Source organism: Leguminivora glycinivorella, chromosome 5, assembly GCF_023078275.1.
Source record: "Leguminivora glycinivorella isolate SPB_JAAS2020 chromosome 5, LegGlyc_1.1, whole genome shotgun sequence".
NCBI classification, from domain to species: Eukaryota; Metazoa; Arthropoda; class Insecta; order Lepidoptera; family Tortricidae; genus Leguminivora; species Leguminivora glycinivorella.
Window position 1 is genome coordinate 8758161 of NC_062975.1, and position 144179 is coordinate 8902339.

General features: G+C 37.3%; 9 protein-coding genes and 1 long non-coding RNA gene across 19 annotated transcripts in view; 4 read left to right on the plus strand and 6 right to left on the minus strand.

Moving 5' to 3' along the window:
• Nucleotides 1–6418: 6418 nt before the first annotated feature.
• Nucleotides 6419–7317, plus strand: LOC125226630 (protein FAM32A). Its single transcript, XM_048130665.1, has 2 exons — nucleotides 6419–6783; nucleotides 7177–7317. Exons 1-2 carry the CDS (start codon nucleotides 6574–6576, stop codon nucleotides 7297–7299), a joined length of 333 nt encoding a protein of 110 aa, XP_047986622.1. The 5' UTR covers nucleotides 6419–6573; the 3' UTR covers nucleotides 7300–7317.
• A 142-nt stretch (nucleotides 7318–7459) lies between these two features.
• LOC125226165 lies at nucleotides 7460–8761 on the minus strand. The gene is made up of 2 exons (XR_007177051.1): nucleotides 7983–8761; nucleotides 7460–7604 (listed from the first exon to the last, which is right to left on the minus strand). It is a non-coding gene; the product is annotated as an uncharacterized LOC125226165 (long non-coding RNA).
• Nucleotides 8762–8765: 4 nt separating this feature from the next.
• On the minus strand, nucleotides 8766–15904 carry LOC125226164. Its single transcript, XM_048130068.1, has 9 exons — nucleotides 15744–15904; nucleotides 15549–15663; nucleotides 15231–15465; nucleotides 14801–15017; nucleotides 13858–14051; nucleotides 13468–13628; nucleotides 13167–13271; nucleotides 9507–9980; nucleotides 8766–9250 (listed from the first exon to the last, which is right to left on the minus strand). The coding sequence occupies exons 1-9, from the start codon at nucleotides 15793–15795 to the stop codon at nucleotides 8965–8967; spliced, it is 1839 nt and encodes a 612-aa protein (XP_047986025.1). The 5' UTR covers nucleotides 15796–15904; the 3' UTR covers nucleotides 8766–8964.
• Nucleotides 15905–16045: 141 nt separating this feature from the next.
• Nucleotides 16046–17509, plus strand: LOC125226068 (transcription elongation factor 1 homolog). The gene is made up of 3 exons (XM_048129904.1): nucleotides 16046–16290; nucleotides 16386–16502; nucleotides 16604–17509. Exons 2-3 carry the CDS (start codon nucleotides 16387–16389, stop codon nucleotides 16734–16736), a joined length of 249 nt encoding a protein of 82 aa, XP_047985861.1. The 5' UTR covers nucleotides 16046–16290; nucleotide 16386; the 3' UTR covers nucleotides 16737–17509.
• Nucleotides 17510–20762: 3253 nt separating this feature from the next.
• On the minus strand, nucleotides 20763–48623 carry LOC125226066 (vesicle-fusing ATPase 1-like). The gene is made up of 16 exons (XM_048129903.1): nucleotides 48495–48623; nucleotides 48111–48199; nucleotides 39467–39596; nucleotides 38860–38945; nucleotides 38339–38484; nucleotides 37707–37845; nucleotides 35770–35912; nucleotides 31802–32001; nucleotides 30138–30270; nucleotides 25338–25540; nucleotides 24244–24432; nucleotides 23526–23658; nucleotides 23024–23181; nucleotides 22608–22792; nucleotides 21633–21791; nucleotides 20763–20898 (listed from the first exon to the last, which is right to left on the minus strand). The coding sequence occupies exons 1-16, from the start codon at nucleotides 48507–48509 to the stop codon at nucleotides 20763–20765; spliced, it is 2244 nt and encodes a 747-aa protein (XP_047985860.1). The 5' UTR covers nucleotides 48510–48623.
• Nucleotides 48624–53111: 4488 nt separating this feature from the next.
• Nucleotides 53112–70090, plus strand: LOC125226590 (calcium homeostasis endoplasmic reticulum protein). Of its 2 annotated transcripts, XM_048130594.1 has the most exons (14): nucleotides 53112–53377; nucleotides 53446–53616; nucleotides 53717–54003; nucleotides 54749–54911; nucleotides 56003–56150; nucleotides 56739–56815; nucleotides 56987–57185; nucleotides 57256–57808; nucleotides 58359–58492; nucleotides 59288–59455; nucleotides 60616–60716; nucleotides 62722–62869; nucleotides 69020–69192; nucleotides 69880–70090. In XM_048130594.1, exons 1-14 carry the CDS (start codon nucleotides 53353–53355, stop codon nucleotides 69981–69983), a joined length of 2451 nt encoding a protein of 816 aa, XP_047986551.1. In that variant the 5' UTR covers nucleotides 53112–53352; the 3' UTR covers nucleotides 69984–70090. The 2 variants fall into 2 exon arrangements, with proteins under 2 accessions (XP_047986551.1, XP_047986552.1); XM_048130595.1 differs by lacking the exon at nucleotides 53112–53377 and having other exon boundaries at nucleotides 53480–53616; nucleotides 53803–54003.
• A 448-nt stretch (nucleotides 70091–70538) lies between these two features.
• LOC125226175 (protein misato) lies at nucleotides 70539–72545 on the minus strand. The gene is made up of 2 exons (XM_048130090.1): nucleotides 71949–72545; nucleotides 70539–71735 (listed from the first exon to the last, which is right to left on the minus strand). Exons 1-2 carry the CDS (start codon nucleotides 72423–72425, stop codon nucleotides 70575–70577), a joined length of 1638 nt encoding a protein of 545 aa, XP_047986047.1. The 5' UTR covers nucleotides 72426–72545; the 3' UTR covers nucleotides 70539–70574.
• A 6607-nt stretch (nucleotides 72546–79152) lies between these two features.
• On the minus strand, nucleotides 79153–94428 carry LOC125226329. The gene is made up of 8 exons (XM_048130287.1): nucleotides 93521–94428; nucleotides 85660–85767; nucleotides 84662–85572; nucleotides 84340–84572; nucleotides 84013–84176; nucleotides 82881–83003; nucleotides 82219–82303; nucleotides 79153–80901 (listed from the first exon to the last, which is right to left on the minus strand). Exons 1-8 carry the CDS (start codon nucleotides 93578–93580, stop codon nucleotides 80792–80794), a joined length of 1794 nt encoding a protein of 597 aa, XP_047986244.1. The 5' UTR covers nucleotides 93581–94428; the 3' UTR covers nucleotides 79153–80791.
• Nucleotides 94429–97779: 3351 nt separating this feature from the next.
• LOC125226328 (microtubule-associated protein futsch-like) overlaps nucleotides 97780–144179 on the minus strand; it is a 67773-nt gene continuing 21373 nt past the window's right edge. For 3 of the 8 annotated variants that reach the window (XM_048130281.1, XM_048130285.1, XM_048130279.1), the window contains 20 exons: nucleotides 136046–139243; nucleotides 130453–130548; nucleotides 130187–130285; nucleotides 109685–109789; nucleotides 109393–109497; nucleotides 109195–109299; nucleotides 108997–109101; nucleotides 108792–108896; nucleotides 108230–108334; nucleotides 106662–106766; nucleotides 106259–106342; nucleotides 105269–105316; nucleotides 103217–103294; nucleotides 102902–102985; nucleotides 102305–102388; nucleotides 101470–101547; nucleotides 100003–100092; nucleotides 99192–99272; nucleotides 98544–98620; nucleotides 97780–98461 (listed from right to left, as the gene is read on the minus strand). In XM_048130281.1, the coding sequence (XP_047986238.1) occupies nucleotides 98012–98461; nucleotides 98544–98620; nucleotides 99192–99272; nucleotides 100003–100092; nucleotides 101470–101547; nucleotides 102305–102388; nucleotides 102902–102985; nucleotides 103217–103294; nucleotides 105269–105316; nucleotides 106259–106342; nucleotides 106662–106766; nucleotides 108230–108334; nucleotides 108792–108896; nucleotides 108997–109101; nucleotides 109195–109299; nucleotides 109393–109497; nucleotides 109685–109789; nucleotides 130187–130285; nucleotides 130453–130548; nucleotides 136046–139243 (5282 nt within the window). In that variant the 3' untranslated portion in view covers nucleotides 97780–98011. The remainder of the gene's footprint in view (nucleotides 98462–98543; nucleotides 98621–99191; nucleotides 99273–100002; nucleotides 100093–101469; nucleotides 101548–102304; nucleotides 102389–102901; nucleotides 102986–103216; nucleotides 103295–105268; nucleotides 105317–106258; nucleotides 106343–106661; nucleotides 106767–108229; nucleotides 108335–108791; nucleotides 108897–108996; nucleotides 109102–109194; nucleotides 109300–109392; nucleotides 109498–109684; nucleotides 109790–130186; nucleotides 130286–130452; nucleotides 130549–136045; nucleotides 139244–144179) is intronic. The other 5 variants (XM_048130284.1, XM_048130282.1, XM_048130283.1 and 2 more) reach the window with 5 other exon arrangements.
• On the plus strand, nucleotides 115054–120713 carry LOC125226331. Of its 2 annotated transcripts, XR_007177068.1 has the most exons (7): nucleotides 115054–115603; nucleotides 116279–116718; nucleotides 117099–117357; nucleotides 117493–117658; nucleotides 118287–118482; nucleotides 118570–118691; nucleotides 119799–120713. XR_007177068.1 is itself a non-coding variant. In XM_048130288.1 (5 exons), exons 3-5 carry the CDS (start codon nucleotides 118386–118388, stop codon nucleotides 120084–120086), a joined length of 507 nt encoding a protein of 168 aa, XP_047986245.1. In that variant the 5' UTR covers nucleotides 117099–117357; nucleotides 117493–117658; nucleotides 118287–118385; the 3' UTR covers nucleotides 120087–120713. The 2 variants fall into 2 exon arrangements, 1 of the variants encoding a protein (XP_047986245.1); XM_048130288.1 differs by lacking the exons at nucleotides 115054–115603; nucleotides 116279–116718.

Consider the following 144179-nt stretch of genomic DNA (forward strand, 5'->3'; position numbering starts at 1 on the left):
GAGAAACTTCAGAACAGAATTTAACATGGTAGTAGTTATTATATAAACTATGAAAAGATCGTATTTTATGCTTTGTTTAGATCCTACAAATAATAATATCAATAACTGACCGAAATTCACTAATGAAACACAGCAGGTTCTTGGGAGTTTTCTTTTCTCCATGTACGTGAATTACAGTCCTTAATTCAATCACATAAGCCATAATCACACAAGGAACTTGAACACATTACAAATAAGAATTTAGCAGGATCATCAACTATCCATCAGGAATAAACACAATTAAATTAAAAATCGGCCAGACGACCGCCGAGATATTTGATCTAATATAATACGATTATGTACAATTGTCAAAGACACCTGGGGAGACATCTGGGGGCCTGCTCCATTTCAGCTTCTTGGCCTTCTTTTTGGTGGAGTTTTGGGAGTAAAGGAACCGCGAGCATCGCACCTTGAACTTCGTGTTTCCGGTCTTCTTCTTCGGAAATCTAAGAAATATATAAAGTTGAATTTGTAAAATAGCTAAATAACAAGAGAATCATAACAAAGAACAATAATCATTGATGGCGTTTTTAAGGTATGAATATTGATAGGTTATTATTGCAAGGTCGATAAAACACATCACATCACTATGCTAAAAAACATAACCTTTCCGAGTTTGAGAAAACTTCTAAAAAATATGCAAAAATCTATACAGAATTGAATAAGATTTGAATTGTATAAACTACTAATATGTACATTTATATTTCTGCCAGGTCGTATCAATAAATATTATCAAAAACTCAAGAAACTTACCGATGAAATGATATAACCTCTTGCGTGTTTTCTTTTCTTCCTGAATGTGATTTGCAACACTTGATCACACAAGCCATAGTCAGAAATGAAACTTAGAACTATCACAAATATACACTGAGCTATTTTTGCCACGATCTATCAGAAATCCTCACAAAATAAATAAATATCGTCAAGACGACCATTGAAGTCGCGCTAAAAACTCGAACCAATATAATACGACTATGTACAGTTGTCAAAGATGGAGACCGAGTGTGAAATGACAAACGTATATTTAATTTTGCCGTATAATAAATGGACCCCAGGTCCGTTTTGACATCAGCATTTAGGGACAACCTTCGAGAAAACGAAAGAAGTTGTGGAATATTGTCTCATTCGCTCATACAAAAATGGTAATAGTGTGGTGTGAGTAAGATACATGTCACCGAGCTCTTATTTTAGCATGGCTTCCATGCTTTAGTTATACATCCGTGAGGCAAACGGCGCCCGTAGGCGCCACCGCCCGGTGGTGAGGGGATAAAACTGGAAGGGTAAAACTGGTGGTGGGGATAATGGCGACTACTGTCAGCTAATATGTGAACCGCTACGTCATCTGTTAACAGGATTGCTCTCTCAAATATAATAAAATAGGCTTCAAATAACGGTAGGAAGCTTAATAGCAGCGTTTTACCTTACAATAAAACGCATATTAAGCGAAGTACCTTATTTGAAGCCTATAGTTTAAATATAATAAAATAGGCTTCAAATAACGGTAGGAAGCTTAATAACCTATCAATATTCATACCTTAAAAACGCCATCAATGATTATTGTTCTTTGTTATGATTCTCTTGTTATTTAGCTATTTTACAAATTCAACTTTATATATTTCTTAGATTTCCGAAGAAGAAGACCGGAAACACGAAGTTCAAGGTGCGATGCTCGCGGTTCCTTTACTCCCAAAACTCCACCAAAAAGAAGGCCAAGAAGCTGAAATGGAGCAGGCCCCCAGATGTCTCCCCAGGTGTCTACCTTTGACAATTGTACATAATCGTATTATATTAGATCAAATATCTCGGCGGTCGTCTGGCCGATTTTTAATTTAATTGTGTTTATTCCTGATGGATAGTTGATGATCCTGCTAAATTCTTATTTGTGATGTGTTCAAGTTCCTTGTGTGAAATGAAATGAAATATGAAATGAAATGAAATGAAATGAAATGAAATGAAATGAAATATCTTTATTTGCTTGAATATGGTAACAAGGTAGGTCTTATGGCTAAGTTTTCCATGCATATTCAACCTGCATGCAGGCGTGCAAATTTTTAACATTTTAATATTAAATAATTTATCTCATGCACATTGAATAAACAAATTACAAATTAATTAGGTGTCCTGCAAGTTCTAAATTTCTAAATAAACTATAATGATTTTAAATGTCAAAGGTTTGCAATAAATAATAAATTAAAAGTAGTAAATCTGAATTATTAACAATTACAATTAAGCTTCACGAGTCAAATATTCCTTAACGCTATAAAAACAATTGTCCAGTAACCATTTCGATAATCTAGTTTTAAATAAATTATTATCTTCTAATTTTAAGTGATCGGGCAGGCTGTTATAAATGACTATACACATGTTGTAGCAGTTTTTTTTGTAAATGGCTGTTTGGCAGGAAGGTTGATGTAAAAGGTTTTGGTATTGTGCCCTTGTATGTCTTGTGCTAAAATCGCTACGATTAACAAAATGGCTGGGGTTATTCCTAACGTGGAGACATGCATCTCTGATATAGAGGCACGGAAGTGGAAGAATATTGAGTTTCTTAAATAAAGGTCTACAACTTTCTAAAAACCACGCGTTATCTAATGCCCTAATACATCGCTTCTGAATAATGAATGCTCGTTCAGAGTCCACAGAATTTCCCCATAACAATAATCCGTAGTTTAAAACTGAGGAGACGTAACCATGATATGCTATCAGGGCCGCATCGGTGGACACCGTTTGCCTAAGTTTTTTGAGCGCGAAGATAAATCTGTCTAGCTTTTTGCAAATCTGATCTACATGGGCTTTCCAATTTAAATGAGTGTCGATATTAAAACCCAGAAACTTAACCGTATCGACCATCTCAATTATTAAATTATCATATTTAATTTGTAAAGGTGATGGGTTTGAGTTGTAGGAACAGAAATTCATAGCTTGGGTTTTTGTTATATTGATTTTTAAATTATTTATTTCAAACCATTGAATCGCGTCTTTTAATGTATTATTGGCTATTGACTCAAGAGTTGTGTAATTTCCGCTGTCGCTTTTTATAATAAGAGTAGTGTCGTCAGCGAAAATAATGCATTCTTGTTTTATGGCCTTTGGAAAATCATTAATTGCAATTAAGAATAGCAGTGGTCCGAGAATGCTTCCCTGAGGTACACCAGTTTTGTTGGTCATTACATCGGACTTGAATTTTTCCTTTATGAGTGTATTTGTATTCTTCCTAACCATTTTTTCAATTACCGTGTATTGCGTTCTTCCCCTTAAATAACTTTCTATCCATTCAAGTGCTTTGCCTCTTATTCCGTACGTTTCTAGTTTTTTTGTGAGTATTGAATGGTCGACAAAATCAAAGGCTTTGCTGAGATCCAGAAAGTGATTATGGCTTGTGTGATTGAATTAAGGACTGTAATTCACGTACATGGAGAAAAGAAAACTCCCAAGAACCTGCTGTGTTTCATTAGGGAATTTCGGTCAGTTATTGATATTATTATTTGTAGGATCTAAACAAAGCATAAAATACGATCTTTTCATAGTTTATATAATAACTACTACCATGTTAAATTCTGTTCTGAAGTTTCTCCAAACTGTTTTTAGGTTATGTTTTTGTACTAGTGATGTGTCATTTTTATCGACGTCCCGACATTAACTCTATTGACATTTTTGCATTGAAAAGGACATAAAAATGATTAATGATGATCAGGTATCACAGACTGGGTAAATGGTAATGTAACATTTCTAGTGAATTAAACTTATAGGCTCCCCACAGACAGTCTTAAAAATTCATAATCTTAAAAAAAACTTGTATGCAATCTGACAGTTCAAACTGACACTGACAAGACACTGACAGATCTGAACTGTCAGATTGCATACAAGTTTTTTTTAAGATTATGAATTTTTAAGACTGTCTGTGGGGAGCCATAGTATTTTTTAGTTTTCCAGAAATTCTCAAACATTATTAAAAAGAAACTAAAAATAGGTGAAACTATTGAAATAATAAATTTTGGTACCTACGAGGGGTGATCCAAAAGTAATGATAATCAGTATGAAAGACACATAAAATGTTTAATAAAATAATTTATTTTTCTACGTAATCTCCTTCCAAGTCTACACACTTGGACCATCGTTTCTCCAGACTACGAATTCCTTTAAAAAAAAAATCTTTTTCTTGACCCTCCAAAAATGCCTCCACAGCGGCCATTACCTCGCCATCATTCAAAAATTTGTTGCCTCTAAGATCTTCCTTCAGCCGTGGAAAGAGATAAAAGTCGCTGGGGGCTAGGTCTGGCGAATATGGGGTGTTCCAGCAATTCGAACCCTGAATCACGGATGGCAGCCATCGCAACACCGGCCTTGTGGGGCGGTGCGTTGTCCTGGTGAAACAGGATGCCAGCTCGAAGTTTACCCCGCCGCTTTTCTTTGATTGCCTCTCTCAATCTGCGTATTTGGTCAGCGTAGTAGGAGCCCGTAATAGTGGTTCCCTTTTCCAGGTATTCGATCATTATGACTCCCTCAGCATCCCAAAACACTGAAGCCATGACCTTACCAGCGGAGCTTGCTACCTTGAATTTCTTCGGTGTAGGGGACGACGCTCGCTTCCAGGTCATGGATTGCTGTTTGGTCTCAGGATCGAAATGATGGATCCAAGACTCGTCCATGGTTACAAACCGACGCAAAAATGTTTCGGGATCAGTTTGAAATTTTTCAAGATTAGACTTCGAAATCTCACAACGTATTTTCTTTTGTTCAGCCGTTAACATTCTAGGCACCCAACGAGCGGAGACTTTTTTCATATGTAATTCATCAGTTAAGATTCTTTGAATGCTGCCATACGAGATGCCTGTGAGCTCAACTAGATGCCTGATAGTCATCCTTCTATCTGTTAAAACGAGATCATTAATTTTTTTTACGTTTTCTCCAGTAAGGGCGACAGATGGACGGCCTTCGCGGTGTTCATCTTGAGTGGATGTTCTTCCCAAGTTAAACTCCTTTGACCAGCGTGCCACTGTAGAATACGGCGGAGCGGACTCCCCAGTGTTCCCACTAATTCAGCGTATATATCTTTAGTACACATTTTTTTCAAACAGAAGTATTTAATAACCGCTCTCACCTCAGTTTTCTCCATTTTTGCGATATTGTTCCGACTGCTCGTGAAAAAACAAATGCAACTCTCTGACAGATACATATTTTTTATTTTTATTTTTTTTTATTTACTAAGGAGTCTTTGTGGACAGTAACGGCATACCTATTTATTTTAATCCGATGCAAAAAGTATTCAGTTATCATTACTTTTGGATCACCCCTCGTACACTGCCGTTTTGTTTTATTTTCTATTTGATAGAGAAAATATTATTGAGGTAAGTATAAGTAGATTCTTGAGTGGTGGACTAGAAATTAATACAGGGATGCTACACGAATTAAATTACTTAGGTCTTTGCGTAAGGAGAAGAGAAGAATGTATTTATTTGTTTTATACTCGTATCTCCCATCTTCTATTTTTTACAAACTATTTAGGCCGATATTACACTATCATAGAAATATAGTCATAGACAACATGCCGTCCTTTTTATTCACGTTACAGAAAAAGGGAGGCATACAGACCTATGATCAGAGATATAGGTATGATAATGTAATATTAGGACTTGGTAAGAGAAGAGAAGTGACCGTTTATGTAGGTAAGTACATAAACAAACCATTTATTTGCAATCAGTAGGTACGGTTAGCCAAGAAGGCAAGAATGTATGAATATATGACTTTCATAGCCAAAAAGCCACATAATAATCCAAATGAAATGTTTATATCAATATTGTATGTTTTCGTTACTTTTATATATATAACGTTTATATTATGTTTAAGGTGAGAACGTAAGTAAGTGCATATTTTATCGATAATTGAATCGACAAAGTAACATCCCTAGCTAACACAAAACCAGGGACCACCTACCAAAAAGAGAAATAACTAGCATATATCCATCCTTTTTCAATACATTATCTAAGTCATAAGGAAGTCAAGGATGAGTATATGCATTTTACACGAATTTTTATTAGGGGGGCTTGACACAGACCATACATCGATATCAACGGTCACCGCCATAGAACATTTTATTAAATGCCCGTTAAATAAATTCCTGTCTGCTTTATAGGAACGGAATGGAAATTGATTACTCCTAAGATATCTTTTTCCCACTCTCACGTATTGAAGAACCTTTGCAAGGCCCAGTCGTATCCGTAATTATTACAATTAATCAAAACTTTTTCAACATAAATAATGTTTGTAATGGATAACTTTTTGCGAGTAGCTCACTTCCTAAACACAACCCATAGCCAAAACCACAGACTAAAGACGTGTATGATGACATTGACAATACAATGACAAATGACAGCTTCGTAAAAATAAATACGTCAGAGAGTGAGAGTCAAGCAATTTTATTGTGCATTTACTTTACTGAGATTGATGTGTGGCTGTAGGATTTCTATTAAGTCTACGCTCATAATAACAATAAAAAAAGTATTTGAACCGTACGCTACACTATAAATAATAATCATGGGAGAAGAAGACGAGTATGCCTGCGTAAACAAATCCAAACTCAAAATAAAGACTGACTCTGGTATAAAAAAGAAAAAGAAGAAGAAGGCAAATAAAGATACTGACAAAATTATCGAAGAGGAGGTCAAAGAACAGATAAAGCAGCAGGCCAACACAGACAAACGAACCAAAGCCGAAATCGCCTTCCAAAAGATGCAGGACAAAATGGTATGCATACCATCTAGTTACGCTTATTACATTACGTAGAATGATAGAGAAATCAGTTTATTTAACGAGGTTTTCGTTTTAGATTTTGTAAGAGTAGTCAGGGATTGCGGAGGAAGCAATACATTGTATCTCTTTCCTTGCTGACTACTCATTCTGAAATACTTCAATTGTCCCCTTTTATAAAACTACAGTTTTGGTATAGGTGGTTGCCCACCTGGTAAAGATAAAATCAAGTAATATTAATCTACCTACTTTCAGATCTGTCTGTGTCTGTTGGTAATAAATTTTTAAAAGACGTATTTATATTTGTGTCACTAAACATTTTCCCAGTATTAACTCGCATAAAGTTTGATTTTGAATAAATGTTAACTATAAAATATTTTTCCTTTTTAGAAAAAGCAGAGAATACTACAAAAGGCAGAGATGACTCACAAGCAACGAGTAGAAAAGTTCAATCAACATCTGGACAGTCTTACAGAGCACTTTGACATACCTAAAGTATCTTGGACAAAGTAAAATTATTCAGGTGTTCAACTTGTTTGTGTTCATTAACTATAATTGATGAAACCACTGGATGAAAAAAATACATGAGTATCTATTTAAAATCAGTATCTTGGTTAAACATAAGTTATGCGTCTAAGTAATGCAGTCTACCTTTTTTTGTTTTACACATCCGCATTAAGTACAACCTGTGAGTCTCTCAACTTTGAGTGCTAATTTGTTTTATGTAATAACTTGGTCAGTAAGATAATTAATAAATGTAATGTACAAATGTCTGTTTATTATTATAAATCTTTAGATACTGAGTGGGATCTACTAACCTGAAGGCAAAGAGGATCGAGTATTAAAGAGAGTTACTGTCAAAGTAAAATGTGTAATCACAGTGCATAGACTGCCATCTCTCGACATAAGCTTAAAACTTTTGAACCTCAGTTTTGACAATTTGGCTCATATTCTTAGCTTGATATGTTTTAAAATGTCAAATATTAATATTAGCGCCATCTAGCCGTGCGTACCCCAAAGGTGTATCGCCATCTAGCTCACCGTACCTTACTCTGTATGGTTTTGGGGTACGTTTTTTTCTTAGACTTTATCTGTCTATACGAAGTTATATAGGTCAGTAAGATTATTAATAAATCTTATGTACAAATGTCTGTTTATTATTATAAATCTGCGTGTTTTTAGTGATTACCTAATACCTGAAGGTAACAAAATTATTAGGCTTATACATTAAGGATGAGGATTCATATTTTGGCACTTTGTCCACATCTATATTTAAAACCTTGGCTGTACCAATATGAACCGTCGTCTGTGGTGATTCTGGACCAATACCACCTTCAAACAGTCAAGAAGAGAGTGCACTCCCATCTTAAAGGCTGTAACACACTCCCAACTTATCTAGTGCTTCAGATGTCCATGGTCGCAGCAACAGGCAATCTGTCTGCTTGTTTGCTTCATAAAAAAACATCCATTACAAATAAAACACTTAACCAATTTATGTATTATAATTTTTATTGTGTACAGGATCATTTCATAAAAATTGAACAGAAAACCTGTATAAATTTCGGACTAATTACTTACTTAAAAATAAAATTTGTATACATACATAAATTTATATATTGATCTTTTATTTTGGACGGATAAAAGAATGTTAATGCTTAAAATATATCATTATCATTTTTACATAAACTTACAGAGACAGATTCAAAACAAGGCACAAAATCACTTATTAGGACGGATAATTATCAATTCTAGTCAATACAATTAAGCCTAAAAATATCAAAACACAAAATGACTACTTAGGTATATTTTGTTTACTACAAGTATTGTGTTACTTCCTAATTAAGGCACATACAACTGCATATACTTTCTATTTAGTCATTTACTGGTAATAGTGATACAATTGTAAATAATAAAAAATGAGATTCACTTTACCTTATATATATCTACATTAAAAGCACGCAACTGCACTGTTTACTATTAAGAAAAATAAATTAAGTATCATCATAATTAAGTGGTTCCAAGCTATTCTTATGCGCAATTTGGATTTCATATAATTTTACAGGATTGTTCATTCAAAGATAAAATTCAATATGTCTAAGTGCCAATTATAAAAATTACATTAATTGATGTCATGTGATCTATCACAACACTAAACACAGTTTGATATTGTACTAAATATTATAAGAGTCGAATAAGAACTGCCAGTATAAACGTTTTAAAGCTTAAAGCTAGGAATGTTGCGTCATTACTCCTCCAGAAGGAGTAACTGAACTTGAATATTTTGATAAAGTTCTCTTTGGTGGTCCAGGGGTCGCTGCCGTCGTCGAAGTGCATGGGGCACTGGTCGCGCTCGCGCTCGTACTCCTCCATCTCGACGGCGACTGCGGCGCCCTCTGTGTAGTTCCAGGACGTCACGTCTTGTTTGAGATCGCAGAAAGGCCCTATAGCCTGAGACATCAATATTCTGAAAAAATAATGAAATATTTAAACAAAATATATCAAACAGGATATGGGATGGTTTTAGTTTTAGTGGCCAGGCAGGCAAGTGATAAACGATATAATGTCAGGCCGTCCTTTTCGCACTATTTGTAAGTGCGATAGGGACACACCAATGCGATAAAGTTTATCCAACTAGTGTACTGTGCCAGCAGGATAGGTATACATACGGCGAGACCAAAATGAGGGGCAATTGAAAACACAAAAGGATATAAAAAAATTACCTATTGAGATCAGCCCGCTGATACACCCAACATCTGTACTTGGAGAAAGGATCCAACTCGTCATATGTAATAAGATAAGACTTCAAATTTTCTTTCCAGTAGCCAATGCACTTCATTTTATAGTCAGGGTCACTGTAGATATCCACCGGTCGGCCCAGGTAGTCCACTGAGAGGCAGTAATTTTCTTTGATTTGTATAGTCTTTTGGTCTGTATCACAGACAGAGAAGTCACTTATGTTCAGTTTGCAGTACAGGTTTGGACGAGGACTCAATGTGACACCACCTAGGATTCTAGTCTCAAATCTGACATCGCCTCTTTGAGTAAAGTTGAACTTTCCAGCAACAGGGCAGCGGATGGGTGACGGGTCTTTCTTAAGGAAAAGGTCGTAGCGCCATTGCTTCTTATTAGGGAACTGCACCCATGAACAGACTGTATGGAAATTACTCTGAATCATAGCTAGACCTTTGCGGTATCTGAAAAGGAGTAGTTACGTATTATTCATCTTGAAAATAATCAATAGTTGTGTGACTTCTTGAAGAAATCTTCTACAGTTCTCATTATATTATGTGCAATTGTGCATAATAAATAAATAAAAAAAATATAAAAGCCTTTTATTTCTGGTAATAAATAACTTAAAAGTTTGAAATTTTCATCTATGATTTACAAATTCATGTCATCATAAATGTCAAACTGTCTGCTTTTTCTACAAATAAAAAATATTATATGAAAGCCTATTTAATATAGATTATGAATAATATAACTTTTACCCACCTTTACTAACGTTAAGTTTCATAAAAAAAAACCTTTAAGCCGCGCGGCGTCGGGACGCCGCGAGCGTAATTTTAAAATGCCTTTATTTTAAAAAACTCTATTAGAACCCGTTTAGCTATTAGGTCATGTTTAGTATCGTTTTCGAGTAAATAAATAACGTAGAATTTAGTTTTGGTACTAAAATGACCATTTAATGTTAAATAAAATAAAAAAAAATAAAAAAAAATCTGTGAGTTGCAAATTCAAGTCACCATAAATGTCAAACCCTATTCACAAAGGATAGTACGCGTTCACCTACGCGAGCTTAGACTGTGTGCGGGGAACGCGCCTCTTTCATATATTTGATCGCCAGTGTCAGAGGTGTGTTAATGCATAAATAGAAAAAGATTCATTATTATTGACTCCGGTGTCGACAACGGCAACACTCGGGTCGGACCACACGATCTAAAGACCGACTGTACCTGTTATTTATTCATTGTAGTGAATCGTGTAAGAAATTTATATAATAGTATTTTATACAATCGTGATATAATACAAAACTTTTCAGTCGAGTACTATGTGTAGTACGGTACGAGAGTAAAAAGCTTAATTATATCACTATTGTATACAAGACTTTTTCTACGAGTCATCATCTTCATCATCAGTGGACGGAAATATCACCATTCATGCAAGTTAAAATTAATGTCAATAGAGTCGTTCACCGTTGTATCAACATCGAATTACCTAGCAACCAATTGTTTGTAATAACCGTCTCTGATTGGCCGATACGATAACGCGACAGATAAAAAAAATGTGTTTCAGATGCAGGAAAATTTGCCAGGTATCGCAAATTAGTATAGAAATTGTATGAAGTTCTATTTTTGAAATTATTATAGTTAACTAAAGTCAATTATAATGAGCTTATTATAATTGAGTCGGAACTGCCATAGAGTATCCAACACTGAAAAGTTAGCACTTATAGTTTAGTCTGTGGTGTCCTAATTGACAGATTACTCATACTCATACTATACATTCCCTTCACAGAGACATAGCTGGGTACATATGGAACTGCATAAGGAAGGCTCTACCCTCTTTATGCAGTTGCATCGGTTTTTGCAACCTGATTTACATTTACATCTTGTAACTTCTAAGCATATACTGGCCACTTCAGTGTTGCCTGACTGGGATGGAAGGAAGAAGGAGACGAATGGGTACCACACTACCCATTCGTCTCCTTCTTCCTTCCATCCCCAAGAAGACGGACTTGGCAAATTTTGGTGTGGCACCAACGCCTGACTCCAAACAAGAACGCCCTGAGTCCCATTTCTCAAAACTGAAAGTTACAAGTTACAAGCGGAAGTCTCTTTGCAACTTGTCATATTAGACATTGACAACCAGTTGAAAATTGTAACTTGTAGCTTCGAGAAATGGGCCCCTGGTACACTGTGCGCAGTATATGCTGATGCAAGGCAGCCTCTGAAGGAGGTATGTTCTCCAATTGTCGATCTTTTCTGGTACCTAAAGAGGTAGGTACTTCGACCACTCATTCACCGTTACGCAACGACTTGGTCTGAAACAATATGTGCATTATCATTTTAGAGTCTACAACTATCAAATTACAACTTTTTGGTGGATCACGTAACCTTCAGTATTACCCACTTACGTTACGTATCATACAAAATTATTACAAACTTTAGTAGAATCTGATTTGCCTCTGATATTGCTCCATCTTGTAATAGTTTGACACCTTGGGTGAAACAACTTGTGGGGAAACAACTACATATTTGCGGCAATTGCATTTGAAACATTTGGACCATGGTCATCAGACACCAACCAGTTCGTGAAGAAAGTTTCCACCAAACTTGTCTGGGTGTTTGGTGACATAGGCATAGGCTTTTACATCATATTTTTTATTTAAAGAAAAAGCAAACAGTTGACATTTTTGTTGACTTGAATTTGCAAATCATAGATGAATATTTTTTTTTATTTATTTACCATTAAATTATAATTGTAGTACCAAAAATAAATTCTTTGTTATTAATTTACTCGAAAACTATATCAAACATGACCTAATAGCTAAACCGGGTCTAATAGAGTTTTTAAAATAGAGGTATTTTAAAATTACGCTCACGGCGTCCCGACGCCGCGCGTTGTAAAGTAATTTTTTTGTGGAACTTAACGTTTGTGAAGGTAAATAAAAGTTATATTTTTTATAATCTATATTAAATAGGCTTTCATGTCATATTTTTTATTTATAGAAAAAGCAAACAGTTTGTCATTTATGATGACTTGAATTTGTAAATCATGGATGAAAATTTTAATTTTTTTAATTTTTTTAAACTTTACTTACCATTAAATTATAATTTTAGTACCAAAAATGAATTCTACGTTATTGATTTACTCGAAAACGATATCAAACATGACCTAATAGCTAAACGGGGTCTAATAGAGTTTCTAAAATAAAGGCATTTCAAAATTACGCTCGCGGTGTCCCGACGCCGCGCGTCTTAAAGTATTTTTTTTGTGGAACTTAACGTTAGTAAAGGTGGATAAAAGTTATATGTTTTATAATCTATATTAAATAGGCTATCATGTCATATTTTTTATTTATAGAAAAAGCAAACAGTTTGTCATTTATGATGACCTGAATTTGTAAATCATGGATGAAAATTTCAATTTTTTTATTTTTTTTTATTTTATTTACCATTAAATTATAATTTTAGTACTAAAAACTAATTCTACGTTATTGATTTACTCGAAAACGATACCAAACATGACCTATTAACTAAACGGGGTAAGTTAGAATTTTTCAAACCAAGCCGGGTGAAGCGGTACTTTGACCCCCTCCCGGGCCCCAGGGGGAGGCTCCCGAAGGCTCCCGATCTTAATATTATGAGCATACTGCTTACCTTATTATATTGTGATGTTGTGGTACAAAGTCGAAACATACATAATCTTTCTGGCAGCCATCCACGGTAAGACGAGCCATCATCACTCTGCTGTCACGCTGTTCCCTGTAAAATAAATGATAAGAGATATATTCATAATTGTTGTCAAGAAAAAGGTAAGTTGTTCACTTGAACATAGTCTGTGGAAGCATTTTTCAAGTCAACCTGAATTATATCAAATTCTAAGTTTCAGTTCATTAATAAACCGCTTTCAAAGACCTACAATATTCTCCAAATGTTCTAATAATGCTAAAGATATTACCTGCACACATAGATAGTCCTTCTGTATCTATCCTCGTCAGGGTAGTAAGTTTCTATGATGTGTGTTTCATTTATAAACACATCTGCATCAATGTTGGCTGTGTTGATCCAGTCTCCAGAAAAGTTTTGAGGTAGTCGACAACCAGGTTCAACAACTTCAGACTGCAAATAAACATAATACAAGAGTTGGTAAATGCGAAGGCAGGTTTCTTCATTACATAAGCCTCATCTCAAATGTTCATGATTTACTCGTCCAAAAGAGAGTTGGCGGGGACATCAAAGTCATCCAACTAAGATGAGTAGAGGAAGGAAGGAACGGGAGGTCTTTGCCTAGCCTGGGGCACAATTTAGGCTATTGGAAAAAAAAATATTTTCATGTCTATGATCTTACCTTTACAGGAGTGACTTTATATCTCTCTGGGGACTTTTCAACAGTCTTCAGAGCATTACATTCCGGAGTAATTGAGGCGCCAAGATATAAGTCATCATCTCTGTTTTTAAGGAAGCAGCGATATCTCTCATCTTTTCGAGATTCTTTGGTGTTGGCCACAGCGAAGAAATGGTTCTTACCGACAAACCAATGCCCTGAAAAATAATAATTCATATAGGACTTTAATAAAAGTCTGTCTGATTTATTTCTTTCTGGTTTTACCCAACTAAATTGCATTTACAAGTGAATTATACCGGGTGCCCGGTAATTAATGGACAACCTTTTAACCACCAAGAGGGCACCTTATACTGGTCCAGAAAATCGACTTTTGACCAGTATAAGGTGCCCTCTTGGTGGTTAAAAGGCCTGTCGCCTGGTTTTCGAGATTTTCACACTTTTTAAAATTTTAATACAACCTAAAATTTTAAAAAGTGTGAAAATCTCGAAAACCAGGCGACTTTTACTAAACCTTAATGTCGGTTTTCTGGACCACTATAAGGTGCCCTCTTGGTGGTTAAAAGGTTGCTCATTAATATCCATTGAAATTTTAAAAAGTGTGAAAATCTCGAAAACCAGGCGACTTTTACTAAACCTTAAAGTCGATTTTCTGGACCAGTATAAGGTGCCCTCTTGGTGGATAAAAGGTTGTCCATTAATTACTGGGCACCCTGTATAATAAAGAATTACAGAATATGATAATTTTAAACAATAAGCAGGGCTCCAAAACAATATTCATAACAATTGTGTTAAAGTCTAGTCAAATGTCCCACTTCCCTTTAACACAACTTTACATAACCCATCAATGTTGTATTCAACAGTTCATGTGCTTGAAGGGGAAGGTTGGTTAGTTGAGTATGAGTATTTAAGAAACGTAAACTGGGCATAGTAAATTGGAATACTTTACCTAAGCAACTGTACTCCACTACTCCATCAAAAGTTCCAGACATTCCAGGGCATTTTCTGTAAGTGATGTTGAATTTCTGGTTGGTGATCAAGAACTGAGTTCCGGCCGTCTGACAGGACCTGATCTGAGCGTCTGGGTGGGTGCACTCTCCTGTGAACCTGAAGCGGTTCTGGAAGCCAAATGTCCACACCCCTTCCAATGATGAACGGCAATTCACCTAACATAAAAGTAATTTTAGATATATTATACAATGGCAAGTAACTGTACTAATAATCCACTTCTCTATACTTCTAAATCCTGTTACCCACTGTTGGTGTGTAGGGTTCGAATAATATTCCTCCTTTGACTTTCGTCTTGGGTAGGTAGGGTGAAATCCTCCCACTATATCTTTTACACTTTTATAATTCATAAATTCTCATAAGAAACTTACTGGTATATAGTTCTCAGAAAACAGTGTAATTAGCTGCTGGTCATTTCTCAAACCCCTGCAAACTCTTTCAACCGTTGGTTCCTCATCCAGCGCCAGATCGACACAGGGTGTCTCAAACTTCTCCAGAACATTAACAGTCCTCACAATGAGCTTCACACAGTAGTAACAATTTGTGTATTTGAAGACCATAGTGTAGTTTACGTGAAAATCGGCTTTAATATTTTGGCAGACTCCCCTAAAAATAGGAAAAATACATTAACCGGATGAATAAGATTACTGATGCCGACTAAGAGAAGACTAAAGTAAAATAAATTATACCTTCCGGTCATGTCGCTTGCGTTGATGTCAGTAATAGTTTGCTTTCCATTTTCAAAAGAAAACCAAGTATTTCGTAATACAATCGGAATTGTACACTCTGAACATACCGAAGCCACTGAAACACGTTAAAATTTTAGTTAGGGCGTCGCCTTTATAAGCACAGCGTATAAATAATTACAACACGCAATTACTTACCTCCCAATATTAATATCGGTATAAACACTTTCAGACCGACATTTGCACCCATTTTGTATAATTTACTTTTAAGAATCCATACATAAAAGCCTTAAAACTTAAAATTCCCCAACCGATTCCCAAACTCGTTTCTTTCGTTTCGTTTACGTTTAGCTGCTATGGGCTTTTGGCAGTTCAGTTCGGTTTCATTCACGAAATAAGAAATGAGCTGTCCAGGACCACATTCTAAACGTCCTTTGTTTTAAACCTCTGAGCCACACCACTCCACTATGCTGTCAAATTAGTCAAATAACTCAAATATCATTTTGATTGACGTTTCATGATTTGAACATCGTTTTTTCTTTATTCATCTTATTCTGCTTGAAAAATAAGATATTTTATATTATTTAGAACCAATTGCGGGATCGTTAAAAAGAAATCTTATAACTTTCAGGAATCTGAATCCTTTAAGTAAAATATGTGACTTGAGTAAAAGCGGACCTCACTCGTAAACAAATCCCGATCTGTAACAGCAAAAACTACTAAAACTAGCAAAGGCAAGACTTGAGTAAGTACAGCACACGACTTACGATTATTCCTTATTTAATGTCTAATACGCTATAATTAAGTATCTGTTTAGCAGCAAATTATTTGTTTTTGCAGTATGGGTCGCCGCAAGTCAAAAAGGAAGCCCCCGGCGAAGAGGAAAGCCATAGAGCCTCTGGATCAACAATTCAACTGTCCATTTTGCAATCACGAAAAATCCTGTGAAGTTAAAATGTATGTGTAATTTTCGACCATGTTATGCAAATGTCATGAATGTGTTTATTGTTTATATTTGCCAGCTGGAATGATTCAATGTCAATTATTTCATTTTTCAGGGATCGAGCGAGGAATACAGCGCGAATACAATGTCGAGTGTGTTTAGAAGACTTTCAAACCACCACCAATGTACTGTCTGAGCCTATAGATGTTTATAATGACTGGGTAGATGCTTGTGAAAGCGCTAATTAGCTTTTAGGTTATAATGCCCTGTGTGTAATGGGAGTCTCTATAAAATCTTATAGATAATATGTATTTTAAGAAACATACTTTTTTCATCCCCTTTTCCAGTTTTTATCAATTCTCAATGACTTTAAAATTTGTTTCTGTAATAAATGATCACAGAGACCTCAGGCTAATAAAATTGTAAGCTGCAATACTTATTGCCTTCCGACTTACCCTGTAACCAGACCTTTATAACTTTTATCTTACAACCATGGTTATTTTCAAAATGTTTGAGCAGCTTACTGCTCTTGAGTGATTTTGGGGTTGGAGTCACACAAACTTACCACATCAAAGTCTGTTTAACACCATTCCAGTTTGCTATTTTCTGGATCTGACTTTGCAAATACAGCTGTATTGCATATATAGAAGCCATATTCGGACCAACATACCAAGTTTAGCCTTTTGTATGCAACTGTCAAAACATTGTTATTTACAAAGCAACCATAACATAATACATTAATATGAACTTGAAACCATATGAAGTAGTCCTGCTTCAGCATACCAAAGGTTAAACAATTTTTTTGTAAAATAAGCTTAAACAGCCCCATTTACTATCTTAGTAATCATATTTTATAATTTTCTATGTTACAAGTAGCAGAACAATCAGATACAAAATGAATTTAAACTTTCTTAGCTTTGAGGTATAAACATAGTTTGTAACTTAAGATCAACATTTTTTTAGATAATGATGGTTAAATTATAAATGAACTTATAGGTCAATAAAATGTAAAACAAAAGCATTTAGTTTATCAATCACTTTATTTCCCAACAGTCATTTGGTAATTCCATAATCATTTTACATTTCTTTACACTGTAATACATTCAAGCACTACTGAGTTACACTCTAAAAGCATGATTGAAAGTCAACACAGTATATTAATAATGGAATTCCTTTAATAAGTACATTTGACTACACTACAATATTTAAATGAGATTATGCATAAATGAATGTGAGTATGGAATGTAACAATAAAATCACATCACATCAACCAATAACACAAAAGATGAGAAATTTATTTTAGCAAAAATATAAAAAAATAATATAATTTTGTTAGTAAAAGCGTAAATTAAACATACCCAAAATAGTTATTTGTTATACAAGGGGGCAAAGTTGTATTTTAACGCCGAGTGTGGAATTGAAAACGAGTTCAAGACAAAGGATTCTAATATATTGAACCACGAGCGAAGCTATTTGGTTGTCAAATAGAATCCTTTTGCAAATTTTTTTGGCGTACAGAAAAAAGTAAAATTTAAATTGTGCAGCCCAGCCGTGTTGTACAACTAAAACTTTCCCCATCACTATAATGCGAGGAAACTACGACGCAAAAAATGTGTTTATCAGTGGTTCCAGTAGTTCCACAGGTGGTAAATCATCTGTATTACTAGATTCACATACTTTTATCAATTTTAAAGCATTAATTTGACTTTCCATTCAAGGTCAAATTACATTCAACCAATAACACTAGTGGATAAAATGCGTTATTTTAGCTGGTATTAAAGGACAAAACACGTGTTTCCGAGCTAGTGAGGGGGAAAATCATTTAAAGTTAGGAATACACTAGTATGAACTTGCATGCAATTTGTGTACTGCTAATACGGTAAAAATTCTAAGGTAAAGTTAGGTACCACAATATAGAAATTGTATCCAAGTTCTTGCCAGTCTTAAACCTAACTTAACAATTCGATTTAAACACCAATTATTTAAATTCATATATAGTCATTGATCATTAATATTCAATAAATACTTTTATTTTTGCCTGTGCCAATGAGCACAGGCAATTAGTTAATCAAGACCCTAAAGTGCAACTGATTAGTCTATCCTTTAATTAACATATTTGTTTAATTGTACTCATTTCTAGTTATGAGTCAATCAACTTTTATCTTTACTCAGAAAATAATAATGAAGTAAGTTTTTTGGAATAAATGATTTTTTATCAATTTAAAATTCTTTATTTGCCTAGGATATCTATGTATACAATGCCTCATGGTATCCTTCTATTCAAAAATAAATTTAAGCAACATGGTGCTGAGATAACTGAAACCACTGCATATCACGTAGAATGCATTCACAATGCATTGTTTAGAGTTTTGCCAGGACCAGGGCACTTCCCAGATGGATTTACAGCTAAGACATATTCAAGGAAATTTTAATAGTTGATACTTCCTGTAGTAAGGAACTTCGTTTGTAACAGAACAAAAGTTGATTGACCCCAGTAATTATTATTAATATCAATAAAAGCTTCGTAAAGGTGCTATCCTCTACTTCATAACAACAATATGCTTTAATACTATTAATATACTTTATCAAATTGACAACATCTTCATCTTATAGCTATTCGTCAAGTTATACACTGATCAAAACATTTCTAATATAAACATAAAAGGGACAGCTATAGCTGAATCACATATCAATAGTAAACTGAAATAAATAATATTGCTTTTTCAACCAATATAATACATTTTGTGGCTTTCCTTAAAAGGGTCTTTAAGCTTTATATGCCTAAGGAACCTTCTTTGGTGGAAAGCCGTATTTGAAATTGAGCTATTGCCTAGCGTAAATATTAAGCTATAACACAACTAACAACCCTGGGATATCTGTAACCATGTCATGATGCTCTTACATTATATCTACAGATATGGTGTTCAGGAACATCTACTTTACGGAAAGCTTAGTGTTATTTACACAGGACTAGTAACAAGAGTAATAAATTACAAAGGAAAATGACATGGTTACTAGAACTGCATACCACCGCGCCCTCGGTGCGAAGCCGTGCAGGTCGGGTGCCGGAATAGCGCGATACCTTGCCCGGATACAAAAACAGGATGGAGTGCAATGGGTTCGAGGCCCGCTTCCACACTATCTACAACATAATCTTCACACTTCGCAAACACAACATCCTCTTTTTATAAACTTTATACTCTCAAGATAACGTAACATGTATACAATAATACGTTAGATAAATATTAAACGGCAACATGTCTATTATACAAGTAAACATGTGCGGAAGCTTTACAACATCGTATAGTGTATGAGTAAGAGTAAAAGGTTAAAATTTAAAACTTGCCCAAATCTACAAAGGAGTCGTACTGCAGGTCGGAGCTGTCGCACACCGTGGTGTCGTCGTCGGACGGCGCCCACTGCGGCGGCGCTCGCCCGCGCTCCAGCACCGCCGTGCTGTCCGAGCTCGAGCTCGAGCTGGCGATGTACTCGAACAGCTTGCCGCGCGAGTCGTCCGCGATGCTCGAAATGTCCGATATCTCTAATGTACTCGGTACGGTGGATGTGTCCACGTTGATAACGTCTAATGACTGAGAAAGCAGGGCGTCCTCGCACGAGGATGCCGGGACCGTGTCTTGAGAGGCCGGGTAGTGGGAGGAGCTGGCGTCCTCTGTGAAGCGGCCGGAGTCGCCCACCTCGGACACCAGGAGAGACAGACTGACGTCTTCGATGGGGAACGTTACGCTTTCGCTAAGCGCTTGAGTGTCCTGATCTAGGACGTTCGATTCGGGACTGTCGGCTTTGGGAATGTCGGGGCTGACGGGTTTCAATGATACCGAGTTGTCCTCGGAGAGGTCTCCTTCAGCGTTAAGAGTTACGGATTCGTTGCCCTCCCGCTCCAGCAAATGTTCCAAATCGTCGACGCATTTGGTGGAGTCGTCGCTGCTATCGGACACTAGGAGCTCAATACTTCTATCCAGTAGGCCGGTATCTGTACAAGTGGACATTTCGTCTTCGAAGACGATCTCGACGCTCCTTATCCTCATGAGGGGCATTTTGGCCGGCGAGAGTTCGTTGCCTTTGGGCGAGCGGCCCTTCTTGGTGGAGTCTGCTATCTCGGAACATTCGCTTACGTCGTCGTAGTCTATCTCGTAGCTTCTAAGGTCGGATGTACATGGCGTGCATTCGGTGGCCCTGGAGTTGGGCCTGGAATGCGTGGGTTCGGGTGAAGTGCGCGTGGTATGCGAGTGTAGTCCCTAAGGTTGCGATGATCCTTATTGTATAGTGGTGCCCAGGTCGAGCCCGCCCTCCTCTTGCATCTTCGTGAGGAACTTGAACACTCTGTTCTCCTCCTCCGTCTGTTTCACCATGTCTATTAGCGCTAGCAGCTTCTTGATTCCGATGAAGATCCTGCAGAGAACAGAAAATGTTACTTTTGTAGTTGCGCCTATAATTTCATTGACAAGCAAGTATTTTACATACTTGGATTCCTCTTGGTCTTTATGTTTCGTCAACTTCTTTTTATACGTGAATGACGGCTGTAGCCGTTGATACCACCTTTAACAATCAATACTTAAGTTCTGTATATTTTAACATGGAAGAAACAAAATTAGATATATTACCTCGGTAAGTCGGTATGAAACATGAGATGACACTAATAAAACCTACGGCTACCTGACGCTTAAATTCGCGCGCGACACAACAAGACTGAAATCCTTTGAATCCTGTCGCTCATCATAATTACCGAAACCGGTTTATGGCAGATCCTGATTTCAATCGAATGCAGTTCTGGCATTAACAGGCGACCGAAACTGAGAAAAACTCTGTAATGCAACATACTTGGCCCCGCGCAAGTCGTGCTGGGTCTTCTGCAGGTCGCTCGCGAGTATATTTCATTTCATTTCAATGGACAGTATAAGACCAGTAATAACTCTTCTAACAAACATACGCCGCGCGGTATGTATGCGCGGCGTGTACTTACGCAACAAAATAGGTAAGCGGATGAGAAGGATTCATTCTCGTTCATTCTCATCCGCTTTGCGAACGTACACTTTGCACACACACACATACCGCGCACCGCGCAGAATACGTTTATTAGAAGAGTTACTATTGGTTTTATACTGTAATGTTTGATTATGACATACTTGGCCCCGCGCAGGTCGTGCTGGATCTTCTGCAGGTCGCGCTTGGAGAAGGCGTCGCTCTCCTCCAGCACGGACATGACGTGCTCGGGCTGCGACAGGTTGGGCACGTGCAGCACGGCCGTGAACGCTGACGTCATCTCCATGTCCTCCAGGACTTGTCTGGAAACAAATGCATAAATCAATATTTTTATACGCAAATACATGAAAAATGTCCATGATTCAGGAACAAATATTTGAGCACATCAAACAAATGCCCTTACCGGGATTAGAACCCTTAGCTTAGAAGGCAAGGTCAATACGGTCACTGCGGCAGTGACCGTACTGCCAACTAGGCCAAACCGGTCGTCAAAATAAACATAAGGCTTTCCATGCCCTTATGCTTCAAGACAAATATAGGGTCCGTTGAAAAACCGAAATTCCAACAGAAATTCTGATAAAATCCACATAAATCATAAGGACCCCTTTAGGCAAGTACCGCCACAAGTAGACTATTCACTTGCAGCAGTACACTTGTCATCGAATTTAAGGTGATAAGCAGCTTCGTGCCCAAAAACCCGCGTCCGTACTTTCACAGAGTACGTTGATAAGATAGGTTTTCCCAAATATCACGCTAGGTGGCGCTATGCAGGAGGCGGTGATTTCTACATCGCGCTATCGAAATTTCTACTTGGATGGTATATAAGGATGGGGGATTTTATCATAATCTCTTCAGAAAGATAGGGATATTGATGGAGACTTTCTTTAGTTTCTTTCTTCTTCCAATTCCTCCATGCTACTACGGATACCAGGATGCTCTCAACTGCGGCTGCTGGTGTAGAGGCTTATTTGCGTTTGGTTTTCCCAAATGTCACGCTAGATGGCGCTATACGGGGGATCTGATTTCTACATCGCGCTAACGAAATTTTTATTGAGATGGTATAAATGGGTGGGGGCTGTCTTTTTCCTCCTGGTAATATGATAGCAGGATGGTCTCACCTGCGACTGCTGGTGCAGAGGATGAGCAGCTTCCTGCCCTTGGGCGGCTGCTTCTTCAGCAGCACGAGCAACGCCTGCAGCGTCAGGTTGGAGTAACGCGGTCCGATAGGGCCGTAGTCTAGGAGACGCTCGATGTTGTCCACTAGGATGCAGGATAGGGTTGAACGGTAGGCGTCGTCGAAGTACTGTGAAGAGAAATGATTTGTCAGTGTTTTATGCTTTATGCTATCGAAAATGATGATAGCGTATGGATTTAAATATTATTAATTTTTTTTTTTAATTTTTTGGTGGGAACACTTAGGTGCTACCTAATTCGGACTCCGCTCTTAGTGTGGTGGAATCTGGATGACGGAAATCTGGGCCAGTGGCAGGCTGTTATGTGACTACAGACCCAGAGACTGGTAAATTCTACACACCTTCCTGATCTGCAGACACTTGGCTGTTTCCGTGAACCCGACCATGTCCTCGGGCGAGCACACCTTCACGAACGGGAAGTCGGACATCTTGGCCAGTTGCGCCGCCAGCGCGGTTTTACCGCTGTTGGGTGGCCCTTCTAGTAATACTGATACAAGACCTGAAATTTACACACAATTTAGATATATAGAATATTATATTGTGAGTATAGGCGTCGGAGGGTCTTATCTTGTGACCTGAACGTAAACTGTAAATTCAAATAGAGTTTTTGCAAGTTAATCACGTATTCACGTATGATTTCTCGTGCAGTCTGCCATATTACGGGTTACATTACAGGCCGCAACTGATAGAACGGCGCGAATAAAATTAATAAATAGAGGACCTCCGTGCTACTAGCTTCCCTACAGTTCATCCACGCTTCCTATTGCCTCAGTTGATGATGACTAGGAAATGCTACTATGCTAAAGAAAAACCTGCCATAATAAAGTATTGGTTTGGACTTACCGCTGGCTTCTGTGGCCCGGGCCTGCTGTATGTAGAGCTGGCCGTCCTCGAATAGCGACGCGATGGGAGCGCCCCAGTTGATGATGCCGCGCGCCAGGAAATGCTCCAAAGCCTCTGCCGCTGTGCCGAAGGCCTGCGATAACAGTAATTTAGTAAACAACAGAGTTTGGTCTGAGATTCTCTTGCCTAAACTCATAAAAGGATTGTTAGGACTGACTTACGTCACTCGGCAATGAGTTATGAAATTGCCCATACGACAATTTTAGTGACGGTGACAGAGAGCTTTGCACAAAATGCCATGATGCACGACCCAGAGCCTCAAGGTCACCTCTAAAAAATTTTTTGAACATTGATAACTCCTGCTAAGTCTTTACCGGTTTGATATCATTTTCCAAGGCGTGCATAAAGTCTGCCCTCCCGACCCTGAGCTTCTCCATGGCCTCCGGGTCCACTTCAACCTTGCTGGAGGCCTTGATACACGGAGTAGACCCTCAAGGTCACTTCTAGAAGAGTTTGTAAACGTTGCTAGCTCCTGTTAAGTTCTTACCGGTTTGATATCATTCTTCAAAGCGTGCATAAAGTCGGCCCTCTCCACCCTCAGTTTCTCCATGGCCTCCGGGTCCACCTCGACCTTGCTAGAACCCTTAATACAGGGAGCTGACCCTCAAGGTCACCTCCAGAACAGTTTGTGAACGTTGCTAGCTCCTGAAGTCCTTACCGGTTTGATATCATTCTCCAAGGCGTGCATAAAGTCTGCCCTCTCGACCCTCAGTTTCTCCATGGCCTCCGGGTCCACCTCGACCTTGCTGGAGGCCTTGATGAGCCGGTTCATGGCCGTGGACTGCGCGGCGCGGACCAGACCCTCGAGCTCCGCTCCGGAGAAGTTCTTTGTGAGCGCTGCTAGCTCCTGTTGAATAAATGGAAACATAAGTAAAGAGGATGTGTACCGCGTGTGCGTGCACGGAGTTTAGCCGCCGCGTGAACTCCTGTGCCTGAAGAGCCCTCCAAAATTGAAGGCACACTAAATGGTTCTAACAGATGGCGCCACCCTATTAGTCTATTGCATAGATAAAGAATTTCATATTTGAGAGCGAACTGATATTTGTTTCTCTTACATATGAATGACAGTTGAACACTACAGTCTCACGGATAAAAATGTTTAACTCCTCATAAAAAGTCGCAGCAGTAGCGATATAATAATGTGAGTACAACCGATTGTTTCATTAAATATTTGAATATGTCTCACGAAAGTTTTACGTCTAAAAAGAGGAGGTGAAAATAAGTACAGTATGAATGAATGAAACATAAGTTACAATGACAACTGAACTGTATCGGTATCCAGAGAGAGCTACCATTTTATTGCTTAATTTGATCATCCACTCAAGTGAGGGAATCGTGAGTCGACCTCCATGTAGAACGCTTAACTAGTATAAAAAATAAGTATGTAATTGTAATCGACCCTTCTCGTCCAGCAGACTGATTTCCATTCTATATTATTATATTTAGCAACTTCATTCTTTGCGATTTATTGTTTACATATTGTAGTTACGCCCCCACGCATCAGCTTTGCACGGTTCTTTAAAGATTTATTTTTCTTTTATATACTGGCAACACTAAAAAAAAACTTGCTCCCACTCCCTCGGTGTCATGGCAGGTCCGTTAACCGCCATTTTCCAACCATTTAACGGTTTCGTGCTCAAGCCACACGCTCATGGCCACAGGCTAGTCGAGACGATTACATGACCTACGATGGAGCGAGCTTGCCCTGAAGGTGTATAATTCATACTTAAATATCATTAAGGATCTACAAACCTTCGCATCAAAGTCCTCCGTCAACTTCTTATACTCTTTCATCCGCTTAGTATGGATATTAAGGATCTGCACTCGGCCCTTCTCGTCCGGCAGGCCGATTTCCATCTGCACCTCTAGACGGCCGGGCCGCATGAGCGCCTCGTCGATCATGTCGCGACGGTTCGTCATGCCGATCACGAGGATGTTGTTCAGTTGGTCCACGCCTGTGGATAGGGGTTTATGTTAAATTTAGAACATAGGTAAAGCCTGACCATAATGACCATATATGACTACGCGCCATGTTGCGAAATTTCATTAGAACTATTTTCTTCATACTAAACTGAACTGTCACCCCATACATCAGAATAACAGCGCTCTCTCCTGACAATAATCATATATTTCTGGTCAGACTTTAATCTACTGAAAGAGACGCTCGTTGAAGTCTGTAATTCTATTTTTTTTTTTGGTTCAGCACCAATAGCACCATGGCACATGGTACATGGATTTGTATGGGAAAAGTTACTACCCGGGAAATATTTCCTATACAAATCGGGTAAATCACCGTAAGTTTCCGAAAACGGCACATCATATCAACGTAGACATTTATTTTTAGTCGCGAGCTTATAACTTAATGAGGATATGGGTCATAATTTTATTTACAAGGCCTTTTCAAGTCGACGAAAAAAAATACAAATCGACAACAACGTTCCTTTTGAAAAAGAATTACGTTAAATTATTATTATTATTATTTATTAATCAGGCAGGCAGTTATAACAACTGATAGTTGCCTGTATCCAACAATTCTTTCTTAAGATGTGTTCTTTAAATTTGTTAAGTAGTTATCTAGTCGGTTCTTAAACTGGTTAACATTCAGTGCTGAGATCACGTCCTCTGGTAGTTTGTTCCATGTTTTGACCACTCTGTTGCTGAGAAAGTGTTTGCGAGGGTTGTTTTTAGACAGTTCAGATATTAGTTTGTACTGGTGGCCTCGCAGACGGGTGTTATTATTGCGCTTGTACAGGTCTTGAAACTGGTCTATGTCATAGTGCCCCGTTAAAATCTTGAACGTTTCAATGAGGTCTCCACGCTCTCGGCGTTCTTTTAGCGTTGTAAGCTTCAGCACTTTAAGTCGTTCTTCGTAAGACATTTTTTTTAGTTGTTTGGGTATTTTTGTGAAACTACGTTGCACTTTCTCAAGCATCTCAACATCTTTGGCGAAATAAGGGTTCCAGACTTGGAAAGCGTACTCTAAGATGGGTCTAACATATGTCTTGTATATCTTAAGCATGAGTTCAGGCGTTAGTATCCCAAAGGCTTTTCTAGCGAGGTATATTAAAGATTTAGCTCTTTTGGTGATACTTGTTAGATGTTCTTCCCACTTGAGGTTTTCAGTAATTTTGACTCCCAAGTCTGTTTGCACTTTAACTGGTGTAAGTTTCGTTCCTTCCAGGGTGTAAGCAAGATGTGGATTGCGGTTACCAACTTGTAGCACTGTACATTTTTCAGCATTCAAACTTATGAGCCATTCCTTTGACCATTTTGCTATCTCGTCTAGATCCTTTTGAAGTTGGTCGAAATCATGTAGAGGGTTAGAAAATAACTTCGTGTCGTCGGCAAAAATACTGACGCTACATTGGACATTATGAGGCAGGTCGAATGTGTATATTATATAAAGCACAGGTCCAAGGACTGATCCTTGAGGTACACCGCTGTGAATTTCTCGCTGCTCTGACAATGTATCGCCAACTCGTACACAGAAAGTTCTTTCTCGAAGGAACGCCTCGATCCAAGTGAGAAGCCTACCTCGTATACCCACGAATTCCAGTTTGTGTAGTAGCCTTGTTGTAGGGACTTTGTCAAACGCCTTCTCGTAGTCTAGATAAATTACATCTATAGGTTCTCCATTGTTAAAACTCTTGGTCCAGGACGAGAGGCATGAGAGCAGGTTGGACACTGAGGATCGGCGTGGACAAAAACCGTGTTGCTGATCACTTATCACTTCATGCTGGCTGAGGAAGTTCCTTATATGCTTTACTACGATCTTTTCCATTAATTTACAAACAACACTCGTGAGGCTGATTGGTCTATAGTTAGCTGGTTCCAATTTGTTGCCCTTCTTGAATATTGGTGTTACGACAGCCGATTTCCATTGCTTTGGTAAGGTTCCACAATCGTAAGAGTGTTGCATCATTTTAGCTAGCGGTTCTGCCACATCACAGTTCTTTAATAATATCACAGGAATGTTGTCTGGTCCTGGCGAGGAATCCGCTCTCGTCTCTTTGATCGATTGTCTTACTTTGTCTGCTGTAAAGTCTATATCAGTGATGGAATCGTTTATTCTAAGATTTGGTTCTAGGATAGGTAGTTGACCTTGTGGTTCCTTTTGGAATACACCTGCGAATTGATTTGCAAACACTTCTGCGATCTCAGTATTTTGTGTCACAGTTTCACCTTTGTTGTTACGAAGAGTCGTTGGCACGCTAACCTTAGAAGTCACTTGTTGTCGTACATAAGAGTAGAATTTCTTGGGGCCGGCCTGTACTAAGTTTGTCTCGTATGTAATGCGGGAAGATCTACACAGGTTGGTTAGCTTATTGTTAATTTTCTTGTAGTCGCTGTAAATTGTGTCCAGTCTAGTTAGCGAGTATCTTTTCCATAGGGCTTTCTTTTGTTTCATGAGGTTGCGGATATCCTTTGAAAGCCAGGGTTTATTCATGGCACTCGATATCATTGGTCTCTGTCGGGGAACATATAGATGAACAGCATCTTCAACAGAAGTACAGAATAATTGATATTGAGTTTCAACACTTTGCTCGTCTTTTATGTCTCGTAGGCTGGTGTATAACTTATCTTTGATTTTATCATAGTCAGCCTTTTTAAAGTTATATCTGGGGGTTGTACCTTTGTTGTCTTTTTCCGCTTGAATTTGTATGGTTGCCACTAGGCAAGTGTGATCACTTTTGCCAATGGGAGCTTGGTGGTCTATGTCGGCTATCAAGGCATCATCATTTGTTAAAATTAGGTCTAAAACGGATGGCTGGTTACCCTGGCGGTACCTGGTGTGTTTGATGACAAGTTGCTCTAGATTACTGTTCCTATACCATTGTACAAAGTTATTCTCCCTTGGTGTTAGATATTCAGTATCCCCCAGTGGTCATTTGACACCTCCAAAATTAAAGTCTCCCATTATGACGATGGTATTAGACTCCGAAGCGTTACTTAGCTGATTAAATAAGTTGGAATCCTGCTCAATTGTTGAGTCATGGCCTCTGTATACTCCACATAGGAGAAACTTTATCTTCCCAAGTTGTACGTCCAACCACAAGCATTCAGACGCAGGGTGTTTGGTATTGTATGTCGTGTTCATTTTGGTGCTTACAAAGTTAACGCTGTTTTTGGCGTAAATAGCCACTCCACCACTACGTTTTTCTAACCGGTCGTCTCTAAAAATATCATAACCTGGTATTTTTATCATTGCGTCGGGGATGTTAGGTTTTAGCCATGTCTCAGTGATTATAATCAGAGTCGGGTTGAGTGAGTTCACTCTGGCGATGAACAGGTCTAGCTTGGAGGTAACAGATTGGATGTTGGTATATAATAATGTTAAGGTATGTAATGCTGGTTGTATTTCCTTATTAGGTTTAGTTGTTAATGCTGGTGTTAATGATGTAGGTTTCGGATAGGCAGTAGAACTTAGTTTTTTAATGGCGAATTCTTAACAATAGTTGGTTGTCCTCTGACATATTTTATTGTTATGGCCGTCTCTCCATTTTCAATGCGTTTGTTAAGTTCTTCGCGCAAGTATACTAGGTATTCCCTTTGCATGGGTGTCAGGTCTGCCTTTACAGATGAGGGTTTGTCCAACTTCTTTTTGTTGCGTAGGACTTCCAGCGCGTCACTCTTGCTGTTTAAGACGACCTTCAGTGGGCGCGGTTTGCTAGATTTTACGGCCCCAAGGCGGATGGTCTTTAACCCGTTACAGTTAACTGACTTGGTGACTTTGTTGATGAGTGCAGTGCACTCTGCTTTATCATGCCCTATTCTCTGATCTACGTCATTGCTACTCGACTCGGGAATGTCGTAAATGATTAGGTTTTGTGCTCTATTGGCTCTCTCAGATATTTCTCGAATTGCTGACTCAGTTGCCAACATACCCTGCCTCACGCGAAGCTGCTTAACTTCTTCGGTTAGCTGTTTGAGCGTGTTCATAATTTCTGGGAGGTTATTCATTGCATTTTTGCAGTCTCCGCATAAGAAGGTCATAACGCGGGCCACGGTTTTCAGCTCCAACACTCTAATTTCAGTCGGAGACATGCCATGACAATCGCCGCACAAGAGCTTTTTACAAGAATCGCATGTCACCGACAACTTTTTATCGCTCGGTGACTTATTGCACTTGGTACATTTTTCCTGAGTTGAACGAGGGGAGTTTTTATTCGGAGCCATTTTTCAAGATTTTTTTAAAGTTTGCAGTGGCAACACTGTTGTGACAGTTCACTTTGACAGCCAAATTCAAGTGTCACTAAAAATGTCAATAAATTGAGGGTAGGCTTATAAACACCAAAGTAGGCCAGTGTCACTTGCGTAAGTATTTCACAGTTTTAGTTAATTAATACACAATTGTACGCGAAAATAACCCTAACACTTAGTCCACAATTTATAACCGACACTTTCACAATGTTTTTACTAAGTTTTATGCAGTTTTGGAGGCAAGAACCATTAATAACCACAGACGTAGTTTCACCTCACAGAACGATTTGACGGACGGATCTGGCTCTAATATTTTTAATTCATTTGTATTTTTTATGATTTAGACCTCACCATCGATCTTGGAAAGCAGCTGGTTGACTACGGTGTCGTGGACTCCCGAGTTGCCCCCGACGGAGCCTCGGGCTTTGCAAATTGCGTCGATCTCGTCGAATATGATGATGTGCAGACCGCTGTTGGGACCAGCCTGGAAATATACTCGTTCATGTATATGATAACAAACGTGAAATTAAGTCTCGAGATAATGGATACATGCACGCTAGTGGTGCATAAAAATTAAGTAGGTACCATCAGGCCAATAAATACCAAGTCCAGCTGAGGGGGGGCTGAAATTTTCTCGAATTTGAGGCGTAGAAATACAGCCGATGTAGTTTCATTTGACGTTCAAAAGCGCACTGTACTTAGTAAATTATATGTATCCTTTTCAGGGTAACGTGGTTGGTTTTACCTTGTCTTTTATGTACATATACCAGCTGCACACATTTTTAAAGAGGGATTTTCGAGTTGAAAACTAGGTACGTCATCGCACATTGTTAACGGGCGGCCTGTACAACAGGATAGCCCTGAAAACCAGCGCCACGGCTAACTTAATCATCGGCATATGCTGAGTGGCAACCATTTTAGTGTATACAGTGTTATTAGATAAGTCTAATAACACTGTATACACTAAAATGGTTGCACCAAACCGTCTGTCACCGTTAAAGCGTTCGTTAAATTTTATCGTATGGGAAGTTCCATAGACGTCTGCTGCGTGACGATGATGTGTTTGTCAAAAGTGGTTGATGCAACTGGCCCTAAGGGTCGATTGCAACAAACCGTCTGTCAGCGTTAAATTTTATTGTATTGGAAGTTCCATAGTCGTCAGCTGCGTGACGATGATGTGTCTGTCAAATGTGGTTGATGCAACTGGCCCTAAGATGTAATAGGTTAAGTTTTAATTTTTTAATACACCAAATAAACGTTATCTTTCTTTCTTTTATGTGCTTGTAGCTTGTGAGGAACAATAAATGAGATATGTAGTAGGCAGTCTAACCCGTTTCTCCCTTCTTTTTCAGCGTCAGCGAACAGCCGGCGAATAATGGCCTCGCTCTCACCCACATACTTGTCCAGGATCTGGGGGCCATTCACGATCTTGGGCTCGCGCGCGTTCAGCATCTGGCCGGTCTGACGCGCCACCAGAGTCTTACCCACACAGCAGGATACTTTTTACGTGTTTGAAGCCTGTGGGGAACAAAAAATGAGAAATGTACAAGATAACCTTACCCGTTTCTCTTCTTCTTCAGCGTCAGCGAACAGCCGCCGGATGTTGGCCTCGCTCTCTCCTACATACTTGTCCAGGATCTGGGGCCCGTTCACGATCTTGGGCTCGCGCGCGTTCAGCATCTGGCCGGTCTGACGCGCCACCAGAGTCTTACCCACACAGCAGGATACTTTTTACGTGTTTGAAGCCTGTGGGGAACAAAAATGAGAAATGTACAAGATAACCTTACCCGTTTCTCTTCTTCTTCAGCGTCAGCGAACAGCCGCCGGATGTTGGCCTCGCTCTCTCCTACATACTTGTCCAGGATCTGGGGCCCGTTCACGATCTTGGGCTCGCGCGCGTTCAGCATCTGGCCGGTCTGACGCGCCACCAGAGTCTTACCCACACAGCAGGATACTTTTTACGTGTTTGAAGCCTGTGGGGAACAAAAAATGAGAAATGTACAAGATAACCTTACCCGTTTCTCTTCTTCTTCAGCGTCAGCGAACAGCCGCCGGATGTTGGCCTCGCTCTCTCCTACATACTTGTCCAGGATCTGGGGCCCGTTCACGATCTTGGGCTCGCGCGCGTTCAGCATCTGGCCGATCTGGCGCGCCATCAGAGTTTTACCCGTACCGGGCGGCCCGTACAACAGGATACCCTTTACGTGCTTGCAACCTATGGGTAAGAAGACATAATGAAGATAATAAAATTACATTTGAAATTTGCAATACTCAAAGTTATTGCTGTTTTTATGTAACGTCCGCGGCCGGCCAAACATCCCACTTTTAACCACCGACGCAAAAACGACGGGCTGTTATAATTTTGACGTGTCTGTCTGTCTGTCTGTGTGTGTGTCTGTCTGTGGCATCGTAGCTCCTGAACGGATGAACCGATTTAGATTTTTTTGTTTGAAAGCTGAGTTAGTTAGCCACACAGACCAACCCCTATAGACATCCATTACAAGACGACTCGCGGTCGCCAGCCTTCCTAGTATTTGCACTGATATAAGCGCGGGCGCTCGCCGTGCCCGATCAGTATCGACCAAGTAACAGACCCGAAAGCAGCGCGTGTTTTTCGCACTAAAAAATTGGAAAAGGGTATTTTGATGCCTTAAAGATGTCCACCTGTAGTGTGAAATGGTGTGGAAAGGTAACAAGAAGCTCAAATTTAAAAACAGACGGCATTACATTCCACAAATAAGTCATATTTATAATTTATTCAGAGCCGGCATAGGTCAACTTACATGGCCACTTACGCGTCAGTAGAGGGACAGTCATACTTTTGTCCCTTTTCATCTGGCGCGACTGCCCGCCGTCCTTGAAACGGCCAATCACAGCGCGCTTAACACATTCCCCGCCCGCTCCTCGCACCCCAAACACTGGTGACTCGTATCGCGAACAAAATATACAAGACTAGCTTTTACCCGCGGCTTCGCCCGCGTAATAAAAGTATTCTTATTGAAACGTTTACAAAAAATAAGATTTTCATTTGGATCCGTAGGTTTCTTTGTAGGTACATCTGTCCGCGATTATTTCGATTAAGGTAAAGCGGGGCATTTCTCGACTGGGGGGGGCATTGTAACTGATCTATTTGCTGTACGGTCAGCCAAGAAAGTGGTTTACCACTTTTCGACTCTATTGATTGAAAAGTGATAAACCACTTTTTTGGCTGACTGTACCTTACACATATTACTATTGTTTTAAATGAAATTCTTGCAATGATTGTAGAATTGTTACACAGCGACCACAGTTTAGGTAGTAGGTACGAATATGTATGTATTTTACCTATATAAATATTTATACTGGGGAAACTTCATACAACCCACATAGCCAGTATCTCGACGCTATGGTCGGTAGGGTAAAAAGTACTTCCTTGCATTATCGCTTACAATTTTTTCCATTTTGCTTATACTTACTGCAAACGTAAACATATAAAAGGCAAGCAAACAACGATCTTCTTACAGCACATTGAATGTAATAGTTATTACGGATGCAGGATACTCGCCAATGCCTACTAAATCCCTTCCCACTGAGCCGCCTGCATTTTACACTGCCTAGATATCGATTGCCGACCGATTATTCCGACCCCAATCCCTATTCGTATCCCCGTCCTTATCTCTATCCTTGTCCCCGTCCCCGTCCCGTCCCTGTCCCCGTCCCTCCCCTATCCCTATCCCCGTCCCCTATTCCTATCCCTCCCGTCCCTCCCCTATCCCTATCCCCGTCCCCTATTCCTATCCCTATTTCTATCCCTATCTATCCCTATCTCTAGCCCCATCCCCATCCCCACCCCTACCCCTACCCCTACCCCTATCCCTTCCCTATCCCTATCCCTATCCCTCTCCCTCTCCCCCTCCCCCCCCTCCCCTCCCTCTCCCTCTCCCTATCCCTATCCCTATCCCTATCCCTATCCCTATCCCTATCCCTATCCCTAACCCTATCCCGTTCCTGTCCCTGTCCCTGTCCCTGTCCCTGTCCCTGTCCCTGACCCTGTCCCTGTCCCTGTCCTTGCCCCTGTCAAATTATCATGCTAGGAGGTGAACTTTGAAAAATCCTTTCTTAGTGCTCCTCTAAGGAACTTCCATGTCAATTTGAAATCTCTTGAACCAGAAGTAAAGATAAAAACTAAACCTATACTTATGGCTATTTTGGATATTTTAACCCCATTGCACAACAACAGGGGAGAAAATTTCTTTTGCACCTCATTAGATTTTAAAATCGTTGTATTTATCGTGATCAGCGACCCGATAAACCATAAAAACGATACCCATATTGTGTTTTTAACTTTACCCCCTTTGCACCCCTTTAGGGGTCAAATTTTCAAAAAAACCTGAAACATGTATTTAGTCATATGTCTTTAGGAATCCTCCTGTGACGTTTCGAATAAAATAGTCAAACTAATTTTGTTTCCCCATACAAACTTTGAACCCCCCATTTCACCCTTTTAAAAGGAGAATTTTGAAAAATCCTTTCTTAGTGCTCCTCTACGCCATATAAGGAACCTATGTGCCAAATTTGAAATCTCTAGGACCAGCGGTTTCGGCTGTGTGTTGATATGTCAGTTAGTCAGTCAGTCAGTTTCTTCTTTTATATATTTTTGATATTTAAACCCCATTGCACTAGAACAGGGGAGAAGGTATTTCACTTCCGCCTCGTTAGATTTTAAAAGCGTTGTATTTATCGTGATCAGCGACCCGATAAGTCATAAAAACGATACCCATATTGTTTTTTTTACTTTATCACCCCCTTTTCACCCTTTTAGGGGTTAAATTTTAAAAAAACCTGAAACACGTCTTTAGTAATATGTCTTAAGGAATCTTTCTGTGAAGTTTCGAATAAAATAGTCAAACTAATCTTGTTTCCCCATACAAACTTTGAATCCTCATTTGACCCCCTTAGGAGGCGAATTTTGAAAAATCCTTTCTTAGTGCTCCTCTACACTATATAAGGAACCTACGTGCTAAATTTGACATCTCTAGGTCCAGCGGTTTTGGCTGTGCGTTGATATGTCAGTCAGTCAGTCAATATCTTCTTTTATATATTTTTTTGATATTTAAACCCCATTGCACCACAACAGGGGAGAAGGTATTTCACTTCCGCCTCGTTAGATTTTAAAAACGTTGTATTTATCATGATCAGCGACCCGATAAAGCATAAAAACGATACCCATATTGATATTTTGACTTTATCACCCCCTTTTCACCCTTTTAGGGGTTAAATTTTCAAAAAACCTGATACACGTATTCAGTCATATGTCTTAAGGAATCTTCTGTGGTTTCGAATAAAATAGTCAAACTAATCTTGTTTCCCCATACAAACTTTGAACCCCCATTTGACCCCCTTAGGAGGTGAAAAAATCGGTCTCACTATATAAGTCGTGCCAAATTTGAAAGCTCTAGAACCAGCGGTTTCGGCTGTGCGTTGATATGTCAGTCAGTCAGTCAGTCAGTCAGTCAGCTTCTTCTTTTATATATTTAGATTGCTACTCTATAGGAGGTTCTCTGTGGTTAGCCATGTTTCATGAAAATCGGTCCACTATGTCGGGGGTTTATTCAAAATTTTAATTTTGTGGTTATGGTTAGGTTATTTGCTTGCCATAACGAGGCTCGGACAAGTGGTTCGTACACAGATATAAGCAAATCATGTCTTTATGGAAAACTTGATACATAATGAAATGTAAGACGCGTAATGGCTGGGTCGCTACTCTTGAAAAAGATACTCAAAATGGATCGAAACATGTCGAACGTTATAGACTTAACACATGAGTAACCCGCTTAAAATATATTTAAATATAATGTAATGTTGCCAAATCAAGCCTAGTATAGAGCTCTTTCACATTCCCTTACTTTACAAGGGTCATGTTGTCCATTTGTCCAAAAGGGGTTGATAATGACTTACAATATATGAGTGTCATGTCTAGAGACATTAAAACTAAATATTTTACCTAACTGCTCCACGACCTCGGGAGGAAAGACTCGAGAGGCGAACGCTCGCCGGAAGATGGCGTTGAACTCGTTGTCAAGACCACCGATGCCCATCTTGCCGAAGTCCCAGTCGGGGTTGATAATAGACTGTCGTGGTTGTTTTCTAAGGAAATAAAAAGCATTGTGGCATTACTGTTTAACAGTAGGTACTCATTTTTAACCCCTGACGCAAAAACGACGGGGTATTATAAGTTTGACGTGTTTGTCTGTCTGTGTGTGTGTCTGTCTGTGGCATCGTAGCTCCCGAACGGATGAACCGATTTCGATTTAGTTTTTTTTGTTTGAAAGCTGAGTTAGTCTGGAGTGGTCTTAGCCATGTTTTATAAAAATCGGTCCACTATGTCGCGATCGGGGGTTTTTCAAAATTTTATTTTTTTATAAGAACAAATGATATATATTTATTTATACACCGTGTTTCACTTAACACTAAAAACCTGAAAACTGTTTGTTCAGAATCGAGAGTAGAATCGATTGAGGTATATCTTGATGGGGGTAATATTTTTTGTTTTAATTTGTATTATTAGTTATTGTTTACGTGCCCATTCTACAAATTCGTAATACAACATTGTGCATATCATATTGTTAGAGGTTGTATACCTTTTTCAGTATTTAAGGGTATTAATACTGGCTGGTTACTTGGACGATTTTTTTTCTGCTACGAAATAGACGTTGTGCGTCAGTTTAAATTTAAAGTTTATCATAAGTCATAACAAACTGAACTCGTACCTAATTACAACCTTGTCATTTTGAATTTTAGGTTTAAATTTTCTTACTGAGTCACCTGTCCAATTTGAAGTTTACTGTGAGACAGGTTAAAGTGCTTTACATTGCCATAGCTGTCTATTGGTAAACCTTGTGTCGTTGCAGTAACGTACACAATTAAACAGTTTGAAGGCTTATGATGGTAGGTAGCAATTATTGTTAAAAAGCCGAGTTGCACAGAAAATTAAAATTACAGATTAAAAAATTTCTAGATACGTTTAAAAAAATAAAAATCAGTTGGGGTGTCTGACAAACACGAATGGAAGAAAAAAACTTTGATTGTATGAGTTACACCTATATCGTATCGATATACAGCAGTAACTGCCAAGAGCAGCGCCGGCCCAAGCACTAAATCAGGGTAGAGCTAAATGGAGTTATAATGGCGCCCTTGGTACCTTTTTTTACCAAACTCGCAAACGATTATATCATTTGGCATTATGTGCCCCTTCTATGGTTTGGCTTGGCACCTAGAGCGGCCGCTCCACTCGCTACTCCAAAAGCTACCATTTTTAGCCCCTGACGCAAAAACGAAGGGGTGTTATAAGTTTGACGTGTCTGTCTGTCTGTCCATCTGTCTGTCTGTTTGTCTGCCTCTGTGTGTGTGTGTCTGTGGCATCGTAGCTCCCGAACGGATGAACCGATTTAGATTTAGTTTTTTTTTGTCTGAAAGCTGAGTTAGTCGGGAGTGTTCTTAGCCATGTTTCATGAAAATCGGTCTACTATGTCGCGGTCGGGGGGTTTTTCAAAATTTTATATTGGTTAATCTGCCACACATGTGAATAATTTCATTCACTCATTCGTTCCATTCGCGCCAGCTCTTATAAATTGACCAGTACCAGTTACAGTTAATTTATATTTTTATATTGATATTGATGCGAAGAAATTCAATAGGTTATGTGAAGTCCCCAATCCGCATTGACATAGCGTGGGAACTACAGCCTTGCCCTCTCATGCGTGAGAGGGGGCCTGTGCCCAGCAGTGGGACGTATATAGACTCAATTATTATTGTTATTATATTGATACAATCTGCTGGCGTCGGGCCTTCTCAAACAGACGCGGCGCGACACCGTGTTAGCGCCCTGCGCCGTTGCTTGGACGCTCACAGCTAAAATGTTAAAGGATTGAATGGTCTCACCCCTTGGCCTTTCCGACGAGGTTGAGCGAGGAGTTCTCAGCCTTGTCGAACTGTATGCAGGCGTCGGGCAGCAGCCTTCCCAAGCGGACGCGACGAGGCACCGCCTTAGCGCCCTGCGCCAGCGCTTGCACGTCCACAGCTAAAATATATTAGCTAAGTTAAGTAAAACATTACGAGAAGACTTTATGTTGTGAGCACTGATTAAGTTAAGTACCTACATGGAAAAGTCATGAAGCGAGTTTCTACACATGAGTTTTCATGACTACGCACAGATTTGTAACCAGGACCGCTTCATTGTCAGAGTCAATATGGACATGGTCAGTCTGTTCGTAAAATAACGATATTGTTATATTATGCTCATACAAACAGTACATAGTATTGTGCAACGTGGGTGAATATTGTTAACTGGAGTAAATTAAATCGCGGCGACGGCTTGCCAAGCTATTTAAAGACTCGAGTTTGCAATTTTCTTACGCCCTGAGTTAAAAAATGTTTCTTCACGTTATGAAAAAAAAATAGGTGACTAAGTAAATGGCTGGTTTCCTTTTACTGGTAAAAGGAAACCAATTTTGTCAAATTTTGTTTAGAGAGCATTCAAAGAAAATGTTTTTTTTTTTAAAGAGTATGTTTACCTTCCAAGTTCTTGACAGTCAGCGACAGCACCTTCTTATCCTGGAAGGAGAAGGCAAGCTGCTGGCCCACGGTGAACATCTGGTTTCCGAACTGGATGAGAAAGTCGCGCGCCATCTGCTCAGAGTCATACGGCTCCGTTGACACGCTGCAATCAAAGAGATGATTGTAGAAAAATAACAAATGTTCTTGTTCTTCTGACCCACTAACACTTCAACCAAGCCAGTAAAATTTTCCAACACTTAAGCACAATATATACTCTTCTAACAAATGTTGCGCCGTCCGTTTTACATACAGATTGCAGACGTTTCTGCTAATCAATAGTTAAAAATTTTGCAGGTTAACGCATTGTAACTGGTGAATTTACTAATATGACTTGGAACTCCTGTTGAACTAAGTTTAGCAATATAACTAGACTTTAGAGTTAAATACCGTTTTAATTTAAATATGAGTGAAAATTGCTAATAGTTTAAATCAATATATCAATAGAAATTTACAGCAGCCTTTCTCAAGCCATACTTACGTTTTCTTAGACATAAAGTCAGCTTCTAGGGTAACACTGCATAGGCAGTCTGCATTTTGGGGCTTAAATGGCTTGACATCAATCGGCTGAAAAAAAGTTAAAATTTGTCTCAATATCCTAGTAGAATACTCATAGAAAATGAGATAACATTGTGAGGAAACCTGCATAAATTTAAAGTAACAGAGTTGTAAATTTAAAAGTGGAAAATGTCACAGACTTGAACTCAATTTTTAAATTTATTCTAAGAACGTCCAGACGTTTCTGCTAATCAGAAGTTAAAAATTTAACAGAGTTGTTTCACAGTCAAAGAGTCCTACTTTGTTGCAAATCTTATCCTTATATTTCTTAGAGCCAACTACCATATATTATAATTATACTAACTCCAATACCCAAAGGTTGTCTGGAAGAGATCACTCAAGTGATAAGACCACTAACTTGTTGTTTTTGTGTTTCTTGTGCATTACTTGTAAACTATGTGAGGTGTGCTGTGCAATAATGAGAGTTGTATTGTCAATACAATCCTACTGTAAGCATATAGTACAATTACTGTATGCTTACAGTAGGACCTTTCAGAGTAACATAAAAAAAATATTAAGAATTATCATACTTGGCCAATGGAGAGTGTTGCCCATTTTCTCTGTGGGGCTGAGAACCCCACTGTGCCGCTCTCAACCCCACTGTAAAAGCGGGTGCTGAACATGAAGCTCTGTGAAGGCCCTGTGATTACTTCGATGTGCCTGAAAGTTTAATTAGCATGTGGTAAAATTAAGTGATTTTATGGTTTTTGATTTCAAGTCAACACTCAACCCTCCTTGAAGGGTTCTGATGCAACCTTACTTTAAGAGGGCATTCAACGAAAACGTCGTAATAATGTAAAATTGATAGTTTTAGTCGGCAAAATTCTACACTTTCCGTCATCTAAAAGACTTATTAAGTTCAGGATTCGATTAGGACATCTTCTTAACTTACATGTTGTGAGACTGGATTTTTAAAAACTAACTCACTTAATTAATTATGATTTTTTTTCTGGTGCATGTTTAGGAAAACCCGCGAAAAGTGCTGACTTAGTCCGTCTAATTTGTAAAATTTGGATAGTTTTGAATGCTTCAAGTGGTAAATTTGTATTATGTATATCCTGTACTACAATCTTCTGAGACTACTTCTTTGTTATAAGGCTTTAGAATAGAGTAAATGAGGATATGATGAATCCAATTTGTTTCAGAAATCACCTCAGAATAAGTGTCAATTTCTTCGAAAACTTACGTGTTTTTGAAGTAGTTTTAATATAAAAATAATCTGCAACGCTTACTCAAACAGATTTTATGCAAAAGTTTTCTATTAATTGCAATTTAATATTTTTGACGATTTTTTAAAAATGCCTCCTTATTACCGGTTACGCGCGCTTGCGATGTCAGTACCGCGGCAGAGCTTATAGAGGCAGGACGTATGTTAGTCCGCTCCGCACGCGGCTCGACGATCGCCAAGTTATTTTGTCATTGTGTGCGGCACCCGCCGTGTCCAAAACCGCACTTGTGTGCGTCTTTGGCTGTACTGTTGCATGTATACTGCGACCGAAAACTTTGATCCTTGGGTTGACGACTTTGGTAACTAACTAATTAACTTGACTAATATTTTTAGTAAGTATTATTTATTATTGAATATCATTTTAGGTTACTGACTCGTCTCAACAAAATCTTTGACAATGACAAGATTAAACGAACTTACCTGAAGTGAAGTTCAATCTTGATTATATGAAGTATTTTGTCCTGGATATAATAACATTGTAGTTATCCCGCGCCAGCGCTACAAACCTCGCGAATCGTTTATAGATGCCAAAAAGAAAAGAATTGACACGAACTGTCACCCTGACGTTTCATATAGTTTAGAGTAATCACGCACTAAATGGGAAGTGACCATGGACTCATGGTTACTCGAGGAGGGTGGGACTATCCCTATCCAGGACAAAATACTTCATATAATCAAGATTGAACTTCACTTCAGGTAAGTTCGTTTAATCTTGTCATTATATTTGTATTTTGTCCTGGATATAATAACATTGTAGATGTTTAGAGGTAATGAAATAATTTACAAAACAATTTATCTCAGAAATCCATTCAAAAAGCCCTACAATCTTGTATTCCTGACAGGCATTATGGTTGTATATAATATATATACATATATCATGGATCAAATTGTATCGAAAGTAAACTAAAAAGCAATAGCATTACTTGCTATGTGAAATATTTCAGGTAGAATTGACTCGAAGAAAACAGAGTCTGCAGGGTCTATCCTGCTATTGTAATAGGTCCTTACTAGGAGCAACCTGTGTGTGCAACCCATCTACTGAGTTAAATATCTTAACCTGTATAACAAATATTGATATCTAATATAATAGATTGGTAAATTACAGTTATCTGAAGCATCCCATGCATTACCAAACCTTTTATTCACTGTTAAGCAGTGTCTTCATGACTTTTACCTTAGGTGTTTAATGTGAGACATGATAATTGTAATTTGTAATATGAAAAGAAATAATAGAGATAAATTAATACCTAATCATTTAGTATTAAGTAGTCTATAAAACATACATAAAAAAGAAAACACGGGCATTGTGTGCTTGTTACCCTTGTCAATTATTTAATATGTTCGACATAAATGATATATATGAAGTCATAGTTATACCTTGTGTATTTATATTCCATACAAACATAGCCTCTGGGTATCACCCATTGACCTAAGAATATGAAAGGTTTTATTATTACTCTTTATATATATATAATCTTCAGAGGATATCACTGTCCTCGATAAACTTATTTTACCCTACCTACCTACCTATACCTACTAGCCATATATATGAATAAATAAATAAATATTATAGGACATATAATAATAATTCGAGACTATAAGTTTCAAAGTCTTGATTTAATTGTCAATAAGTAGACTGACCTTGTATCTGCTGTATGCAGGTACTAATCGTTGATTGTATATAATATTAATATTCTAAGATGGGAACAAAAATATTTTCCCAGTCCTGGTGCATCCTGAGGCATGTTTGGAGCTGAAAGTCCATCACCTAAACCTCTATTTAAAACCTTTGTCGCTATACGGTGACTTGAGTATTTAGACCAGATAGCCTCTGTTTGGTTTTAAAAAGCATTATTTAAAAGTCGTTAATTAATCACTTAACCAAGCAAAATAGTCCCTTACTTACAAACTATACCAAATAGTTAGTCCGTTACTTCCCAATTAATCCATTAACTTGCTAGCTTGCTACCCTAGCTAAACCTAATTCCATTGTGTTGTATTTATGTAATGTTTATATATATAAGTATATTTAAAAATATGACGTTTTAGGTATTAATCACTATTTTACTTATTTGTTCTAGTATTTCTCACAAAAAAGAAATTTATAACACAATACTAAACGAGGAGGTAATCACTAGCAGGACAGCATTATATATAGACCATATAATGTAATTATTTAGGGGCTGTGATAACTTTAACCACACTCTTATGTTGATGTTTTATGCTTATGTCTGCAGTAAGATTAATAAAGATCATAATTAGACAACAAAATGTGCATAAGCTCCTTGAGATTAGCAAATCCTATACAGATATTGTGGAAAACAGTAAATGACAATTCTCATTAAATTTAATAATTACAACTGTATACAATCCCTTCTGTTTCCAATATATTGTCATGTCTGTAAATATGTTCTACTTGGACTAATAAGCTTAGGTTGGACCTTTAATCGATGACTAATAGAAAAGTATCTTAAGTAGATAAACAAAATGATCTCTTATGGATCTTATTAGGTCTAGAATTCAATTATTATTGAGATAAAATAATAAGATAATTAAATTGATTGAAGTAATCAATAAATGAAAGTAGTATATAATAATATATTGCTCATTATGACAAAAACATTTATAGGTATTAAAAAAAAATCAAATCCTCTTTCCTGGTCTACTATAGATAATTGGGTGGTCACTGGTCACCCACCCAAGAACTGATCTCGCCCGACAATGCTATTTTGGTGATTGAACGAGAACTGCGATAATCCACGTGCAGTGGGTGTTATCTTATCATCATATCAACTTTATCCCCCAACCGTTTAAAGTCGGTATGGTATGGAGTAGTTTCTAAAATAAATTTTGAAGTACATACCAGTTACAGTGCTATTTATTCAAAGACCTCAGGATAGTTAAGACTCTAATAATTAAAATCGAATGATTTCTGCTATATTTGGAAAACAAGTCTGTGTTTGAACCAAGATCTCAATATATATACCTATTTCATACCAACTCAATAGAGTTGACTTAGCTAAATCTTTCTAATTATCAACCTACATACTTTACTTGATCCATTGACCCATTTCTAACTTTATATGACAGCTGAATACAAAATGGTCACTATTGGCATGAGCTTGTGCTGAATCGCACCCTATGATAGCTAAAAAACATTGTGATAGGGCTCTAAACCATTGCGGGGTAGATTGTACCCTTGCCATATGAAGACATACAAGTCTAACATTTAAATGAGAGTTTGAAGCCTTGGGATTGCTAGGTATTTATAATAATTAAATATAATTTTGTATTAATATGAACATCTCACTTAACCAATTTTGTATGCTTATTCCAATGACTGATTCTGGTTGATCCCAATTCCAGTGTACCTTCTTTACCTATCCTTTTATATTTAAAACAACATATTGAATAATAGAATAAATTTGAAAACAATAATAAAGTTTTAATCACATTTTATTGACACCTTTTTTTTTTTTTTTTTTTTTAAGTAAAAATAAATAAATCAGTAACATTACATCAACTTCACCAAAGCCAGTTGAGCTATAAGATCATAAAATTCCAATGGTCAACTGTCCATTCTAACAATTTTTATCAAAAATTGACATTTAAATATGAATCATGATACATATACTTATGTTAAAGTTAAAATATATGGAGCGAGCAGCTCCTAAGCATATTATGAGGTTAAGTTATGATTGTGACATTTATACTCTTTATGAGGGTGCCAAAATGATTTTGCAGCACTTAGAGAATTTATTTTACCTTATGACATAACACTAACAGTGTATGTCCTCATATAAATATATATCAATTTGTCAAATTGTACAAAGGGATAAATATGAATATTCATCATTGTAATATGATATGAACTAGAACAGAATTTTCCAGAAATTACCTTTTTACGGTAGTATTTTATTCATTTTATTGTATTAATCAGAACGAAATTTTTGTTGTAGAGGAGTTATAAAAATTACCTATACTTATAGTAAATAATTTTCTGACTTAACTGAGCCCAATCTATACATAGATTATAGATGTTCAACATAGGACTTACTGCAGAGACCATTTTAATTGCAACTAGAATACTGTTTTATATGTAAACAGTAAGTATATGAGTATGTACTTAATTAGAATACAATAATGTTTAATGTAGCATGCTTGCCTGAGGACAAAATCTTGATCAGATTGTGCTCTAGTCTAGACATCTATAGATCTAGTACATGTTCTACATGTATATGTAAAAAATTTCTGCAATTAAACATCACTGGCTATAAGAAATTCGTTAGGTATAACTATACCATAACTGTCAGTCATCCCACGGATGAGGAGCATTTCTTGTTCCTTATTATTAGATTTCATTATTGAAAAGTTGGCACACTTGGTTGCCGAACGGGAAAGGCTACACTTGCTAAAACATTTATCCCGTGAATGAGAGTTTACATTTGCTAGCCCCACGGGCTAACAGGAACATTCTTAACTACCCATCGGTAGACTTTATGCCCTTGTAATAAGGATTACAAATGATCAGTTAACAGTCGCCAATAGTACTCTTGCAGCATTGTTGTATATTTGGTAGGCACAGCAGTAGCATGCCTAACACATTAAGTAGCCTCACAGGCATTAGCATGTCTTAACACATTCATCCCACGGATGAGAATTTATTTTTGAATATTTAGTATATCTGATTGCCCCACGGGCTAAAGTTACAATAAGAATTTTATTGGGATCCAAATATCTTCATTCCACGAATGAAGCACAATCCGCACGCGAATTGTGATGTCAGATGCGTATACAGAACTCCTTTATTATATTTGTCCAACAACAATTGACGATGAATGTATAAAAAACCTTACCAAATCTCCGTAGAGGTTAGAATGTGAGGTTAAATATAGGTACTAATTAATATATTATACCTCTATGTTTCCCCACGGGAACACTTTTAGTGAATTTGATAAGTTCATAATTCATAACTAAGGAATGTTCTTGTTAAAAATCCAATTGACAAATGTTGTAACTTGCGTTCATCACTCTCATCCCAATATTTATTACATTTCGGTTGCCATGTAAACACCGTACACCACACACATGCTGCACCGTATTTTGCACTGAATAATACCGTTTTAAACATAATTGTATTTATTAAAACTACGAAAAACTTAATAAAAACTCGAAAGCTAATAGTTTGCATCCAACCGCGTGGAGCGCGCGCGAAAATATGAAACGTCAGGGTGACAGTTCGTGTCAATTCTTTTCTTTTTGGCATCTATAAACGATTCGCGAGGTTTGTAGCGCTGGCGCGGGATAACTACAATGTTATTATATCCAGGACAAAATACAAATATAATAGATGGTACTCAGGATCTGATGATGAAGTCAGATGGTAGTCATGAGTTCTCATCAACCAGGTCTTGAAACCATTTCGTGTTTGGGCTCTTTTGATTCGCCTCAACAAGATCTTTGACAAGAGGTGATGGTACCCAGGATCTGATGATGAAGCCGGAAGGTAGTCATGAGTTCTCATCAACCAGGTCTTGAAACCATTTCGTGTTTGGGCTCGTTTGATTTGCCTCAACAAGATCTTTGACAAGAGGTGATGGTACCCAGGATCTGATGATGAAGCCGGAAGGTAGTCAAGAGAATTCATCAACCAGGTCTTGAAACCATTTCGTGTTTGGGCTCGTTTGGTTCGTCTCAACAAGATCTTTGACAAGAGATGGTACCCAGGATCTGATGATGAAGCTGGAAGGTAGTCAAGAGTATTCAACAACCAGGTCTTGAAACTCTTCTGTGTTTGGGCTCGTTTGATTCGTCTCAACAAGATTTTTGACAAGAGATGGTACCCAGGATCTGATGATGAAGCTGGAAGGTAGTCAAGAGTATTCCACGACCAGGTCTTGAAACCACTTCGTGTTTGGGTTCGTTTGATTCGTCTCAACAAGATCTTTGACAAGAGATGGTAATCACTCTTTTATACTCTGGCGCATCCACTGTCTCAGTGTGTCAACAGTCAACTAAAGCAGGTAGGCGTAGCGTAGAGTTGTATTTCCTTACAAAAAACTAATACATAGATGTGGATCTTCCTGTGCTCCATGCAATTAAAACAACATAATATTTAAAAACCGGCCGAGAGCGTGTCGGGTCACGCTCAGTGCCTACACTGAGCGTGGCCCGACACGATCTCGGCCGGTTTTTAAAGCCGCGTTGGTAAATAGCCGCTCGGCTCTTCCGTAGTTTTCCATATTTTTCAAAAACTACAGAACCTATCAAGTTCAAAACAGTTTTCCTAGAAAGTTTATAAAGTTCTATTTTTGTGATTTTCAAATATTTTTTTAAATATATGGTTAAAAAGTTAGAGGGGGGAACACTATTTTTTTTTCCTTTAGGAGCGATTATTCCCGAAAATATTAATATTATCAAAAAACGATTTCAGTAATTCATTTTTAAATACCTATCCAACAATAAATCATACGTTAGGGTTGAAATGAAAAAAAAAACACTCCCTACTTAATTGTAGGGGGGGGGGGGTACCCTAATAAAACATTTTTTCCACTTTTTATTTTTGCACTTTGTCGGCGTGACTGATATACATATTGGTACCAAATTTCAGCTCTCTAGTTCTAGGACGGAGGGACAGACAGACAGACATGGCGAAACTGTAAGAGTTCCTAGTTGACTACGAAACCCTAAAAACACATTTTAAATATAAAAAAAACTACTTAAAATTAAAGAAAACCGATCTTAGTTCCATTATATATATGTACCTAGAAAACATCATCATCTTCCTTGCGTTATCCCGGCATTTGCCACGGCTCATGGGAGCCTGCGGTCCACTTTGACAACTAATCCCAAGATTTGGCGTAGGCACTAGTTTTTACGAAAGCGACTGCCATCTGACCTTTCAACCCAAAGGGTAAACTAGACCTTATTGGAATAAGTCCGGTTTCCTCACGATGTTTTCCTTCACCGAAAAGAACCTAGAAAACATATCATAATATATGGTGGTGTTTTTACGCAAGTATCAATAATGGTTAGTCTGCAACGCTACTGACGGCGTGGCGGTACCGACCATGAATGCTATCCCTTTCGCTCTAGCCGCACGTAAGGTTGGTTCGAAGAGGATCGCACGCTATGTCTGTACCTCAGGCTACAATCGTTATGCTTCTGGTTATAGTGTGCGTCTGCACACAAGCGCACGCCAGCGCCGCCGGCGTCGAAATGCGAGCAAGCAGATTTTTTGAAAGCGCTCTTAAATATACCAGGTTAAACATTTGAAACCCATACGTAAAAACCTTAAAACAGAACACTTAATCTTCAATTATGCCAAAATTACTCTTAAGGTGTCATTTAAATTTTTAAGCTGGCTCCCTAGGGAGCCGGCAGGGCTAGTTGATCTGTAGAATCCAGAAATAAACAGCTCTTTTATTTATTTAAAGTATAGTGACAAAAGTTTCTTTTTTTGCTGGATAAGTGTAGTTTACCCAAGGATAAATGAGATGCCAAGCTATCACTTGCATGGTTCTAGAGGCCTGCCAAGGAGACCCTTGTGTAAGTATACTTTCAGGTGTGGTTTGGAATTTCATTAAAAGAACAAATAAAAAATAATCCAAATTTAAACTAACAATAATTTTCTAAAATATATAAGTTCAGATTCTTTATTGGTAAAAAATACATTCTTTTTTACATGTCATACAATTACAATTAGGCAGGTACTTAAATTAATCACTATTTGTGTATTGGATTGTAAAGTAGTCATGTTTCATTTTGTTTTGTTGCATCAGGTGTTGTCCAGTCAGGTTATCAGTTTTCTCAGTTTCAGAGACTAATGCTATCCTACCTAATTTATTGGCTAAAATTAATGCATATTTAATTTTAGCCAAAAGCTAGTACTTAGGATATGTATTATAAACAAGACTACTGTGAAGTGAAGAATAACAATCACTCACTTGACATCGCTGGGAAAATCTTCTTTGTTGATGAGGGCACAGTTGGTGATGGCCAACTCGTCCGAAGGACATTTTGCGGCCTTCATACGCTGTATAATGAATGGAAGAGAATACAGTAGTAACTAAATAATATTAACTATAGGAATTTTGTTGTGTAATAGCCCTTATGTATGAGATTTTCTTCAATTGGTAATTAAATTAAAGTGTAACTAGGACTAAAACGAAATATAAATAAGACCGATATTTATTCTATATAAACAAGAAAACCTATAATATGGTCCTGAAAAATTAAACATAAGTCACATATTTTTTAGAGCGTATCTACAAGTCCCATATATTTTAAATAGAGTGTCCACATAATTAGGTCAAATTTATGTTACTTACCAGTGAGGAATACATTTTGTAAGATTGTTATTTCCCCAATATCTATTAATTTGACAATGATTCACGTCAAGTGATATTTGGAAGATTTGACGGAACTTACTCCGCCCGTCAGCGAATGACTGCAATGGACCTTTATTTTGGTCGAGCTCGAGAATCATTGGTCGGTGCGATCAATACGGGTTCGCTAGTGTTGTTGGTGTAAAAATAATTTTCACTACAACAGAAAAATTAAAATATGTAATATTTGTTAATATTTACTTAGTTACAGTAAAACATAACAAAATGCCGTAAAATTATGTTGAATTAGAGATTTTTTATGTTTTGAGAAATGTTTTGAACTACGGTTTTAATCATTTCTTAAATGGCTTTATAGAACGAGTGAATGAATGTTCATTCAATTGAATGATTTAAGCCAGGGAGACTAGAGATAAGGAGGAAAGTCTATCGAAGTAGAACAGTCGCAAAAATGACCGGCTGAGGCCTTATAATTGCAGTTACAAATCTCTCCGCTTGGAGCGCATGTCTCGCTCAATGATCAGCGATGTGAGATGACATTAGACGTTCTTTTCTCTAGGCTAATTTCGTCAGACTGAGCAAGTCAAGACGTAGTCCCGTGGTAGTGCGCTGGCTTCGTACGCAGATGTTCTCGGGTTCGATTCTGACAGCGATCTTTTGACGTGATAACGTCTAATAACTCGTTACTACGGGCTGCATGCACGAAAAAGATGACGTCATTGTCCCGTTCCTCAAGGCCACCAAGCAAGAGCAAGTGGTTTGTGTATGGACGGTTGGGGTATAAGCAAAAGGGGCCCGATTTTAGGACTTAGAAAATTTTTAATATTGTCTTCGGTTACCGCGATAGTTACTCATGAAATAAAACTATGGAAACGGATTAAATCGCGTATAATGAATTTAAAATACATCCCGACGTTTCGAACTCTTTACAGCGTTCGTGGTCAACGGGTGACTGAGGAAAAATTAAAATGTGCAAAAGCTACCCACATAGGCTCCCCACAGACAGTCTTAAAAATTCATAATCTTAAAAAAAACTTGTATGCAATCTGACAGTTCAGATCTGTCAGTGTCTTGTCAGTGTCAGTTTGAACTGTCAGATTGCATACAAGTTTTTTTTAAGATTATGAATTTTTAAGACTGTCTGTGGGGACGAACCATGACCACAAATAATATAGATTTCTAAGGCAGGTTCACACACTATTAATAAAGCTAGTTATACAATATTCAAAAAATTTTACCATTACTCTGTTAAAAAATAATTAACCAATTAATCTACACAAAATTGACAAAGAAACAAACTGCAAATGTCCAACACCATACAACACAAATGCCTCACAGCCTTCGTCGTGCTTGTTCCATTATCAGATGTACTACTGGATCCCAAGCCGGTGGTAAAGTAAAGCCATCCTCTCTATTAAAGTTTGGATATTTCTTGATCTCAATGGCCTCTCGCAACATTCTGGGTATATATCGCTTCTCCTTAGCGAATATATCCAAACTTTAATAGAGAGGATGGCTTTACTTTACCACCGGCTTGGGATCCAGTAGTACATCTGATAATGGAACAAGCACGACGAAGGCTGTGAAGCATTTGTGTTGTATGGTGTTGGACATTTGCAGTTTGTTTCTTTGTCAATTTTGTGTAGATTAATTGGTTAATTATTTTTTAACAGAGTAATGGTAAAATTTTTTGAATATTGTATAACTAGCTTTATTAATAGTGTGTGAACCTGCCTTAGAAATCTATATTATTTGTGGTCATGGTTCGTTAATATTTCTTGTAAGTGGGTAGCTTTTGCACATTTTAATTTTTCCTCAGTCACCCGTTGACCACGAACGCTGTAAAGAGTTCGAAACGTCGGGATGTATTTTAAATTCATTATACGCGATTTAATCCGTTTCCATAGTTTTATTTCATTAGAAATTTTTGTTAAAAATTTCCATTTATTATTTTTGAGTGTTTGTAATTTAAAAACATGAAAGATTGCATTAAAATAAGCATCTTTTATAGAATGAAGTAACTTATGTGCGAAATGTCATTTGATATTTGCCAGTCGCTTTTCGGTGAAGGAAAACATCGTGAGGAAACCGGACTAATTCCAATAAGGCCTAGTTACCCTTCGGGTTGGAAGGTCAGATGGCAGTCGCTTTCGTAAAACTAGTGCCTATGCCAAATCTTGGGATTAGTTGTCGCAGCGGACCCCAGGCTCCCATGAGCCGCGGCAAACGCCGGGATAACGCAAGGAGGATGATGATAACCTATGTTAATAGTGATAAATCATATAGAACACGTTTAAATAAGGATGTTTTGTTATATAAACTAGAGATGGGCCGAATATTCGGTAAATATTCGGTATTCGGCATATTCGGCAAGATTTTCAATGTTCGTATTCGGCCGAATAGTTCGGTTACATTGCCGAATATTTACCGAATAAACAAAGTAAATAACTAATGAAGATCTTACGTATTCCATTGCATAATAAGCTCCTATTTTATTAGCTCTCAAAGGAACTACTAAAAATGCGTCAAAATATAAATACAATTTGTTTTGTAGAAAAGTTAAAAAAACCGTAGTTTAACTTTAAGAGTTGAGAAGAGTTCAGAGTTGTTTTAACTATGTTTTAGTTATGCACTAAATCATAAGAACATAGTTGTAGTAGGTATAACAATTATCAATCATTTCATAGTTTTAATCTTAACATTCGCTTTAAAAATATGGCGTAACCGAATATTCGGCCGAATGTTCGGTTCGGTAAGAGCTGAACCGAATGTTCGGCCGAATATTCGTATTCGGCAAAGTCCATATTCGGCCCATCTCTAATATAAACTTTTTCTTTTCCATTAATATTTACTGAGATATTAGGGTTCTAAGATTAGTAAATGGCACTAGCACTTTAATAAAATTAACGCGTGTCTCGCAAACGGTCTAGGATACAAAATGACGACTTTTATATAGGTATAGGTTAGGTTCGTTAGGTATCTTAAAACGGCCGAAGGCCAAACTGCACAGAATAGGAGCCCCGCATAAGCGGGGCTCCGTCGATATCGCTTTCTGTCTCTGGCGCCTTAGTAATGCTACGGGAAAATTTTGCAACTTTGCACCACTCTAACTCCTAAATTAGTAGGTTTTTAAAAAACTTTAATTTATGAAATATGCTTATTTTAATGCATTCTTTCAAATAAGAACAAAAAAACGTGAAAAAAGTCCCAGAATCGGGCCCCTTTTGCTATACTCTGACCGCCCCTGTTTATACTACTGTAATGTTTGACGTTATCACGTTAAACTACCGTCCGTAAACCGACTTTACAGACAACCAATTTTTAGTTTTTTTTATACATTAATTTTCTTTTTGTGTATTTTATTTGTATTTATTTATTGTTTTATTCATACAAATGTTAACTTAAGACCTTTTACATTGTTTGCCCCATCTTAGGATTCTTCGGTAATGTTGTAAGTCATGCGAATGAAATTTCGAAAAGTTGTAACAAAACAAAATATTTTTGGACATTAAAAAAATAAAATAATTCAAGAAAATATTAGTAGAAAAAAATAAAAAAGGTCTCATAAGGATTTGAACCCGGGTCCTCTTGCTCCATAGGCGGGGTCACTACCGAGAAGGCAAAGAGATTGTCAAACCCTTATGCACCTGCGATTGCAGCGCCACCTATCTTTTCTTTTATATGTGCACTTCTGATACTTAAAGCTTTCGCTCCTTTTATTTCTAATCTCCATAATTTAAGCGTACAAAATTGAATGAAGGATTGAATGAAAAGTATTTTTAAGTAGAACATGTATGTGCCATGGGCAATGTGTTTTATAAGTATTATCTAATAAATTACTGACCTGTCTCTAATATAATATGTGTTTGTTCTAGTAAAACGTACGTGCCCCTCTTCATATTAGCCCAGCACAGGCCAACATACGGGACGCAGCTATACAACAGAGCGAGATATCAGTATTGCGAACTCCCTCTAACTGCTGCGTCCTCCTCTAAAAAAAGCTGCGTCCCGTTTGTTGGCCCATTTTGCGCGAATATGTAGAGGAGCCTGAAGCTAGGAACATACTACGCGGACGTCCGTCGTAAATCGACCGCGACCGCGACCGATCAGTGTGCACGGAACAAAACATCCAGCGAGCCAGATTTCGATCGGACGTCCATGCATGCGCTCAAGGCCACGTCCACGTCCGTCGACCGATAGTTTGCACGGTTATATGTAATTTCATTGTCCAGATTCCCGTCCGCGGTCGATTTACGACGGACGTCCGTGTAGTATGTTCCTAGCTTTAGCTAAACGTCCGCGTAGTACCGTTTTTCCGGTTGCCGACAAGGCGCTAATGCCATAAAGATTCGTCTATAAACTAACCTTATCGATTAAGTGGTACCTTTTACTAAAAACAAACACAAATGGCTGTATTACTTTCTTTGCAATCTCTGTATGAAAAGATATTGTTTTTTTTTATCATGAGTTATGTATTTCTTGGTAGACTATACATTTTGATTTTTGTCATTTTCGTGTACCCAAACTTGAACTGGCGTACTATTTTTAAGAAGTGTGCGTAACGGAACGTCAAACCCATCTGGCAACACTGAACATGGCTGACATTGCGGTATGTCGAACGTGGAGTTTTTTCATGAATATTTCGTTGTTAGCAGAAATTAATACGCATAAGTGAACTTGTGTATGTAAACAGTGCAGTTTTGTATAAAAGGACATATAAATTAAAGTTAACTGTGCTCATTATTGTGTTAAAATGACTGTGGGAATGTTGGGACGCCGCCACCTCCATATCTAAAAAAGAAGACTTCTCTAGAGCCCATAACCTCAATAAAACGTAACTACAATGGAACTACCGCAACCACCTCAAGGTTTGTACTAAAATCTTTCTTTACTGTTTGTGCACATTGTGCTAGTATTAACGCATTCGTTGTTTTAGATCAAGACCTGCGCAACATTATAGACAAACTGGCGCAGTTTGTCGCAAGAAATGGACCCGAATTCGAGAAGATGACAAAAAACAAACAGAAAAACAACCCTAAGTTCAGTTTCCTGTACGGCGGCGAATACTTCAACTACTACCAATACAAAGTGACGACCGAGCAAGCAAGTAAGCATAACCAAATGTGGATGGAAGAATGTAAATATGCGCTATGGCGCGATATCGCTGCTTGGTATAACCGACTCAAGTGCCTCCCCGCTGTTTATAGTTCTAAAGCAATCTGCTGGGGGCCAGACGGCCGCTCCCACCGGGGCCTTTATGGCTCAGAACAGGCAATATGTACTGCCCCAACAGGGCGGTGCCACGGCCGCGCAGCTGGGTCTCGCGGCGTCCATGGCGGCGGCGCCGGCGCTGCAGCAGTGGCTCGCGGCCAACGCCGCGCCGGCTCCCGCGCACCCCGCGCCGCGACCTGACACCGACGCTCTGGCGCAGCAGATCAACATGCTTAAAGAGCAGATCACCCAGTCTGAGAGCAATCTCAATGCCCAACATAAGGTGAGATGTCGTAACCACTATTTGTATCTCTTATACTATGTTAAAATTATTTTTTGTTCCTGCATTGAGGTTATTTTTGTTTAGACAAGAGTTTCTATTATCGGTCTTACCTGAGATTGTCTTATTTCTCTATTGTTGTAAATTTAGATTCTATACTGGAAAGATGAAATTACTACTTCCATTAAATTCCTATATAATATTTTCAAGGAACAGACTGTGCTAAAATACCTCTGACAAGTCATCTTTATTTTAACATTAGATGTTGAAATGGAAAATTTGACAAATAGTTGGCCCCACACAGGGCGAGGCATGTCATGATTTAATCTACATTGTACATTTGCCATGCAATCACATTGCCATGAGATGTGCCATGTTCTGTTTAGACCTGGCTAAACTAAATAGTTGGACATAATTTAGAGAATAGGATTTAAACCACAAGAATTTGATTTTTTTTTTAATTAAAAATCATCCAATACATTTATATATTTAGGAGGATGAGGCCTTTTCGCTAGACTATGTCCAATTAGACTATACATGTAGTTACAGATTACTGTTACAAACCCTTGTCTCTATGCAGGCATGCCTAAATATAATTTACACTGTACTTACAATGAAATATTATTTTTACAGGCATCAATTTGAGGCTTTGTCCTCATAAAAGGATGTAGGAACATTGCTACAATAAGTTACATTAAAATATAAATGTATACTTTTCAGTGAGTTAAAAAAAGTTTTAAATTTTCAGGTATTGATTCAGCAGCAACAAGCTAAAATAAACGAGCTGGTTAGCAAAGCTCAGGTGGAGACGATTCAGTCTCTAGCCAATGAACACAACATTAGTCTGACAGAGCTAGACAGCATTCTGCAGCCAATCATTGACACTTGTACTAAAGATAGCATATCTGCCGGTGAGTTATCTTTGCTGAGGTGTGGTGGTGGTGCAATGAGTATCATAGCATGAAAGAGATCAACGACAACAATGTACAAGGCGAAATCTGCGATTTTTTTTTGTAGCAGATAGCACTTTGTACGTTGGTGGGTAAGGTTCAATTTAAAAAAAAAAACAATTATTGCAGTTTGCACTAGAGATGGGCCGAATATTCGGTAAATATTCGGTATTCGGCAATTCGGCAAGATTTTCAATGTTCGTATTCGGCCGAATAATTCAGTAGCATTGCTGAATATTTACCGAATAAACAAAGTAAATAACTAATGAAGATCTTACGTATTCCATTGGATAATAAGCTCCCATTTTAGTAGTTTTCTAAGGAACTACTAAAAAGAGTTAATTAATACATCAAAATATGTTTAAAAAAACCGTAGCTTAAGAGTTGAGAAGAGTTCAGAGTTGTTTTAACTAAGTTTTAGTTATCCACTAAATCATAAGAACATAGTTGTAGTAACATATGTAACCATGATCATTTATCAATCATTTAATAGTTTTACTGAACATCCGCTTTGAAAATATGGCGTAACCGAATATTCGGCCGAATGTTCGGTTCGGTAAGAGCTGAACCGAATGTTCGGCCGAATATTCGTATTCGGAAAAGTCCATATTCGGCCCATCTCTAGTTTGCACCCTATACGTTGTTGTCGTCGAGATAGTGATAGCCAAAATGGTGATGCAAAGGCATTTTGACTGCCAGTGCCACTATCTAATTGGTGCTAAGTAAGGGAAAGCCAAAATACACATTACAGCTATATGTTACTTAAAAATTCACTGTTTTACTTCTGTTTACTTTGGTAGTTTACCTTAACTGTTTACTGTACATGTTTGTAAAATTATACTATGCTGCCCTTGGGACTGAAAACAACATATTTCTTAAACTAACCTAAAACTAGTAAAGCAATGATAACTGTTAAATTTAATTAATATATTTTAAAGATTTTCTTTACATAAATACTCACATGACTCAACCATGAGAGCCTTTTCTAATTGACACAAGCAGGAGGGTAGTTCTGTTAGTGAAGTTTTTTATATTTGCTCCTTTGTTTGTAGGCAAGGGCTGGATTTTACAACATGCCACAAGTCATGACGCGGGGAAAGTCATATCGCAGCACCTGTTGCGCAAAGTCACTCAACCTGGGGCTGCATTCACGCAGAAACTCCACATCATTTACCTGGTCAATGATGTGCTGCACCATTGGTTAGTATACACTCTACTTCAGCCCCCTGCTATTTGTACTCATTCTCATCTTGTCACTAATACTTCGCTCTTCAATTTACACCCTGACACATTTCTGATAGGAATCATTTTAATTACCAATTTCATTAAAAAAATTAAGATATCTTTTTATTTTTTACTACTGACAAACCTCAGTAACTAGCTAATTATGACACCAAAATTTTCCAAAGCATGTCTTTTGTTATTGTGTCCCAGAGTTATTAAAATATTTTTTTTCTAATATTTAGATATATTAAATTGTAAAAGTTAAAAAAAATTTGAAACTGTAATATTGTTATACCCAAGTTTATAGTACTACTAATTTTCTTATTGGTCACTCATGATTGATTAAAATACTTGTTCATGATATTCAAAATATTCTTCATGTTATGAGAAAAGTATCTTAATGTTTATAAAACTTCAATAACTGGTTGTCAACTGGTAGTACATGTCTTTATTTTTTATTGTTTGGGTCAGTTTTACTTTATATTGGAAGCCATGACCGTTTTTGTTGTTTCCCCTGTTGTCTATATACATTCGGTGTCTATGATACTTTATTCCTAATTACAGTGCACGCAAAAACGCAGAAGATCTCAAGAAAAATTTGGAAAATGTGGTGGTACCAATGTTTTGCAATGCCAGTATAGGTAACATATTTATAATAATGCCCTCGAGATATAGGTCTCTTTTTGTTCGATTGTGCATTCTCATCTTGTATAAACGCATCTTTAGAGCATCACATGTGGTTTGCGACAGTCAGGTAACTTGCTTAGAAATGCTGGCCCATACGACATCGGTTTAATCATTTGCTGTTTCAGCGGTGACGGAGGAGCAGGAGGCTAAGTTAAATAAGCTGCTCCGACTGTGGGAGTCCAAGTCTAACTATTTCGAGACGGCGGTCATTGAGAAGATGAAGAGCCCCACCAGCAGCTACCAGGAATACCAGAACAATCTGGTGGCGCAACACTCGGGCGCCATCGCCCATCTCACGCAGCAAACCAAATCCACATTCGAGAAGTATGTACTCGTATTTTATTATACTAAGCCTTCTCAAGCTATAGTTATTGACTAACGTTTCTATTTTCAGCTACCAAACACAGCACCAAGCGTTCGTGGCGCATTCTATGCAACAGATACAGCAACTCGAAATGCAGAAACACGCATTGGAATTACAACAGCATAACAACCACGAACAAAACAATGATAATCAACAGAATAACATACAGAATAATTTCCAAAACAATTTCAATGATCAAAGCTTTAACTCTTCGAATTATGATAAAAATTTCAACACGACAACTCAGCAGTTGTACGGTAGCGAGAGTGGAGATAATTATGCTTCCAATAATAGCTTAAGTGGGAACGAGAACAGCTACGATAGTCAGATATTCGACCAGATGAAGAATCAGAATAATTCTGAGGCTGAGGATGTAGACTTATCAAATTTGCCAAATATAAACTTCTCGCAGCCGCCGCCGGGCTTCGAGCCCGAGCCGCCGCTCGCATTCCAGAATGGTCTTCCAGATCTCACCAAGCCGCCGCCCGGCTTCCCTCCATTCCCTGAAGTCAACAACGAAGAGTTGATGCCTTCTGTACCCTATTTTGAATTACCGGCTGGGTTAATGGTCCCACTCATTATGGTAAGTGTTGTTATTTTTCAAATTTGTTGTACGTAAAGACTTTACTGAAATAATCCATCTGAGTGACATGAAATTGATTAAAACTTAAAACGACCATTGTTAAATTTTCAAGTTAAAGCTTGTAAATTTTAAAGATGTCCGGTAGCTGCCGTGGAGAACAGCAGTGTGAAATAATCTTAAACTTTAGCTACATATTTAAAAAGACCAGCCTTCCGCGCGACGCGACCTGTTTAAGTTAGTCAAGTGATACTGGTCTTTTTAAATATGTAGATAATGTTTGAAATTATCTCTACATGCCGCTGCCGCTGCCATTCCGGTGTGATTCCCTTACTGTATGTATAATTCGCCCACGCGTCCGCGTCGGTTGCAAGCGGACACCTTAATGAATAAAGATGTTTGTAGTGCGCGACAAACTTTTAGAACGTGTGGCCTTACCTGCGCATAAGCGATTTTTCTTAGTAGTTTTTCTACTCGTATGTGAAGTTGCCCCCACCACCGCGCCTAATGGTCTAAAAGTTTGCCGCGCCCTGTACCATGATCGTTATCGCAGCTGGAAGAAGACCAGTACCGGCCGCTGGACCCCGCCACCATCCGCCTGCCGCCGCCCGCGCCGCCCAACGACCGCCTGCTGGCCGCCGTCGACGCCTTCTACGCCTCGCCCAACCACGAGCGGCCCCGAGACAAGTGAGACCCGCTGCGTTCAGTGTTTCATTCCACGAAGTAGTGTCGCGACACAGACGCACGCTGCTCTGCTCTGCGTGTCATTTTACGGTGTATAGATAGATAAAAACGCGCGTGAAGAAGCTCTGGCTTGCAAGCACGGTCGCGCGATAAATGATAAAACATCATGCCGTCCCTATCGCACTATTTGTAAGTGCGATAGGGACGGCCATACTTGCCTGCCTGCTCTGGAAGGTGAAAAGGTCTACAAGTTGAATCTGATACGTGCAAAGCGAGCGTTAAATTACGCAATGTGCTTAGACGCTAACTTAACATGATACCAGTGCTATCAGAGACTGACGGCACCTAGCAAGAACAGGCTATAGCATTTTTCAAACGGCTCGAGTATTGTGACCAATATGTTACACATTGAGGACCGCAAAAAATTGACAAAATCTTATTTGTAGAACTATAACAGCGTGTCACATGTTATTGTAGTCTTCGAAGAGTAATTATTGCAGCTAACTGTATTGTGAATACGGCTTTCAGATCTAACGGATCTAAAATTTTATATCGTTACACTCATAGGCTGTTACGATAGCAGAATTAAATACCTACTTCCATTTCACAGTACTATTTTCACAGTGCATAGCAAATATAATCCACATAATTATGTGTGATTTATGATGACTTCTTATCAAATATAATATCATTTTCATTTATCCACTATTTATTCAATTCTATAATAGTATAACCAAGTTATTATCATTGTGTGTTTTTATTGCTGTTTTAATATGTAATTTTATTTTAATTTTTCAGTGAGGGTTGGGAGAAATTAGGTCTTTATGAATATTACAAAGCGAAGAACGCGGCTAGAAAAAAGAAAGAGGAAGAAATTGCAGAGGGCAGACGACATAAGTCAAGAACGCCGTCACCCATACCAAAGGATCTGCAGAAACAACCCTCACCACCCGGCAGAAGATACAGGTACAACTATTTAATATTTATGTACATACTACTAGGTATATTTTGGCTCTAGCTAAACTGTGTATGAACGATTCCGACTCGTAAATGAATAAACTTACTTGGCCGGCCCGAAAACCCAATAGTACATTGTGCAACAAGGGGAGGAAGTTGAATATTACTAACGAGAGTAAGTTAAATCGCGACGGCTTGCCGGAGCGATTTAAAGACTCGAGTTAGTAATATTCATACTCCCCGAGTTACACACAATGTTTTTCATCACATTTGAGAGAAAAATACAGTTTCAGTCATAAGGCAAAAACCTTCAACCGGCGGCGTTGCGACTTGCGACCAGTAGTGTATCTTGATCTACATCAGATTATTCATATTAAATCCATTGTTTTTGGTAACAAACACTTTTTGAACGAAAACGAACACGAAAATACTGCATATAAATTAAATGCAACGTTCATAAAAGCATATAAATCATAATAATTGAACTAAAATTGTACTTATTTTTATGTTGTACTCTCCGTTGCTAGGCAACGGTGGGTGCCTCGCGTACGCCCGCGGTCAAGCGTGAGTAGAGAGTAATTGTCTGATTGTAAATTATAACAATTTATCTGAGTCAAATTTTACGAAATAAATGCAAAACACACTGAAATAATTGTAAAACATAAATAAAATGCATTTTTCATACCGTATAATATATTTTATAGCTTAATAGTCAAATTTTTGTTGTGCAATAAAAATCCTTGGCAGATTGAAACATCCTTTGCCTGAAGTATTGTACGGATTGTATTAATTTTTAAAACTAAATCCATTATTCCCTTGGGAATAAAATAGTACATTATGCTTCAGTACACGTAGACGTAATGATACCTTTAAACAGCAAATGTGATGAAAAATTAGTTTTGGCCTTCTACACAAGAATCACGCCACTTTGCTCGGTCTTGTGCGATATCGCACTAGCTTTCGCCGACGCCTAGCTCACGGACGTCTACAGCCACTATCCGCCCAACGATAGAATGGGTGAACATGAATTAAAACACTACTGCTGAAATAACGAAATATAATTTACAGCTTGATTTTTTTCCGCTTTAACAGCTCTTCTATTTCATTATGATTATGATATCCTCTTAAAACTAATTTGCATCATTTATTAATCTTTAAACTCTTGGCAGGTCAAAGAGTAGAACTCCAGAGAAACCATCGCCAGTGAAGTCAAAATCGCGGTCACCCTCGCCGAGACGACGCTCCACAGCGTGGAGGAGAGAACGAGACAGTAATTATCTATTTCACTTTAACACATTCAGTGCTGAAAACCTGACTATTAAATAGACTACGAGTATTGTATGACTTTGTACAAAGTGACGGTGTTGTGCCATTGCAGCGTAGTATGATAAAACATTTTGTGGCCCAGGGCGATCGTCTCCTTTGGTTGGATAGAAATGGTTTTTTATTTCATTACTGCCCAGTCATATACTAACGAGTGGGAGTTATTCATCCGCGAGACAGATTCTAAGCGATAGTAGGACATACGGGCGTGGAATCGTCAAACAATAGAAAAAACCGTGTGTTTACAGAATAAGAGCGTCATTCTGCTGATCAGTTAGGCCTGCACCTGCTCAAAAATGTAATGTTAACATTGTCAGGGCGTAGACAAGTGACCAATGGTGGCGTAGGGTGACGTAGTTATAATCTCTATCGCTCTTCCATATTGTAACAGAGAGGGACATCTATGACATGCTACACATCGTGAACGGTTAACCATACGCTTCTGGGATTACAAATTTAATTCGCTTTCCTTAATATTAAAAAAACCGGCCAAGAGCGTGTCGGGCCACGCTCAGTGTAGGGTTCCGTAGTTTTCCGTATTTTTCTCAAAAACTACTGAACCTATCAAGTTCAAAACAATTTTCCTAGAAAGTCATAAAGTTCTACTTTTGTGATTTTTTTCATATTTTTTAAACATATGGTTCAAAAGTTAGAGAGGGGGGGACGCACTTTTTTTTCCTTTAGGAGCGATTATTTCCGAAAATATTAATATTATCAAAAAACGATATTAGTAAACCCTTATTCATTCATTCTTAAATTTTTGGTTGGAATGAAAAAAATATCAGCCCCCACTTTACATGTAGGGGGGGGGGGGGTACCCTAATAAAACATTTTTTTCCATTTTTTATTTTTGCACTTTGTTGGCGTGATTGATATACATATTGGTACCAAATTTCAGCTTTCTAGTGCTAACGGTTACTGAGATTATCCGCGGACGGACGGACAGACAGACATGGCGAAACTATAAGGGTTCCTAGTTGACTACGGAACCCTAAAAATGGTTCACTATTATCTCGCAGAAACCTTTTTCGCATATATTTGATTTGTATAATAGTTCTTGGCAGAAACACCTTACGCAGAATATGCTTTGGCATAAATCATTTCGCAGATTTTTATAATACCGAATCGTACTTTAGTATAATGTTGATGAGCAAAATAGTCTTCTAGTCGAATAGTACTTTCGCATATAATATTTGTACATAATATTTAGGCGGCATAAAGTTGCAATTTGCTTTTTGATAGCGAGTCGGATATTTTGGGGATGCAAGATACCTAACACTCCTCCTCGCTTCGCTCGTGGTCGTACCTAACGGGGCCTTTGGGGCTGTATTTCCTTTTCGATAGCGTGTCATAATTCTGCTGTTGTAATAGTATGATATACGATTATTATGGTACATAAAAATATGCTAAATCAAAGTCGACCAAAATCACAGATGTCATATATACCATAGATCAAGCAAACGTATCTACTTAGCGTGTCAAATGAACTCAGTGAAATCCACTGAGTTGTCCGTCTTTACTCGCAGCTTGCAGCTTTCGGGCGTCAATTTTTGTAAGTTGAAGTCAACCAAAACATAAAAAATGCCTCGTTACGTGATATTCAATTGCAACAACACAAAAATTATGAACAATCAAGAGCCTGAGACATATTTAAAATCACAGGCAAGAATCAACTTCAGTACAAAATTTGACACGCTCGGCCCCTATACAAATATATGAATTTGTTTCTTCTATCTAAATTAAGTTCTGTGACCAAAATAATGTTCTGTAAAACAATATTCTGCCAAATGTGTCGTATACGTGGTAGTAATAATGCCAACTAAGTTTTCTACAAAGTGACCATTCGACCGAAAGTGTTTCTGCGAAACATGTTATGCGAAGTGTGTTTCTGACCAAAAGTATTCTGCCAGATGAGGATAACCCATTAAAAATATATAATTTGTTTTGTTTAGGTCGCAGAAGATCGCGGTCCCGCTCTCGGTCGAGATCGCGCAGCCGCTCGCGGTCGCGCTCGCGCTCGCGAGACCGCCGCGAGCATCGCGAGTCGCCGCGCACGCGCCGCGTCGAGCGGAGTCGCTCGCCGACGCCACCTAGTTTCCTGTGAGTACACTTCTACAGTTTGAAGTCCTCTATTACTTATAGCTGGGACGCTATTGCACAACACCCTGCATTTTATGATTAAGCACTGAGACTTGGCACAGGTCGTTCCTTGGGTGGCCCTGAGTAGATAAAGATCGGGAGGCATCGAGAGCCCCCCTTAATTTAGGAGGGAAGAGGGGGGGAAGGCTGGCGCCGCCGCGCTTCCTTTGAAACCATATTTCTCTAAAACTATACAAAATAGGGCATGCGATATATCTTTTCCGGATAAATGAAAGATGAGGAATTCATTTTTGGAACAAAAAAAATGTACTTTAGAACAAAAATACAAAAAAAAATGGGAAAATCTTAAAACGAGATTTTTTTTTATATATATTATTGCACTTTTTATAAAAACCGTAATAGTTATTTTAAAATAAAAAATATTATTTAATAGCTACATTTATCTAGTTTTAGAAAATGTATAATTTGTTATAGAAAAATATTATAGGACGTGTGATAAAAAATAATTTACATCGCCCGATAGGGTGATTTGAATGCTTATTTCAATAAGTTTTGCAATGATTTCAGGTATAATCACTATTTTTAACACACGAAAGCCGTAATCATTGTAGTTTATGGCTATTTTAGTGATTAATGTTCTTAAAATTAAAAACAAATACAAAAATTTTAAAAAATATTAAAAATGTGATAATTTTTTTAACATTACCCTATTTTGTTCTTTCTACACAATATATATCTAAAAGCAATAAATATCAATTAGAAGCCACATTTATGCAGTTTATAAAAATATATAGTTTGTTATATAAATATATTACGAAACGCGAGATAAAAAATAATGTAAATGAAAATTTTAATGTACGGGTCAGCTTGCATTATTCGATGAGGTGAGGTAAAGGTACTCTCTACCCGCTATGCAGTGGAGTTCGTCTAGTAATACAGAAATATATTTATTCTAATAACGTTTACACATGTAGGTATATCACGACCCAGTACAGAAAATTGTAAAAGTCCTATAATATAGTTTATTTTGATTGTAAAATAAAATTGCATGTGACTTATATTGTAAAAAAAATTGTCTTAATCACGTTCTCCTCTCCTAAAGCCGTTCTGCATGCATAGGCTTGAAGATTTTTTAGTTTACTAGCAGAACTTAGTTACTTCCTTTGGGCCCCCTTAAATCGGTTTTACCCATCCATAAAAGATAAAATAAAAATCGTCATATTCTTCCTTTCAGTATCAATAATAGTTAGTTATTGCCATAAAAAATAAACTAGATTCGTATTAGCATTAAACATTAATGATTTTTGAACTAAGACATTGCTTTTGTACAAAGGAGAACCTCAAAAAATGGTCTGACTAGACGAAAACATGTGTATCGGGACTAGTACTCAAGGCTCTCAAAAAGTGTAGCTATTTTGAGTTATTCAAATAAAACAACATGAATAGTCTGAATTTAATTATGTATATATCACAACGTCCACTGCATAAGCACATCAGCTCCGAACATTTAATTTAAAAAGTCTTTTTTTACGGTTGCACCTTACGCTGCACTGTTTTTTACACCTGCATCCGACAATTTCGAGGCATGTTTCTGCAGCAACAGGCAACGTTGCGGGTAAGTAGGCTCCCAAATCCCAATTGTTACAGACTTTCGTCCAGCCACAAGTAGCAAATAATGGCAAATTTTGAATTGGGTTTAGTTGACCCCATACATGGACACCTTGATATACCTATAACCCTTACAAAAATGGTGTAAGGTAGCTTTTGTCGGTGAAATGCTGTTAATTTGGCGGTCTTTTTTGGTTAATAACTATTTTCGGCACTCGTTAACCAAAGTACAGGACGCAGATATGGAATAATAAATATGTCAAAAGAATTATCCATAAATTATGCAAATCATAGAGATAACTACTATTTCACAAGATGTATTAGGATCAGATGTATATATCTGACCTATCATATTAATCGATCATTTCATGTGATATAAATAGTTAAATTCAGACTATATAGGAGTATGTTGTTTAATTTTAAGTACTCTAAATAACTACACTTTTTGAGAGCTTTGAGTACCTTTACCTCACCTCATCGAATCATACAAGCTGAACCGTACCGTACATCAAGATCGCCCTGCCACGTCACTTTCATTATTTTTTATCTCGCGTTTCGTAATATATTTATATAACAAACTATATATTTTTATTAACTACATAAATGTGGCTTTTCATTAATATTTATTGCTTTTAGATATATATTGTATATAGAAAGAACAAAATAGGATAATGTTATAAAAAAAGTTATCACATTTAATTTTTTTTGAATTTTTTTATTTTAAGTACATTAAGCACTAAAATAGCCATAAACTACAATGATTACGGCTTTCGTGTGTTAAAAATAGTGATTATACCTGAAATCATTGACAAAACTTATTGAAATGAGCATTCAAATCACCCTATCGGGAGATGTAAATTATTTTTTATCACTCGTCCTATAATATATTTCTATAACAAATTATACATTTTCTAAAACTAGATAAATGTAGCTATTAAATAATATTTTTTATTTAAAAAAACCATTACAGTTTTCATAAAATGTGCAATAATATGTATAAAAAAAATCTCGTTTTTAGATTTTCCCATTTTATTTTGTATTTTTGTTCTAAAATACATTTTTTTGTTCCAAAAATGAATTCCTCGTCCTTCATTTATCCGAAAATGATATATCGCATGCCCTATTTTGTATAGTTTTAGAGAAATATGGTTTCAAAGGAAGCGCGGAGGCGCCAGCCTTCCCCCCCTCCTCCCTCCTAAATTAAGGGGGGCTCTCGATGCCTCCCGATCTTTATCTACTCAGGGCCACAACAATGAACAACTGTGCCAAGTCTCAGTGCTTAATCATAAAATGTAGGGTTCCCATACAAGACATAGCAATAGCGTCCCCAGTATTACTGAAACTTGCTCATCATCATCATTTAATCACTACCAGACAGAAAATAGCGCACTACGCCAGAAAACGTCAGTCCACCAGACGGGTTCTTGGTTGCGAATTGTGAGTGTTAATTCCGCACACTCTCTGATATTCAATCAATCAATCAATCAAAATATTCTTTATTCAAATAGGCTTACAATAAGCACTTTTAAATTGTCAACAGTGTACAATATTCATCTTATTCTAAATATCAGAGCAATTTATTGGTGCAATAAACAATATTGTTTTAAAACTACATTGATTTAATAAAATGATATCAATCTAAATTGTATAAAAAAATACTAGTCTAAAAACTTCTAGAATAAATTCTAAATGTCAAAAAAATTGTATAAAAATACATTGAATTATCAATATCATCATTAATAAGCTATATAATTAATGGTTTTCAGCAATACTTGTATCCCACGGTGTTTCATCATTCATGTAGTCTTGTGTGCTATAGTAGGCTTTAGAGATCAGTATACGCTTTACATAATGTTTAAATCGATTAAAAGACAGTTCAGTGATGGCATTAGGAAGTTTGTTATAAAATCTTACACAATTACCCATGAATGATTTTTTAATTTTATGAAGCCGAGTGAAGGGCACTGCAAGCTTATGCTTATTTCATTCGGAGCCATGATGCCCATATTTTTTTGGTATAACAATTTTTCGTTAAGCGCTATGAGATCGTAAAGGATCTGCAGTGCCGAGGAAAAGCGATCTTAAGGCACTGGTCCCACCGCGAGCTAGTAAGCTATGAGCTATCGGCTATAAAAACGAACAAAAGATAGTCGCTCCCGTGCAAATAAAAGAGACACGGCGATGTTTATAGTTACTCGCCCAGCGGTGAGCTATCAAAATCGCCGTGTCTCTTTTATTCGCACGGGAGTGCGTGCTTATCTTTTGTTCGTTTTTATAGCCAATAGCTCATAGCTTACTAGCTCGCGATGGGACCAGTGCCTATATGTCATAAAACAAATAAATATTATAGGACTTCTTACACAGATTGCCTGAGTCTCACGGTAAACTCAAGAAGGCTTGTGTTGTGGGTACTCAGACAACGATGTATATAATATACAAATACATATATACATAGAAAACATCCATGACTCAGGAACAAATATCTGTGCTCATCGCATAAATAAATGCCCTTACCGGGATTTGAACCCAGGACCGCGGCTTAGCAGGCAGGGTCAATACGCGCTAGGCCAGACCGGTCGTCAAAATGTAATGGCTAAAAAATGTTTGGAGTGAGGCAGTCAGTGTCTTTTGGGCCTGAATAAATGAAATTTTAATATTGAACAGGAATTGATGGCTTCATAGTATTGCTCCCTGCTACTATTTAGGTAAACCCGATGTGCACTGGTACAATTCATTTGTAACAATAAAGTAGCAATATGAATTATACGTGTGTGTGTGGATTGAGTGAGCACCTTCCGAAAATGAAAAAAAATATGCTGATCATTTAGTAAAAGTTCTAAAACAATTGTAAAACGAATCTCTGAATTTGTAAAAAGATAAATCAAAAGATACAGCCATTAACATGTGCTCACTCAGTTCTCACAAACTACCAACGAAAACAGTGAATATATTCATTTAACATATAATATTTATATACTAACATTTAGTAAAAAATAGGCCAACCTACCTCTATAAATATTAGATCACCTAGTGACGTATTAAATTTTTTACAAATAGTTTCTTATGCTCACTCAATCCACACACTTTTGAAAAGCCGAATTTTGATGAAAAACATAAGATTTAGACCGCTATTATATGTGTATAGTTTAGTAAAAGTGAAATGGGAATTTGTAAAATACAAAACGAACCAATAACGTGTCAGGTTTTTTTATAATAAATTTTTGTAAGTGCTCACTCAGTCCACACGTTTTGAGAAAGTTAAAAATGTAAATATCTTACGATTTGTAGCACCTAAGACACTCGAAAGTACTTCAACATTTAGTAAAAATTTTTACTAAATATCCACCATCTAATATTTTATATTCGTTGTCTGGTTTTAAAGATATTCAGACATAACTTTTCTCATACAAATGTATCAAGTAGGGTGACCACACTATGTCGGCTCCTGATTTTCCCCACCTTCCCATTGTCATATTGAGATTGGGGAGTTTCGTTCAATTTTGATAATATTTTACCGGATTTGTAAGTGGGAGCGAGAAAAGAATAACTATTTCTCGCTCCCACTTACAAATCCGGTACGCTCATCTGTTAGCGCGATTAGATTACCAGGTTCTGGTTTCTTACTAGTGAAGTATTATATTCTTTGTTTCTTACCAATTATCATTCATGTCCTTTTTAATGCATGCATGTCGATATGGTTATTATCCTGACGTCGATAAAAATTACACAATACACATCATCACTAGGCCAAGAACATAACCTAAAAACAGTTTGCAGATGGATAATTAATATGGTATTAGTTTAATATTATCAAAATTGAACGAACGATACTCCCCAATCTCAATATGACAATGGGAAGGTGGGGAAAATCTGGAGCCGACATAGTGTGGTCACCCTACTTGATACATTTGTATGAGAAAAGTTATGTCTGAATATCTTTAAAACCAGGCAACGAATATAAAATATTAGATGGTGGATATTTAGTAAAAATTTTTACTAAATGTTGAAGTACTTTCGAGTGTCTTAGGTGCTACAAATCGTAAGATATTTACATTTTTAACTTTCTCAAAACGTGTGGACTGAGTGAGCACTTACAAAAATTTATTATAAAAAAACCTGACACGTTAGTGGTTCGTTTTGTATTTTACAAATTCCCATTTCACTTTTACTAAACTATACACATATAATAGCGGTCTAAATCTTATGTTTTTCATCAAAATTCGGCTTTTCAAAAGTGTGTGGATTGAGTGAGCATAAGAAACTATTTGTAAAAAATTTAATACGTCACTAGGTGATCTAATATTTATAGAGGTAGGTTGGCCTATTTTTTACTAATTATACAATATTATCTTTTGCCCGCGGCTCGTCCCCACTCTAGGGAAGCGGGGGTTTGAAAGAGACAAAAAGTAGCCACTCTCCATCCCTTCAACTATCTCCACTTAAAAAATAACGTCAATTCGTCGCTCCGTTTTGCCGTGAAAGACGGACAAATAAACAGACACATACTTTCCCATTTTATAATATTAGTATGTATTTTGACAGTGGCGCGGGTTCAACGTTCGTGGCGTCGTCGAGCGGGCTGGACGCGAGCAACAAGGGCCACCAGCTGCTGCAGAAGATGGGCTGGAGCGCGGGCGGGCTGGGCGCCGCGGGGCAGGGCATCGCCGAGCCCATCAGCGGCGGCCACGTGCGGGACAAGCAGGACCAGTACAAAGGTCAATTACCAATTTTTATAATTAATTGCTATGGGGATTTAGTCTTTCTTTCTTAGTCCAAGGCTCATCCGATCATTGCCAAACCTAACAGCAGCGGGTACGCGCATGGCAAGTTGTATCTGTACAAAGGTGGGTTTTCAATGTCAATTTTATTGCTATAAGGAAGAAGTTCAATAGTTTTCTTAGGCAGTAGGCAGCGTTCCCACTTAAGCGTCTCGTGTCTCGGGGCGCGCAACGGACGTCTCCGCCTGTACAAAATGTACTGAGGAGACGTTTTTTGAATTACATTCAGGCGGCGTGGCGCGGACGTCCGTTCCGCACCTCAGGACATGCGTCTCTTAAGTGTGCCGGTCCCTTAGTCTGCCATGACAGTGGCTGATCTAGAAGGCAGGCAGGAACAGGGGCGGTTGTCAGGCATGGTATTATAGATTAATTGTACGTCGCAGCAACTTAGAGCGCCTTTATTAAAATGTAACCCACATGAGTGTCGGATTGTGACCACTTTGTTTTTTCTAGTTGCTTCCAGTCCGTAGTATCCAACAATTTAAGAAAAATTACATTATGGACTGCCGAGACCCTCACTAATTAACGCAATTAAGATTCTGTAATGCTCTTTTAGCGCGAGTTCAGTAACATTACGGACTAATATCTTATAAGCAGAATACTGATTTATATTTTCTTTTTCAGGTGTTGGTGTTAATTTAAATGATCCATACGAAAACTTCAGAAAGAACAAAGGTGCAGCATTTATAACAAGAATGAAAGAAAGAGCACTGGAGCGCTCTTCATGATCAGTGTAGGCTCGAGTAGATGTATATTATGTGTACAATGAGATTGTGTGGTTGGGATATGATTTATTTTATCTAAATCATCTTTAAAATAAATTTTATGAATTTTATTTTGTTGTATGATTAATTTAGTCTATTTATTTCCCCAAGGGCCATGGAGGGTTAACCCACCATTTTATATGGAATTTGACAGATGACAGACCGCTAACCCTGAGTTAAGTGGTTGGTGCAAGTGCAAACTATTGTCAAGAGGACGCTGTTATTCTGATGAATGCAGTGAGAGTTCAGTATATGAAGAAAATAGTTCGAATGAAATTCCGCAACATGGCGCGTGGTCATATATTTCTGGTCAGACTTTAGAAGAGAGGAGCATTTAAACGGAGCGCAAATCAAACTCACGATTTTAGATATAAATGAGATTTAATATTGTGGACTGTCGAGGTATGTACATTCAGCTGGCAGATCAAATGCCGGATTGTAATGAAACTCGAATACGAGATCTCGTACCGTCTAAATCAGCCTTTATAGGTTATGGTGTGAAAAGCAAAATACATCAGATATTAGGTAATTAGTTTATTTACAATTTTTTTAAAATTAAAGTTCGAAATTATCTTCATAGTTATCCTTAAATTCAGCGAGCCTATCCAACGTCTCCTGATACTCAGAAGCTTCCAAGCCTTCCTCTTGAAACTTGTGTAATTTTGCGAACTTCACTCTGCTCACCTCTCTGTGTAGCTTTTCAAGCATATCTGTCAGGAAGTTGCCATTATGATACCCTGCTATCACTGGACAACTTTGTACTCTGTCTTCACTAATGCCATTTGTGAGAAAACCATTTTTGTTTAAGTTCTCTGAAAAAATCTTTGCATAAGGACTTTTCAGTTCTAAAGGTTTATCACAAACTGTAACATTTGTTGCAGATAAAAAGTTGTTTGCCTGGAAGTACAACTCCATCATTTCTTGGACATCTCTGCACCTATAAGCTGGTAAATTCATCTGCTCTTTAGCCTCTTTTAAAGGAGCTTTTAGATAAGTCTCTGGTATACCTCGGACTGTAATGAGTTGAAAGATTTTATCTGTGGCAATCTTACAACTGGGTGTTATGGGTGTGTAGATAGGTTTAGTAGTCCTATTTAAGTAGTCAATAAGATACTCTGATTCATTCATGGTAAATGGAATGCCCAAAGATGCTGAAGCCATTTTTCTTCCATATCCGGTCATATCCGCACACATATCTGACAAGGTGTATGTATTGCTTTTGTGTCGGTATTTTTGGCTCAATGTGTCCAAGGCGGAGGCCAGCAATGCTGACGAGTGGTAGTACTTTTGTGGATTGTAAGTAACATGATCAAAAAGCCTTGGGCTACCTGGCTTTCTCCAGCCTTTTTCTCCTGTACACAGTGGAACAAATAAACTAGAATGCTGAGATAATCCTTCAATAGAAAAAAGTATATTCACAATTCTAATTGTATCTTTGAGGTTTGACACATCCCTTTCTTCTTGAGTCTGTGGAGAGTTGTCTGGGTAGTGGGAAGCTATAATCGGGTGGCAGAGGATGGGTTTAGTATATTCATCCACAATGTTTTCAATACAAGCTAAGGCAAGACCTGAGAACCCATCAGTGCAGTCAAAGTTTATTTGGAAACCCTGTATGCTATCACATTCTTCAACATATTTTCTGATATTATCACTGAAGTTTTCTCCAAAATCGGACTTCCACATTGGTCCTCCAAGGTGAAATAAATCAAATGGTGCCTGGAATTATACAAATATTATATTTATATTATTTATAGTTAGCCAACTCGAACAAGGCTTTATAAACAATGTTTGTAGGATGATTGTTTCTTTTATTTCTGTAATTAGCTTTAGCGATTTATTGCAACCTCTTTTTTTTACTCAATGTAATAAAACTTCACAAGTTGAAAAAAAAATTTACAAAAATGTAATTTCAAAAACCAAAAAACTCACCTTATCATCACCATGGCTGTATTCTTTAACAATATTAACAGTTCGAGGATGAAATCGTGGATACAGAAAGTCAGTCCAAGTGTTTACACTGTCCTCTAATCTGTATTGCTTTGATTCAGCAACAGACGGACCAGCGGAATCAATGTCTTCTAAGTATTCATTCTTAGGCGCAACTGGTTCCTCAATTTTTTCAATACCTTCCCAAGGAATATCATCAACATTTTCTAAGTCACCAAGCAATCCCCCACTAGCAGGCAATGTTTTCAAAGAGCCCTTTAAATCACACAAGAGTAATCTGGGAGTGTATGTTACCTCTCCTTTAGCAGTTTGTCCCTCTCGATATAAAATATCATGATTGCATTCGGTTTTGCTAGCACCGGTGTAGTCAAAACCAAGTTCTTGTATGTTCCAAAAATGTGTACCAATGTAATTTGAATAATGCCCAAATTGTATCGTAAGTATTTCACGTGTTGACATAATGATAACTCTGAACTGAATTCAGTATTTGAATTTAATACATTTGAATTATGAACAAAGAACAATTTACAGGAATAAGATCAAAAATCAAAAGTAAGCAGAAACTACGCCTAAACGTGAGTTTGACGTTTGACATTAATGAATTTTTTTTTATTATTGCTGTCATTGGATTCTTTTACCTTTTCTACTGTTTCCTATTAACACACGACCGCTCCGCACCAAGGATGCTGTAAGTGAGAGCGAGAAAGCGCATTTATTTATTCTCGCTCTCACTTACGTGAAAAGTTTTAAGGCCACGGCGCGGTTTTTGGAGCCAAGATTTGGTTGACCATCTATATATTTTTTAATTTGCTGCCTATTTTACTGTCGAAAATGCAAACAAGCATGATACTATCAGATTTTTCCTGGTATAGTGACCCCATCAGATGAATGGCATTTCTCCGACGCCAATTACGCCGCTGGCTTGTCGCGCCATTAGAGATAGATATCTACTAGCGCTTCGTTTCTGAGCGATTGGCGCTCTGATCAGACGAATTATTGAATTAAGGAATTGCTCGCTAGATGGCGCTCTTCGTAATAGCGAAACCCTAAACTCATCAACATATTTACTGGTATAATCCCCCCCCCCCACTATGAATTATACTGTGGTTATTGAATCATTTGCTAGATAACGCGCTTCGTAAGAGCACGCACGCTTTTATTTAAAAAATTGGGACTGTCTGTGACGATTAGTACAACTATTGTGACCTGTTATTGTTATTGCAAGGACTACGCCTCGAAAATAATTAAATTAAATCCTGCAAGCAGCGAGATTTGTAAGATTCATCACGAATTAATTTACGGGTGTGCCTGTTGACAGTGTTGACCGGTTGAAGGATTTGGGCCATTTGGGGTATGGTTATGAAATAAAACAGAACATATTGTAGTTCATTTTTATTACAAAAATGTTATTAAAAAATCATATTCGACTCGGCATCCTTACATTATTTAGTAATAAACCTACATTTAAATTGCTACTGCTGTCTTACAAACTATTTATTTAATCATATTTTACATGGATGTTGAAATACTGGCAGTGGAAAAATACAAATTCTATTTTATGTTACAAAAATTGGTTAGATACGTTACATTGCTTCATTATTACTTTACGGAAGTCCAATATTAAAAGTTCAGATTCATGGAATTACTTTATGAGGCAGTTCCACTAGATACATCCAATACGCCAATTGTAACAATTTTGCCCTACAATGCATCTATATTACGACAAGTGGGGTTTACCTTTAAGTAATAAATTTATCGTTTCCTCAGCAAATGTTTTGCTTACACATAATTCATAAACACGTAAGTGTAGCTAAAATAGTATTTATGTATTAATTTATTATCAATAAAAATTCACAAACATACGCAGTGTTACTCATTATTATAAGCAAATTATTTCCCGCTAAATATATTTACACATTGCACGCTATTGAAAATTTATTAATAATGTCAATAAAAATAGTAGTATGCACCTACAAATTCTTGACGCGTCCCGACTTCAGAACGGCGGTGAGTCTAATAATTTGTTGTTTACGTTACATTTCCTTTTAGTATTCAGATTAACCAACATCCATTAATTGAGCGGCTGTGCACCGCACGACGAAAGTTATCACGCGCGAACTTTTGGTCCTAGATTCTACAAACGTAAAACACAGTCCGCCTAGAAACGAATCGTCCCGTGCGCAGCCGCCGCTACCCTTCAAGACAGATTTGTTACTTAGGCTATGTCTAATTAGCTACTTACATATAAACCATAAAAGAGTAATGGGTATGGATTGAGCCAATTATAATGTAGCAAAATGCATCATAGGATTATTTTAAGCAAGTAACATCGCCAAACATGTAATATAACACCCTGAAAACAAAATTCTATTCAAGGCCAGTTATCTCTGTAGTGTATTGTTCATTATGTACAAAACTTCGATAACCCTGCTGCGATGTAAGGTTATACTGAATAATATAACCATGTTTTCTAATTACAATCCATTACACCTTTACTCTTTTCAACACAATCTTTTGCTAACACAATTTTCTATACCACATTCACATCCAATAAATCACAAGTCCTGTTTGCACGTTACTATTCTTAACATATCGTATAACTTCAAATTTCATCAACTCGATGTGTCCGTATCATAAAAGTTTTAACATTGTCGTTGATGTGGTCGCCAGTAACAAGCATCGACATAGGCAAAGGTCCTTAGAAATATTTGACCTTTTTGACACTAGATTACAAAAATGTGTCTACTGTTCTCCATTCCGAAGTAGACGTATCGCTACTACATACATTGTCAAGTTTTAAAAATTGAATGAGTTTTCGTATATGTGTAAGATACTGGAGAATAACTTTTATCTAATGGGGAGCAAAGAAGACATATTTTATAGTATTCAGACATTTTTAGTAATCAGAACTTTTATGACACTCGTCCCTACCGTAACGTGTTTAAATGCATTGGACTAGGAGTGTTTTTTTCCGTAACAAACCATGATCTTGAAGACATGAGATCTACCGTTATCAACACAACCTTAATATAATTTTGCACCTCAATTCAATCACTTAAAATAGTTAAAAATACTACTGGAAAAGTCTATAGCAAACTTTTAATCAGTTCTGTAAAAGCACTTTCATGTAAGTATTTTCTATTGCCTGGAAGACTTGATGTTGAAACTAGTTGCTGTTATTTATTACGATTACAGAGATTAGAATGAAAATGCCAACATAATAGAGTTGTGTGATCAAATACGCCATAAATAACAGAACCTAGGCACAACAGCACGGCTAGCCGGCAATGGCATCAGCCCATTTCTAGGACAGATGCTGCCGACTAGAAGATTTTACTGAGCACACCCTACCTATTTCATAAGATATCGCCTGGAATGACCTATAGATAGCTTATTGACATGATTAGCCGGCGTATTTATTGACAAACTTATTGTTTTGCTCATACGAGAAACACTTAACAAAGAACAAACACAATAACGTCACATACTTAATAGTCTTAATTAATAATGGAGGTATTGTATAAAAATGAGTCATTTCTGGACCCGACCAAGTTAGGAATTGGGATAAGTAAGATCCCGGGTTAAGAGCGCTATGACAAAAAAAGGCGATATATTGTAAAATGCACAATATTTATCGACAAAATTGTACACTTTACTCATACTAAAAGACAGTGAAAGTACTTGTTTCAGTTAGAACATCTTATTAACTGTCGGTTAATTAAAAAACATATGGAAAAAAAAGCTTTTTCAATTAGTAATGATTGTTTTCCTGATGCTCGTTTAGGAAAAACCGCGTGAAGCACAGAATTCGGAGCTCTTATTATCAACAATTTGATAAGCTCACTCTCATAAATGAGGTAAATTTAAGTTCCAAATATCTTGTACTTAAGGCCCATTAAACAATATTTATCATTTAATCCTTTGAAATTGAGAAATTGAAAGTAAAACGAACTCAATTTTGTCTTGAAAATACATAGAAACAAGTGATCATTTCTCCGAAAATCTACATGTTATCGAAGTTATTTTAGTATATAAATAATCTGTACAATCTGCTTAAATTGCTGTTATCCATTTGTCGTTATAATATTATATAATGATTTTTTGCCAATTTTTTGAAAATTAGCCTTCCTGTCGCTATTTGACCGGCGACGGACGCCTGCGATTTCAGTGCCGCGCCGGAGCTCGTATAGGTGAGACGTATGTCACTTCGCTCTCCGAGTTCTGATCGCAAACGTCGAGAATATTTATCGTTGTGTGGGTCGGACGCCTTGTTTATACACGGGCTATCCTCGCATTGTGTGTGTGTAAACAGCGACCAACGAATTTGATCCTAGATCCGTAAATATTTGCTTTTGTAATATTTTGTTATGTTTGAATATTAAAGTATTACAACGTTATGATGATAAATATGTAAAAATTACAATACGGTCAAGATGATAAGACATATCAAGATGGTACTCGGGATCTGATGATGGAGCCAGAAGGTGGTCACCAGTACCAGTGAACCATGTAAGTAAACGACTTCGTGTTTAGGCTCGTTGGGTTCGTCTCAACAAGACCTTTGACAAGAGGTGGTACTCAGGGTCTGATGATGGAGCCAGATGGTGGTCACCAGTACCAATGAACCATATAACTAAACCCAGAGATGGGGAAATCGTAATCGATTCCGGATTACACGATTACTTGATTTTACTTTGTAATCCACTACTGGGTGTCAGATTACTTGTAATGTAATCAAGTGAAACGGTAAATTACCATTACATGTAAAGGAATCACTAATCATCTATACAATAATTACTATTACCAATAATTCGGAATCATAGTCGATTCAAAATAACTGAAATTATTGACTTGATTACTTTCAGATTACAAATATGTAGTACCTCAGATTGCTGACTGTCACTTTGACACAAAAGTCATCATGGGTGTCGTAAAATAGGTTTTAGGGGTGCTGATTCCAAAATTAATGACCAATGTGGAATCTGACATTGCTGACTGTCACTTTGACACAAAAGTCGTCATGGGTGTCGTAAAATAGGTTTTAGGGGGTGCTGATTCCAAAATTAATGACCAATGTTCAATCTGACGTTGCTGACTGTCACTCTGACACAAAAGTCGTCATGGGTGTCGTAGAATAGGTTTTAGGGTGTGCTGATTCCAAAATTAATGACCAATTTGGAATCTGACATTGCTGACTGTCACTTTGACACAAAAGTCGTCATGGGTGTCGTAAAATAGGTTTTAGGGGTGCTGATTCCAAAATTAATGACCAATGTGGAATCTGACATTGCTGACTGTCACTTTGACACAAAAGTCGTCATGGGTGTCGTAAAATAGGTTTTAGGGGTGCTGATTCCAAAATTAATGACCAATGTGGAATCTGACATTGCTGACTGTCACTTTGACACAAAAGTCGTCATGGGTGTCGTAAAATAGGTTTTAGGGGTGCTGATATCAAAATTAATGACCAATGTTCAATCTGACGTTGCTGACTGTCACTCTGACACAAAAGTCGTCATGGGTGTCGTAAAATAGGTTTTAGGGGGTGCTGATTCCAAAATTAATGACCAATTTGGAATCTGACATTGCTGACTGTCACTTTGACACAAAAGTCGTCATGGGTGTCGTAAAATAGGTTTTAGGGGGTGCTGATTCCAAAATTAATGACCAATGTGGAATCTGACATTGCTGACTGTCACTTTGACACAAAAGTTGTCATGGGTGTCGTAAAATAGGTTTTCATGGGTACTGATCTCAATATTAATGATCAATTTGGAATCTGATATTGCTGACTGTCACTTTGACATAAAAGTCGTTATGGGTGTTGTCAAATAGGTTTCCAGGGGTACTGTGCAATGTCAGGTTCCAAATCGGTCATGACTTTTTAAATCATTTCATTAATTTTGGAATCAGTACCCCTAAAACTATTTGACTACACCCATGATTCCTTTTGTGTCAAAATGACAATTAGCACTGTGAGATTCCAAAATAGTTATTAATTTTGGAATCAGCACCCCCGGAAACCTTTTTGACGACACCTATGACGACTTTTGTGTCAAAGTGACAGTCAGCAATGTCAAGATTCCAAATCGGTCATTAATTTTCAAATCAGCACCTCCGGAAACCTATTTGACGACACCCATGACGACTTTTGTGTCAAAGTGACAGTCAGCAATGTTAGATTCCACATTGGTCATTATTTTTGGAATCAGCACTCCCTAAAACCTATTTTACGACACCCATGATGACTTTTGTGTCAAAGTGGCAGTCGGCAATGTTAGATTCCATATTGGTCATTAATTTTGGAATCAGCACCCCCTAAAACCAATTTTACGACACCCATGACGACTTTTGTGTCAAAGTGACAGTCAGCAATGTCAGATTCCACATTGTTCATTAATTTTGGAATCAGCACCCCTGCAAACCTATTTGACGACATCCATGACGACTTTTGTGTCAAAGTGACAGTCAGCAATGTCAGATTTCACATTGGTCATTAATTTTGGAATCAGCACCCCTAAAACCTATTTTACGACACCCATGACGACTTTTGTGTCAAAGTGACAGTCAGCAATGACAGATTCCAAATCGGTCATTAATTTTTAAATCAGCACACCCGAAAACCTATACTCGTGGTATATGCACTTGAAATGTGAAAGTGAAAATGCTAGAATGACATGTAAACCAAAAACAATTTGAGTGACATAAAGAAGTAAAGTAATAAGCCTGGAATCGAAGTAAAGTGGGATTCAAAATACTTAAGTACTTGATTACCGAGGAATCCATATTACAGGAATCTATATTATACCGATTCCAAAGGAATGGATTACAGAGGTAATCATAATACAGCATTACAGTAATTTTCATATAACAAAAGCAAATATTTGGGATGGGATCTACTTTTATAATTAATTTTTTAAATAAATTTTAACATAATTGATATTATTTTGCGCTACATTCTAGTATTTTCGTACAAAATAATGTTTATTAGAAATCAAAAGTTTATATCGAGATAGTAGATTGTGGTTGTTATCAAAATTCCATAGAAAGGATCAAGATTGTTTTGTCCATTATCGTAGTGCGAGCGAGTGATAAGACGTGCTAGAAAGGGTCGGCATATTGGGCTCGCGCGGCGGGTAAAATACCTAATTTCGCCCGACGCCGAAATGTTATAACGCTCTTAAAGGCTCAGAGAAGAGTCATTTCTTTTGGTAAAAACCTTCCATCATCGCTCGTCTAATATTTGCCTTTACAACAAAACAATAATGTTGTGCCGAAAAACAGCCATAACAAGACAAATGCAGACATTGTTTGCGTAGCTTCTGTACCAATACCAACTGGTATAGAAGTTCATTGCTCTAATATTGGTCGAGTACAGTTACACACAAATACTGACTCATACAAACACAAGTCATAGTTACTGAACCACGTTTGCATTTTCCGTGACACGACCTTAGCATCTAATTGCATGTTGTCAAGACCGTAGAGTTGCGTGATTGGAGGTTACAAATAAAACTGTATAGTGCCACATAGTTGTTCCAGTACCAGTATATAGATAGACATAACACAACTTACTATTGTCAAAGGTCAATACGGGTAAGTGAGGCTGGCATACATTAGGGCCTGTTTACACAAGATTACTTGATTAGCATTTATCGCGAGTTGTAATAGAAAGTGTGTGAACTCGCAATGAACACTGGTCAATGTGTAAACAGGCCTCAGAGATACAGTACGAACATGTCATGTCGAGTCTATAAGTCGTGCGATGTCCCTAGATATAACAAGCGAAATTACTTGACTTGTAGCCGACACGCTTTACTTATTCCGTGGAACAATATTTGGCACTATATTGCTTAACAGACTAGAGCTGCCAGTGTCAACTGTCTTATGTAAAGTAGAACATAAATGTAATAGCGGTGGGAACTTACTTAATACCCGCTATGGTGCGCGTGTGCGCTACTGTATCGAGACTTTAGTCGATCAACGGATCTAGAGTTCTTGTCAATGGTGCTCAATTCATTACGAGCAAATTGGTAAAGAACTGTAGAAGTCGTCGCAGATGGAATGAATTATTCGCTTACACTATTATTCATTAATTTATCTTATCTACTTGGTGTACTTATATTTAGTAAGTCCTAATGCTGTACTCGAACTTCCAGTTCCCTTTTATAAGTTAAAGAGAAGAGGCGAGTTACATAAAAAAACATTAGTACGAATTTTATCAATAGTTGCAATACGTAACGGAATCTTTCAGTAAACGTATAAAAGTGTCAATACAGTAGCAGAAACGTTTTTGTACTCACGATGCGGCCGCGACACGGCCCCTTAAAAACTACTATGGGAACATTTCATACTCGTATCGCCTACGTTTGAACACTAGTATTTATTTCATAGAACCATTAATAAACTTTCACGGACCTCACTAGCGAACGCCAGAGCGGCGCGTGAGCTTCGGTTTCCCCTTAAACTAAACTAATATACAGTGTAAGATATGTAACAAGTGTCCGCTCGCGAGGCGGAGTCTCACTACGGGCATACTTTTTACGTGCCAAAAACGGGCACCACACGCTCGACTTAATTATTAGAATTCGAATTTGACATTATTTAAATTTTAATGGAACAGAACGATCACTGGTTGGCCTACGCTAAACTACCTACCGCCTACGTTACCACGAGTCACCGACAGTGTCAACACTGGCACGCTATCGTCCACTTAACTTGTTATGCGTCTCGCTCGTACTGACGTATGTGCGAGTGTTGACAACGTCAGTGCGTGGTGGTAAGGGTACTCGCCCCTGCAGACACATGTGTGTGTGTGTGTGTGTCTAGATGAGCGCGACGCGGTTGACGAGCGGCGTTTTCCGCCGGCTGGTGTGCGCCTGCGCGGCGACGGGCTGGTAGATGAAGCTGGTCTTCGCCCTCTTCGCGGAATGAACTGAAACAATTGTGTATCGTTAAGGCTCCAGTACACAATGGCCCATGCTGGCCCACTACAGGCCATCGCCATTGTGTACAGGGGGTAATGGTATAAGATGGCGGACAATTGTCAATCGTGGTGCGCAATCGGGGAGTTGTCGGTTTTTTGGGCACACTTCAAAGGAATCGTGGCGTAGCGTGGCCTGTGGTGTTCACACAATCGGCCATTGTTTAGTTTGTCACCGACCGCCTGACCGGGATAGTGCACTTTTTTGTTGCTAGAACTAGAATTTTTGATCGCTCAAAATATCAGTATCGTGGAGCAATGAAGAAACTTTTAAGTTTATTGATTTATATCAATCTGAGCCTGTAATACTTGTAAACAGTATATAAATAAATTGCCGCAGCCGTAATTACTTCTATGTCCATCGCAAGTGGTTTGCCAGCCAGCAATGAGACATGCGCCACTGTGTGAACACCAAGTGATTGTGGCCTACAATTGTGCATTGCAAAGCGTGGCCCATCACAGGCCATTGTGTACTGGAACCTTTAGGTTACATCTCTCGAGCGACAGAACGAGGTTGGGAGTGAATGAATTATTGTACTACTACTATTACAGATTATTGTACTTTTAGTGGGCGGGCCTCTTTATCCAACAGTGGGTCAAATATGAGCTTAGGTTATGTGTTTTTAGGGTTTCGTAGTCAACTATAGTTTAGCCATGTCTGTCTGTCCGTCCGTCCGTCCGTCCGCGGATAATCTCAGTAACCGTTAGCACTAGAAAGCTGAAATTTGGTACCAATATGTATATCAATCATGCCAACAAAGTGCAAAAATAAAAAATGGAAAAAAATGTTTTATTAGGGTACTCCCCCTACATGTAAAGTGGGGGCTGTTTTTTTTATTCCAACCCAACGTGTGATATATTGTTGGATAGGTATTTAAAAATGAATAAGGGTTTACTAAGATCATTTTTTGATATTATTAATATTTTCGGAAATAATCACTCCTAAAGGAAAAAAAGTGCGTCCCCCCTCCTTTTGAACCATATATTTAAAAAATATGAAAAACTTTACAAAAATAGAACTTTATAAAGACTTTCTAGGAAAATTGTTTTGAACTTGATAGGTTCAGTAGTTTTTGAGAAAAATACGGAAAACTACGGAACCCTACACTGAGCGTGGCCCGACACGCTCTTGGCCGGTTTTTTTTAGCATTAAGTTGTCATTGCAAAGAAACCATCATTTCTTGTGAAATAATGACAGTAGTTGTTGAATACTGTGAAACCATATTATACCATATTGTGAAATAATGACAGTAGTTGTTGAATACTTACTCGTATAATTTTCTGTGACTGATAGGTCCAACTTCATGGGTTTTGTTACATCAATATCGATTTCTTCATAGGATTGATCTAACACCTGGAAACCAAAGAAAAAAAAGTTAATTACTATACATCACCATCAGAATGGTTTATAGCAATTTAATACCACCACGTGTCCGTGCAATCTGCGGAACTACTCATAGCTCTTGAAAACTTGTATAGATGTAGATTAGGATAACTTAGGTTGTGTTTAGCTAGTGACATGATTTTAGAACACATATCCACTAGGATTTACTGTTGTATTGTATTGGAATCTTCAGTTCCTAATAGACCCGTGCGTAGTGTCGCTAATTTGTTTTTATTTTATTTCCAGGATATACCTTCAGCGCCACGCGTAGGGACGACGGTGGCAACGTCGAACCGGTCATCGATAGGAACGAATTTGTCTGATGGGTCTCGCTACAACTTTATACGAGGAACGTACGGCGCTGCCAGCGCCGTCAGATGAAGTCATGTAGGTTCGTGGGGATGCGACCGACACCTGCACCGGCCATCGGACGGATCTGAACGGCCGGGGCGAGCAAAATTATCTGAACACGCCTCGACAATAGAGACGTGTTCAGATAGTTGTGAGGTGTGAGTGTACAGGCCTCTGTATGGCGCGGCGGACTGACCTCGATGTCGCTGAGCTCGTCGTCGGGGTCCTGGTAGGAGGCGTGGTGCAGCAGGCGGTAGGTGCCGCCCACCATGCCCGTGCCCGCCACCGCCTCCACCTCCAGCTCACCCTCCGACACCTCCTGCATCACATATACAAACTTAATGAAGGGAACGACGATTGATTACAGCGTTCACATTAACCGAACGATATCATGTAGGACAGTCGAGTGCAAAAATATGTATCGAAAAAATCGTCTCACAAATATGGTACTACGCTCTTATTACATCGGACTAGGATGCTATGGGACGAATTAAATGAGACATATTTTTGAGTAAGATGTGTACACCCATATATTTACACTTGACTGGACAGATATCCTATACATTAACGAGCACCATCTTTGATATCCTTCCCACATCTGATGTCGGTAGCTGCTTATGCTGAAAAACTGTTAGACAGACACTTCTAGGATTAGCAGCATGGAATTAGACTATAAGCGCTGTTGTCAATTTCCTTGAAAAATAATGACAATTATAGCAAATACCGATGTAAATAATAGTAGTCTCGTTCTCGGTCAGTTACAATAAACCGGATGAAACATTACTGGCAAATTACGCAAATATCAAGCTGCTCCATAATAATATGTAGTTCCTGACGATTTAAGGTCACCCGTCATTGCACCTGCTCGACTCCTATTCGGTTTACAATTTTGCACACCTGCCCCTACCTTATCAATTCAAGGTCACGCGTGAACTATACACAAAACCTAGTTAAATACAAAGTTTACTTTCGAAATTGGAACGTAACGTCACTAACTTTATGACCTAAATTAGTAGGGTTCCGTACCAAAAAGGAACCCTATTTGGTGCCAAACTGAGATTGTCCATCCCAAAGTTAACCCAGAAACATTACACAATATTTTTTTGTTAGACGTAGAAAATAGTAAGATCAAGCGTAGTCGTCTTCTGCAATTTCTGCCAACGCCGCTGTACTCTATCCCGCCCTAGCGCTTCAGAGTTAAAACGCACCTATTCGATGATTTATTTCTCGTCAACCTCTGCTTTGATCTCGATGTCCGTCGCCTTGTGCCGCGCCGCTGGATTTCATCTCTCTCCGTTCTAGCGTCTCTAACAGAGACAAAAACACACCTGCTCAATGATTTCTTCCTCGTCGACCTCCGTCTTGATCTCAGGGTCGATCTCGACGTCCGCGTCGAGCTCCGCGTCAGGATCCACGTCTGCGTCGTCGTCTTCTGCGTCTCCTGCCGCGCCGCTGTATTTCATCTCGCCCCGTTCTAGCGCTTCTAAGCTTTCTGGAATGTTAGATCAAACATCAGCAATGGCTTTTAATGCAACAATGTTTTGGCAACAACTTAGTTAAGTCTAGTAACTGATCCAAATTAGTAAGTGAACGAGACCGTGAAGGGTCACATGACAGTTGTAAAAACGTTTAAAACAAATGGAATTTGTACCAACCTGGATAAACCATCGCCTTTTTGATAGCCTGAGGATCTTTCCGTGACCACTTTTGAACTTCTTCATCCATTTTCCCCACTTTTGAAGGATTCATGGCCCATAAGCAACCTTTTCTTTGACTGCCATTCGTCGAAGGCTTCTCAATTTTCTCAAAGCATTTATTTAAACTAAGATTGTGACGTACTGAATTTTTCCAGCCATTTGGCGCCGTTTTGAAGTATGGGAAATGTTGACTGAAAGAAACAAAAAGTCATTAGTACTCATAAACCGCTTTACGATATGTTTAGTAAAATTTTCTAATGTGCATAATTCCGGAACTTACCACATGAAGTTATAAATTTCGGACACCGGTAAACTACCGGTCCTGGAGTTTTTGAGCGCCATCGCGATCAGACAAGAGTAAGAATACGCGGGCTTGGGGAACTCTCCCGCCCCGGCTGTGTGCTTGTTTGTAGTTGTGTTTACAAACTTCGCTTGGCTCGCGTCCACTGTAAACGCGCCATTAACCGACGTTTTAATTATTTGCCTATTATTATTCAACGACGAGTTGTCAATTAGTATTGTCGCTTGACTCTTGTTACTATTTGCTAAAATTGTCCTAGATTGCTGTGCGTCTAATATATGAATATTGCCGGAAATAATTGTTTTAGTTCCTAATTGTTGTGTTACTTTTTGGCTTGCGTTCAGAATTGAACAGTTTTTATTATTGACTTTTATTAGTTCCTGTGCTGCCTTTATCCTGACGGTCTGAGTGGGTGTTGTCGTGGTGGTCGTCTTTAGTTTGCTGGTGTCCAAGTCCTTCAATAGATCTTTCACTACATGCTTGTCCTGTTTTCGCACATAGATGACCATTTGTGTGGCTTCTTCCAGGGGTTTCTTGACAGCGGGCTCTTCTGGCTCCACCTTAGGCACCTTAATTGTGTTCGGTGAGAAAGTAAGATGGCTCTTCTCCTCTTTAGGACTAGGTGCCGAAATATCGCTATTAGAATCATTGCTGGCAGCTGACGTTAGCAATATATTTGACGCCTCTTCCTTCACGATGCTCTTTACCGGTGTTTCAGCAAATGTGGACGGCATAACAGAATTTGGATTCACCATTACGGCGTTTGCTTCGGAACCGTATAGGTCTAAATTGTGAACAAAACTAGACGAATTGTTGAGCCATATTGCAGAATTATCTGTATCCATATCTAATAGGGGAGGGAGTTCGGAGAAATTTAGTCCCAGTGAATCCTGTAAAATAAAACCATTTTTTAATTTCTGAATATAGAATAATCATTCAGGACGTACGTTTGGTATAGGTATGTGTATTCTTCTAACCGGAAAATCCGTTATACTGCTTAGATCTGTGGCCATCTCGTTCTTGATGTCCATGTCCAGCATATCCTGGAGTGAATCGGTGATGTATAAGTCCATTTCTGAGCACCCCTGAAACAAGAATGAGATGAAATCTAAGTAGGTATTATCTGTTATAATAAATTTACAAGAAATGCAGCTAATATAATATGGAACCTAAAATATCCTTGACTTTAAAGTAGAATTTGCCTCTTATTAGTTCTGATATTGGCAAAAATATAAAAATAATGATGACATAAATGAAAAAATACTTCTTTTAATTTTATATTTCCATAAAATAATAAACAAAATTCGGAACGGTTTCATAATTCATTACAAATATTACATTTATTAGAGAGAACATCCATTGAAAGCACATTTTCGCGCCATTTTGTGTAGCGCAGATGGCGGGCGGGCTCGTGCAGTGGAACGGGACGGGAAGGACAGCACAATGAAACCACTACGCAAGTAGTAGTGAAACCTGTTCTGCCTTGTGGTATGCGATACAATAACCATAGTGTGGCGAAAATGAAAACCGTAATTCGCATACATTTTATGCAGTAACCCACTAGCTGTTAATTGTTATTTTGTTAGACTGGCATCTTGGTCCTTTTATTGAATTGTTAAAAGTTCTAAATTGAGAGATTCTATATGGTAACTTTAAATTACACTACCAGTGCATTAGCTACTTGAAAGAAAATAAGAAGGCTGTCAGACATTTTAGATCAATTCGTCTAGTAACATTCCGTGTGCTTGTTTTTTTTTCATAGACCTATACCAACCCATGGCTCGTTGTCGGCGGGGACCGGACTGGATCGGGCGAGCGGGCGGCATGCATAAAAAACGTTCCGAAGGCTTCCAAGATTTGGGACGATGCTTTTTGTAGAACTTTTACTCGCCGTACACGGGCCGTGACTATAAATAAACTCGTTCGGCGTACGGCGGACCGCGGCCCATTACGTTATTATTAATCATAATCAACTTTCATCTTCCGGTAACATTAGGTAACAGATAATATGCAAACCAGTAATTGTAAACTTTGTACCAATATCTATGTCGTCTTCAGTAACTCAGTTATTTATTTATTTAAAGGACCGAACAAGAATAATTTCTTCATCTTCAAAAATGTTTTCATGTTCTTATTAACGTATGTTTATCAGTTCAAACCGTCAAGATATGAAAAATCATAGCACCGAAGCAAGAGTGCAATGACAGATAAGAACAATTTACGATTTCTTTATCAATTACCAGTTTTCGATGTTTACCAACAAAAATTAAGAATGGATTCGTTTATCTATACCACATTGGATTTTAGGATTTTACTATTATCAATGTAAACTATCACCACGCACATCTACACGCGTGAAATCCAGTATAAATATAAATAATTAGCGCAAACATTTTCCCGTGGCTTGATAAATTGGTTTAAAAACTAGTGCGAAAGAGAGGGCTTGAAGTAGGGTGGAAGAAAGAGATGACAGCAGCGGATTGGACGAGGGTGAACCGACCCCTAACGACAGCAGCCGGCGAGCCGCGCTCAGTGAAGTTCACACAGTTCCCACAGATTACACTAACAATTAAAAATGTTAATTAAAGCAAAAACTACCTTTACGTGTGTATTCTTTAAAATCATCTCTAATAGACTAAACAAGTAAATTATTATTCATAGTGACATGTCTACATGTCTAGCCGGCGATATGTCGTTTTGTTCTTCGTCTGTGATTATTCAGTTGTAATATTTCACAAGTCGAACAAAAGTCTATGCGTTTTTTCGTAGTAACTCGTGGCTCACAGGGCCATGAACTCGGTCTTTATTACCTCTAGAGTTCATCTTGCTCACGTGAGATTACCTATTTCAAGCACTATAATCGAATCAGGAAGTTTTTTTATGGCCTTTTTACATTCATGAAATGTACTTGAAGTAAGGTTACTTAGGGTACCTTGGTTCATATTTTGGACTTTGGATTTATTTAATTTTAAAACTTACAGCGCCTAGTTAACAAATATAATTATTATATTTGTTACCTATTCTGTAAGTCAATTTCCAAAAAATATATAAATGAATAGAGCTTTTCAGTCACCAGAAACCTTACTCTTTCGATTTTCCCTACGTTTGTTAGGGTTGTCGATAGCTCACTATTTTCAATTCAATCCAAAATTGCGGACAAAGATTAGACAGAAAGAGTCGCTAACATTGTTTGCAGTGAAAATGGCTAGATTTTCAGAAGCATGGGGTACCGGCACGGCGTACCCTCGTGGGGGCGCCGCAAGGGGCCCGCGCCGGCAAAGCCGTGTCCTCGAACCTGACCGCGCGCGGTCGCCTTGAACTCGGAGCGGCCGCCTCAGCCGCCGCACAGAGCACTCGGAAAAATCGACGACCGAGACAAATATCATCCGAACTCGTGCACGGAAATTTTACTCGTTAGAAATTAAGAGCGAGATTCACAGGCGTTAGACAAGTCATTTGTAGGTCTTGTCTAGTGATTAAACAGTAAATGCTAGTAGGTAGAGCTAGGTAGTAATTAAATAATTCATATTTATTGCAAATTTTTTATCTTGATAAATATTCTTCATTAGTCTAAATCATTACTAGTTAAAAACAATTTTAATGAATAAGTCGAACTTCGAAGATTTAGCGGTGTAAGCAGAGGAAAACATATTTGCTTGCATATCCTTGCGTATCTGAGGGACTACAAAATTTCCATACAACCCGCCCTATGCGCGCGCACTATCAGGGGTTCCGTATTGATTTCATGCGCGGCGCCATCCCCTCGGTCTTCAATTTTCCTTTTCGAAACGAACCGAGGAAAGGAAATATTTATAATAAATTTTCTATATTATTATCGGAAAACCTAAAAAGTTACAAGATACAAAATCAAATACCTATCTACTTGAGCACGTAGGTACCAAAAGGTATTTTTATTCAAGAAACATTGAACGTTCGCGGATTCGCGGCGCTCCACCGATTATGACGACGATGGGGTCAACAGCCTCTCTGTAAATTAGTAACTCGCCGGTCTACTACTTATTGTTGCACGTAGTTCTGCTTCTGACTGAACTCATAACACGTACACGTAAATGTATCTAAATAAACTCATGGAATAAAATAATGTCCATCAGAAACAAAAATAACCTTCATTAGAAATTCATATGCCCTTTCAGGATTAAATTTTATGTTGGACTAAAGTTAATCTTATACTATTAAACGAGCAATTCTTGTATATTTATTTATTTATTTATTTATTTATTTATATATTTATTTATATATACCGACGATCTCGGAAACCGCTCTAACGATTTCGCTGAAATTTGTTTTGTGGGGGTTTTCGGGGGTGAAAAATCGATCTAGCGTAGCCTTAGATCCCGGAAAACGCGAATTTTCGAGTTTTCATGAGTTTTTCTTTCGCATTTGTAAACGTAAAATATGGTCCTTAATTTCGCCGCGCGCATCGATTCCGCTTAGCTCAGTCGCACGAGGTCGGTCTAATGTACGCAGATAGATCGTAGGTGTCAGGGTTTCGAATCCCGGCCAGAAATTAAGTTTTTGTTTTTTGTCTTTTTTTTTTGTTTTTGTATTTATAAGAGTTTTTTTTTATCTAAAGACGTGATATATTAAAATAGAACCGAGCGAAGCTCGGTCGCCCAGATATTTATTATTTAAGTTGGAACATTTCGAGATAGGTAACATTAGTTAGTATTAGGAAAAAGATTGACTAACAGTTATAAGCACTTACATAATATTCGTTCCTGCTGAATTGCTGATAAGTTGATAACTCATTTTTAACCAAAATCATTTAGGTAGTAAACGTTAAATGTAGTGATTTACAGAAGGATTCAGGTAGTATATGGATACTGCAAAATACAAATACAGAATATTGTGATTTTGATTGACTGAAATCGAACCGCGGCGCACTTGTACGTTTAAAATTAAATCTGGGCGCCCTAAATGAATTATTCGATATAGGTACTTGGTGAGTATTGTTACATTGTTAGGTCCTGCAAATCCCAGCGGCTGAGGTGGGAACGTCACCTTGAAAGAATGCCAGATATGAGGACTCCTAAAATTATGATCAGGTTGACGCCACAACAAAAAAATGCCTAGGGCTAAACCTCCGAAAAGATGGCTCGACCGTGTGGAAGAGAACCTAAGCCAGCGTTCCCACTTAAGCGTTGCGTGTCTCGGGGCGCGCAACGGACGTCCGCGCCACGCCACCTGAATGTAATTCAAAAACCGGCCAAGAGCGTGTCGGGCCACGCTCAGTATAGGGTTCCGTAGTTTTCCGTGTTTTTCTCAAAAACTATTGAACCTATCAAGTTCAAAACAATTTTCCTAAAAAGTCTTTATAAAGTTCTACTTCTGTGATTCTTTTCATATTTTTTAAACCTATGGTTCAAAAGTTAGAGGGGGGGGGGACGCACTTTTTTTTCCTTTAGGAGCGATTATTTCCGAAAATATAAATAATATCTAAAAACGATCTTAGTAAACCCTTATTTATTTTTAAATACCTATCTAACAATATATCACACGTTGGGGTTGGTATGAAAAAAAATATCAGCCCCCACTTTACATGTAGGGGGGGTACCCTAATAAAATATTTTTTTCCATTTTTTATTTTTGCACTTTGTTGGCGTGATTGATATACATATTGGTACCAAATTTCAGCTTTCTAGTGCTAACGGTTACTGAGATTATCCGCGGACGGACGGACGGACGGACGGAGGGACAGACAGACATGGCGAAACTATAAGGGTTCCTAGTTGACTACGGAACCCTAAAAACGTCTCCTCAGTACATTTTGTATAGGAAGGACGTAAGACGCGCCCCAGGTGGCGTGGCGGCGGCGTGGCGCGTCTTACGTCCTTCCTATACAACATGTACTAAGGAGACGTTTTTTGAATTACACTGAAGCGGCGTGGCGCAGACGTCCGTTGCGCGCCCCGAGACACGCGACGCTCTGATGTGGCCGGTCCCGAGGGGAGAAAGAGAAAATATACCAACTGGAGAAGGGTTAGGGAGGAAAATAGTGGAGCAGGCCAAGACTCACAAATAGTTGTAACGCCATCGCAAGAAAAGAGGTGCTTGGTGAGGAGCATTGACTTTACTGCTTCCGGCGCACCAAAACGCTGCGGCTTACAGTTCGGAACTCCTGGTTTAAACAGTCCCGGATGCGGACGTGAAAGAAAACCCTTACTTATATTATAACTCTTTTTACGCTGCCAAAGCAGATGATAAGCCTAGCTTAAATGTAGGTGCCTAGTCGACATTTCTGCACAATATTTATACCGACATTCGAGACAGAGAACCTAGTAATAATTGGAGAGTTTAATTAGACATTTTGGCATTTTTCTACTGAAATTATCAATCACAAAAAGTAGAAGTCTAAATACAGTGAATAGTCGTATGCTGTAGGCGGAAGTATTAAAACACTGGCTTATTTGTTCAAAATGAATATTATAAGAATTGTTATTTTGTGCCGGCGGCCGGCCGGCAGAATCAACAGTTTGGTATATATGCGGTTATGTTTGAGATTCAAAGACTGTATCTTTGCTTTAGGACCAAAGACGAAAGAAATTTTTGAAGTAGGAGCAGAATTTAGAAATGTACATGACATGCGGTAGTAGAGATAGTCTCAAAGAACATTTACAACGGTAGAGGTGATTTCTTATTTTACTCTTCTTACGTTACCAAAAATTCATTGAAGTTATTTAAAAGATAAATTGATTGGCCCGATTCTTTAGGTTTTGCCAGTTTCAAAATTTCATACTTTTGTAAGAGTGAATTAGCATTATGTGTTCATGTTCTAATGAACATAAATAAACATAACTTTCAAGTTGTAAGATTTTTTCTCGTTCGTACGTAACGTACCTACGTACAATTTTATAATTTGTTGTATACTGATAATTTCCAGGTATGTTTGCAGGTAGAAAAGGGACCTAGGTAAAATTCGTTATTTTTCGTACAACAATTGGTAAACGTATTTTTTTTTCGATTAGATATTATCGGCAGGTTAGGACAGTAACAGAAAATATGGGTAAATGTGTAAAATTCAGCTGCGGAGATCATTAGGTGGATATTACTTGATGTTTATTAAATTGAAACTTTGCAGGACGGGTTCAGATTACTCCCTCGCTGTTTATGTGTAGGTAACAGGTATTGTGTGACTGTTTCTGATTACCTATTCATAATAAGTATAAGTTTAAAAATGAATCAATAAAACACCTATATCAAATATATCCGTCTAGTCTAACTGATACAAATTACAGACGAGTTGACCATAATATAATATTAAGAAACTTTGTATCGTAGACCGTAGACATGCCGTCATGGTGCATAGCTTGCATTCTATTCACAATACAAGTCGAAAATGCGCTAATATGTCTTGATCTCCACATTAGTTACATATCTATGCTATATCGAAGGTCAATGTTATACTGGTGGATAGACAATCGGTGCATTTGGCAAGAGTTGAGAATAACACGCCCTGCCCCGTCGTCCCTGCAGTCTCGCTGAGTGCAGTCAAGTCAATAGCCCTATACCGATATAGTATAGCTGTGTGTGTGTGAGCACACACCGACGGGCAGACGGAACACTGCAACCCTCGTGCACCTTCACTACTACATGCGCGCGAACGTTCATTGTTCCACGTTTTGAAATTCTCGAAATCGGCCGTGGGAACAACTGCGTAGGTACAAAATGAATGCAACCGATAGACAGTGATAGGGGTTGTTACCTAACATATTGGTACAATAGGATGATTTAGTGCCTACTCAAGGATCAATTTAAAAAAAATGCCATGCTTATGAATTGAACACATGTACTAATTACACTTCAATGCGTTTAAGTGATCTTATTAGTTATTATTTTACATTTGGTTTTGAGAAAGGTCACTATTAAAAATAATTGTATAAGGACACTATAATTGTAGGTATAATTCACACGAACCAAAGCAATGCACTTGATTTATTAAATTTATGTAACAAGTACCTTAGTGGAATTGACATTTGAATTTTTTGACAGTTTTACTAAATTGTTTATAAGGTAAATTAGAGGAACAGTTTCTTTAAATAAAACATACGCGTAAAATAAAAATTATTTTTCTGCAATATTTATCTACTCTTTGGTCCTCCACATTTTGCCTCTCTTTCTACTTTACTATACAAATTATTATACCGACAGGTTGTATTTATATACAACTACTCATTGACGGCAAATTGGCGCCGTTTTTAACGGATTTAGATTAATTATTAGAAAAATACTCTTCCTTTCATTGGAAAGTGAGGTTAAAAATATTAAATTTGTAGTATGCCGAATTGTTGATAAAACATGAATATTTCAAAATAACAAATCGATTGACAAAGACAAAAATACTATACCACGTGCACGATAGAGGGAGATGAAAAATAATGAAACAAATACCAAAAAGTCCGTTACTATTACTACACATGTCCGTATAAAATACGAAGCGAACCTAGTTGCCATTTTAATATTAATTAAAATAATGGCATTTACTATTAATAGGCGTTAGATTCCACGAAATATACCAACAATTACTGAGTGTGTGTGTGTAGTGAGATGGAGAGATAGAGAACATTTCCCGCCACTTTCGGCGAATACTGTTAACGTAGCAAATGAACCGCTATCTCTTTTATAGATATGATTGGATAATTCTATTTGATATAATATTGTTTTCATTCAATCGTTATAATATCTACAATAGTAAATGACACTAAAAAGAGCGGGACATGCATGTTAACTATGTTACAGTGGACTTGCCCATTATCTGTACGTCTTGTTTTTACAATAACAACAGTAAATACTACTGAAAAATCAAAACACTTTACTCACCGAATATTTCTTTATGTAAATATCCTTATGCTCAATAGCAAAATCCTGAATTTCACACATTTACGTATTTAAATACATAAGATTGACAGATATAACACCACTCACTCCATAAAAACCACAATCTGTTTTATTGCTATGTGAAAAGGTACACAAAGAATGGCTCATTTTCCTATTGGAGGGTTGAGCCCACGTGACCAACTGGCGGCGAACCTCATTGGCTCAACTTGTAATACAGATTGACGTCATCGATCAACAGACATACTAAAAAGAAATTTTAGGGTTTAAGCCATCAGCCCGTTTTTAAGATAATTTCATAAATATTAACTATTATTTATGTAATTTATCACGTTATTATTTTTAACAATATTTTCTTTTTCAGAATACTTACAAATACTTACCACTTATAATGGGTCGTCCATTTTGTGCAACATGGCGGTTTGTTTACACCGGCATGATAAGGCGGGAAGTACTTTAGAGACGTGTGTAAAGCTATACATAATTATAACTATGCACAAATAATTATTACTTTTCAAAGAACATTTTTATTCAAAGATACAATACAACAACTAAAACTTAAAATAAACAAGTCTAAGAGTAAGAGCACATGGGCGATACCATTTTACTTGCTCTCTCGCGCCACCTGCCGGATTTCATAGTGAACTTTTATCCTTATGGCGGGAGATTTGAAGTAATGTTGTCAATAATTTTGCATTTCGATGTCATAAAACAATAAATCAAAGATTACAAACATTAAATAACATAAAAAAATCAATTAAGAAAATTTAATGAATCAATCTAAAAGTTGACTGTAATTTTGAATGTAAGACGACCAACCCACAACAAACCTCCATTCAATTAAAATTCTTAATTCACATTTCAAGTGTTTCATTCAAAATTAAGCCCTAATAAATCAACAGTGAGCGTCAGAATGGCGGGTGTACATCAAGCAATCCTGGTGTGGTATACGTCAGGAGTTAGTGCTAGCAATGTGCCAAATGTGCGCCAAAATTCGAGCAATGTGCTCTTTGAACTCCAGAGATATTTAAGAAATTAATGACACCCGCCATTCTGACGTCAGGTTGGCGGGTGTACTTCCAGTTCTAGCTAATGGCTGCCTACTCAAGAGTGAAAGTACTGCCTGAGGTTAGTGCTCGCAATGTGCTTCCACATGTATGAAACACAAACTAATTCAGAGAACCGTTGAAGAGTAATATGGGATTGAATAAATATATCTATGAGTATCACTTTTTTGTGAAAAGCGCCTGCATGTTAATGCTGCATTGCAGGCAATGAACATTGCTATTTTATTTCAGCAGGCGTTATAGATATATTTATTCAATCCCATATTACTCTTCAACGGCTCTCTGAATTAGTGTGTGTTTCATACATGTGGAAGCACATTGCGAGCACTAACCTTAGGCAGTACTTTCACCCTCGAGTAAGCAGCCATTAGCTAGAACTGGAAGTACACCCGCCAACCTGACGTCAGAATGGCGGGTGTCTTAATTTCTTAAATATCTCTGGAGTTCAAAGAGCACATTGCTCGAATTTTGGCGCACATTTGGCACATTGCTAGCACTAACTCCTGACGTATACCACACCAGGATTGCTTGATGTACACCCGCCATTCTGACGCTCACAATCAACAGACTCAAGATTACTATATTGAATGAGTACTGGTATCAAATCAAGCGGGACAAACGGTTAATTTAATAAAATAATAACTGTTCTCTTAAACTAGATTACATTACATTACAAGCCTATATTGTGTCCCACTGCTGGGCAAAGGCCTCCCCCTTAGATTTCAGATAGGCACACAAATTTTAAAAACAATTTAAAATATAAATACATATGCATTTCACTAATTTCAGCTGACACAGAGGTTGGAATGTACACACATGATAAAAAAAATTGGTTGTCTGTAAAGTCGGTTTACGGACGGTAGTTTAACGTGATAACGTCAAACATTACAGTAGTATAGACAGGGGCGGTCAGAGTATAGCAAAAGGGGCCCGATTCTGGGACTTTTTTCACGTTTTTTTATTTATTTATTTATTTATTAAAAATACACAAAAGTTAACAGTATTTCACCAAAGCACTTATGTGGTAATATAATTATGTACATGTTAAATTGACATAAATAAAAGCAAACACATTTAAAAGTTAAACTATGGTTATTACATTAATCACCTAAGGAGTGTAGAGTCTATGAACCTTAAGAGTTTTCTGTAAAACACACCAACACTATCAGCAAATATGTCAATATCGTCTGTCTCCAACATGATGCGGTTAAGAGCAGCTCGGGCTCGAGCGGTGCGCCGGCCGCCGCGAACAGGCGCCGCCGGCACCGCGCCCGGCATGCCAACCACCACATTCGCTCTTGGCACTTGCAGCCCCATTCTCTCAAGCACGGATGCGTCATCTACTCTATGGTGAAACAGTTGGCGGTAATGCATAATATGCAGCAGTTTCCGTCTGGTTTCTAGAGTTTGAAGACCAACCATTCCTGTTACGAATAGAGATGGATACATATATGGGTAATATCCGTACAGTCGTTTGTAAATGTGCCTACAGAATTTCCTCTGCACTCTTTCTAGCATAGTGTTTTGTTCTTATTAGAAAGAATGCATTAAAATAAGCATCTTTTATAAATTAAAGTTTTTTTAAAACCTACTAATTTAGGAGTTAGAGTGGTGCAAAGTTGCAAAATTTTCCCGTAGCATTACTAAGGCACCAGAGACAGAAAGCGATATCGACGGAGCCCCGCTTATTACAGAAACTGCACAGAATAGCCTTCGGCCGTTTGAAGATACCTAACGAACCTAACTTATACCTATATAAAAGTCGTCATTTTGTATCCTAGACCGTTTGCGAGACACGCGTTAATTTTATTAAAGTGCTAGTGCCATTTACTAATCTTAGAACCCTAATATCTCAGTAAATATTAATGGAGAAGAAAAAGTTTATATAACAAAACATCCTTATTACATAGGTTACATAGGTTATATTGGTAAAAAAAATCTCTGGCGCCTTAGTAAATACTATGGGAAAATTCGCAACTTCGTACTGCTCTAACTCCTAAATAAGTAGGTTTTTCAAACAACTTCATTCTATAAAAGATGCTTATTTTAATGCAATCTTTCATGTTTTTAAATTACAAACACTCAAAAATAATAAACACGGGCGCGCCATCTGTCGCAGCTGTGGTGCTTTACTCAGGCCACACGCTACAACCATACCGACTTTTGTGTCAAAGTGACAGTCAGCAATGTCAGATTCCAAATTGGTTATTAATTTTGGAATCAGCACCCCCTAAAACCTATTTTACGACACCCATGACGACTTTTGTGTCAAAGTGACAGTCAGCAATGTCAGATTCCACATTGGTCATTAATTTTGTAATCAGCACCCCCTAAAACCTATTTTACGACACCCATGACGACTTTTGTGTCAAAGTGACAGTCAGCAATGTCAGATTCCAAATTGGTCATTAATTTTGGAATCAGCACCCCCTAAAACCTATTTTACGACACCCATGACGACTTTTGTGTCAAAGTGACAGTCAGCAATGTCAGATTCCAAATTGGTCATTAATTTTGGAATCAGCACCCCTAAAACCTATTTTACGACACCCATGATGACTTTTGTGTCAAAGTGACAGTCAGCAATCTGAGGTACTACATATTTGTAATCTGAAAGTAATCAAGTCAATAATTTCAGTTATTTTGAATCGACTATGATTCCGAATTATTGGTAATAGTAATTATTGTATAGATGATTAGTGATTCCTTTATATGTAATGGTAATTTACCGTTTCACTTGATTACATTACAAGTAATCTGACACCCAGTAGTGGATTACAAAGTAAAATCAAGTAATCGTGTAATCCGGAATCGATTACGATTTGCCCATCTCTGCGGCGCTGCTGCAAGTTTTGAGACAGAAGTATATGCTAGAAAGAGATGCAGATATTTGCCACTCACTCTTACCTATAGTTGCGTCTCAAAACTTGCAGCAATAACTTGCTGGTCTAAACTCAGCTTAACGAGAACAACACACGGGCGCGCCATCTGTCCCAGCTGTGGTGCTTTACTCAGGCCACACGCTATAACCATACCGAGCGCATCGATCAGCCGCTTAGTTCCAACGCGCGCCAATAGATGGCGCAAAAACTATATTGCGAAACGGGACAATGACGTCATCTTTTTCGTGCATGCTGCCCGTAGTAACGAGTTATTAGACGTTATCACGTCAAAAGTAATTGTCAACAATGGAACATGATATTAACAAACTGATGAAAGACAAGGTTGTTATAGTACAGAGTGCAAATAACTTATAATTCCGTAATATCAATCATTTCGATTCTGACCTAACGTTAAATAGAAAATAACATGATGCGACTTTTGCAGACACTGTGACGCCAGCGTCCGCTGTATGGCTGTAATATGACCCTTGCTGCACCGTGTGTTGACACAGTTGGCACTTATGTCATTAAAATTTAGACATTTTTTGATGCATTTGCTTTTTGTACCGATCATAAGTTCCTAATTTTTTAATATTTTTCTTTTGCAAATAAGTTTCTTTGGAAAACACGACCGGTTCTGCTTCAAATCTTGCAATTTGTGACACCTTGTTAATTTTGAAATTTGTTGTATATCCGCTGTCTGATATCGAAGCAGTGGGTATAAATGGTAACACTTTAGGTTTTTTGATGCGTTGCTTTTGTTTTTTACTTAGTGGGGATTTTTCATCGAGGTAAATACTTTCTTCTAAATAGTTTGAAGGTTTTGCTCTTTTCTGTCTGGCATTTTCGACAATGAAATTTGATGTAGCTATAACTTTAGATGGTTCGTTCTTTCTGGACTTGTCATCTAGTTGTTGAAGGATATGATCTGGAAGACGCGGTACGTGAACTTCTTGGAACGAACTGTCCTTTTTAACCTGAAAAAATAATATATGCTAGAATCAACATGGTCTATAAAAACTGTAAAAAATAAAGTTCTTCATAGAAACAATGTTTTACCTTTGTCTGTTTGTTATCGCCGTCATCATCTCTATGTTTTCTCTTCTTGTTTTTCTTACCTTGTGTTTCAGTCGTTTCTGTAAATTAACAATATTATATAAAACTGGAAATACTAGCCATATAAAATCAAGATGTAAATCAACACCGAGACACACTGAAAGGTTAGGATAGATGTCGCCACAGCAACCGTTGTACAGCATGTGTTGCAAAGGCAGAAACTACTCGGAAAAAATGTACTTATGTGAGTTCCGATTGGACAGTGACATACTGACATGATCCGGTTATAGTGGCGCACCCTGGCGGAAAATATATCAGTTTACCTCCTTATTAACCCTTTCGGTGATAGTACGTCGACAGGTCATCACTGTCACCAAAAATACATGCACGTAGTAGTCTGACGAAAAAGAGTAGGAATTAAAAAGTGGGAACATCGTAGTGTCGTCCCGTTTACTCACAAGTATCGATTTGAAAGGGATGATACTACAATGTTGCCACTTTTTAATTTCTACTCTTTTTGGCCAGACTGTATATGTATATTCAGTGACAGTGCGTAGACAGGCGTAACACAATCAGCGAAAGGATTAAATACGATTATAAGCAAACGGCTTCATAAAATATGTTTATGCAAATAATAATTTGTCAAAGTACCTGATGTAAATGCCGTATCTTGGAAATCAACATCAAGATGTTTCTTTTTCTTTTTCTTAGCATTTTTCGATTCACTCGAGCCTGAAATAATAACAATAATTTAAGTGCTTGTAAGCTCACTGGCTGCGAAATTGCATGGAGAAATTATGAATGAATTCATTGATAAATTCGCCATGCATTTTTGCAGCTCACTGTGCACGTGCCACACCAAAAATAAAACTGATTTGCACGTTATTTCTGTGAATACATTTCCATTTTATAATATTTTCACATCTAAACGGTTGAACCGATATTGGTAAAATTTGCGCGCACAAGTTTACTTGTAATTTATTTCAATATTAAGTTATGCCTGCGATTCTACCTGCGTGGGATGTGCCTTATTTTCCCTCCAAATCCAAGAATAGCTTATTAAATGGCTAGTTAGCTTAATAAACTTGGTTGGCGCCATGACCCAAAATGAGTTATGGCTTGCAATACAAGCCTCTTTGCTTGGTCCAGACTTTCTGCCGCCGACGCGGAGTTGACGATATATAGTTTATTAAATTTATATCATGTTAAATATATTATAATTATATTACGTATATTCGTAATCGATAATGCCAAGTGCTACATAACATGCCTTGCAAACTTTCATAAACTCATATTATGTGATTGTCATGAATAAATGTCTTTTATCTTATCTTGATATTTTCATATACAGAGTACATACGATAGTTTTTATCATCATCACCATCAATAAAATTGCGGGGCAGATGTCAATGTGTAATAACCACTGACAATAAAATATCTAGTGAATGATAATACTTCTTACCTGACGTGTTGTTATCGTCATTATGCGAGATTTTGCGTTTTTTCTTGCTGCCGGCCAATTGATTATGCTGTTCCACGCTCTCTTGAACATCTGCAATGAAAAAGTCATGAAGATTAACTACGAAAATGAAATGAAAATGAAATGAAATGAAAATGAAATATGAAAATGAAATGAAAATGAAATATTTATTTTTCAAGTAGGCATATTACAATGCGCATATGAACGTCAAATAAAGCTACGCCGGCTCTAACCCTACGCCTCAGCCTCGAGAAGATTTCAGTCCCCCCTCAGTTGGGAGGGGGGTATCCACTATGGGACCGGCAAGAAACTCGGCGGGCAACTTCTTTTCAAAACATTACATCTTATTAACTAACATGCATTAAATAACAAGATACAATTTAACATGCAAAAGTATTCATCAAAGAATATGAACAGACTAGGTACTCTATGGAAATTAATTTCAATAAATTATATTATTGCTTACTAATACGTCGTTCTTCTTCAGAGAAAACATATCAAATTGTCACAGAAGAAAAAGATAATATGAATCTCAATATCATTAAATATGTAATTTACATACACAACATAAAATATAAAATATTTGATGTGCTTTCTTATCTGAACTGTGTCCTCTATACATAATACAATTATTTTAATTGCTATTCGTTTTTTGTAGTTTCTGGTTCGGGCCATGCATGTTTGTCTGTCAAATAGTCCTCGACTCTGTAATAAGCCTTTAACATCAATGATTTTTTTAAGTAGTTCTTAAGAGCTGGGAGGGGTAATCTCAAAGCAGTGTCAGGTAACTTATTATAAAAATGAATGCATTGACCAACAAATGACTTCTGTACTTTACGGACACGAAACTTCTTTATGGCAAGCTTATTTTTGTTTCTAGTGTTATAATTATGGATATCAGAATTTTTAGTGAAACAGTCTAAATTCTTAACAACATAAATTATACTATCATAAATGTATTGGGAAGCTACAGTTAAGATATTAATTTCTTTGAAGAGTTCTCTTACTGATTCACGTGTTCCTAAGTTGTAAATAGAACGAATGGCTCTCTTTTGTAATACAACGAATCTTAAGTCGTATGTATTTGTCGTAGGAATTTTCTTTACAAATACGACATAACAAGACAGCTACGGGCCACTTCATGCAATTATATTATTAACAATTTTGAAATATGCAACTTTTATCCTACTCTAAAACTTTTATCTTACTCTAAACGTTGAACATTAACGTATATAGGTCAAGTAAATTCAAGAAAGCTTTAGACAGAAGGACATAATGGCTGGTCTGGTCTCCATGTTCCGTATGTCTAGAAATTAACTTATTTCTCAAATAGATCTTGTGAAATTTTGCAAGCAAGTGCAATAGTTATATGCTATGGCGAAGGCGTGAGGATTCGCCGAGGTTTGATCTGGCTACGAAATATAGAATAATTAGAAATTAGCACTATACCTCTAGATTCTTGAGAATTTTCCGCATTAGACAATTTCCGCTTGCGTTTCTTAGAGTCAGAAGCAGCAAAGTTTTCACCTAAAATCAAAGATAAAAGTTGTAATCAATTTAATGCTTTCTTAGCTGAAAAGTTGTTTATTCGTTATCGAACTAAATAATTAATTTAGTGATAAACCGAGTACAGCCACTTACTTTCTCGGTGAAGTGGATTTGGTACGTCATTTCTGTGCTTTCTGCCATTCATGTAATGTTTAATAGTGGGAGATTAGAAATACCTTTCCCAAGTTAGAAGTGGCTTACAGTAGTTTTAAATTGGATATATAATTAATTTGGAATTATTTTACAGATGGCGCTAGCATAGGGTTTACCTGTCATCGCTACGTTAACCGCTCGTATGCCGCATGTCAAATTTGATAAATGATTGAAAAAGTAACTTGAGATTTAAAAATAATAGAATAGAATAGAAATCATTTATTCGTGACAAGTGACAACATAAATTGTGTCGCTTAACTTCAAAACTGGGTAAATCCATTCTGCTGTAAGGTTGATTATCTTTCAGATCATATTATATTTTTTATATATTCAACCTTAAAGCAGAATGGATTTACCCAGGTTTGAAGTTAAGCGACACAATTATTAATATTATAATAAATTTAAATTCTCGCACAGATCTGTATTTTGGCATACGAGAGGTTAAATATGGTGGCCCAAAGTTAATTATTTAATCCAAATATAGAAACAGCTAGGTTTACCTATAATAGTGGCGCCCTCCATAAAAACCTTTGACAGTTCTCAACCCCATATTCCTTAGTATATTTATTTAAGACAAACATACCTAATTCATCAGAAGCGGGCGCCGATTTCTTTTTCTTCTTCTTTTTATGTTTTTTCTTGGCACTACCTTCTTCACTAACATTTTCTGTAATACAAAAAATAGTACATTACATCAGAGGCCGGGAAAATGAGGATTTCCGGCCGGATAGGGATACGAGGCCGGGAATCCGTTTTCACGCCGAGGCATGTACAGTGCTTTTCTCAAACATACAATGAAATAAAATAAAAATGCTCTAAAGGACAATATTTTATAAAAAAAAGTTACTTTGCAGGCCTAGGCCTGAAAAATAATATGAAATCCCTTTACAGTCCTCTCGAGCTGTTGCGCCCAAAAAGCGATACTTCCCAGCCCATTTTAAGGAACGTAAAGACAATATTTCATTGCATGTTTGAGAAAATATGTTTTAATTATACTGTCTGACATAGGATTTAGACTAGTTAGTTACGGTTTGCAGTTTGTGCTAGTACTGCACTCTGGCGAAAGAAGAACAGTAACATTATCTACATATACTATATACCTATTATAGGTAGCATTTCGATCAGTCAGTTCATGAACAGCCTATTCTAATATGTAGTTGTAGATAAATTAGGTACTTACCTATAGTTTGCAAGTCTATTTCGGACGCCTTTTCACTTTGATACGGGGTTTCTTCTGGGGCTCCATCTGAATCGTCGTCGGGAACTGAAACGTTAAATTATTAAATTAAGATACGTTTGGAAACTATTTATTTATATTTATACTGTATTCATTTATACCTACTCCTCAATATTTTTAAACAAAAATTAAATAGAATTATATCCACTATGTGACTTTCTATCATAAAACGTGTTCTTGTGCTCCATGTGCAATTACTTGGTGGAAGTGGTAAAAAAATATGGTGTTGAAACATTATATTATTAAATCTGTATTTACCTAATGCTTCTAACTTTTGTTTCTTTTTCTTCTTTTCGCTTTTGGGCGTTATGGGCGGATTTGATTCTGCAGTGTTTTCTGTGGAAATATAAAAAAAGTAATAAACATGTTATCAGTAGTAACGCGTCATACAATATGGGTAGTAGATAGATAGATAGATAAATAACTTTATTCGTATCCACAACACAATTATATAAAGGCTTACATAATAAACAGGAAAAAAGAAATGTGAGTACACCGCTTAACTTAACTAACCAAAGAAAAAAGAAACAAAATTATAAAGAAACATGTGTCGTGGTACAAAAGGCGCTGGCTCAGCGTTGTGATGTGGCAAGCCACATCGCTGGTATTCTGCCAGTAACTTAGAAAAAAAAACCGGCCAAGTGCGAGTCGGACTCGCCCACCGAGGGTTCCGTACAAACTTTCTTTCAAACTACCTAGTAAAAATAATCTCATATTTTCATATAACTCTAATGACTTGACTAGAAGACAAAAGTATAGGCACTAATGAGTATTATAGTGTATAGCGCCATCTCCCGGTCAATTTGCTAACTAATTTGCGCGACCTGGTTTTTCAGGGATAATTCTTTATAATGTTAACCGATTTAAACAGTTTTTACTTTATTGGACAGAAGATGGTTTACGTAACATCTCGTATTAATTTGAAGTACGATATACATCCGCAAGGGTGGGTAAATTGAAAGTAAAAATCTGAAAAGTTTTTTGTGAATTAAAAAAAAAGTATTCAAAATACAAACACGATTATATTTTTCCTGTAATATATAGCATAAAACCAATGTTTACTAAAATTTTCATAATTTTTCGTTAGTAAACTTCGAAGATAAGGGGGGGGAACGGTATTTTTTTTACATTTTCCTTCAAAATTCTTTCTTTTTCCACAACAAAAAAATTATAAAAAATAGCTTATTTACGTTCAATTTACTACGGTAGACTACGTCGGAAACAGATGCCTCAACCTCATCGTCCAAGGCCCTAGGTCACGCGGCCGCGGTAGGCCTAAGAAGCGCTGGCTGGACGTCGTGACAGCGGACATGGAAGAGAACAATCTTTCACCTCAGGATGCCGAAGACCGGGCAAAGTGGAGAAGGCTGAGCAGGAAAGCGGACCCTGGCGCTAGGCCGGGAAAACGCTAGGTTGAAGAAGAGGAGAAGAGCTTATTTACGTTCAATTTGAGCTCTTTCCAACGATACCCCACTTGACCTAGTAACTTGAAATTTACAGTTTGCCCCCCTTTCATTTTGGCCATTTTCTACAATTAAAATTAATATATTAAAAAAAATTATACTTTCTATTTGTAGAGGTTTACAATGTTCACAACTATTCCAAATTTCAAGTTGATAGCATTAGTAGTTCTTGAGATATTTAGGAATGTGACAGACGGACAGACAGACGGACAGAGTCGCACCATAAGGGTTCCTGTTGTACCTTTTTGGTACGGAACCCTAAAAAGTAATTAAATTAAAAACACAACATGTCAAAGGTAAAGGATGCATGCATTCACAGAAAAATGCTAACTCCCTTATTCATAAACATACATTAAAGTTATCAAGCCGATATAGCTCGTTTGTCCCTTTCCGACGTATTGGTGTGATAGAAAGGGACAAACGAACTTTATCGGCTTGATAACTTTAGTGTACGTTTATGAATAAGGGGATTATGTTCAGAAGATTTGCTGGAAATCGAGTAATTCTACATTGCCAAATGTTCAGTACATTAGTATGAACAATAGTCGTGTATTATATTTCTACATATAGCACAAATTATATTCTACATAATCTACATACTACAACTGGCACACACTACAAGGAAAAAATATTTTAGTAATATGGTATCGAAACACTTCCACTACCGTTTTGTTCAGTTTTATTTCGATTTATAATTATATTTGCCTTGTATTCCTTCTTTTTGCTTTTGTACAAGATATTTAACGGCGGATCATTGAGCTCGTAAAATTCATCTATAATCAAATAAGCGGTTTAAAATTGACTTTAACTTAACATAAAGTTTACAACATATATTAAAAGCACCTACCTTTATTATCCAATAAGGTTCCAGTCGTATCTATGAAGAAGAGGTCACCTGAAAAAGAAATAGTTTTAAACAAATTAATATAAATATTTATAAGCCAATGTTAACCCTTAAATGCATATTGTTGCCATTTGGCTACAATGTATGTATATTTTGGCTAGTTTATAGCCAAAATATAAGCTGTACTTTTTTATTTATTTTTCTTAGATCCTACATCTCAATTACTAAATAAAAACATTATTTCCAACCATTTAAGAAAAAATGGCGGAAAAGTGTGAAAAAACTGGATGATGGTGATTTTTAGTACATGATTCAGGCAGATTTTTTCAGAGTTAGTAACTATTTTATGTTTAATCATTTTATCATAGGGGTTTCTCAAATAGTGTACCTTTTTAATAGTAGTAAAAGTTTTCTTATAAATTTTACTTATAATTATATATTTATATAAGTAAGATTTAGCCTATTTTACTTCTAACACTGATTTAGTATTAAAATCGATGTTAAATATTTTTTTATTATTTTTCCTAGAGTCAGAAAACCATTGTCTATCACATTATTAATTTCTAGCTAAAAGAAAAAAATCATGCATTTAAGGGTTAATCTTTATAATTGACCATTACAAACCAGTAATCTAAAAATAAACGCTGTGTAGAACAGAAAATTATGAAATGAGAGGGACAGAAAAACTCATTTTTGAATAGAGTCAGGCCCCGTAGCCGAATGGCATTTCTACGACGCGCAACGAAAACGAAACGTCGCGAAAGGCGAAAGGTAGTCTGGTTCTGTCGCGCCAATACGCAAGAGCGATAGAGATAGATATCTACGAGCGTTTCGTTTCGTGAGCGTTAGTGCATTCGGCTACGCACGCAGGTCTGTAAGGATTGAGTCAACGCCATAATTTCATCAAAGTTGGACGTTTAAAATGACATCTGGACCATTGAGGCTGTCAATATAGGTGATACTGATGTAGTTTTGTAATTAGTTTATACTTACTACTTTCAGGTTCAGCAGCTAGGGAGGACTTGCGTTTCTTCTTTTTATTTGTTTTGTCATCATTATATTCAGTTTCAGGAACTACTAGAAAAGATATAACGTATTATATTTTTTATGTAGTTGTTATGAGGTCGCGGGTGATAGAGAGGTATGGGGGTATGGAAGAGAAGGACATGCTGCGCCGACCCCAAATGACTGGCATAAGGGCAGGCGAATGATGATGTAGGTGTTATATTCGCGGTGTTTCAATCACAATAATTGGGCAATTGATTCATGTTAAAATTATAAAATGAAGCTCAACGAGTAGGTTAAATAACATACATATATAGTCTGTATTCCCAAAAGGGGTAGTCTGATCACATGAAACTGCTAAAGTTTAAAAATATATGGAGATTATAAATACCTTGAGATTCCTCTTCAGTAGGTTCTGACATAGAATGTTTCTTTTTCTTCTTCTTTCCACTTTCGCTGATAGATGTGTTAACATTTTTAGAGATGTTCAAAGTATCTAAAAAAAAGTTTGCATTAACAATAGACAATGAATGAACCAATAATACCAACATGAGGGATGCCATAAAGAAAAAAAAGACACGGCCCTTAGGGCTGATGTACAGTGTTGCAAGTGTAGTTGTAGGAGGGCTTGGGCCGAGATTTTCGGAGCTAGCGTTTAGCGTCAAGGTCTTCGAGTCTTCACAATATGGCACAGCGTTGAGCGCATGCAATTTTTTATTTATTTACTTTATTCATTAAGGTTTACCAACATTGTTGACATATAATAAAGTACAAGCTAATACGTGTAAAGGCATGGTGTCACAATCAAAGGTAAACATGGCGTGCGTAACAAAAAAAAGAGTATATAACTATAAGTACTACAACGCAATGTTGAGATAATGGTACGGCCGCTTACTGTAAGCGCATTGTCACTTTTCATACACTATGTGGTCGCTTGCATTCGACGCTGCGTCTATCGCATAAAATGACCTCGCGTTTAAAATAAATAAAGTCGATTCACATACAAAGACATACGGGTAAAATATGAAAGTAGACTTTATAGCAAAGACATATGTAACTCCGTATAGACAGCTACAGTCTAAGAAAAAAACGTACCTCTGTCTGTAGTAGGCCTGGCACATGATTGGCGTGAGAGTATGTCGCCGCGAGATAGACTACCCGTCCTTATGTCATTGATACAGTTAAAAGAAGACGTGTGATCTATCTCGTGACGACATACTCTCGCGGCAATAATGTGTAGGCCTACAGAACCACATAGAAATAGGTATGGTGGCCTAGATGGCGTTACACCTTCGGGGGATGCTCGGCTAGATGGCGCTAATATTAATATTTTTTTTTTATACTACGTCGGTGGCAAACAAGTATACGGCCCGCCTGATGTAAAGCGGTCACCGTAACCTATGGATGCCTGCAACTCAAACAGTGTCACATGCGCGTTGCCACCCCATTAGAAACTTGTACATTCCCTTTTGCTGTGTTAAGTACACAGCAAAAAGGAGTGTACAAGTTCTAAGGAGGGTTCGGGTTGCCGACGACTCAAAGGACAATAAACGGAACAAGTTAGTTCCGTAAGTCCTCCCGTCATCAGCACACCGCACCCTCGTTGAGCTCTGGCAGCCTTACTCACCGACAGGAACACAACACTATGAGTAGGGTCTAGTGCTATTTGGCTGCGGTCTTCTGTAAGGCGGAGGTACTACCCCAGTTGGGCTCTGCTCTAGATTCGAGCGAGACGATATCCGCTGTGCTGTGCCCTACCACACAAAGCGGAATATCATTCGCTATGCCCTACCTCCTACTAAAATTAATTGACATTTTAACACATATCAAGCTAAGAATATGGGCCAAATTGTCAAAACTGAGGTTCAAAAGTTTTAAGCCTGTGTCGAGAGATGGCAGTCTATGCACTGTGATTACATATTTTACTTTGACAGTAACCCTTTGCTTTATAGTAACTACCTTGAGTTTCTTCTTCAGCGGGTTCTGATATAGAATGTTTCTTTTTCTTCTTCATTCCACTTTCATTCAATGAAACGTTAACATTTTTCGAGACGTTCAAGATATCTGAAAAACAAGACAATGATATTTAGTGGCATTCTTTTGCAAGACGAATTCCTATTGAAAACTTAAATGAAAATGTCTTTATTGTACCTAAAGCAATAAGGCTTTTATGCATAGCACCACCACAATTTTTATCATCATCAATACAATTTTTATACAGAACAGAAATAACTTAGTTGCACTTATCAAATAAATCATTACAATAGGCTAGTTTCCTACTAGTCAAATCAGCTTCTTTTCAAGAACTGTCAAAACGATTTGCTAATAGGGAATTACTATGAAATACTGAGGAGTGACGTCACGGTCAATTCATTAACTTTATATCTTTCTCTTTGACTTATTAAATAGAAATTATGTTTAAACATAACTACAGTCAACATATTTCTTCTAATTATGTGGTGTTTTATTTCGTGCACTGCATAAAATATTTTATTTTAAGTATAGGAAATTAGCCTATTACCTTTAACCTCCTCTTCAGGGGCTTCTGATATAGAATGTTTCTTTTTCTTCTTTATTCCACTTTCATTCATAGAAACGTTAGCATTTTTGGAGACATTCAATGTATCTGAAAATCAAAACAATGATAATAAGTTTATACAGAACAAAAATAGGTTGGGTACCTAGCTTATACAGTTCTAACTTTTTAGTATGAAAAAAAAAATCACCTGTAGTCTCATCTTCAGCGGGTTCAGAAATTGAATGTTTTTTTTTCTTCTTTATTCCACTTTCATTCATAGAAACGTTAACATTTTTCGAGACATTCAATGTATCTAAAAAACAAAACAATGATAAGTTTATACAAAATAAAAAGAGATAAATGAATTTGGTTACTTTATTTAATAATATAAATAAATTAAAATTACCTTTAGTCTCACCTTCAGTGGGTTCTGAGATTGAATGTTTCTTTTTCTTCTTAATTCCACTTTCATTCATAGAAACGTTAACATTTTTCGAGACATTCAATGTATCTAAAAAACAAAACAATGATAAGTTTATACAAAATAAAAAGAGATAAATGAATTTGGTTACTTTATTTAATAATATAAATAAATTAAAATTACCTTTAGTCTCACCTTCAGCGGGTTCTGAGATTGAATGTTTCTTTTTCTTCTTAATTCCACTTTCATTCATAGAAACATTAACATTTTTGGAGACATTCAATGTATCTGAAAACCAAAACAATTATAAGTTTACACAGAATACAAAGATAAAGTAATGTGTCATACTTTTAATTGAATAATACAAATACAGACGCAAATACAGGGTTGAGTGGAAGAAGCGAAAGGAGGCCTTTGCCCAGCAGTGGGACACTACATCAGGACAATAAAAAAAATTACAAATACATTAATTTACCTTTCGTCTCTTCTTCAGCGGGTTCTGACATTGAATGTTTCTTTTTCTTCTTTATTCCACTTTCATTCATAGAAACGTTAATATTTTTAGAGACATTCAATGTATCTGAAAATCAAAACAATGATATGTTTACATAGAACAAAGAGGATCGAGTATTATAGAGAGTTACTGTCGAAGTAAAATGTGTAATCACAGTGCATAGACTGCCATCTCTGGACACAGGCTTAAAACTTTTGGACCTCAGTTTTGACAATTTGGCCCATATTCTTATCTTGATATGTGTTAAAATGTCAAATAATAATATTAGCGCCATCTAGCTGAGCGTACCCCAAAGGTGTAATGCCATCTAGGTCACCGTTCCTTTTTCTGTATGGTACTGAGGTACGTATTTTTCTTAGACTTTATCTGTCTATACCATAGATAAATCAAGAAAGATTGGTAACTCAGTACATCGCTACATGGCCTACTTAAACGCGAGTTATCGTCGCTGGTACCTCTTAGTTTTCGAGTTATTTACAGATGGCGCTATTTTCAATGTTTAAAAGTGCCGTCTAGTGAGATAATAATTAATTACATTGCCGAGTAACCATAACTGAATATGATTCAATATTTCGAGGCGGCGGCACCTCGTTTTTTGGCTCAGGGGTTAGAGTATTTGACTTGCATTTTTGAGATCTCAGGTTCGAGACCCAGCTCCGTTTTTTTTTTAAATTTGTTTAAAAATAATTATGTTGTTGTTTTTCACTTTTTTTATCTACCTAGTTGAATATTAGAAAAATAAAATATGATGTGAATTTGAATCATAGAAAAGTAAGTATAAATTTTTCGCGCCTACTTGTTGTATGTGTGTTTATAAAACCGATACGCCCATAGGGAAGTACCTATCTTATCTACCTACTCGACTCTCCAATCACTTGCCGCCGTGTCAAGAGGATCATGTACTAAAGGACTGAAGTGTTTTTTTGCAATGATTATGGTCCAAGAGCTGGCAGGATTTTGGAGTAGGTCCATGAGGCAACCTGGAAAGGTGCTCAGATGCTTCTCTAATCATGACCAACACCGAGTTTAACGCCGAGTGTGGAGTTGAAAAACGAGCGAGTGTAAGGATTCTATAGGTGAACCACGAGCGAAGCGAGTGGTTCGAGAGTAGAATCCTGAACTTGCGAGTTTTTTAACACACGAGAAGTAAAATACATTTGCACCCGAGTGTAACACAAAACTTTTCCCCTCACTATAGCGAGGAAACTACAAGGCAAAAAAATGCGTTTATCACTGCTTCCAGTAGTTCCACAGGTGGTAAATCATCTTTATTACCAGATTCACCTGCTTTTTACACGACTGCCCCAAAAAAAGAGTGTATTGTTTTCAGCGTTCATGTTTGTATGTACACAGAAAAAAATGGTTTTTTGAAACAAGAACCAGATGTGTTTCACCTAATATTTCTTGATCTCAAATATATATATCTTGAAATAAGATAATCTCACTAACGTTTCAAAAATTTAAAATTCTTCATATTCAAGACCGAAAATCTTGGATGAAAGCAAATATTATTTGAGTCAAAATTTATATCTCAAATCAAAACTAATTTATTTCTCACCTGAAGAATGATTAAACAGATTTGATTTAAGAATTCATTCTTGTGCCAATATAGAGTCAAACTTAGCTCAAGATTACATTTAAATCTCAAATGAACAACTGAAAAGTATTCAAGCAAGTAATATATTACTTGATAGGAGATATTATTTAGTTCACCCAAGAATTATTGAAATATTCAGCCAAGTATGTAGACATTCTAAAATCAAGTAATGTATTTCTTGGTAAAAGATTTTACTAGTTTCATTCAAGATCTAGTTATATTTACAATCAAGAATTTACAAAATCTTAAAGCAAGTAATATATTTCTTGGTAAAAGATATTACTAGTTTCATTCAAGATCTAGTTAAATTTACAATCAAGAATTTAAAAAATCTTAAAGCAAGTAATATATTTCTCGGTAGAAGATATTACTAGTTTCATTCAAGATTCAGTTAAATTAATAACCAAGAATTAAGACAATCTAAAAGAAAGTAATATATTTCTCGGTATTAAAAGATATTACTAATTTCATTCAAGATTCAATTAAATTAACAAACAAGAATTTAGACATTCTAAAAGCAAGTAATGTATTTCTCGGTAGAAGATATTACTAGTTTTATTCAAGATTCACTTAAATTAACAATCAAGAATTAAGATTATCTCAAAACAAATAATATACTTCTCGGTAAAAGATATTACTAGTTTTATTCAAGATTCAGTTAAATTAACAATCAAGAATTTAGACATTTTAAAAGGAAATAATTTCTCGGTGGAAGATATTACTAGTTCAATCAAGATTCGGCTAAATTAACAATCAAGAATCAGAAATCCTAAAAGCAAGTACCTAATATATTTCTCGGTAGAAGATATTACTAGTTTCACTCAAGATTCAGTTAAATTAACAATGAAGAATGTAATAATATATAATATGACTAAGGACTACAAATACTACTATAGACAACAACACCCACACTCAGTATTACTATAGACTATAAATTTGTATGATAAGAAGCAAGCAAAGCATTTGTCACGGGTTTTAGTAATGTTTGCTGGAAAAACAATTAGTAGGTACTGAAAAGTATCGAAGTAGCGGGAATTCCCGGTACGACGCAGGTACCGGACATTTTAGTCTGGTACTGAAGATTGTACCGGCACCGCAATCTATATACCTAAATATTGGCTTATACACGGTGTTTCCGGTATCACTCAAAACCTCAGACACCCCAACTGATTTTTATTTTTTTAAACTCATCTAGAGTATTCATTTTTTAATCTGATCGTTACTTTTTTTTAAATTGAATTTTTAATTTTCTGTACAGCTCTACTTGACTTTTAGCTCTACACTCAATAAAATAATTGCTAACTACCATCATAAACCATAAGACTATTTATTTGTGTACGTTACTGCAACGACATAAGGTTTACCAATAGACAGCTAAGATGTCAATGTAAAACACTTTAAAGCTTTGTCACAGTAAACTTCAAATTGGACAGGTAATCGCAGTAAGCAAATAAACTCAATATTCAAAATGACAAGGTTGTAATTAGGTAAGAGTTGAATTTGTTATGACTTATGATAAACATTAAGATTGAACTGACAAACAACGTCAAACTAGTAGCGGAAAAAATAATCGTCCATGTAACCAGCCAGTATTAATACCCCTAAATACTGAAAAAAGGTAAACAACCTCTAGCAATGCGATATACACAATGTTGTATTACGAGTACAATAGAATGGGCACGTAAAAAATAACTAATAATACTAATTTAAATAAAAATATTACCCCCATCAAGATATAGCTCAATCGATTCTACTCTCGATTCTGAACAAACTGTTTTCAGGTTTTTAGTGTTAAGTGAAACACGGTGTATGCGTTGTACAAACCATAGCGAGGATTAAATACTTCGTCTGTTTGCATGTAATTGTATTGTATACCTATATATACTTACCTATGTTACGGAAAAAATCGTTTTTGTCTCAAGACAGTCGAAATATTTGAATCTTAAATCAAGACCTTCGAAAGCAAAAGCATTATTGCTCCAAGATATTATTTCTTGCTATAGTATGAATTTTCTGAGATGCACTTTTCGGTTTTGCCCTAATCTGTTAAACAATGGCCTTTGTTTCTATTATTCGCCGCGGTTAGCTCCCGTTTCCACAGCACGTGCTAAAGTCTCAGTGTAGTTAAAAAGCAACTATCATGATAGCAATAAGGTTCAAATCCATAAAAAGCCCTTTCGGAGATAACACGTTTTGTCATCTTCAAAAAAAGTTACCTGCACACTGCAAACTGTTTAATAAATTTGAACCTTGTTGCTATCATGATAGTTGCTTTTTAACTACACTGAGACTTTAGCACGTGCTGTGGAAACGGGAGCTAACCGCGGCGAATAATAGAAACAAAGGCCTTTGTTTAGCAGATTAGGGCAAAACCGAAAAGTTCATCTCAGAAAATTCATACTATAGTTCTTGCAACAAAATTTACAAATCTTGTCTCAAGAAGTTGCATTTTTTGCTATGAGCAGTGTTGCTGTATTCATTTTTTACCCGATAATCTTGGAGAATGGTTTAGCGAACAATCTTCACACAATCTACCACGCTTTTGATATGTTTTTGAAATAATTGTAAAAGGCATAAAAAAATAAACCGTTTCATAAAACAACAAAGGCATAGAGCTACTTAGCGTGTTGCTACTTAGTTTTGCATAGGTACTTATACATTTCGAAAATTCCTTTCTAGTGTTTATCAAAATAATGAAATACGCATTATTTTTAAGTTTGATTAAAATCATGCACCAGTTACTTTTAGAAGTTTTTTTTATTATTGTTAATATAGGAGGCAAACGAGATGTAAATAAAAAAAATGTTTATTTCTTAGTATAGACAGTCAAGCAAAAAGTGAGAATAAAAAATGGCGGCAAATTTGAAAACTGCAAGGGCGCGGGTTTTACGTCCCATGGAAAATTTTAATTTCGCTTGTTTTTTTACTCTCACGATTTGCTTGATCGTCTATAATTTATTGTATTTTTCGCATAATTTAAAACATACAGTTTTAAAAATAACCATACAACGAACAATTGACATTTAGATATAAAAAAGTTAAGCCTTAACGCGTGGCATTTTCAAGTGTAGGTATGTACCTACCAAGAAAGACACGTTACAAACCATACAAGTGCAATCACATAGATTACATACTGATTATCTATCATGAAGTTACGTATGTTTACTCATAAAACGTACTATTTCTAAATTAAACGTTTTTGGAATTTGCTTACAGGTTAAAAATGTCGTTTTTTTTTATAGAAATGTCGATCATTTGTCGTACCTGCACTTTATTACTTAAGAAGAAAAATATTTTTTTCAATGATCTTTGCCTTCCTTAAAAATAGGCCCCTCCAGAAGTAACTGGTGCATGATTTTATACTTTTGACAAGTAGGAAAATAAAGCCCAATAGGTTAGAAGGCGGGATCGCCCAAGATTTTCTTGAAATAAGGTACCTATTTTATGGTTGCATATAAAACAAAAACAGATTTTATTAAATTTTGCCTCAAATACGCATTATTTTGAAAAATACTACATGACAACTTTTATTTCTTACATAATTTGCCGTCGGGTAGCATTTTTAAAAATAGTTTATCCAAAAAACACCGAATGTTTCCCGTTTCGATCCACTGTGCGACGTATCGCGCCGTGCAATAGCATTAAGACGGAAAGAGACTAATCTTCGGGCCTCTTTCCCATGTGACAGCTTGGCAAAAAAGAGTAGAAATTGAACTATTTTTTTTATCATGGCTACACTTACTGTTTTCATACAAAAGAGACGTCAAAGTGATTCAATAGTTGCCATATGCAAGACGTTTTACATAGACAGTGGTGCCCCTATTATTTTCTACTCTTTTTTGCCAGACTGTATATAGACGGTCAAGCAAATCGTGAGAACAAAATTCAAATTTTCTATGGGACGACAATGTATGAGCACATTATTCAAATTTGCCGCCATTTTTTACTCTCATGCTTTGCTTAACCATCTATAGTTACATTATCTAGGTTGGACTTGTGATTACTGATGTATTTATTGGGTAAAAAAAAACTGATACTGGCAACATTCTCAAGTTGTCATCCAACAAACCAAGCTAACGGCCGAATGTGATCTGCTCGTGTACTGTTCTGTGCTCTTTTCGCTCGTTTTTTTGCGTCGTTGTCATTGCTGTGAAAGTGTTATGGTGGTAAAATTAACTTGGTGATTGCAATCGCAAGTATACCTACTAAAATAATGGAAGAAGACACAGAAAACAAATTGGTATCCTGGGATTTGCCGTCAGTAGTCGTCGAGAACTTTAAAAGTAAGTTGTGTATTTTCTAGAATATCGCTGGCAGATCAAAAGGTATGGCAGATAAAATAGTTTCTCTTTAAAGCGTAAAGTAAGCATTTTTGTTTTACCAAGATACATATTAAATGTTAGGTTAAACAAAATTACCTAAGTACATCATTTACATTTTTACTCATTTGCTAGATATATTTGTATGTTACTAAACTATTAAGAACTTAAGTATTATCTTATCAAAACGAGGCAATGGGCATTTTGACACGTGAATGTAAATAAAACAAGTTATATTAATACTCGAAGTCCCATTTTGTTCAAATAATGTGTGAAAATCGTGAAATTTTAAATCAAAATAACGAAAGCTTCTTAATCATTTATTTTGCAACTGCCATACATCTCCGGGGTCGATCAAGATGTTCATTTGTCTTCTGAAGTTTTTAAATTTCAAATATATTTTGTCACCATGTCGCAGTGGAAGACTTTGATTCAGCCTGTCTCCAACCGCAAGACTTAATGATATTGTAGTTTTGTGCTATTTTTAGTTATTACAGATATTTATTCGTTTTTGATCCACATATTTCGTTCATTTCCCATTTCAATATACATAGGAGAGTTCCGCGATAGCTATCAAATATGCTTCAATATAAGATATTCATCATTGATATCCAATTATTTAAGTTATTTTTTTTACAGAAAATGACATAAGCAAGGAACAGTTCAAATATTTGGTTTTAAATGATACTTGAAAGAGCTTTGCAAACACATTGTGCACCGAATTAAACTAAAAAGTAAACTACAAGATTACTTAGACTCAGTTACTGATACTGAAACTGCATACTTCTTCAATGAAGATTTAATGGTTATTAAAGCGAAAACAAACTGTATAGAAGTGATGCAAGTTGATCAAGATCAGTCAGTTATTCTGACAGACATTACTTTGGATTTGGATTCCTACTTAAGTGTACCAAGTAGGCTTTCACTGCCATAATTTGAATTGAAGAGTATCCGCCAATGTACTCCACAAGTAAATAGTGTTCTAAATTATTATCAAAAATACAAACAATTGAACTCGCAAAAAGAAGCATCATTGTTGATGTTTTGGTGAAATATCACTACACATTTATTGTTAACAAGTAAGTACTTAGCTAATGGATTATAGGAGACCAGACAGCAGTAGTTTCAGGCTTGGTACAGTCACCTGCAATAATGTCTTACACAACGAAGGCCTCAAAAATATCTTACACACTCTTACAATGTCTCATAAGGTATTAGTGGCAGATATTTTTGCAGCCTTTATTGCGTAAGATATTATTACAGGTTACAGGTGACTGTACTTGCATGTCAATCCAGATGGATTGACGACTAGTGCGAGTTAGATATTCTTTCACAAGGGAGCAAAATTATGCATTTACGTCAAGGGTAGTTGTGATGGTTTTCTGTCTGGTTTCTATAATAAAATTAGTATTAATACTTAAATATGAATGAAGATTATTCAAAATATTTTTTTCCTCAGCAACATCAAACCAGAAGAATTCAATTTGCTAGCTGCAAAAATAGTTTCACTTTTCCCAACTGAAAGTATATATACCTACTATATGAAAGCTGTGCCAACATGCAAATCTGCTTCAAGAAAATATGTGCCCGCTAAAGGCAAATTAGTGGACAAGGTTCGAAATCTCCTGTACATATCAGGAGAAAAGTGCAGGGGCTTAAACCCACTTGCTCTAATAGGGATTCGGATACAGATGTAGAGTCTGTGGAAAATAATCAAGGTAAAATCCATACTTATATTCGTACCTACTAATAATATAAATGCAATAGTAACTCTGTCTGTCTGTTGTCTTTTTTCCTTTTGATTTCACAAAGTATAGCGAAGTTTCGATAATTTTTTTTTTGTTTTATTTCAGGGACTGCTTCAAATGACGACGCTATTTGGCTGAAATATAATGAGCTATGGGACCAAGTTTGTGAAAGGTGGAATAACACCTTTGAATTAAGACACAAACAATTGAAACTGTACATGATTTTCTTGAAACCTGGGCCATTTGAAAAGACAGCAAAGTAGATACTCTGGTAAGACATTCCTCAAAATAACTAGCCACCTCAATTCTATTTATATATGTATACAATTTATATTAATGCTTTTTATGACATCTCAGAATATTATAATAATAATGCAATTTAATGTTCAATACGATCACATACTATTATTATTATTTTTTGTAATTATTGTTCAACATCTATTTCTTTTTTAAATTAATTATTGAATTTATTTGAGAGTATTTTCTATTTTTAAAATGTAATATTGTATTGTACCCTAATTATGATAATTTAACTTTAACTTTGACATGTAAAATTGTTAATTTTATGAATAAATGAATATGAATATATGAATATGAATATTACAGATAAATTTCATACATATATAAATAGAATTGATTTTAGCATAAGATTTTTATTACTGGCCATGTTATACTAAAATGAATTCTGTGACCTATGAACAAAGCTTATTTCATAGGTCACAGAATTCATTACACCAAAAATGATTTTGGTGTAAGGTGGCCACTGTGGCCAGTTACTACACTAAATACATTAAAAATAAACGCCGTATTTCCTTTAGAACACTTCTCTTAATCAAAGCGTCTTATATTTATTTTAGTAGGTATACTTGCCATCGCAATCATCAATTTATTTTTCACAGCAATGACAACGACGCAAAAAAACGAACGAAAAGAAAAAGAGCACACAAGCAGATCACATTCAGCCATTAGCATTCAGTTTGTTGGATGACAACTTGAAAATGTTCAAATTCAAATGGGATTCAAGTTCAACCCAGGACCTTGTACTTCATAGGCAGAGTCACTACCCACGAAGAAAGATACAGAGGCCGTTAAAACGTAATTAATTACAATGCATTCATAATTGATCATTTTATGAAAATATGTGTGAGTCTAATGTCTCATATAATTTTTTTTTAATTTCAGACAAAATAATTCCGGTGCAGATTTACCTGCTATATTTTTTAATACCACCCAAAGGCCGGAAATCTAGGAAAGTCAAATTCTCAACCACTGAATCAATCCAGGGCTTATTAGTTCAGATAGATGTAAGTATTAGATGCATCCAATCCAAATTTCAGGGTTTTATTCTATTTATTTTATTATTAATATACATTTATATTATTAACTATAAAAGTTGTGTAACTGTTCAGTTAATGTTTTACTATTTTACTCTTCGAGTCAAGCGAGTTCAATATATTTCATTTTGGTAAATATGTTCCCAGAACATAATAAAGTAGTATTCCATTTAATATTTCCCACTCATTTTTTATGAAAATCATTACTAGTGAGTGTGCATGGGACAACGTCCCACTTTGTCGATTGCTATAAAGCCGCTTTGTCAGTTTATTCATATAAAGATACAAGTAAACCTCGCCTTAATGGTAACCGACAAAGTGGGACGTTTTACTAAACACACTCTACGTGTGTAAACTGTAAGGCATGCAAAGTTGCCATAGAGCCACCATAATGAAGTCATATTTTACTTACCATGTTTTGGTATTTGTTACTTCTTTATTTAATTACAATAATTAAGGGAAAAATTAAAAACTTTTCACCACACCAACTGGTAAAGGCTTACTTTGCTATTCAAAAACAGATAGCAAAATTGCATTTTATCCACTAGAGTGCCAAATAATTTCAAACAAAATTTCACTTGATATCTTTAATTTTAGCTTCCTGGTGGAAATTACCGAAATATATATGACTATTTTGAATCATAATTATTGAATAAATTGATAGTTTTGATTTAGTTTGATGTTTTATAGTCAGTGTTTTCTTCGTGTTGGTGTGGTGAACATTTTTGTGTTTCACTCGGCGGCAAAGTTTGTTTAACCTTCGTCCCTTGAAACCCTCGCAACGCACAAGATTCCACTTTTCGAACCACTCACTACGCTCGCGAGTGGTTCAATATTGGAATCTTTCGGTTGCTCAGGTTTCAATATTGGCACGTGCGGTTAAACAACAACTTTGCCCCCTTGTAAAACAACTAACTATTGTGTACCTTAAAATTCCATTTTCTATATGACTAAGTCTCTGCTGTACATATTTTAATGAAGAAAAAAGAACTTATATTTTTGTAGTGGAGCCTCTGCTGAGCAGTGGGATATTCCTGGGAACTATGGCATTACTTTTAAATTATGTTTTTAATGCAGGACGCCGGAGATATCGACAGCGTAATCGCAGCCCAGAAAGCTAAGGCTGCAGCCCGGAAGGATACTGTGCAACCCTCCGTGCTCATACAGCGACCGCTACAAAACTTCGCCCAGATATACATCGTTATTCATGATATCAAATACCACGTGCATTCAGCTGCAAAGACGTTCGACTTGTTGTTTAAGATTTACCACGTTTTTCACGCCAAGTATCCCCAAGTGTGTGAGCACCTCCACGTAATTATTCAAAAAAAGTGTATCAAATCCATACGGTGTATGATACAGTAGGTACCACCGTATATAGTTGACGTTTTAAACTTAGACGTTTTAATTTTATTATAGTATAGGATCCGTACTAAGCTCGATCTTCACCAACGTGTTAACCAGATGAAAATAAGTTTCTGAACATGTCTCCTCAATAAAAATGAATGGTCAAGATTATTTTTTAAAAATCTTTGAATTTTTTTTTATATAATCTTGACCATTTTTATTGAGGTTACCATAGTAAGACATGTTCAGAAACTTATTTTACTTAATAAAATATTATTTTCACCTGGTTAACACGTCGGTGAAGATCGAGCTTAGTACGGATCTTAGACTATAAAGTTCTTGAAATGTAAAAATATACTAAGCTACAGAAATTGTATCTATGACATTTGGTCTTATGTACCTACTTAAGTATTTGCACCATCTATTTACAATTGACGTGATTTATTCTAAGTTTGACTTGTAGAGAATCTTGGTACTTTGTAGCTCTAATCAATCTTGGTAGCTCACACATTTATGTACCTATATGCTTATAAGTCAAAATGTTTTCCGTTCTAAATTCAATTTTAATACTGTATAGTGATACTCATAGGTTCTGAATTTGTAATTACTTTCTTTAACTGGTGCATAAAATAAATGAGAAACTTACATTTCACTTTCATTCCATTATTTCCGAATAGGTATAAATGTGTTTCAAAACTAATTTGGCTTGTATAAATTAGACTGGAATACTGTCAAAACTCATTCATACTTAAAACGGCACAAGTCTTTTTGTAAAAAGTTAAAGCTTGAGTTGATTAGCACTTCTGTGGGTTAAGATAATTCTTCTTGTAACATGTTCATTCTAGTTGTAAAATAGAACGTATTCTAATTACATACTTACATTAAGCTTTTCTTTTAAGTTTGTATTTCTGGTTCTTGTTGTAAAGGGACACGCACTCCATCAAAATTTAAACCTCTTCTTTAAAAGTGGAAATTTGTGTATTTATCCTAGTTACAAAATATACCATTTTATTATTGTTTTATTGAGGTAGGTAATTTAATCAAGTCATAATTGTCGCAAAGTCTATAGTGATGAAATGACCATAATTATTATAAAGGTAGGCAAACAAAACTAAAGATGTTAAATAGATAAAAAAATACATCATAAGTATTTCATTTGAGACATTAAAATGATAAGAATAAAACAAAAATAAAATGGTATATTTTGTAACTAGGATAAATACACAAACGTCCGTATGAAAAGTGTTGTAGCTCATGTTGTGCCGTTCTCGAGAATGTTCTCCATTTTGTATAGGAAACGTTCTCGCTCAAAGCCCATAGTAAACGGAGAACATTCTCGAGAACGGCACACCTTATAGTCGTGATTAAGAAGAGATTTACCTAATTTGAATGGAATACGTTCCATTTTACGACAAGAATGACACTTTTTATAAAAATAATTAAACACTCTTAAAAGAAGAGCTTTACTTCATTTGATTGGAATACGTTCCATTTTACGACAAGAATGACACTTTCTATAAGAAGAATTAAACACTCTTAAAAGAAGAGCTTCACTTCATTTGATTGGAATACGTTCCATTTTACGACAAGAATGACACTTTTTATAAGAAGAATTAAACACTCTTAAAAGAAGAGCTTCACTTCATTTGATTGGAATACGTTCCATTTTACGACAAGAATGACACTTTTTATAAGAAGAATTAAACACTCTTAAAAGAAGAGCTTTACTTCATTTGATTGGAATACGTTCCATTTTACGACAAGAATGACACTTTTTATAAGAAGAATTAAACACTCTTAAAAGAAGAGCTTTACTTCATTTGATTCGAATAAGTTCCATTTTACAACAAGAAAGGAACTATTTTGCAAGAACAATTAATGCTTTTGAGTAAATTATCTCGGTTACTTAGAACAAGATATTTTCGTTCTTGGGTCAAACAATTTAGCTTTTAAAAAAAGAGCCTTACATCATTTGACCGGAATATGGGCCATTTGACAACAAGAACAAAACGCTCTTGAGTAAATTAATCAGCTATTTAGATCAAGATATTTTCGTTCTTGGGTCAAACAATTTAGCTTTTAAAAAAAGAGCCTTACATCATTTGAAGAGAATGATGTACGGCTCTTTTTTAAAAGCTAAATTGTTTGACCCAAGAACGAAAATATCTTGTTTTAAATATTTTCGTTCTTGGGTTAAACAATTTAGCTTTTGAAAAAAGAGCCTTACATCATTTGAAGAGAATATGTGCTATTTTACAATAAGAACTAACGCTTTTGAGCCAATTTTTAATACTATTATAAACAAAATACATTCAATCTTCGTTAAAGAGCCTTTCAATGTTAAATTAAGAAAAGGAATAATTATGTCAAAATGCTTTCTCTCTTGAAACAACAGTTATTAGCTTTTAGTGGAAGAGATATTTAAAATGTTGATACAAAAAAGTAGTTCTTGGTCTAAGAACTGTAATGCGAAACATTTTATATCTCAATCTAAGTAATTCTCCATTTTCCTTATATCGAAATCCCAAAAGATCTTGACTCAAATAATATTACTTGCTTCAAGTAATTTTTTTTTTCTGTGTAAGTATGTATGTATGTGAGTTTCTTTGTTCCACCATAACTTCTGAATGCCTTAACCGATTTCAATGAGTGATGTATCATTGGAATCCTTACGTCACCCCAATGAACATAGGATATGTGACGTCACTTAAAATTCAATATGGCGGGCGTATTACGTCATAATGCGCAAACTTTAGAAAAATTTTTTTTGCAAACCTATCAAGTGGGGTATCAAAATGAAGAGCTTTTAAAGGCGATTAATAATATATACACATTATATGCGTTTATGTCTTTTTTTGAGAGATTAAGAGTTTACAAAATATGTAACTTAAACAAATCTAATAAAAACAAATATTATTGAATGAGACATTCAAATGAAGACTTTAGATAGAGGATAATAGAAAATATAGGTATCCGGAATAACAATAGGTATTATTCGGGGTCCTAATAGTTAATAGACTATGAATGGCGCGAATAGGGTTGAAAACGTTAAAACTTAATCTAGCTTAACTTTATTCCAAGCCTGAGATAGCATATTGACCAATTTCCTGAGGCCGAAGGCCGGAAGGCGCCCACATACTTAGAGTCGTGCGAAGCCCGACGGACGCGGTCCAAGACCGGGCGCCGAAGAAGGCGCCCTCATACTTAGAATCAGGCGACGCCCGACGCTCGCTGTCCTTGGCCGGGCGCCGAAGGCACCCTCATACATAGAGTCAGGCGAAGCAGGACGCACGTGGTCCAAGGCCGGGCGCCGAAGGCGCCCTCATACTTAGAATCAGGCGACGCCCGACGCACGCGGTCGAAGGCGCCCTCATACATAGAGTCGGGCGAAGCCCGACGCACGAGGTTGAAGGCCGGGCACCCAAGGCACCCTCATATATAGAGTCGGGCGAAGCCCGACGCACGCGGTTGAAGGCCGAGCGCCCAAGGCGCCCTCATAGATAGAGTCGGGCGAAGCCCGACGCACTCGGTTAAAAGCCGGGCGCCCAAGGCGCCCTCATACATAGAGTCGGGCGAAGCCCGACGCACGCGGTTGAAGGCCGGGCGCCCAAGGCGCCCTCATACATAGAGTCGGGCGAAGCCCGACGCACTCGGCTAAAAGCCGGGCGCCCAAGGCGCCCTCATACATAGAGTCGGGCGAAGCCCAACGCACACGGGTGAAGGCCGGGCGCCCAAGGCGCCCTCATATATAGAGACGGGCGAAGCCCGACGTACGCGGTTGAAGGCCGGGCACCCAAGGCGCCCTCGTATATAGAGTTGGGCGAAGCCTGACGCACTCAGTTGAAGGCCGGGCGCCCAAGGCGCCCTCATACATAGAGTCGGGCGAAGCCCGACGCACACGGGTGAAGGCCGGGCGCCCAAGGCGCCCTCATATATAGAGACGGGCGAAGCCCGACGTACGCGGTTGAAGGCCGGGCACCCAAGGCGCCCTCATAGATAGAGTCGGACGAAGCCCGACGCACGCGGTTGAAGGCCGAGCGCCCAAGGCGCCCTCATACATAGAGTCGGACGAAGCCCGACGCACGCGGTTGAAGGCCGGGCGCCCAAGGCGCCCTCATATATAGAGTTGGGCGAAGCCTGACGCACTCGGTTAAAGGCCGGGCACCCAAGGCGCCCTCATAGATAGAGACGGGCGAAGCCCGACGCACGCGGTTGAAGGCCGGGCACCCAAGGCGCCCTCATAGATAGAGTCGGACGAAGCCCGACGCACGCGGTTGAAGGCCGAGCGCCCAAGGCGCCCTCATACATAGAGTCGGACGAAGCCCGACGCACGCGGTTGAAGGCCGGGCGCCCAAGGCGCCCTCATACATAGAGTCGGACGAAGCCCGACGCACGCGGTTGAAGGCCGAGCGCCCAAGGCGCCCTCATACATAGAGTCGGACGAAACCCGACGCACGCGGTTGAAGGCCGGGCGCCTAAGGCGCCCTCATATATGTGTCGCTTAACTTCAAAACTGGGTAAATCCATTCTGCTATAAGGTTGATTATCTTTCAGATCATATTATATTTTTTATATATTCAACCTTAAAGCAAAATGGATTTACCCAGATTTGAAGTTAAGCGACACATATAGAGTTGGGCGAAGCCTGACGCACTCGGTTGAAGGCCGGGCGCCCAAGGCACCCTCATACATAGAGTCGGACGAAGCCCGACGCACGTGGTTGAAGGCCCTCGTAGTTAGAATCGAGTGAGGCTTGTACGCGGTCCAACGTCGGGCCAGGGCTGCGTCACTACTATTCTGCTGAGTTTTACGTGGTAACTCATTAGCATTAGTTAAAAAAAGCGTAAGTATTTGTAGTTTTGCGGGCAAGTGAAGGATCTGTTTATGTGGGGATGCAGAGAAAGAGTGTTGTTGTTACGGTGTGCCATTCTCTCTGTACTCCGTACTCGAGTTATGGCTATGCAATAGGTATGTTGTCAGTGCTTAAAGCACAAAACAAAAGTACAAGTGTCTAAAAGCGAATGCCGTTAAATAAAGTTACCTACACGTTTCATGCTAAAATATCAAGAACCAACACCATGACCTAAATAAAATAATTATGGTTCATGAAATAAAACTATGGAAACGGATTAATTTTAAATTCATTATACGCGATTTAATCCGTTTCCATAGTTTTATTTCATGAGTAACTATCGCGGTAACCAAAGACAATATTAATTATGGTTCGTTTGAGTGGTCACTAAAATGTAAGAAATAAAATAAATAATTAAAAAATTAAAAAACACGACTGCGGTTTTAAAGCAAACTGAAAAGATGAAAATAATCTTTAGATATGCTGGTCAGTCAACTTGATTAATATAAATTAGAATAATGAGTGTTTAGTCAGGTTCATAAACAGCTAAAGCAAAAGTTAATGCTCATGGAGGATATCGTGACCGTACCTGGATATTTTATTTCAATTGCAGTCGGGGGACCTTCATGTCAGGCTTTTGTCCATTGTCCCCCGACTGCAATGGAAATAAAATATCCAGGTACGGTCACGATATCCTCCATGAGCATTAACTTTTGCTTTAGCTATTTATGAACCTGACTAAACACTCATTATTCTAATTTATATTAATCAAGTTGACTGACCAGCATATCTAAAGATTATTTTCATCTTTTCAGTTTGCTTTAAAACCGCAGTCGTGTTTTTTAATTTTTTAATTATTTATTTTATTATTGTGTAGTCCGATTTTGACAAAACGTATCTCAAATGAAAGGTATTAATTTGTGTAATTAAAAAAAATACAAAGAAAAAATTTTTGAAAGAAAAGTAAGAAAAAAATTAAAAAAAAAGTAAATTTACGTCTCGCACTGAATAACTTCAAAGAATGACAGACAAAATGTACAATGTCGATATGCGAGTTTTTTAAATCAAAGACAGATAAATTTGTAGTTGAAAACTGAAGACCACATTGAAATCGGAGTAGCATTTTTTAAGATACAAGTTGCCAAAGTTGGGAAAGATCGCTTTATATGGCCACTTTGAAATTCCTATGCCAGAAAGTCAGAAATAATATGTTTTTCTGACACAGAAAAATACATAGTAACAGTACACATCAAAATAGAATTAAAAATTCCAAGGATATTATAATTTCATCCCTTAGAACGACGAGCGCAGCGAGGTCGAAAAAATCTCTTTTTTTTTACGTCGTCCGATTTTGACAAAACATGTTTCATTTGAAAGGTATTGCTTTATGTAACTTAAAAAAAAATATTGAAAAAAATTGGGAAAAAAATGAAATGAAATTTTTATATCCTTGTAAAAAAATGTTTATAATGATGTCTATTACCTATGCACACTTTTAACTGTAAGAAAAATATAATGTTTCTGACTTTCTGGCTAAGGAATTTATAAGCGACCATATAAACAAACTAAGCCAACTTTGACAACTTGCATCTTAAAAACTACTGATTCGATTTCGATTCGGTTTTTAGTTTATAATCATGCATTTATTTGTCTTTAATTTAAAAAAATCATATATCGAAATTATACACCGTGTCTACCGTTTTTTGCGGTTATTCAGTGTGATACGAAAATTAAGGTTTTTTTTTTAAATCTTACATTTTTTTTCCAATTTTTTTCAATATTTTTTTTAAGTTACATAAAGCAATACCTTTCAAATGAAACATGTTTTGTCAAAATCGGACGACGTACAAAAAAATTAGATTTTTTTTTCGGTTTTCGTAACCGACCTCGCTACGCTCGTCGTTCTAAGGGATGAAATTATAATATCCTCGGAATTTTTAATTTTATTTTGATGTGTACTGTTACTATGTATTTTTCTGTGTCAGAAAAACATATTATTTCTGACTTTCTGGCAAAGGAATTTCAAAGTGGCCATATAAAACGATCTTTCCCAACTTTGGCAACTTGTATCATAAAAAATGCTAATCTGATTTCGATGCGGTCTTCAGTTTTCAACTAAAAATTTATCCATCTTCGATTAGAAAAAACTCGTATATCGACATTGTACATTTTGTCTGTCATTCTTTGAAGTTATTCAGTGCGAGACGTAAATTTATTGTTTTTATTTTTTTCTTACTTTTCTTTCAATTTTTTTTCTTGTATTTTTTTTAAATTACACAAATCAATACCTTTCATTTGAGATACGTTTTGTCAAAATCGGACGATACAATAAAAAGATAGAATTTTTTTCATTTTCATAAAACACCTCGCTACGCTCGGCTTCCTAAGGGATGAAATTTCGATATCCTCGGAAAAAATCGTTTACTATGATGTCTACTATCACCATGCAAAGCGGCTTGCTTCCTTCCAAAAGTGCAGCTTTTGGCCAAAAATTCTCCATAACAAGTATGACTATTCTGAGGAACTCTAATTTCACTTTTTAATAATTCCAGGTTGCCTCAAACACCTTTTTTGGGCCTCAAAAAATTAAATCTTTAAAAATTTATAGCTCGATAAAGCCAGACTTGCAGACCTGATGTTCTGAGCACCTTTCCAGGTTGCCTCAAGGACCTACTCCAAAACTCTGCCAGCTCTCCGTCTATTATGACCATATAAGCAGCGACTCAGCGAGTGTCCTTCGAAGACCTGGCAAGCAATTATGGTCGCTCGATAAGTGATAAAATAGCAGGCCGTCCCAATCGCACTATATGTAAGTGCGATAGGGACGGCCTGATATTTTATCGTCTATCGCGCGACCATGCTGGTTGCGCAGATCCGTCGGTAAAGCAGTGTTGCACCTATGGCTCGGGAGAAAAGGCGAATTAGCAAGCGGCTCCATCGGTAAAGCAGTCCGCGGCGACAGATATTCGTCGACAAGCGGTCATGATTGGAATATTGGCCAATGACGAGACAGCTGTCAACATGGCGGAAACAGTTGTCGGCACGATGTAAACATTGCAACAAAATACTTAATACGATAATGTAGATGATATGAAGACGAAAACTACTAAAAAAACCTTTAAAGTTTATGTGACGTAGAAACGCAGGCGTTAATAGACTCTGGCAGTGGATATAACCTAATCAACAAAAACTCTTTCGACGAATTTAAAGTGGATTGCGTGAGTGAGAACTTCACTGTTTCTGATCGCGATGGTACTGTTAGGAAAACGTCGAGCATTTGGTTGTCGAGTATGCAGACTAAGGAAGCGCCGATCGAGCTCAAGATCACTCTGAAAGATGATAATTATCCCTGTGGCGAAATGAAGAGCTCAATGCGACTAAACAGCTGATTTTATAGCCAATAGTCAATCGTTTATTGCAAGAACATAGTGAGATTACATAAGATGATAACATTGAAAAGCAGTTCTTATGTTCTACCAAGCAAGGCATGCAATATTTAACAATTATTTAAAGTATGTACAATAAAATGTCAATATAATTTGTTACACAATAATTCATTACAAATATACACAAGGATTGAGTCAATTTATTACATTTTATAAATTACACAGCTAAGATGTCAAATATAGGCATAGATAAATTACTTAATTAATAATTAAGTTTTGAAAGATGGTGACTATAATGACTTGTGTTTGGAAAATGGCATGCCAAACAAAGGAGACCAACAGCAAACGGTGGTGCCTAAGGTAATGGGGAAGGAAGTTGCATATAAGGTGCATAGTAATGGTCATTTTGCTATGAGAATGAGGAAAAGGGCATTCACTGAGACGAAGAAGCCCTACGATCACACAATTACAGTTGTTGATGCGTTCACCAAGTGTGTGTGGCCCTACCCGATGAAGTCGACATCTAGAGCAGAGGTGATTAGCAAGTGGCAGTTGCAGCGGCAGACGTTTGGTGACCCTATACATATTACCTTTGCCCGAGGTAAAGCATTAAAGAAAAGAGCTTTCAGAAGTACTGTGAAGATGAAACTTTATCTCGTGTAAGAAATTCTTGGTGCCTAAAAGTTAACTTGATTTGTTACTTTATTAAGTTTAGTAAGTTTGGTGAATATTTAAAATGTTGTTGTGTTGTAAAATGCTAAAAGTTGTTACAGTTATTGTTTTTATATCTAATGCTTATATTGTCGGATGTTTTTCAATTTATGTTGAAATGTAATGTTGAATGAATGAGATGTAGTTAGATGAATGAACGTTGAAGTATATCTGGGCATTTCTCAGAGTGTTTCAACTTTTTGATTTCGGTGGCAGCATTAGTACCCGAACCATGAGTTTTCTTTGTTTCTGGTACAAATCCGCGACTTCTATTTAAATTGACAGGATTTCATGTGACTCTTACAGGATTCATGTAAAACTGTTGCCATCGAAAACAAAAAAATTTAAACACTGAGAAATGCCCATCTGAGGGCAGATATGAGAGCAGGACAGCCGAGAATGTGGGATCGGAACGTAAGGTGATGGCGTGAAACAGAACGTTGTATTATAGTAGAATGACAGTAGGTGTGAAAGGCGATGGGAGAATAGTTTTGAACGATGAGCGTTCGAACGTGAAAGAATTTAGTAAAATCTGTTAATTTCTTATTTGCTGCTTAATTAAAAGTTACTCATTGTTTATTGCTGGGTTTTCATTCGAGGCATAACAATATCCCACAAATATATTGTTTTATTCCCCATTAATATTCGATATGTAAAAAATACCCCAAATAAATAATAGCACTAGACCCTACTCATAGTGTTGTGTTCCTGCCGGTGAGTAAGGGTGCCAGAGCTCAACGAGGGTGCGGTGTGTTGATGACGGGAGCACTTACGGAACTAACTTGTTCCGTCTATTGTCCTTTGAGTCGTCGGCTACCCGAACCCTCCTTAGAACTTGTACATTCCTTTTTGCTGTGTACTTAACACAGCAAAAGGGAGTGTACATGTTTCTAATAGGGTGGCAACGCGCTTTTGACACTGTTTGAGTTGCAGGCGTCCATAGGTTACGGTGACCGCTTTACATCAGGCGGGCCGTATGCTTGTTTGTAATGTAATGCAATAAAAATTAAATAATCAGAAAATAATACTTCCGTCTTAGTGCGTTTTCACATTATCCGATCCGATATCAGATGTAGGACCGATATCCCATATATTTGTCTATACGGAGTTATATGTCTTTGCATAGAACAAATTATTGTCAAAGTTAACTAGTATTAAATTAGAGTTACCTTTGGTCCCCTCTTCAGCTGATTCTGAAATGGAATGTTTCTTTTTCTTCTTTGTGCCACTTTCATTCAGGGAGATATTCTTAGATACATTCAAAATATCTGGAAACAAAAGTAGAACAGTCTAATAAGCGAGGTAACTAAACACGTAACGCGCAAAATTTCGTCAAAATAATGATTATAATATGTAAAAAATCTTCTGTTAGTGATTCGTAGTCTAAATGCCCAATGTTTGTCATCATGTTTATAAAAGCAAGCATAATACAAACCTTGCCCATCAATTGTATCTGTTGGTCCCACAGAAGATTTTCTATTCTTTTTGGTACTTTCGTTCAGAGTAGTATTTTGCTGCGACGCATTCATAACTGAAAGAAACAATAGGATTCTATTGATATCACGATCCTGATAATGTTATTTATCTGGTAATATCCAGATCAAAGTTGTGAGGATTCAAAATCGAGAAACGGTAGGTGGTAGGTAGTGCCCTTGCGCTTAGCTTGTCTCGTCTTGGCAGATTACGCGAAATGAACCATCACTAAGTTTCTGTAGACGTGCCTCGGGCGAATGCTTATTGATACCATAACATTAGAATTAGTATATTTATTTATTTATTTATTTAAACTTTATTGCACAAATTATCAATAAAAAGTACAAATGGCGGACTTAACGCCTTAAGGCATTCTCTACCAGTCAACCATTGGGCAAAACAGAGATAGTTAGTTTGGTGCACAATATTATAAAGCCAGTATGAGATTGTAATGATTAAATACAAGTCGATACCTACTATTATAAAATAAACATACACAAATACAATAAATAAACCTACATATATATTAGTATAATACAAATATATAAATAAAATACACATACATAAATAAATAAATGTACCTAGTGCGAGACATCAAGTAGACTTTAATTTCGAATGTTTGCAAATAAGTGCTTACGCAACTTGCTTTTAAAAGAGAGTTTACTCTGAGCTTGCCTGATAGGCAGAGGGAGGGCATTCCATAGACGAATTGCCTGACAGCTGAACGAGTTGGACAAGAATCCAGTGCGATGAGGAGGACAGCCAGTTTCAGCGCACGAGAAGGACGCAGCTCACAACCCGGCCGAGCCGCTACGAACTGAAAGTTGGTCCTGAGATAATTGGGCGCAGCTGGGTCAAATAGGATCGAATAAAGAGCACACAAGATTCGCAATGACCTACGTTCACGAATTGGGAGCCAATTAAGTTTACGGCGAAAAGCGGAGACATGGTCATATTTGCGAAGATTAAAAACGAATCTTATACAGTTATTTAGGAGACGATCAAGCTTGGACAGCGAGGCTTGTGTAATGTTGGTGCAACATACATCAGCGTAGTCAATAATTGGCAGTATCAGCGACTGTACGAGAAGCGTTTTAGTGCTGACCGGTAAGAAATTTTTGTGTCGGTAAAGCGCCCGTAATATGTTTGTCACCTTCTTACTAATGTCTGTTACGAGAGGCTCCCATGTCAAACCACTGTCAATAATGAGACCGAGATTTTTAACCTGTGTTGACAGAGGGATCAACGTGTTCTCGAAGAGGATCGGTGAAATATGAGCCAGATCTGTTGACGCAAGCAAGCGGGGGCTTCCCAAAACAATCGCTTGGCATTTAGTGGGGTTAACGGCAATTCCGAAATCACGGGACCAAATAGAGATGCGGTTAAGATTATCGTTTATTTTGGAGATTGCACACCCGATATCATTAATACTCGCTTGCGTATAGAGTTGCAAGTCATCAGCATACAGGTGGTAAGAACAGCTAAGGCTACGTGTAATTAAATTAATAAAAATGGAGAACAGAAGAGGAGACAATATACCACCCTGTGGGACACCAGAGGTCAGCTCCAGCCAGTCAGAAAAACACTGACCAGAGCGGACCGTCTGCCGTCGGTTTTTGAGGTAGGAAGAGAACCACTCTGCCACCGATGATGAGATATTCAATTGTTTGAGAGAAGCAAGTAGAAGATCATGATCAACTGCATTAAAGGCGTTTGAAAAATCTATTAAAACTAATACAGTCAGCATGGAGTTTTCCATACCATGCCTTACATCCTCAACTACCTTAAGCAAAGCTGTCGAGGTACTGTGGCCAGGTCGAAAACCAGATTGAAAAGGCGACAGTAGCTGGTTGGAGTAGATGTGGGCAGATAATTGTTTATGAACCACTGCTTCCAGGATTTTTGACATGAACGGAAGAATTGATATAGGCCGAAAGTCTTTAAGCGAAACGGGACTAGAAATTTTGGGCAAAGGGATAACATGGGCATTCCGCCATATTGACGGAAAAACCCCACTGAACATAGAAGAGTTAATGAGAGAAGTGATAACCGGGAGAATACATTCTAAGATGCAGATAACCATTAACCTACTCAAGTCGTCATTGCCAACTGCATTAGATTTAATAGACAAAATGATTTTATGTATTTCATCATCAGTGGCGGGGGAGAAAGAAAATTTATCACAAGTAATTGGCAACGTGGAAATATACGATATGCTCAAATCTTTTGTGACGAGGTCCAAAGAAGAATTTTTTGCAAAGTGATGATTTAGATCGTTAATCGGGAAAGAAGAGAGTGAGTCACTTAAGTTATGAGATTTGACGACGCCAATAGATTTTAAAAATTTCCACGTATCAGCCTGAGATGAACCAACTATGTTATCATAAATATATTTGCGCTTAGCTGCTCTGACCAACCTGTTACACCGATTCCTTGCGGTCTTATAGAATTGCCAATCTTCGTCAGACCGGTTACTTTTAAACTTTCGGAACGCCCGGTCGCGTCTTGCCATGGCCATTCGGATCCCCTTAGTTATCCAAGGTGCAGGAGGTCGCTTCAATTTGACAGTACGAACCGGCGCGTGAATGTCGTAAAGATTTAAAACAGTATTGTTTAGGGAAGCTACCCCCTCCTCCACTGAGGATGCCGCGAACACCGGTGTCCAGTCCACAGCGCACGCGTCACGCTTTAGTTGTTCAATATCCAGCCTCGCAAAGCTACGCAACTGAACAAACTTGGGTTGCGGTCTGGGAGGCCGGATACGATAACTCATGAAAATAAGATCGTGGTGAGAAAAGGCAGGCGCTGTAAACTGGCCAACTTTATCAACAAGTTCCTTCGACGACGTGAGAATGAGATCAAGCCAGGAATCCGGGGCCTCACGATTGTGGTGGGTAGCGTTCAAAGGAAGAACATTAAGGCCCGCTGACTCTACGATTTGTAATAGTTTTCGCGATCTACTGTTAATTTTTAAAAGATCGGTATTAAAGTCACCCATTATAAAATGATGCGTGTATATGGAGCTAATCGGAGATAATAGGGATTCAAAGTCAGTGAAGTAGTCTATGTTAGGAGGGCAATATACTATACCAAGGATTGCAAGTGACCCCCTCACATTGACTTCCACAAACAGATATTCAATGGAACCAGTGTATTTCGAAGATGAAGAAGTAATTATTTTGTAGGTAATATCGCTACGGAGGTATATGGCAACACCACCGCCACGTTTACCCACGCGGTCGTTACGCAGCAACACAAAACCGGAGAGGCCATAAGAAGTGGAGGGTAGATCAGGCTTAAGCCATGTCTCTGAAACCAGTATAGCATGTATATTATTTGAGGAAAAAGTGTCTATGAAGTCATTATAGTGGCTTGGAATGCTCTGGGCATTGATGTGGCAGATGTTGAAGTGTTTACGATCATCGTCAAAAGTGAACGTGAGACGGTTCCCAAGAGTATCCGGCTCCCCGCCCGAGCTATCAAGCGAGTAAAAAGAAGCAGACAAGTCGCAAGCAGAAAGGTAAGACTCATTATCCGACATAAATATCTCACTAACGTAGGTACAAATACAAAAAATATATATATAATAAATATATAAGTAATAAGTATATAATATATTTTACTAAGCTTATATAAATATAATTATGATATTTTAACCAACTATGTTCGGTTTATCCTGCCAGTTGACCACTAGTAACATAACACAATACATTAGCAACAGTAAAGCATCTCAAGTCGAACAAAAACACATCAGACATAGTCATTAATACAACAGAAATTACAAGTGTGAGTGACAAAAGAAAAAAGAAAGAACTGAATTGTGACAAACTTTAGTTTTTCCAACGGCCGACACATACTTCGTGCAAAAACAAAACGCGTAATTTGACATCTGTCAACATGACGGCTATTGACATTTGACGTTCGAGTTGGAGAATTTGTAATAATACCTGGTTAGCATAGAAAAAACAATTATAAAACTTTTACGGTAGATTTGTAAAAATTGTTTAGCAATAATTGCTCAACTGCGTTGTTTGTGACATGTAAAACAAGAAGGATAACTATCACTAGTCACATGTGAACCCCTCTATCGTCTCGACGCCGGCCTCCTGGTCGCAGCCGTCGCTGTTCCCTTGCCAGTCGCCGCAGAGACTTGCGGCGCGATGTTTGAAGCGACGGGGGCCGTGGCGGTAGCCGCAGCGGCTAGCGCAGGTTCAGCAACCTCAGGCAACACATCTGCGGGCGCTGCAGCGTCAGCGGTCTCGGAGCTAACCGCTTCAGAGCTGCGGACTGCATGCTTTGACATCAGCGTTTGGAGGTGTTCATCTGAAGATAGCCGCTGTTTCTTCCCAGAGGGCAATTTGACAAAAATATTGCCATCCATGGTCCACACTTTGCGCATTCCAAAATATTCCCGAGCTGTGTGGAACATTGTCTGTCGCTCACGGGTGAGGAACTCGGAAATGACAGTCGGAGTGCCCTTTAAGGCTGTTTTCTTTGTCCATACCAAGCTTCTCAACCGCGCATCACAAAAACGGACCAGAACTGGTCTCGGTCGGCCGTCCTTTGGTGCACCGAGCCTGTGACAGACCAGAATGGAGTCGCTGTTCACATCAGCTAGCTGAAGATTATTTTGGCAGATGTTAACAACAGTGCCAGTGATATCCTCACTGCTTGCCTCCGGAATGCCAGAAAAAAGAAGGAATTTCCTCCGATGGCGCATCTCAATAGTGTCCACCATACCCATAACTGCGGAGATCTGTTGCTTGAGGAGATTCATCATCGCTGACACTTGCTCCTTGAAGTCGGTGACCTCCTTATTGAGACTAGCTATGGTGGGGTGAGAGTGAGGAGAAGCCGACTTCAGTGCCGCATCCAGCTCATTGAACCGCTTGTTGATGGACGCCTCAAACTTCTTCTGTGTCTCCAGGATGTTGTTCACGGCCTCCATAATTTAAATATAAATTTTGTTTATAACTTTCAATAATAAATAATAAATGGACTTTTCAAAAATCAGGTGACTTGCAATTTTTTATACACCTACCCGAAAGTATAGATAGTATAGTATCAATTGTAATTTCAATTCAATTTTAAATATTTTCTAAATATGTACATGTGACGTGTAAAAGTGCCCCTGTGGCCTATTTTCTGAATAAATTATTTTGATTTTTTTTTATTTTGATTTTTGATCAGTCAATCTTACAAAATCATTGGGTCGAATCGAATTCCAAAGCTTTATACAACGATAAAGTTTTAAGAATAAATTATTTTATTTTTCTTGGAAAGCTTGTATTGCAGATTACTATCCAGAAATGTAAAAAGGAGTCTGTCACAAATGTTGTTTGATTAAAAGCAAATTAAAGGGCAATTTAGGTACCCCTGTAATACAATGAGCTTGCAAAGGATTTTTAAAACACGCATATATAAAAAATAGAAAGTAAATTAAAAAGATTTGAAAAAATAAAAGAAAATAGAAAGTAAATTAAAAAGAAAGACATTTGTATTAGGAAATAGCATTAAATACAAATAACAATCGATGGAAGACATGCTCAACTTACCAATACTATCCCGAATATTTGTTTTGCCAGGAGATTTTTTAAGTGGGATAAACAAACTGTCGTCGTCTGCTTTGTTTTGCTGAGACTTCTGTTCATCGTCACTGCCACAGTTGTCTTCAGAGAATAGTAGCTGAAGGTCAATTGAATCTGAAGAGTCTTCATTATCTTGTTCTACCTTTGAAATTTTCGATGGTTTTGAGTCTGACATATTTTCCATATTAGCCTTATTTTTCTTTGATGTTTTAGTCTGGGTTATGTTTAATTGATCGAAAATTGGCTCCACTTGATTCCTTTTAGTTGTATTGCCACTGTTCAAAGATACATTTTTATTGCTAGTTTTAGTCTTATTGCCTTTGTTTAGTTTTTTAAGTACAGAGTCATAATTCTGCAAGATTTCTTCACTTTCGCTACTATCCGAATCTTCACAGGCCATTGTGGCTTGTAACGGGTCTGTACCAGATTGGTTCATAACAGAATTGCCTTCTGTTAATTGTACATTTTCGATTTCTTCCCGGGCAGTGAATTGAACAACAGAGATGTTCAAATCTTTTTGTGGTGTCTTTGGCTCTTGTTTTACAAGCACTTGCAAAGGATCCGCGTCGGCTACGTTGCTGTCATTGCAAACTGTTATTTCATTTTCATCAGTAGCACTCTTGTTACAAATAGACTTGTCCTTTTTCTGCAATGTATTCGTATCTTCTTGTCTATTACTGGTGTCTAGGGCAGAGCCTTGCTTAGATTTATTATTATTGCTTTTGTTCAGAGACACGTCATCCAGTTTGGCACTTTCGTTGAGAGTAGAGTCCAAGCGCATGCGATTTGATTTCTTAGGATTAACAACTACTTCCTCATCTGAAGCTAATAAAGACGAGTCTATTCTCATTCGATTTTTCTTTTGAGGAGTCGGCGATTTTGGCTCTGAAGAATTTAGTTTGTGGCGTGATTCAAACATTTCCCTAGATGCATTCTTTTGTTCTTTTAATTTACGTTCGTTAAACTTCTTTTTACTTTTCTTGCTCATTGTCAGTTCATTATCGCTCATCGAAAGGTCATCTCCTGAGCCAGAAAGCAATTCATTATCATCTTCATCTGAACTCACAACAAACGAATCTTTTTCATAATCAGTGTCATCAGACATCTCGTCATTGGATGTTAGAGTTTCACCATGTTCTACAATTTCATTTGCTTCTTCATATCTTCTTTCCTCTTCATCTTGACTGTCCCCTGATTCATAGTCATCACTCGCTTCTTCAGCTTCATCGTCGAGGTATTTATTCTTTTCAACTGAATGTTCGTCAGAATCATTATCATCACTGTCTTCTTCTGACACGTCTGAATCAGATTCATTAATTGATTTAGAAAAGTTAGATTTATTTTTCTTCATGCCTTCTTGCTTTTTTTCTTCTGTTTTTGTTTTAACACCGAGCTCTTGGGTAGTAATAGGAGTACTAGTCTGCATTTTCAGCTTTTGAATAGAGGTTTGTTTTGGTGTTCCTTTGACATCATTCAAAGAAAGGTTACCTTTAGATATTTTTTTATTTTTGTCACTTTTCTCAATATCCGATTTGGATAATACTTCATTTGTTGCTAGTTTAGGTGACTTCAAGTTGTCCGAGGTAGAAGAAACGTCTTTTATTTGAGATAATATCAAAGTGCTTTTGTTGTTAGTATTATTTTTAAATAACTCTGGAGTGTCTGCAGTACTATTTGAAATTGATGACTTTCTTTTATCATTTTTGGTATTATCTGGAGTATCAGCCCCAGAGCTTGAAATGGAAGATTTTCTCTTGTCATTTTTAGCATGATTTGCTGAATTGTCTAAATTAGATTCTGTCACTGAAGATTTCCTTTTGTCATTTTTCGAGAGATCTGGGGTGTTTGTACCAGAGTTAGAAATTGAAGATTTTCTCTTTTCATTTTTCGTGATATCTGGAGTGTTTGTACCAGAATTAGAAATAGATGATTTTCTCTTATCATTTTTCGACAAATTAGATGTGTTTGAAATTGATGATTTTCTCTTAGAGCTATTAGTTTCTTCTATAATACTATGTTGTGACAATTTCAACGATTTATTGGACTGCTGAGTTGTTTCTAGCGATTTTTGTAAAATGTCTTCATGGATGGTTTCATCAATATCCATTGGCTCACAACTGTTGTTAATATCATCACTAATTATTTTTGGAATACTTATTTCAGTGTTAGGAACATTATCTACACTAACTTGGTTTGATACAGTTATATTGTCGTTTGCACTAAGTTTTTTCGGCGACATTTTGTCTTGAAAATCGTGTTTTACTTCCGGGACACATTGATCTTCACTATCTAAATGTTCAGTTTTGCTGAAAGTTGGCGCGCCAACACTATTTGAGTCTGAGTCCTCGAAATACACTGTGGCCTGCACATTGGTAGGGGTATTTTCAAATAACTTTGCCATATCACGGTTTACGTCACCGTTGTCAGATTTCTCACTTGCAATATCTTTTTTACTATCGTTTTTCGGCGTCAACACTTCGGAGGGTTTTGAATTATTTTCAATGGCAGTGTCAGCTTTCTTTTTCTTCCTTTTTGAAGATGTGTCTAAAAATGAGTGTGAAGTATTTTCATTTATGGATGTATTGGATTTGTCAATCTTAGGGCTATCGGTCACATCCAATCCGGAAGCATTTCTACTTGATCTTCCTTTCTTTTTCTTAGGTAGTTCATTGTCACTAAAAGTAATATAGTCATTTTCGACAGATGTAACCACTGGCCACGATTCTGTTCTATTTCTTTTACTCTTATCATTTACAGAAGTCTCAAAATCTGATGTGCTTGTATTGTGGTTTGATTTATTTATTTTTGAATCAGCTGTCTCATTCTTTTTCAACAATTCTATGCTGGACTCAGAATGCTCATCATTAGATTTTTTTGATTTAACCAATGTATTTAATGGACTATCTTGGGCCTTTCCAGTAGATACATTTAAGTTTTTACTTTCTACAGTACTTGAATCCTGGTCCGATTTGTAGGAACCACTGCTTCTAGTTCTTTTTTCTAAAAGTCGCTTACTTTTTCTTGCACTGTTGGGGGACTGTTCCGCAGTGTCAGCAGCAGAAGGTGATGACTTAGATTTGTTAATTGTTTTCTGAACTTCATTTTCTGGTTCTTCTTCAATTACCATCTCTGCTACTGGAAGCGGTTTGATCAGGGTGCTGGTCTCTGAAAAGCAGACGAGTTACATTTTAATAAGTTAAATCAGAAATACTAAAAATAAAGAAAACAGACAGCATTTAATAAAGGATGTTAAAAAACCATGATTGCCATCTCAAAATGGTAGCTAAACAAAATGGCCGCCAATCCAAGATGGCGGATATTGAGTTTTAAAAAATCCCAGTCAACCTTTAGGCCAAACAGAGAAGACCAAAAAAGGTGCGGGATATGTAAAGAACACTAATAAAGACATGATTATATATATTTATATGATATTTCTGCAATTGTACTTACAATTTTATTAAGAAAAGAACTGAACATGATAGTATCCGAAATCCATTAGCTTTCAGAATATAATAAAATACGTCATAGGACTCATAGGACGTAAAGTACAGTTTTAGATATTTGATTATATGTATAAAATTTCTTTAGTTATGCAGCGCCAACCAACCGAGATAATACAAAATAAATAAACTAGACATTGTTGAGTTCCTATCTCATCACATTATTCTTTTGACCACCATGGTGGGATATGGCCGTCGTTGGAAATGCTTCCTAAGGACGCTAACCATGGCCATCAGTTTTGCCAATTACATTTGGGACCCATGCGGGCCTTCTTAACGCCTAATTTTGCTCAAATAATCGCGATTCACGTCTGTCTGGTGTCCGGGGCACGACATATTCTTTTTCACTATTTGGCGTTTAAAAGGTTAAGCGATCTCTGATCCGTGTTCGAGAAAACTTATATTTAGTTAAAATAATCCTTGCATACAAAAGGTGAAGAACACACCCCAAAAGAAAAATATAAAATATATATAATGCATTAATAAGGCATATCTATGAAGTATCCGACTACTAATAAACAACGTGATATAGGTACCTACCGAATAAACCTTAATTCACCTACGCACAGAAATATATTACTTATTACCGCTAATGTAGATTGTAGAGCCAATATCACTAATATCAAGCCTTCAAGACAATCACAGGTAACAGATTAATTTTCTCCTAATTTTTCGAACTTTTATGGCAGGTCTTGTTTCTGGTTTCTGGGCTATGCTTCCAAAACAATACACGACTCCCTCCAATCACGACTTGCGTGCCCTGGCCCGGCCGAAGCCCATTTTAGAGTAGCAATCCGATCTCTATAACTCTGACCCGTCGCCGCATCAGCATCATCTCGTTTCGCTTCCATCGTAGAAAGACATACCGAACGTGTTGTGCTCTATATGCAACTTTTAGCCTCTTCATTTAGTACATTGTTAGTGTCCACGTCTCGCAAGCTTATGTCACGGTGAGAAGTACCCAGTTACACACTGATCAAACATGTTGGTCTTCAGTGACTGGTATTCTGGCCCTTAATACGTCCTTTAGCCTAGAAAACGCATCCAAGTCCTCCCTGTGATCTCCACCGGCAGCGAGGCCGACCCAAGTCTCTGTATTGTGTATGGTTCGCCACAACTCGACGTTTTGTGCCTATTTTGCGTGATGTGGGGGATTTAGCTAGTCCTGCCCGCTTATCTCCTCGAGAAATCCTATTAGACCTTTAATGTTGAGTAGGAGAACTTTGGAGAGGTCTCTCGGGGATCCGAGATGTTTTTTCCTGAATGGAGCCACTCACTCCATCACCAGGTGAGAGGCACCCTCGTCACAGGGGAATGTTCATAGCATCTGTTATGAAAATATGTTTGTTAAATAGTCTACGACCTGTTCTGACATTGATGGTTACCATTCTCATGCGGACTTTCCCTAGTTGAAGCAGCGTCTTTGTGAGTTTTCCATTGATGCTAGGCTTGGCTTGTTTGAAAGCAGCATTTGATCTGGTTTTGCCAGTGTGCTGTGTGTAGTTTCCTATTGAGCATACCTTGTTGAGGGGCATCAGGAGAATCGGCAGTCGACCCCAGCTGCCTGGCCAGCTCGTAGACCACATCATCACCTCGAGATCCACTGTGTCCTTTGGTCCATTGAAGGATGATTTTGTTATTATGACTTACCTCTGTTAGTTTTTTATGGGATTCCTTAACCCAAGCTTTATTGGTTGTTCCGGATAAGTTGTCCTCTGTTACTTGTTATAAAGGCTGATATATGGAGCTTTGGATAAGCCTGTCCTTGCCGTAACTTTCAATTTGTACATATGTTTAACTACTTTAACCCAACACTCACCGACGGCATACAGTTCCTCCAGCATCTGACGGGGAACATGTGCTTCTTTGAAGATGACGATGTTATCCGCATATCGAAGATAATTGAGGCATACATTTATAATCTATCATCCCTATTGAGGCTTTTATAAATGCTTTCCTGTTTAAAAACTTGGCCAAATTGCATAACCCCGGAGTTCCTCTCTAATAATTGAGATTCGTCGATACGGGTGCAAACTTTTCTTCTGATTCAATAGCAGGTTGCATAGAAACATTCGCATTTTGGTACACCTGTTATGAAAATTCAACTCACGGTAATTAAAACGTCTGTTATTAACGTCTAACATTTTTCGTTCGGTAATGACCAACAATACATGTTAATAATATTTGGCTCTACTTTAAGCGGTGATAAATGTCTCAAAGTTTGTCCAACCGGTATTTCACGGCTTCGTTGTTTAGCAATCGGTAAAATATAGGTAAGGAATATCTATTAATGCTGTACTAAAGAACATTTCTAAAGTTTGCCCGAATTCTGGGGGTGCTCTTCACTAACCCGCTCGTGCGTAGGTTTTTTTTTTTCAAATCTGAGAGTCCTTGAATGCGGAACGATTTTCAATCCGGAATACGATCTTAACCCTTAAGAGGGGGTAGAGCAGGGAGAATTTTCAGAATCTGTCAAATTACCCCATTACACACACAAACACCCTTCACTCACACTACCTCAATTTACTGTGAAAGGTCAATGACCCTTAATTTTTTTCAAGAGTGTTATTTTGAGTTTGTAGTCAACTACTGACCTCCTTTGAGAAATTAAAACTGTAAAAAAGGTAGGATACAAGAAGACAGAGAAAAAATACGCATCATCTAGCTTTCCTTCTCTGTTCATGTCTCATGTGACTTAAATTTACCTAAATATGTAGATAACGTTCCTTATTCAATTGATTGTTTATCTAGGTGTATTTCAAATTACTTTGCACTTCATTTTGCGTTACTTTTCTATACTTAGATTAAAAATCGTCAGCCTGCCTATCCCCGCAAACATTATTCAAAGACGTGTGTGAAGGGCTAAAGGCCGATACCTCCAGGCAGACAATTATGGTCGCGTGATAAATGATAAAACATCAGCCCTATCACACTATTTGTAAGTGCGATAGGGACGGCCCGATGTTATACCATTTATCGCGCGACCATGATTGCCCTGCCGGTCTTCGGAGGCCTGTGCTGTGCATTACGTATATGCGGGGTGTATTAAAGACTAACAGATACGTACTTTATTCTTTTTGGTCGTTAGGTTTTTTATCAATTTATCATTTATTTTGATACAAAAATAAAGTATGTGTATAAAATAAAAACCTAATGAATAGAGTACAGCTAGCAGCAGTCATGTCAGAGACACAAAGAAAGACAGGGAATATCGACGCATATCTTATCTTATCCAATACTGCCATCGGCATCTGCATCAGACTCTTGATCTTACCCAATTTCCGAGTCCCTTCTCTTAATTTCAGTTCCTTGAGTTAAAAATGTTGAAACTCATATTTAGTATTAAATAAACCACAAATACATATAAAAATCACAATATAATTTTAAATTATGGCTTAGGCCCTGTACCAGTTGCAGTCGCCACGTCTGTAAACCCCTTTTAAATGGCTAAATACCCAGATGTCATGTCATACACATCTGTGATGTAACTGAAAATTAAAAAACATCGCTCAGAGATAAGGTTCAAATTAGCATGGAAAAAAATACAGTGCAGTCAAAATACCATCAAAATACGAAAAAGCATTATGTCAATGTCAATATCACTGCCGTATGCCGTATTTCAGGCCATAAGGGCTGTTTTCTCAAAAATGAAAAAATCTCAAAAGCAGAACTTTAAATAGTATTTTATGCAACAGGCGTTTAAAGGAGATCAAAAAAGACGAGTGGCGTGGGTAACAATTTGAGGCGAAGCCGAAAATTGTTATTATAAGACGCCACGAGTATTTTTTGACTCAGTTAAGGTGGTTGTCCTGACGTGAATTTCATACAACTTTATTGACATGATATCTCGTCATACGTAGCTTGTATGAACTTCAAACCTTGACGTGTAGTTAGTTACGTATGCATATATATCGCATAATTCTACAGAAATACCAGTTACTCTTTAATATTAATTAATATCTCATTTGAAAAAATGGGAAAATTGTAGTTGATAGCTTGTTTGTGTGCGTGACCATGCGTGACTTTACTCTGTCCGTGTAAAGCAACATGGCGAAGTCAAGTTTAATCATAGCGAACACAGATGTCATCTTAACACAGGTAACCTAACTATTTAGTAACAAATTTCCTCAATAGGTGGCTAGGGATAAAATTATCTCATTACAAAATAGTAAAACATATTTTAGATTGCAAAAAATACTCCAGTAAAATTGGAACCATTCATTCGTACAAGTAACTATGTAATTGGATGTCAGGTAAGATTTGCTTATTTGATAGTTTCCCGGAATCTTTTTTAATCACTAATCAGTTTAAGACCTAGACTATATTCGTAATAAATTTACAATATAAAAATTAAAATGAAGGTTATATATATTTTTAACTCATTATCATTGATTTATTTACTGAACTAAAAGATTAAAACAGGAGTATTACATAATAATTGTGTCCGGGAACGTGCGGAGGGCACTTTATTTGCCATAGACAACTTGTGCATTTTTCTGCATTTATTTTTTCCTACTACCGCTTGATTTTGTTTCCGTTCATGTCAAAAATGTCAAAACAGTTTCAAAATATTGTAAATTGATTGCACATAATATCCCTTC

Excerpts from the sequence above, each read along its gene's own strand:
- LOC125226175 (XM_048130090.1), bottom strand. The coding sequence starts at position 72,425 with ATGTCAACACGTGAAATACTTACGATACAATTTGGGCATTATTCAAAT. Across the intron at positions 71,736-71,948 it reads ACAGCCATGGTGATGATAAG|GCACCATTTGATTTATTTCA; the intron begins GTGAGTTTTTTG and ends GTATAATTCCAG.
- LOC125226590 (XM_048130594.1), top strand. The coding sequence starts at position 53,353 with ATGGAACTACCGCAACCACCTCAAG. Across the intron at positions 53,617-53,716 it reads AGTGACGACCGAGCAAGCAA|TTCTAAAGCAATCTGCTGGG; the intron begins GTAAGCATAACC and ends CGCTGTTTATAG. Across the intron at positions 58,493-59,287 it reads CACGAGCGGCCCCGAGACAA|TGAGGGTTGGGAGAAATTAG; the intron begins GTGAGACCCGCT and ends TTAATTTTTCAG.
- LOC125226164 (XM_048130068.1), bottom strand. The coding sequence starts at position 15,795 with ATGGGTGCAAATGTCGGTCTGAAAGTGTTTATACCGATATTAATATTG. Across the intron at positions 13,629-13,857 it reads ATAAAGTCACTCCTGTAAAG|TCTGAAGTTGTTGAACCTGG; the intron begins GTAAGATCATAG and ends GTTTATTTGCAG. Across the intron at positions 9,981-13,166 it reads CAACATCACAATATAATAAG|ATACCGCAAAGGTCTAGCTA; the intron begins GTAAGCAGTATG and ends ACTCCTTTTCAG.
- LOC125226630 (XM_048130665.1), top strand. The coding sequence starts at position 6,574 with ATGGGAGAAGAAGACGAGTATGCCTGCGTAAACAAATCCAAACTCAAA. Across the intron at positions 6,784-7,176 it reads AAAAGATGCAGGACAAAATG|AAAAAGCAGAGAATACTACA; the intron begins GTATGCATACCA and ends TTTCCTTTTTAG.
- LOC125226066 (XM_048129903.1), bottom strand. Across the intron at positions 39,597-48,110 it reads GATTTTCCCAGCGATGTCAA|GCACATCGAAGTAATCACAG; the intron begins GTGAGTGATTGT and ends TTAAACTTTCAG. Across the intron at positions 23,182-23,525 it reads CCGGGCCACAGAAGCCAGCG|GTCTTGTATCAGTATTACTA; the intron begins GTAAGTCCAAAC and ends TGTAAATTTCAG.
- LOC125226329 (XM_048130287.1), bottom strand. The coding sequence starts at position 93,580 with ATGTGTGAAATTCAGGATTTTGCTATTGAGCATAAGGATATTTACATA. Across the intron at positions 84,177-84,339 it reads AAAGGCGATGGTTTATCCAG|AAAGCTTAGAAGCGCTAGAA; the intron begins GTTGGTACAAAT and ends CTAACATTCCAG. Across the intron at positions 82,304-82,880 it reads ACGAGCTCAGCGACATCGAG|GTGTTAGATCAATCCTATGA; the intron begins GTCAGTCCGCCG and ends TTTGGTTTCCAG.
- LOC125226068 (XM_048129904.1), top strand. The coding sequence starts at position 16,387 with ATGGGTCGCCGCAAGTCAAAAAGGAAGCCCCCGGCGAAGAGGAAAGCC. Across the intron at positions 16,503-16,603 it reads AAATCCTGTGAAGTTAAAAT|GGATCGAGCGAGGAATACAG; the intron begins GTATGTGTAATT and ends TTCATTTTTCAG.
- LOC125226331 (XM_048130288.1), top strand. The coding sequence starts at position 118,386 with ATGTTCAAATTCAAATGGGATTCAAGTTCAACCCAGGACCTTGTACTT. Across the intron at positions 118,483-118,569 it reads GATACAGAGGCCGTTAAAAC|ACAAAATAATTCCGGTGCAG; the intron begins GTAATTAATTAC and ends TTTTAATTTCAG. Across the intron at positions 118,692-119,798 it reads GCTTATTAGTTCAGATAGAT|GACGCCGGAGATATCGACAG; the intron begins GTAAGTATTAGA and ends TTTTTAATGCAG.